Here is a 144,179-nt window from a genome sequence, read left to right on the forward strand (position 1 = left end):
GGTCTGATAACCAAGTGCCATGGGCTCCCCCTATGGTCTTTACTTGGAATGCAATGGGCTCCCCCCATGGTCTGATATCCAGGCGCCATGGGAACCCCCCCCCCCCCCAAATGGTCTTCACATAAAACAATCCATAACACAAAGCATACAATTGCATATCAACGAATTACTACATGCCATATAATGGGTCGGCATTGGTGCCTTCGACCCATTGGTATGATGAGAAGACTCACCTCAGTCTACTGAACATAATAGTTGCTCACCTATCAACCCAAAACCTCACACTGAACAATGATACAAATAACCCTAAATTAGGATTATAACTCAACCTAGTCAAAGACTCCAAAAACCTAAGCCTAAGTCCTTACATGGTGGCCCAAAAGTCTTTCCTTTACTAATAGGCCTAGCATCCAAGATAAAAGCTATTAACGGGCCACATGGACCAATAAGGCCTAACCAAAACAACTATGGACCACAACAAAATAATCAAACCACTAACATAAAATCGGACCATGCCCAAAAAGCTTACAAGCCCACATTAAGCCCAAACCCATCTGGGGTGCGTACGCCCATCGTACCACTCTAGTACGTTTAGCGTACTGAGCCCCTTGGCTATACGTGCCGCGTACACAATATTACACCCGAAGTACAAGCAAAATATGCACTAACGACCATTAAGTGATTAATACTTGGGATTTCAACGTTAAACTTCAAATTTGAGTCCATTAAGATGTCCTAGGGCATAAAGTTAGGAACTTTATGCCCTTGCATGCCATAAGGGTCCCCAATACTTCATTCTTACCATTAAGTGTAACATCCCAAAATTCAAGCCCGATAATTTCATTTTTGAATTAATATGTTTAATAAACATTTTACCAAAACATTGTCAATAAAACAACTCCTTACAAAAATCATAATGTTGTGTCTACAACCATGACATCAAAAGTAATGAAAATCAGAGTACAATCCCATAAACTCAATGCGGAAACCATGTGTGTGTGTAATGCGCTACTACACCGCAGGCTCCTTCCCCTTCGACGAAGAGGTAGCTGAAACCAAAACCAAAACTGTAAGCACAAAGCTTAGTGAGTTCCCCCATCATACCACATACCATACAATATCGTCGATATCTTTCAACCGGTAACCATCATCGGTATCTTTCAACCGGTAACCATCATCGGTATCTTTCAACCGATAATCATCATCGGTATCTTTCAACCGGTAACTGCCATCGGTATCTTTCAACCGGTAACTGAGGACTACTTCACCCCTACCACTAGCATGCAACAACAGATATAAGCATATAGTCAGGCATATCCGGGTACTGACCTACCTCTAGGTCCTAAGGACCACTGTTAGGGAAGTTAATCCCTACTACACACATAACATGTCGTGCAGTTAAATCTCATGACCAAAACACATAATCAGACCAAGATAATTATCACAAAGACAATCATCTTCTAAATACCCCTTTTTGGTGGGCCGACATTGTGGCCTTAGACCCACCCCTACTGGAAGGTAACTCACCTCAATGTCGTGCAGTGTTTGAATTATCCATGGCGCACAAGTCGAATCCCTTCGACTCCTTGATTCCTACACGAAAGCCTTCAAGTCAGCACACAACACGTGCAACCCTAAATAGGGTTAGTCCAAGTCTAGTCAAAGTCAACTTCAAGTTGACCCGACTTGCCGAGTTGGGCCGTCAACTCGTCGAGTCCCTAACCCTTTACTCGCCTTATCCACGTCTCGACTCGTCGAGTTTGGCATTGACTCGATGAGTTCCTCTCTTGTATGAACATTGCATGAAACTCATCCGACTCGCCGAGTTGTATGAACACTCGTCGACTCCACCTTCATCCGATGAACAAGTCCTGTCCTCGACTCGCTGAGTTGCATGAACAACTCGTCGAGTTCACCTTCATCTGATGAACAAGTCTTGTCCTCGACTCGCCGAGTTGCATGAACAACTCATAGAGTTCATCTTCAATCTTAAGAAGATTGCCTTGGACTCGCCAAGTCTATTCTAGTACTCGTCGAGTCCGATGAACTCCATGTCTAAAATTATGTCCAATGCGTTGGGTCACTCTTTCTGTCCGGTTACAACCCTTCTAACACTCAACTGAGTTCTTTTGACATTCAACAGATATGGGACTCAAAACCTTGGACTCGTCGCGTCCCAGGAACGGACTCGACGAGTCGGTCACGTCCACATTTTAAATCCTCGATTTCTGATGTACAACCTTTGATCAAAAGATAGATCCAAGCTTCTACAATCGATCTAGCACGTAAAGTTACAAACTTTACGTGCTTGCATGGGACTTTGAGCTCAAAAAGACATAAAACAAGCTCTTATGATGCATGGGACCTTTCATGGGTGCAAAAGCAGTCCCCAACTGCCTTGTGACTCCCTTAATGACGTGATTCAGAAGCTCTAACCCCCAACCTGTTGGAATAGTGTCTAAGGCTGCAACTATATTAGGCAAGTATTTGACCCGATTGTGCATGGTCCTTTTGGGTTGCCTTCATCATAGCAACTTGATAGGATGATTTATTATGAGAGAATAAATATTATTAATATATTATGAGAATAATATAAGGAATAATAATATTGGTATTTGATTAATATAAGTCATAAATTAATTAGTATTAATTTGCTGACTTAAAGAGATTAATTAAATAAGAGGGTATAAATTGTCAATTGTTTGATAGTTACACTTTAGACTGTAAATCCTTAAGAGATAGGGATTGGACGGATTCTAGAGCTTTGGATAGCTCAAAATCGTCCAAGTCTTATCTATGGTAAGGATTTGGATTGCTTTAAGGAAAGGATTATCCGACTAGGGTTTAAGGTGAAACTCTTAAGGAGTTTACAAGTATAAATAGACCCCATGGCATAGGGAAATCGGCACCTCTTAAGAAGAAAGAAACCCTGGCCGATTTCCTCCTCCTCTCCTCTCTCTCAAATCATCTTCATTGCTATTTGGTGTTTGTAAGCCATTAGAGGAGTGACAATTGTGACTCTAGAGCTCCAAGACAACAAGATCAAAACAAGAGATTCAAAGGTAAGCTTCTAGATCTGATTTTGTATTGTTTTATACATAATTAGTCATTAGAAGTCTTGGATTCAAAGCATGTTTAATTAGAAAACCTAGATCCAAGCATTAGGGTTTTGCATGCGCACATAGGAAAGTTCTTATGGCTAGAACCCATCAGTGGTATCAGAGCCTAGATTGGTTTCTATTAAATTGTTGCTTGTTTGTTTGAAACTTGTGTGCAAAATTCAAATTTTGTGTTTCTGAGTCGTAAACTCAACGAGTCCCATGGTGGACTCGACGAGTTGGCCTAACTCGACGAGTCCAGTTGGGAACTCGACGAGTTCAAGCGTCAGGAAAGGCCAGATTCGGGATTTTTTCATACTTCTCTTATGGAAACTTACCTTTATCATATTAGATCAATCTTAATCCGATTTTCTGATATATATGACTATAATCTTGATCTAATTAAAGATATTTACCAACTAATAAATTTTTTAATTTCCTTATGTGATAATTAATTAATTATTTTGATTAAATTGGTAATTATCTTGCAAGAAATAATTAAATAAATCAAATATGGATAATTATGTAATTAATTGTTAATTGAGATTATTTGTTATTTGATCCTTCATGTTTTAAATGTTTAAAACTTGTCCTCAAGTTTTTTAAATTTATGTTTTGTGATTAAAAGTTTTAATTTAGACAATTTAAATTTCAAACCCTAGATTTTTAAAAGTTTAAAATACAACCCTATACTAATATAATATTACAAGATTAATATATATATATATATATATATATATATATATATATATATATGTATAACTAAATGCTAGTCTTACCGTTAGTAGGCCTTACTCACGAAGCCGGTCTATAAGGTGGGTATAAGGTTGTGGCCTATAAAATGGCGCTTAATGGGTGTACACTCACACCCACCGCTTGCTTGATCGGTGGAGGGTCGTTAGCCGAACGGGTAGGATAGGGCAACCTCATCCTCTCATTAAAAGTATAATATAAAATACAAAGTAACTACATATTTTTTAAAATTTTCCAATCTTAGTTACTTTAGGAAAAGTGAATTGATGCAATCCCATGAAATTACACTTTGCACCCTTGATAAGAAGTTAGTGGAGCGTGTGTGGTTTACCGGCACACTAATTGGTTCTAAGCAAAGGTGGCAAATGGTGATTCATTGTTTATCATAGTTCGATGGAGCGTGTGTGGTTTACCGGTACATCGAATAGGTGATCGTTACAATGAAGGCACCATGTGAATTTGCATGGTAATTCACACCCGCTTTGTGATCCTCGGTATCCCAGTCACAAACAAGAGGGGCATATCGAGATTTAAACATGCCATTGAATAGTTTCAATGAATCTCATCCGAACCTAGGAATTCTCAATACATTTAGGACTTAAAGTTATGTTTTTATGGTGGAGAATTAGTGAATCGTCGTTCACTTACCTTCATATTATTTGCATGTTGGATTACGGCATCCCTTTTCTAATATGTAAATATTGTTGTTGGATCCTAGCCCTAATTTTTCTTATTGGGTGATAATTAGGGATTCATATTCTAATCTATATTTGTCCTTTCTATTTGTAGATGTCAAACACAAACAACGCTTCTGCTAGTTCTTTCACATTGATGAGCCTTTGTCAAAAGGTCACCTTCGATGGAACGAACTTTAGCAAATGGATAAGATACATTCGCACCATTGCTCGCTATGAGGATAAGGAGTATGTCCTCGATGAGAAGCTCGAGAAAATCAACCCTGAAATCGCTACTCCGGCTGAAATGACCGCTTTTGAAACTCATGAGCGAGATGCAACGAAGGTACATTGCATCATGATAGCTACCATGAACTCCGAATTCCAAAAGTCCTATGAGGACATGTACCCGTACGAGATGCATCAAGACTTATTGGAGAGATACCACCAAAACGCGAGACAAGAGCGTTATGAGATTTTCACTCACATGATTTCTGCTAATATGGGTCATGGAGAGTCTCTTACCGTGCACCTACAAAAGATGCAAAGGTATGTCGACCGCCTTCGCAAGTTAAATGTTGACTTTGGGGAAGACTTGGCGATCGACATGGTGCTTCACTCTTTGCCTCTGAGCTACAATCAATTTAGGATGACCTACCACATGAAGAAAGAGGAGGTCACCCTAAGCAAACTCCAAGGTCTCTTGAGGGTCGCTGAGAGCAACTTCAAGGACAAGTCTGCTACACCAACTCCCAATCCACCCGCTGCTCCTGTCTTGGCTATTAGACAAGGAAAGGGAAAGAAGAGGAAGGCTTCGTCTAAGAACTATCGCAAGGTTAAAGCCCGAGATGGTGCCTCTTCTAGTGGGACCAAATTTGATCCTACTAAGCCCTGCCCTAACCCGAAGGAGGCAGAGTGCCACTACTGCCACAAGATAGGACATTGGAAGAGAAGCTGCCCAGAGTACCTGCAAGCCATCAAGGAAGGAAAGATCAAGCCGTCTTTTGCAGGTACATACACAATTAAATCTAACGATTCTAATCATGCTATTTCTTGGGTTCTTGATACCGGTTGTGCTTATCACATTTGCTCTAATGTGCAGGGACTAAGAAGAAGTAGGGATGTGGAGCAAGGAAGGATCAATCTAATCATGGGGAACAGAAGATCGTCGACTGTGACCAAGATTGGAGTGTATTCTTTAGTGCTTAGGAATAGTTTATGTTTAGATTTGAACAATTGTTGCTATTTGCCAGAAATGGCTAGAAACATCATTTCATTTCATGGTTTGTTTAGACAAGGTTTTAGATTTTCTTTTAATAATAAGAATGGTTCTATTTTAGCTTATCTAAATGGTGTCTTTTATTTTGAAGCTATAGCATGTAATGGAATATATGAAACTGTTATGATTGTTGATAACTTAGGAAATGATGTTTTGAACATAGATTCTTCCAATAGTATGGATAGATCATCTTTGTGGCATTGTCGTCTTGGACATGTCAACAAGAAACGCATAGCCCAACTCCAAAAGGATGGAGTGTTGGAGTCATTCGACCTTAGGGAAGATGACACGTGTGAGTCTTGTTTACTTGGAAAGATGACTAAGTCACCCTTCACAAGTACGTGTGAGAGGGGTGAGGGCCTATTGGACCTAATACATACCGATGTATGTGGACCGTTTAGATCAACCACGAAGGATGGGAACTGCTTCTACGTGACTTTTACTGATGACTATAGTAGATATGGATATATCTATTTAATCAAGCAAAAGTCAGAAACTTTTGAAAAGTTCAAAGAGTTCAAGAATGAAGTATAGAATCAATTGGGCAGGAAAATCAAGATGCTTCGATCCGATCGAGGAGGAGAGTACCTAAGTCTTGAATCCCACGATTATCTTAAGGAGTGTGGAATAGTTTCACAATTGACGCCACCTAGGACACCACAATTGAATGGTGTGGCAGAAAGGCGTAATTGAACCCTATTGGATATGGTTCGCTCTATGATGAGTCGTGCTTCACTATCAATCTCTTTTTGGGGGTATGCCTTAGAGACTGCTGCCCACATCCTTAACCGAGTCCCTACAAAGAAGGTTGCCAAAACACCCCACGAGATGTGGACAGGGAAAGCTCCCTCGTTAGCACATATCAAGGTTTGGGGTTGCGAGGCTTTCGTAAGACGAGATATTCACGACAAGCTCGAACCTCGAAGTGAGCGATGTATTTTCATCGGCTACCCGCAGAAATCCTTTGGATATCTCTTCTATAGACCGAAGGACAATGTTGTATTCGTTGCGAGGAGAGGAGTTTTCCGAGAGCGAGAACTCATAGGCCAAGGAGACAGTGGGAGGCAAATCGAGCTTGAAAAGATTCAAGAATCGATAGATGAAGGAACCTCTACCACTGGCACTCAACCCGAGGAGGAAACTCCGGTTGAACCGATTGACGAGTCCTTACCTCTTAGACGTTTCGATAGAGTTAGAGTTCAACCCTAATTTTATGGTTTTCATATTACTACCGAAGGGGACACGTATATTAGTGATGGTACACTAATAAACCTTGATGAACCTAATAGCTATAAGGAAGCCATGGAAATCCTGGAGTCTGTGAAATGGAAAGAGGCAATGGATAGCGAGATCCAATCCATGTATGATAACCAAGTTTGGAATTTGGTTGATAATGTGCCCGGACGTAAGACCGTTGGGTGCAAATGGATCTTCAAGAAGAAGACCGACGTGGATGGAAACGTACACACATATAAAGCGCGATTGGTCGCGAAGGGCTTTACTCAAACTCCCGGAGTTGACTATGATGAGACCTTCTCACCAGTTGCGAAGATAAAATCTATTAGACTGATGCTAGCGATTTCCACATTTCATGATTATGAGATTTGGCAAATGGATGTCAAGACCGCTTTCCTTAACGGAAAGTTGGTTGAGGATGTTTACATGGATCAGCCAGAGGGGTTTGTGGATCCGAAGCATCCGAATAGAGTGTGTAAGCTTGAGAAGTCCATTTATGGACTTAAGCAAGCATCTCGCAGATGGAATCTTTGCTCTGATGAGAAAGTCAAAGAGTTTGGATTTGTACGAAGCGAAGATGAATCGTGTGTATATGTCAAAGCCAGTGGGAGTATAGTAAGCTTCCTCGTTCTATATGTCGATGACATATTGCTCATAGGAAACGACATCCCGACTCTGCAGGAGGTTAAGTACTGGCTCGGGAAGTGTTTCGCTATGAAGGACCTCGGAGAGGCTTCTTACATTTTGGGAATAAGGATAGTAAGAGAGAGAAGTAAGAGACTAATAGGACTTAGTCAGAACACTTACTTAGAGAAAGTACTGAAACGTTTTAGTATGGAAAACTCGAAGAAGGGAGAATTACCGATACAAAGTAATGCCAAGTTGAGTAAGACTCAAAGTCCGAGTACCGAAGCTGAGATAGCAAAAATGAGCCGAGTACCATACGCTTCCGCAGTTGGCTCAATCATGTACGCTATGACTTGTACTTGCCCTGATGTAGCCTTTGCTTTGAGCATGGTTAGTAGATATCAAGGGAACCCTGGCAGAGCCCATTGGATTGCGGTGAAGAATATCCTTAAGTACCTTCGGAGGACGAAGGAATGGTTCTTAGTCCTCGGAGGGAGTGATGACTTGAAGGTGCAAGGGTATAGTGACGCCAGCTTTCAGACCGACAGGGACAACTACCGTTCGCAATCAGGCTGGGTCTTTACCCTGATTGGAGGAGCAGTGACATGGAAAAGTTCCAAACAGGAAACCGTAGCTGATTCCACGTGCGAATCAGAGTACATTGCAGCGAGCAAAGCGTCCAAGGAGGCAATATGGCTGAAGAACTTCATCAGTGATCTTGGAGTCGTACCTGCCATAAAGGAGCCCATGGAGATTTTCTGTGATAATGAAGGAGCGGTTGCCTTGACCAAGGAACCGAGGGATCATGGTAGATCTAGACATATCGACAGAAAATACCACTTTATTAGACATCGTGTAGAAGAAGGACAACTCGTAGTTAAGAGGATATCATCAGAAGATAACCCAGCAGATCCGCTTACGAAGGGACTGAGTACGGTTAAGCACTTGCAGCATGCTAGGAGTATTGGGCTGAAGGATGATATTAGCATATATTAGATAGATAGTAGTAGAAACGTGTAATAGATAAATGTAATTAACATTTGGTGATTAAATAAAGGAGTTTTATTTATGAGTAATGTTACTGTCTTATGTTAATTGTTTAACTATTGTTTCATTTTGCATGTTTTGACTTCCAGAATAATTGAGTTTATTAAGAATAACTGAATTATTCAAATTGTCCACAATCGTTCATATGTTGGAAGTAGATATGAATGAAGATTATCGTGAATTGGTGCGTAGATTGTCTAAATGGTATTAGACATAGCAAAAGATTGTTGCGACGTTCATGAGTGCTTATGAACTGGTTTTGAGCATTGGAACAAACCCGCGCTTGCTGGAATCACCTTATGGAATATGATATAAAAGGGTGATCGCAAGACGATAATATCATATAGTCTTAAAACCTAGATATATGGTTTGTTATTTGTTAATTGGTTGTACATTGATAATGCGAAAACGCATCAGTAACTCGGTGTTATAAAACGTATTGTTGTGTATAGTTGATTAATGAATAAGTAAATGCATATAAGTCGAAGTTTATCTGTAACTTTTATCCTAAGAAGGTAAAAGCGATATCTCGGCCGCTCGATGATTTGATTTGACTTATGTGCCGGGCCTAGTCAGAACTAAATTGATGTGTTCGATTAAGTTCTATGTCAAATAAATCAGAGATCGAGAAACCTAAATGCTAGACTAATCATTCCATAGAATTGTCAGCATGATATCTAACAGAGGACTGTACGATCCCTTATCTAAAGGACAGGATTGATTAGATCAGAGTTTGACAGCGTCTTTGAGAGCTATGATTGCAAATCGAATTGTACTTGTGCATATAGTTACTAGACTTATCCAAGTGGGAGACTGTTGGAATAGTGTCTAAGGCTGCAACTATATTAGGCAAGTATTTGACCCGATTGTGCATGGTCTTTTTGGGTTGCCTTCACCATAGCAACTTTATAGGATGATTTATTATGAGAGAATAAATATTATTAATATATTAAGAGAATAATATAAGGAATAATAATATTGGTATTTGATTAATATAAGTCATAAATTAATTAGTATTAATTTGGTGACTTAAAGAGATTAATTAAATAAGAGGGTATAAATTGTCAATTGTTTGATAGTTACACTTTAGACTGTAAATCCTTAAGAGATAGGGATTGGACGGATTCTAGAGCTTTGGATAGCTCAAACTCGTCCAAGGCTTATCTATGGTAAGGATTTTGATTGCTTTAAGGAAAGGATTATCCAACTAGGGTTTAAGGTGAAACCCTTAAGGAGTCTACAAGTATAAATAGACCCCATGGCATAGGGAAATCGGCACCTCTTAAGAAGAAAGAAACCCTGGCCGATTTCCTCCTCCTCTCCTCTCTCTCAAATCATCTTCATTGCTATTTGGTGTTTGTAAGCCATTAGAGGAGTGACAATTGTGACTCTAGAGCTCCAAGACAACAAGATCAAAACAAGAGATTCAAAGGTAAACTTCTAGATCTGATTTTGTATTGTTTTATACCTAATTAGTCATTAGAAGTCTTGGATTCAAAGCATGTTTAATTAGAAAACCTAGATCCAAGCATCAGGGTTTTGCATGCGCACATAGGAAAGTTCTTATGGCTAAAACCCATCACAACCATGTTTGCAATCATGGTTGGCCATCAAAAATGGCTTATAAAATCCCTAAATCTCCCCAAAAAGGGATCTAACAAATGAAAGAGCAAGTGTAACGCAGTGAAAATTTCAACCAATTTAAACTTTTTAAAAACAACCCAATTTCATTAAATCATAGTGAAAAGGTTTTCAATACATTTATTATCAGAGTATTCCCAGAACCATATCATAAAACATAAACATGAGGAGCGGTACGATCACGTCTTTGCCTTACCACGGTCTCCTGAAGTAGCTGAAACATTAAACCACAACTGTAAGCCCGAAAGCTTAGTGAGATACCCTCAAAATACCAACCACTTATACCATACAACCAACATATCATATCATAAACAGAACAACCATGCGCTTCGAGTCTACTATGTGACTGGTCCGCTGCACTGGGCCTTCAGTCCACCTGGTCCACCCTCCGAGTCCAACCATATACATCGAGTCTACAGTGTGATTGGTCCGCCTGCACCGGGCCTTCAATCCACCTGGTCCAATCTCTGAGTCTACAGTATGACTGGTCCGCCCGCACCGGGCCTTCAGTCAGCCTGGTCCACTCTCTGAGCCTCGGCACGTCTGGTCCGCCCTCTTGGGGCCTATAGTCTATGCGGACCGCTCGCTGGGCCTTCGGGATAACCGGTCCACCCTGGGTATGTTGGCCTACAACACAAAGCAGGACCCGCCTCAACCCAACCCCAGTCCAACAACCATGTGCACATAAACATATAATCATATATCAATTCACAACCAATCAAACCGATCTTAGCAGATCACATACATAGCACATCCCTACCAAGATTCCGACCTAACCGGTCACTATCATAGCATCATCCTATAAACCAGGATACCGACCCTAACCAGGTCTAACATATACCATCCTAACTATCAGGATGCAAACATAACAAAGCAATACAATAACAAACAACTACCCAGATTTCCATCCGATAAAGGGTCGACTTTGGTGCCTTAGACCATGTTGATATAGTGAGGATAACTCACCTTGCAACTGCTGACTGAAAAGATAAGATCACGCTGCTCCAACCTCCGACACGAAATCCACCACTGATCAATACCAAAAGACTGAACTAAATAAAAACCAATAATTACCAAAATACCCCTGGAAGTCAACTGGTCAACTCTTGGTCATAGTCAAAGTCCCCAGTCAAAGTCAACCCTCCTGGCTGACTCTACTCGCCGAGTCAACCCGCTGACTTGTCGATTCCCTATACTTAGAAACTCCCAATCCATGACTCAACTCGCCGAGTCGCCCCAAGACTCGCCGAGTCCAACAAACTCTAAGTCATTTCCTGCTCAACTCACTGAGTTGTCCCTCGACTCACCGATTCACAGCTTAACCAAAAAGGTTAGGACTTCACGACCAGACTCACCGAGTCCAAGAACAGACTCGCCGAGTCCAAGGCAATCTTCAACAGACTCGCCGAGTTGTTCTTCCAACTCGCCGAGTCCATGCACATATTCATACAACTCGTCGAGTGCACCCATGTGACTCACTAAGTCCAGACGTGACATCTTCATCCAGACGATTTCAGGCCATTCCAATGCTTCCAATACATAGATCTGGATTCCTAGGGCCAGATTCACACGTAAAGTTTCCAATTTTACGTGCATGCAAGGCTCAACATGCTCCAATAAGCTAAAAATGAAGATTTAAGTCAAGGACACTCTCAATCACGCCCCAAAGCTATCACTTTCTGATCACATGGCTCCAAACCAACCTAGATCTGAAGTTGCAACCTCAAATCTAGTCTCTATACCTGAAATAGATCCCAATCATGCTAAAGAACCCCAAATCATACACCATGGATGAAATAACAAGGAAATAGCTTAAGGTAAGGTCCTTTTACCTTAGAGATAAGTCTAAATTGATGTAGACTTCAGATCTACAAGCTCTCTTGATGCTATCCTCAACTTCCTCTAATTTTCTCTTCACCAATTCCTTCTTCAAAGCTTCAATCTTCTCAATCAATGGAGTCACACACGATATGAGGGTTTCTGGATCTCAAATGGGTAGCAAAGAGGCTAAGGGTGGCTATAATAGGCTTTATATAGGGTACAATCCCCGAATTAGGGTTTTCTCCCTTTCAGCACCAAATCGCTGAGTCCAGCCGCCGACTCGCCGAGTTGGTCACTTAACACTTGACCAGAACCGCGACTCGACTCGCCGAGTCAACCTTCCTTATTTACACTAAGAACCTTGAACTTGCACCTCTGAACTCGGGGTGTTACAGCAAGGTTACAACTTTTTACCTTCAATGAACTGTAGAAGGTGCACAAACTCGGGTTCCCTTGGTCTTTACTTGCTTCCTCAAGCTTTTCTCCTTCCTTCTTAAGACCACAAGCACCAAAATCCACCAACAAGGCTTAGATTGCTTCAATAAACGGCTATGGTTTCAATGAGAGGTGTTCTGGGAGCATAAGGGATGTTGTGGCCGACATAACATTGTTTAAATATGGTGCAAACCCTCGGATTAGGGTTTTTGTCCAAACAGGGTCTACTCGTCGAGTCCGGGACCCGACTCGCCGAGTCCATCACTTAAGTCCTGTGTCCCGTCCCACTTCTACTTGGCGAGTTGGTCCTTCAACTCGCCGAGTCCAAGGCCAAAAATGCAAAATACTTAGAAAGAAATACGTACCAAGACCCATGTGCTACAAATCTCCCCCACTTATTTTAGACTTCGTCCTTGAAGTCTGCTGCTCGTTCCTGAAACAGCTCTGGGTAACGCTCCATTATCTCATCCACCGACTCCCAAGTCCATTCTGAGCCCTTCCGGTGCTACCATTGCACCTTCACGAGCTCCACCCTCTTGTTCCTCAAATCCTTCGACTTCCGGTCGAGGATTGCCACAAGCCGCTCGATGTAATTTAGGCTGTCATTAACCTGAATGTCCTCCAAGGGCACTACTGCTGAGTCATCCATCAGACACTTTTGCAGCTGAGAAACATGGAAAGTGCTGTGTATCTGACTGAGTTCGGCTGACAGATCCAGCCTATACGCCACCTTTCCCACCCGGGCTATAACCCTGAATGGTCCAGTGTAACTGGGGACCAATTTTCCCCGTTTCCTGAATTAGATAACGCCCTTCCATGGCGACACCTTCAAGAGAACCATATCCCCGACCTAGAACTCCGGGTCTGATCGGCGCTTATCGACATTGCTTTTCTGCCGACTCTGAGCAGTCTGAATCCTGCTCCTGACCTGTTGAATCCTTTCTGTCGTCTTGAGCACTACATCGGTTCTCCCCATGATCCTCTAGCCAACCTCGCCCCAACATATTGGGGTCCTGCACTTCCTCCCGTATAACATCTCAAAGGGAGGATGATCGATACTCGCATGGTAGCTGTTGTTGTAGGAGAACTCAGCCAACGGAAGGTAAGTATCCCAACTACCTCCAAAATCTAACACACATGCCCGCAACATATCCACTAGAGTTTGGATGGTCCGCTCGCTCTGGCCATCCGTCTACGGGTGAAAGGAGGTGCTAAAATGTAGACTAGTGCTCAACTCGTCGTGGAATTTCTTCCAAAACCTGGAATTGAACCGAACATCCCTATCCAAAATCACCAACACTAGCACCCCATGTCGCGCCACCACCTCCCTGATATAGATGTCGGCCAGCTTTTCGGCCGAAATACTCTCATGAATCGGAATAAAGTGGGCGCTCTTGGTCAACTGATCGACGATGACCCAAATCGAATCCACTCCCCGCACGGTCCTGGGAAGTTTTGTGATAAAATCCATCGTAATGACTTCCCTTTTCCACAGTGGGATATCCAACAACTGCATCTTGCCGTGAGGTCTCTAATGCTCGGCCTTGACCTTCCTACAGGTCAAGCACCGCTCCACGTACCATGACACATCTTCGTCGCCCCGGGATGAATGGAGAATCGATATTTGTGCGCCTCCTCCATCAGAACCTGGTGCCCACCCCCATGGTACGGCACCCACACCCTACGGTGTAGTGTAAGTAGTCCTCGGCTGTCATAGTCGAAGGAGGAAACCTGCCCTACTATCCGCTCGCTCTTCCGATGTTCCTCCTTCATGGCCTCCTGCTGGGCCTCCCGAATCTGCTCCAAAAGCGGAGTCACCACTGTCATTCTCAGATAGATATCCCTGGTCGGTGCTGCCTTGTGGCTGAGCGCGTCAGCCACAACATTGGCCTTCCCTGGATGGTATAGGATCTCGCAATCGTAATCCTTAACCACGTCCAACCACCGACGTTGCCTCTTGTTTAGATTCGGCTGGTCCATGAGGTACCTCAAACTCTTGTGGTCTGTGAAGATGGTACACCGGACCCCATAGAGGTAATGCCGCCAAATCTTGAGGGCAAATACAACATCCCCCAGCTCCAAATCATGCGTCGGGTAATTCGCCTCATGAGGCTTCAGCTGCCTCGAAGCGTAAGTAACGACGTGCCCTCTCTGCATCAATACTATGCCCAAACCCGAGACGGACGCATCGCAATATACATCGAAATCCTCCATGCCATCTGGCAAGGCTAAGACCGGCGCTTCGCACAATCTCTGCCGCAATGTCTCAAATGCAGCCTGCTGCTCAGCCCCCCAACGGAAGACCACGACCTTCCTTGTCAGCCTGGTCAGGGGCACGACTATCTTGGAGAAATCCTGAATGAATCTTCGATATCAACATGCCAGTCCCAGGAAGCTCTGAATCTCGTATGGAGACCTCAGGACCTCCCACCTCATCACGGCCTCTACCTTGGCCAGATCTACCGAAATCCCGTTTTGGTTGACAAGGTGCCCAAGAAACTGCACCTCGCGCAACCAGAACTCACACTTGGAGAACTTAACATATAAGCCCACCCTCCTCAAAGTACTCAAAACCTCCCGTAAGTGCTCCTCATGCTGCTCTTGTGTCTTGGAATAAACCAAGATGTCATCGATGAAAACTATCACAGACCGATCCAGCATCGGTCTGCATACACGGTTCATGAGATCCATGAACGCGGCAGGAGCATTGGTGAGCCCGAAGGACATCACCACAAACTCATAATGACCATAACGTGTCTGTAAGGCAGTCTTCTGCACATCCTCCTCTCTGACCCTCATCTGGTGGTATCCTGAATGCAGATCAATCTTGGAGAACCAAGATGCTCCTTGTAGCTGGTCAAAGAGGTCATCGATCCGCAGGAGTGGGTAACGGTTCTTCACCGTCACCTTATTCAGCTCCCGATAATCTATACACATCCGATGCAACCCGTCCTTCTTCTTCACAAACAAAATCGGGGCTCCCCAGGGTGAACTGCTCGGTCTAATGAACCCCTTGTCTATCAGCTCCTGCAGCTGTGTAGACAGCTTCTGCATCTCAAGAGGAGCCAACCGATACGGTGCCTTGGCTATCGGAGCCGCACTAGGGACTAGGTCGATCTTGAACTCCACCCGTCTCTCCGGAGGTATCCCAGGCAACTCCTCGGGGAATACGTCTGTAAACTCTCGCACCACAGGCACATCGCTCACCGTCGCCTTTCCCGCCTCCCGGGTATCCATAACATAGGCGACATAACCTGCGCAACCCTGCTGGAGGTAGCTCCTAGCCCTCGTTTCCGAACATAAGGCTAGTCCTCGTTGTGGCCTTTCGCCCGAAACCACCAGCTCTCCCCCACTAGGGATCCTTATCCGCACTGACTGCTGCGCGGGGTCAATCACTGCCCCATTGGGGCTCAGCCAATCCATACCAATAATAACCTTGTTCCCCCGCAAAGGTATGGGAACCAAGTCCACCAGGTAACGTTCCTCGAACAGCCGCAAAACACAATCCCGGTAGAACTTTGACGCTCGCACAGACCGATTGTCCGCAATCTGGACCTCTAGAGGGCAATCCAACATGCCCGAAGATTCAAGAAACTTCTTGCTAAGCGCAATAGAGACAAATGATAGGGTAGCACCCAAATCAAACAACACCTGAACCGGGATACCGTTCACATGGAACGATCCTAAGCAAGGCACATAATATATCAAAATCACAACGACATAACATAAAAGAATAAATAAGGAATCGTACCCATCACCACATCGGGTGCCGCACATGCCTCCTCGGCTGTCAGCTGAAATGCTCGGCTCCGAACCACTGGAGCCTCCGACTTGACCTTCCGGCCATCCACAACCCGTGTTGTTGCTGGAGTCGGTGCCACTGTCGGCGCCACTGCTGCTGTCAATCTAGGGCAATTGGCCTTTTTATGGCCCCTCTGATTGCAATGAAAGCAAATTAGGTCTGATGTCTGAATCGCAGAAGTAGGGGCAGTATAATCTCTACCAAAATGCCCAACCTTGCCACACTTATAGTAGCCTGATCCCGGCCAAGTGTGACACGCCCCCTCATGTGACCGACCGCATTTCCCACAACGATCCCGTCCTGACTGGCCTTTCGGCCTACCATCGGATCCCTTGGGCTTCTTCCCCGAAGCCCCCATCTTCTGCCCCTCCTCTGCCTTCCTCTTCCGGATGTGCTCCAGATCAATCTCCCTCTCCCTAGCCTTGGCAATCATGGAATCCAGGGTAGGGCAAGCTGAAAAACTGACATGCTCCCGGATGTCAGCTCGTAGCATGTCATGGTAGCGGGTCCTCTTCATGTCCTCATCACCCGCATACTGGGGCACCAACAAATCCCTCTCCTGGAACTTGGCGGTGATCTCTGCCACAGTCTCCGTAGTCTGTCTCATATCCAAGAACTCCATGGCCAGCCGCTAAAGCTCCACAGCTAGTGCGAACTTGGCCCTGAATCGGGCCACAAAATCTGACCATGTCATAGCTTCAATGGCTGGGGCTTCCAACGTGTCACCAATCAACTCCTGAACATCCTGCAGCGAAACGGACCTTCGACCCTTCCGGGCAGAAGCTAGTTAGCTGCGCAGACTCGATGTCTGCGATCCATCTCCTAACGGCAATGGGGTCCTTCATCCCATGGAAATCCAGCGCACCACTCCCTCTGAAGTCCTTAAAGGACAATGTGCCTGTGCTCGTCTGGCCAGACGCCAGATCACTCCTGAACGATCGGAGGCGATCCTCCATCAGCTCAATGATCCCCTCCTTGATCGACCCGAAGATAACCGATGTCGCATCAAGGATACCTCTCGTGATCTCGGACACGATGAACTCGCGTAATCCATCATCCACATGCTTGGATCCTGCACCCGAGCCCGATCCTGGCCTGGATCCTGAACCTCCCGCTCCATGTCGTGTGACCACCATTCTGAAAATAAACATACTATTGTCAGGGTCACATACACTTTCCAAGTTTCCTGGTTCCATCTAGGCCCTCCTTGACTCGAGTACGGATCCTCTGCTTTCAGGAGTACGGGCCCATACTACCTTCCACATCTATCCGTAGTTTCCTCAAGGATTGCTTCGACTTTGCCAAGTCCCTTTTTCCGATACCCTTTCCACTGACCTCATCCTAGGCTTCCCTAGGGCACTCTCCGACCTACTCTCCGCTATCAGCTGCACTAGGGGTCCCCACCACCTCCCCCTAACTAGCTTGCGGATACTGTTACATATCCGTTCCTTAGTTAGTTGAAGTTGGCCAGAACCCCCATAGCACAAAGCAAGCAACATTCGTGCAATGAGTAACCAAACCAAGCATAACCTATATAGGCCATCCTACTGCTGACTAATCAGTCCTAGCATACAACTCATACAACAAGCATATAAGGCATCCTTCCTAGACCCTTAGCCCTAACTAGCATGCAATTTTTCATAATCATATATCAGGCACACAAGGCATCCTCCTAGATCCTTAGTCCTATTCTAGCATGCAGTTCTCTGAATCAAAACAATATAACATAACATAGCAAGTATGGATATCTTGGGGGAAAACTTACTTGATCCCGACCGGTCGCACGCATCACACACTTCGTCTTTCTTAAAATTTCTCAATTTAGATTTTAGAATACCATTTTCCATGTAAAAATCTTTTAGTCCCTCGGTTTGAGTCCAGAACACCCCCCCCCCTGAGGGTGTGTCCGAATCCCTCAAACCAGGGCTTTGATACCAACTTGTAACATCCCAAAATTCAAACCCGAAAATTTCATTTTTGAATTAACATGTTTAATAAACATTTTACCAAGACATTGTCGATAACACAACTCCTTACAAAAATCATAATGTTGTGTCTCAAACCATGACATCAAAAGTAATGAAAATCAGAGTACAATCCCAAAAACTCAATGCGGAAACCATGTGTGTGTGTGATGCGCTACTACACCGCCGCCTCTTTCCCCTTCGATGAAGAGGTACCTGAAACCAAAACCAAAACTGTAAGCACAAAGCTTAGTGAGTTCCCCCATCATACCACATACCATACAATATCGTCGATATCTTTCAACCGGTAACCTTCATCGGTATCTTTCAACCGGTAACCATCATCGGTATCTTTCAACCAGTAATCATCATCGGTATCTTTCAACCGGTAACTGCCATCGGTATCTTTCAACCGGTAACTGGGGACTATTTCACCCCTACCACTAGCATGCAACAATAGATATAAGCATATAGTCAGGCATATCCAGGTACTGACCTACCCCTAGGTCCTAAGGACCACTGTCAGGGAAGCTAATCCCTACTACACACATAACATGTCGTGCAGTTAAATCTCATGACCAAAACACATAATCAGACCAAGATAATTATCACAAAAACAATCATCTTCTAAATACCCCTTTTTGGTGGGTCGGCATTGTGGCGTTAGACCCACCCCTACTAGAAGGTAACTCACCTCAATGTCGTGCAGTGTTTGAATTATCCACGGCGTACAAGTCGACTCCCTTCGAATCCTCGATTCTTACACAACAGCCTTCATGTCAACACACAGCACGTGCAACCCTAAACAAGGTTAGTCCAAGTCCAGTCAAAGTCAACTTCAAGTTGACCTGACTTGCTGAGTTGGGCCGTCAACTCGTCGAGTCCCTAACCCTTTACTCGCCTTATCCACGTCTCGACTTATTGAGTTTGGCATTGACTCGACGAGTTCCTCTCTTGTATGAACATCGCATGAAACTCATCCGACTCGCCGAGTTGTATGAACACTCGTCGAGTCCACCTTCATCTGATGAACAAGTCCTGTCCTCGACTCGCCGAGTTGCATGAACAACTCGTCGAGTTCATATTCAATCTTAAGAAGATTGCCTTGGACTCGCCGAGTCTGTTCTAGTGCTCGTCGAGTCCCATGAACTCTAGGTCTAAAATTACGTCTAATGCGTTGGGTCACTCTTTCTCTCTGGTTACAACCATTCTAACACTCAACTGAGTTCTTTTGACCTTCAACAGATATGGGACTCAAAACCTTGGACTCGTCGAGTCCCAGGAACGGACTCGCCGAATCGGTCATGTCCACACTCTAAATCCTCGGTTTCTGATGTACAACCTTTGATCAAAAAATAGATCCAAGCTTCTACAATCGATCTAGCACATAAAGTTACAAACTTTACGTGCTTGCATGGGACTTTGAGCTCAAAAAGACATAAAACAAGCTCTTATGATGCATGGGACCTTTCATGGGTGCAAAAGCAGTCCCCAACTGCCTTGTGACTCCCTTAATGACATGATTCAGAAGCTCTAACCCCCAACCATGTTTGCAATCATGGTTGGCCATCAAAAATGGCTTATAAAAGCCCTAAATCTCCCCAAAAAGGGATCTAACAAATGAAAGAGCAAGGTTACAAATTTTTACCTTCAATGAACTGTAGATGGTGCATAAACTCGGGTTCCCTTGGTATTTACTTGCTTCCTCAAGCTTTTCTCCTTCCTTCTTAAGACCACAAGCACAAAATCCACCAACAAGGCTTAGATTGCTTCAATAACGGCTAGGGTTTCAATGAGAGATGTCCTGGGAGCATAAGGGACGTTGTGGCTGACATAACATTGTTTAAATAGGGTGTAAACCCTCAGATTAGGGTTTTGTCCAGACATGGTCTACTCATCGAGTCCATCACTTAAGTCCCGCGTCCCGTCCCGCTTCTACTCGGCGAGTTGGTCCTTCAACTCGCCGAGTCCAAGGCCAAAAATGCAAAATACTTAGAAAGAAATACATACCAAGACCCAGGTGCTACATTAAGACCTCATTTAAGACCTCAAACTGATGCATGATATCAAAACAACCTTCAAGATGACACCTTTATGCATCAAACATGATCAAATAGCTTAGATCTAACTATCCTAGTCTCTGGAGTTTCTCAACTTTCAAGAGAGGGTCCAAGAACCAATAAGAGACTTTATAACAAAACCCAAGCTCAAACTAACAAAAAAGATGACAAGGTTATGACTTTATACCTCCATAAGTTCCTCAAGATGAACAAGATGCAAGATCTAGAAGCTCAATGACACCCAAGACTTGACCACCACCTTCTCCTTCATGAAAGCTCTCTAAAATGGCCACTAAAGCACTCTTTAAGCTCAAGGATCACACTCACATGAAAATCTAGGGTTAAGGGACGAAATGAGGCTATGGAGGCTGATTAGGGTTTGGTCCGAATGATATAAGGTTTCTTAAATAGGGTGCAAGTCAAAGAATTAGGGTTTTAGAAATCCAGCACGTACGCTCCGCGTACATGCTCGTACGCCCAGCGTACGAACCCCAACCACCTGATGTCCTCACACACGTACGCTATGCGTACATAGATGTATGCCCAACGTATGGAATGAACCATTTTTGACAAAATTGAAACACTTGAGGGTGAACAATGGAATATCTGGGTTGGAGTGTTACATTCGCGACATTTACGAACCTCATTTTGCAACTCAATAATCTGGTCCTTCTCAATTAATGGTATAATGGGTGGTGATGGTGGTGGGTCAGATACATATGAACCTTTGACAACATCTGATTGTGCCTTCTTTTATCGAGGCTCATCGGTAGGCGATTGCTGAGTTGATGGTGTTAGAGAATGTGTCATGTAAACGTCTGTGGTAGCTAAAGCAGAGCATTATATCCACATCGAGCTTAAAGTCCACCATTCAACATGACTCTCAACCGCTGTCGGCTCCAACTTCTCTATAAGTCTATTATTCTGCTAACAAAATTGTAAAGTTATAAGTATGCATAAATTATGAATATATGTGCAAAGTATAAATTATATAAGTAATTATACGTTGTCAACAACTATAAACGTCTTGCATTGATCCAATTAAATATTCGTGAGTTTTGACCAACCAACAGTCCCATGGATCACATTCAATTGTCGAGTACCAAACAAACTGCTCACAAGAAAACTCTCAAGAATCCATACCTAAAAGAATCATGTATTAGAATATTAGCAAACGAAAAATATTTAATTGTTAATCATGTATTTTACCTTAAAAACGTATAAAAATTCGTTTAGGGTGTAGGTTATTTTTTGAGGTTTTGGTAGCACCAGATGTATAAGATTTTCAAACTTATTGAATACAATACATAGCTGAGAGTACAATTGATCCCAAATTATTCTCCCTTATGGATATCTACTACATAAAAAAGTTCACAATTAAATTCGTAAAAAATATTAGTATTGATAATTACAAATTAACGGCATGATACATGTTGAATTCATTAATGTTGGATAGCAAAGCGAAATACTCCTCTGTCACAGAATGATAAGGTATACATTCATTCAAACCCTTCTCTAACAGATATAGAAGACATACACGAACCACATCATCGTCCAATAAGTCATTAAGCGAATTTTCAAACACATGAACCACCCGTTCTAATTTCACGGAGACATTCTTCTTAACCATAGAAAATACACGGGATCAAAAGACAACGTCCGAAATGGATGCAGGAAAATTTTCACACCAAAGTGGAATCTGGTGAGAAGATAGAAATATTTCTTCCCGAAAGTCAGCTCGTACCCTCCGATCTCAAAAACCATTTCCTCAACTTTACTTTGAGGGTCCGTCATAACTTCGTGGCAAAACATGTAATGTAGAAGTAAAAGATCCCTTTCTACCCCCACAAGATTACCTAACCACCTCCCAAAATAGGTCTTTCGGAACATAGTCTCACGTGGTGGCATGTCTTTGAGTTCCACAAGAATTTCCGCAACATTTGCGGGTTTGCAAAATAGTGTAATTGATGCTTCAAAATCTTGTCATCCTGCAAAAAGAAAAAAAACGAAATAATTTTAAGGTAAATCATAAGTTAAATGGTGGAAATGTGATGAACATTTCAAACCTGTTCTTCACATTCCAAATTAGTTCCCCGCATTTCAGACATTCCGAAGATGTTCGGATACCAAATTCCAATGTATAATACCCTAACATATATAGGTAAACTACTGTTGGGTTGATCTTAAATCTATTCCGAACCTGTTTTTCGTGTTTCAGACTAACTTACTTAAAACAATAATCTTAAAATCAAACTATTAAAAGTGTATGAGTGAAGGACATACCCGCAAAATGACAATATACCCGTAAAACGACTAGATCATTAAGATTGCTTTCAATATCTTCGTTGGTTCTTAACTCAAAATGTGTGTCAGAATGGGTTTGTAGTTACTTCTCCATAATGTGTCGGAATAAAAGTTGAAACCCGGTTTTGTAAATTTAGCTTTGGAACAAGTCATGTTAATGTCTTTGATGACCCGAATAGGATACACAACCCGAAATTGACTCTGAAATGGTCAATTCCGAATATGATAGTTAATTTTCAAAAACAATTTTATATTGGTTATTTTTTTTTTCTTAAATAAAAAAGATAAGATTTCCCCAAAAATCTAATAATAATAACAAAAACTAGGTGTGAGACCTGTGTAATACACGGGTTTATTAAAAATAAAATTTTAATATCAATATATAAATATGAAATATTTTATAATGTAATATTTAAATAACAAAATATAATCTTCTGAAAATTTGCAAAAGAAATTAAATCATTTGAAGTATTTATGAGAATCTATTACCAAATTAATAGGATGGTTTTATTTCTTTATAGAATCCATTACAATTTTATGGAATTTTATTTTAAGAAAATAGAAATACCTAAAAAATAACAAGTGAAAAATAAAATTTCTAAAATTTTCACGAAATGACAAGTGTCAAAATGAATTAGAAGATGACATATGACAAAAAAACCTTTATTTATTAAAAATGATGAGAAACCTGTAAGACCAACCTGTAAGACCAAAGAGAATGGTTACGGTCTCCCCTGCTTGTCAGGTGACAGTAGGGAACACCGCCCCCACCACTCCACTGCGGTTTGGTCGTATGCAATTAAATTTGGCCGCATCTCTCTCCTCTCTCCTCACTCTCTTCTCCTACCATCTCTCTTCTATCTCTCTCTTCTTCCTTTCTTCTCCACCACATCCCCCCTATGGTTTTACCACACCCCAATCCTATATGGAATTGAGGTAACTCTGCGCGTGACTCGCATTGGCAACTTTATCCCACCCTACATCAGCCGGTGGAGTGTTTTGTCATGGTAAAACAATGGCACCACTTCCTCCTGCCCAAACTTCGTACTTTGTGTTCCAATCCAGTGAATTCCACTCCATTTGTTTTCGATTTTCTAACATCTTCTCTGCTCTGAGATTTGTATTTACAGATATTAGTTCCTTAATTATGTCATTTTCATTCATCGAGATCAATGTTAACATCTTCATACGCTCTTCATCTATCATTTCCTATATAGATCTTGTTACTTACGAACTTTGAAATTAAATTATCGATTTAGTTCGAGTTTTCTGGTTTTTTCACCCCAAATTCCCAACTCATACTCAGACTCATATTCTTCTTATCAATCCTTCAACCATCGAGCATTCACACAAAAACTGTTAAACCAAAAACATTTCTATTAATTACTTCCAATAATCCCGAAATCACTCGGTTTAAAACAAATTCCAAACATAAAATCTCATTATTTACTAAGAATTATTGAGATTCAAATCTCTGATATCTCCGAATCTGATAAGTGATGATAACTAATCAGATGGATTAACCTTCCCAGTTATGTTCACTGCATAAACAGCACTCCCATCTGGATTCATCAACCCCCAGTGTCTTTCAGTTGCAGGTCCATATTTCTGATTCTCATCATACATCGAAAATATAAAAGTTGGAATAACAGCCCCTGGTCTAGCTGGAGTTCCATTACTTGGAGTTGCAGACATTTTCTTTATCAAATTGTTGTTATACTCAGCTGCATTCTCTTTATTCGCTCCAAACTCATCTGAATCACCTTCATGTGGCCACCCAGTTTCCGCAATTGCAAGCATCACATCATCATATCCCAATTTCGCCATCGCATAAACAACTGAATCAAGCATTTGATCGAGTAAATCCGTGTACACCAATCCGCTTTGTGGATCCGTATACGTCATATTCCCACTTCTCAACAAAGCAAACCCAAGATCAATCCCTGTTTGATTATTCGCGCGACTTTCCGCCCACGCGAAATACGGATAAACATCCACAAAGAAGAAAGATCTTGTCCCATTTAAGTACTTCAACAATGGAATCATCAATTCCCGCATCTCCGGCTTGAAACTCCCGTTTGAAGGCGGAAACGTCGTTCCCATCATGTCCATTGCAAGTGGAGTTCCGACTTTGATGTTCCGAATCCCTTGTGATTTTATCGTGTTTTTGATTCGTCTCATTGCGGGGACAAGATCTTTTGCGATTTGCATATCTTGAACTGTGTTTGTGGAGCTTAGGACTTCGTTTCCTACTAACACGAATCGGATTTTGGTACTAGGGTAGTGAGCTAAGACGTGTTCGTATACCCATTGATCTGCTAAATGTTGATTTGAAGCAATGGCGGAGATTTCGTCGTTAGCGACTGTGATTGCCACCTCGATGTTCTTCCCCGATAAAAGATGGAGGATTTCATGGTCAGCATCATACAGTTTGACTCTACCTGCGTTCATGCTTTGTAAAAGTTCGATTGATTTCGCAGGTGATGGAAGGTTGTTTCCTAGCCTCCCGTAGTTTATACCGATCCGGTTTAATATAGCAGCCCCTAAAAAATTCAAAAAAAAAAAGGTGTTAGAATGAAAAACATAAAAGAAAAGTTAGAATTAATGTAAGGAATTGGTACTTGAGGAAGTAATGAGACATAGGAAAGTGAGGAAAAGAAGAGCCATTTTGGTGAATTTGTGATTTTGCATATGAAAGAATGCAAATGCAAATATCATTTGAGATGAGATGTGAAGAAGGGTGTAAGATGATGTATATATACATGAAGATATATGGTGTTAAAAGAAAGAGTAAAGAGTGATTGGTGAACCTCCTAAGGTTTGTGAGTTATTTGGGTGACAATGATCTTTGTGAGAGTTTGATTTAGAAATGATTGTATAATTTAGAATTGAGCAAGGTAAAGATTATGAGTCAGACCCTTAATATATGTTAATAATTTGTATTTTGAAATGTTGGAATCAAAATTGAGACCTTTTTTTTTCATTTGAAATTTAAAGTTATATAACTTGGGTTGAGTACTACAATCAAGGTGGTTTAGTAAATTAGTGGTAATCCGTTGGAATTGAGTCATGTAGAAATCAACTTTCAGCTTTGAGATGGTCTGTCGTTAATAAAAAAAATGTTTTCGTTAATTTATTTTATTGTGTGGTTTAAACATGAATATAAATGTTATTGAATTTCATTGAGCAACATGAGAATGAAAGACGTGACCAAATAGAGTAAACTATGGTATAGTAAATAGAGAAATTAGTTGGTAAGATTATGGTCTAGAAAAACTGAAAAAGTGCATCTTTTGTGATCCTTAAAGTGTATATTTTAAATAACTGTATGGTGATGAAAGTTTTTGTCAAATATCGACACTCAAATATTGTCCAAATTTATAGATTTCACCATTTATCTATTTTGTTCATTTACATAGGGACTAAATGACCAAATTAAAATCGACAAGCTATGTATGTAAGCTATTTTCAATGATGAACGAACATCAAACACATCGCATCATGTTTTATCCTGCCATCTACCCTAATAAATGAAAATGACTTTGCCACATGTCCTCTTCTCATTAATTTGGACACATGACATTTTCTAGAAATTTTAAAATTTTCTATTTTCCACTTGTCATTTTATTGTATTTTTGATTTTATTAAATTAAAATCCACATTTAATATATATAAGGTAATATATATGTAAGGTATTTATTAGAAAATGGTTTATATATGTAATGTATCCAATGAATTAAAGTCTCATTAATTTTAATAATTCAAAAAATTTCTTATTTTTCTTATAAATTTAAAGTTTTTAAATTGTTAAAATTTTATATTTATTTTTTTTTAAATACTCATGTAATACATGGGTCTCACACCTAATATATAATAAATGAGACTTGTAACTGTTTTGCTAGGTTTAACAATCAGGTTGGTGGGTTGGCGGGTCAGAAAACATAAACTCAACACAACCTATATAATATATAGGTTAGCGGGTTGACGGGTCATGGGTTGGCGAGTTGGAAACTTCAACCCAACCCAACCCATATAACTCGTTTAAGTATATGGGTTTGAGGGTTCACAGGTTAGTGGGTCGAACCCAACTTATATAACTCGTTTAATAAATAAGCAACATGTTTTAAAAAAAAATAAGGTTTTTCAAAATAAAATCATAAAGTGATTAAAGTCATTAACATAAAAAAAAAAAGAGGTTTTCAACGTAAAGTCATAAAGTCATTAACATTCAAATAAAATTGAAAAATGAAAACTTTCAAACAAAGTGCATTTGTTCAAAAATATCCAAAAACCAATTCGATAATTCATTCATGCTAGAATTCTCATTTCTTCCTCCAACACCGACTTTTTCTTGTCTTCATGATGACCTTCAAAGATAAACAATATGCAAAATTAAATGTATTATCTTTTGAAAGCTACATAAATAATTTTATGTGTTCTGCTATTTGTACTAAAAAGAACTCACAAAATGACAACTTAAAGTATGTTGGAATTTATAGCCTCTATATTGTCTTGTTGTTTAAATTCATTATATTTTCAGATAGGTTGTCAACTGCCGCATTCAAATCAACTGCATAAGGAATACAAAAAAAACATAATTAATACAATGATATGTTCTTCGTCCGTGACTCGTGAGTATATATGTTTTCTTTTTTGCTTAGGGCACCACAAAAAAACTAGCCACACGATTATATGAATACGGAAGGCGAATGAATACAATAATACATAATATTACAGAAGGAAATAAGATTTCATTAATAATTAAATATATATATTTTTTAAATGTAGTGTGTGTGTGTGTATATATATATATATATATATATATATATATACATATATATATATATATATATATACACACACACGGGTTGGCGGGTTGACTCACAAACCCAAACATATAACTCAACCCAACCCATGAATAAATGGATTAGCAGGTTGGTGAGGTTGATGGGTCAAAAATCTCAACTCAAACCTGTTTATTTTCGGGTCGGTACAATATTGGGTTAGAGGTTGGGTCGAGAGTTGCCACCCCTGATTATTGTAGAAGACATGACAAAAAGGGACTTAAGATTGAAGTCAATATAACAAAAACTTCCATTTTTTAAATGATTACTAACATTGAATTTTTATCCTATAAAACTTTGACCTGATTAGTCAAGTTAACATAGGCTAGGAGCCTAGGAATGAGTATACTTGTATACTATATGAAACCGGACAATGTACTATCTTTTCGTACTGCGCGGTTATTGAACCGTACCCAGAAACACCACACCCTTGGTGCGGTTTGGCGAGGGGTGGTTCCCCTTTCATGTCCTTCTCTCTTTTCTCTAAAAATGTGTATGTGTGTGTGTGTATATATATATATATATATATATATATATATATATATATATATATATATATATATAAAAACACACATACACACGTGGCTTCATGACTTTTAGAAATCGCGATGCGCTTTGCAAAAATCCCCAAATCTTAAACTTTTAAATAAATCTATAAATTTAATTTATACTTACAAAATGGGTGTTACAAAGTGGAGATGCAATCTAAGAGGTCAAGAATTTTGAATTCGGTCGACGTTTCTAATGCATGACTCACATAGACCTTAACGACGACACTGATGCAATTTCAAACAACATCGAAGAGATCTCTCGTCCTTGGCGACCGGGAGGACGTGAAAAATCGAAGCGCGTGATAAAACATGTGGAAGGAAGTGAAATGAAAGCGAAACATATGACAAAAATTGGAGCTTTATTCGAGGAACACATAATACTTCAACAAGAAAATATTATTTTGAGAAGTGAGCACTTGGAAATACTTCAACAACAAGAAACAGCAGATCGAGAGCGAAAACACCTCATAAATTACTTTACAATTCTTAGGACATGCACCGAAGGTTTGGCGCCCAAAGATCTTGAAGTAGTGCAAGCGTTGAAGGCGAACACTAGCAAAAGCATTAAGTAAATAAATTTAAATTGCTAAGATCGTTGTATGTTTTTAATTTATCGTAACTTTTTTTTTGGTCTTATAGTGTTTTTATTTTCAATTTAAATGTTATGTTTTTATTTAAATGATAGGTTTTATAAAATTATAAAATTTATTTTTATAATTAATGATAAAATGAAAAAAAAAATAGAGAAACTAAAGAAAAAAGATTATGGTAGGGTGTGGTGGGTATTTTCTTAATGATGTGTTGAAGGTGCCATATATACCCGAAGGCTAAATCCTAAAAATAATGATTATGGTGCGGTGGGTATTATCTTAAGAGTCCTGATAAGAGTGGGCTTCCTCAAACTCTTACATATGGGCTGTTATATTCAGCTGGACACTTTAAAAGAAAAAAGTAATAACATTATTTAGGTTTCACACATCATCCAAAGTCATGAACAAGTTACACACGTCAATACATAATATTGACATATAATACCAATTGAAAGAAATTCCATCAACAATTATTCACACTTAACATAAATATGAACCCTTTTCTGTGCATAAACATAGTTCACACAATTTGCAAAAAATAATCAAAGCAAACTCGCAAAAAAGCATCAAGGTTGGGAAGGTTTACGCAAATAATTTTGGACAAGTCTCATAGAACACTCACAAATTTACTTTTGTTAAACTAAAATATATCAACTTAGACCACTATACTGCATAGCCATATAAGATGTTTTTTTTGTTTTTTTTTTCCTCACAAGGAGTCAAGGAGCATAGAGGTGGTGGTAACCCAAATTTATTAACCTTCGATTACTTATTAATTTCTATTGGAGATGGTTCCATTTATCTCAATAACATATCTTCTTCTTCTTTCTTTTTTTCTTTTCTTTTCTTTTTTTTTTTTTTTGAAAAAAGTTTTATTTGTCATTTTCCCAATCACCTGTACAAATAAAAATACTTTCAAGTAAATTATTTTTCATCAACTCTTTATCTTGTATGAGTCTTCTACGAATTTTGTACTTGCCATCTGTGAGATTATTTTCTTTGCTACTTTGAAAATCATAAATAAAATATTCTCACATTTCATTTAATCTTAAAATAAAAAATTACAATATATATATATATATATATATATATATATATATATATATATATATATATATATATATATATATATATATATATATATATAAGCCTAGGTTATTCTATTCAAAGTACTTATTGTATTATTGTATGCATAAATATGGGCCAATCAATTTTACTTATTTTAAGAAAGTGATTAATATATATTTTTGAATTAAATAAAATTGAAAAATATCATCTTAATTAATTACAAGGGTAATTTAGTCAAATAATATAGATTTAATAAAGGAAAATTGCATTTTTTTTAAGGGATCATAAATTCTATTAATTTTAAAAATCCGATTTTACGAATTATAATTCTTTTAATTCGGACATTCTGACAAAATATATTTATGAGTATATTCAAAAATAAAAATATTCTTGAACCATAAATAATAAAAATATTCTTGAACCTATTTCTTGATCATGAATTTAAAAACTTCTTGTAGAATAACAAATTCTTAAACGATCAATTGAAGAATAAAAACAAAAAATACATTATTTCTTAGAGAATACGGGTAACAATTGTTAAGAACTACATTTATTGTTAAAGAATAAAACTAAAAAAAACTTTCAAAACGGGAAAGAAAACATCAAAATCTAACAACGACTAAAACATTCTAAAAGAATAGTGTTGCTTAGAATCACTTTCACTTTTATGGTCCGTTCTTCAAGAATCAACTTCTGTGATTCCAACAGAATTGGAATTCGTGATTTAATTCCAACAAAATTAGAATTCGTGATTCCATTCCAATAGAATTGGAATCTCACCAATATCATCCATTGAATCATCTACATAAACATAGTTGATACCTTTCAGAATTCAACATTGTCAAGATCCTGCATTGTCCACATAAATGAAGTGTTAAATCAGAAAAAAAAAAAAAAAAAAAAAAACATAAATTGAAATATGAATCAATTCATAAAATTCAACCAAAAATCAAGTTAAAATCAAAACAAATCCTATAATTGTACACTAAAAATCTCGTCGAAATCAAATCGAATATGAGGCGATCATGAAATCATAAATCAAGAAATCAGACTTTCTTTCCCCTTCTTTCTTCATTCCGATTGAATATCAGCTAAGAAAAATTCTAATCAATCAAAAAACATGGGAGAAGATAAGAGAAGGATTAGAAACTTACGAAACAATGAGGGTGAAATCAAAATGTCAATGCTTTCGAAGGGTTTTGCAAAGAAGAGAACCTGCTACGCCGCCACCAATAACCACCAATGTCTTCTTCTTCTTCTTTTTTTTTTTTTTTTTTTTTTTTTTGAAAGAGCAAAATATTCGGAAGCTTTTCTCTAAAGTCTTCTTCTTCTTATCGACTCCCAATTCTGCCATTACTATACACACTTCACTACTATAGATCGATAACAAATTACAAAGTGCAAAACCCTAGACTGGGCTTCGAATCAAAACCCACCCAATCAGTATATTAAGACGTGAATTTGATCAAGATTAGAATCAAGAAAAGGCAGAAGAAAAAGGTAGTTAAAATATGATGCTCGATCGAAGGACACACTGATTGACTGGATCGAAGGACGGTGATTGGTTGCGTATCGCTTTAACCAAGATTTATGTTTGACTTCGACTTGGGAACTATGTGCGGGTGTGTGTGTATCGTTACTCTTAAAAGGGGATAAATTAGGTTAAATTCAACTAGCATAATTATAGGAAAGTATATGGGGAAGTTGTTTATAAAATTACCTAATCACCCTTTATTTATTTATTTAATTATTTATTTATATTTTAAATTTTGACTGGTCCACATTTATGCATATAATAACACAATAAATACTTTAAACATTTGAACCTAGCTCTTTCTCTCTCTCTCTCTCTCTCTATATATATATATATATATATATATATATATATATATAATGCCCGCAGATCCGGGCTAGTTAATTTAGAGATAATAGGGGTCGAAAACGACTTTTCGACAAAATATTATTTAGAATAAATAATCTTAACCAAGTTGTAGAATATGTCTCAAGGGTTCCGTACATATAAAGAACACCAAAATCTGAGTTATAACGAAGAAGTTATGGCTCGTCGAAATTTTTCGGCAAAACCGGCACGACACCGGGAGACGTAAATAGTGAATTTACGATAGATGACTTTTTAGCCTTGGTAATCTAAACAAAAGTCGTAGAATATGTTAAAATGAGAGCGTCCATCAAAAGAATGCCCAAATCTGACTTCGTACGAGGAAGTTATGAATTTTCTAACATTTGGCATAGCAGTGCACGACCTGAAACTCGAATTTTAGCTTGAGCGGTTTTTGGCCTACGCGACGTAAATGAGAGTTGAAGATCTCATTAATAGGAACTCAACTGTAAAAAGACAGACGAAAACGAAGTCTGTATGTAGAAGTTATGAATTTTACGCGGACATTTAACAGTATAATCTCCTCCTACTGTTAAATTTAAGATCGGTCGAGAATTAGCTGACGGAGTCTAAATGAAAGTTTTAGATCTTATTTTTACCTACGCGCGGATATAAAGAATGTCGAAAGTAGAGCTCGTATGTTAAAGATATGGACGAAACCTTGTCCTTACTCTTCGAGCGTGATAAATTCGATATATGTTTTGTAAATCTGAGATAGAATGAGAATTAGCTGACGTCGTTTAAATGAAAGTTACAGTACTTGTAAATAGCAACGCTTGGATATAAAGAACGTCAAAAATGGAGTTCGTATGAACGAGTTACAAATTATAATAGTATATTTACGTATTAAAATAAAGTATAAATCATATATACGTACACATATATATACAAATGTATATATCATTAGAAAGGTATCGACGATGCGGTTATTATAAGATTAGTGTTGAGTACTTTCGACATTAGTTTAGTAAAAATATCGTTAAATCTATTTAAAATAGTATTATGAATGGGTGTTTAGTCGTTTATATAACTATAAGGTCATTAAGTAATTATGGAGGGTAGTTTTTGTAAATTTAATTACTATAAATAAGAGGCTTGGACTCTCATATTTCTTGCACCATTCTCTTTATTCAAGAGTCTTTCTGTTCTTATCCCCCTAGCATTTCGGTCCCTCGTGGTTCGACTTCTCTTTTTGTAGTTTTAGTATAGTAAAGTGAGCGCTGAAGCGCTACACAAATCTTTCTTAGAAAGATTCAACGATGAAGTTCTGCTCTTGTAGAGCCCGACTCCTAGCTAAAACCCCCTTGTAAGTAAGTTATGCTTACCCAATTTTAATATAACTTATATTTAAAACTAGTATTGTTATTATGAACTTATAATAAATATTTGAGTTATTATTATATAAGTGTCGTTATTATATCTTTCTAACTACTCGCGGTGCGGGAAATCTGGTTTAAAGGGCCGCATAGGGTTGTTGGATTTCAGAAGTGCTATATGCCAGAATGGTCCTGCCCTCCGGTGTTTTATGTCTGACCCTGTCTGTAGATAGTGGTTAGAAAGTATTGTTTAAACTCTTATATAATAATAATAAGACTAATAATTAGCCACAAAAAATATTAAACTAAAATCTAGTGATAATAATACTAGGTTTCGTCGAAGGAAATTATTTTAAAGTAAACGAAGCGCTGTCTGAGTACCGAGTCACCACCTTATCAAGTGAGTGCATAGTTACTTTCATCTTACACATAGATATGAAGTATTTTATATAAACTACGTGCTATGTGTGCATACTGTCTGAATACTTGTCTATGCTGGGTGAAAGATTTTTATACACGCTTTAAATGATTTAAACTGTATATGTATTTTATATCTACAAATATGTTGGGATAAAACATGGGCAGATGAAATAGTTGGTGTGTGATGAAATAAAATGATGAGAGATAGGTGATGATGAATCGGTGATGTAGGATACCAAAACCTTATCCGGTAATATGGAGATGTAGTCATCTACCAGAGTATAGATGGCGACCACGGACTATTCTAGACAACCCGTGGAAACACCAGCAGACTTATAACCTGTAGGTGATGAATTATGAGTCCAGGTGATGTTGTGAATGCATATTCATGTGATGGTACTCTTACCATGAATTACGAGTTCAGGCGATGTTGTAACTATGTATTCATGCCTTAGGAACGAACATATAAGGGAATGTGATGTAAAGAGATGAGAGGTAAATACGATATAGGAGATGACCCTTATGATAATTCTTTAGGGTAGAATAAAGAAGAAAATGGGGAAGGGTAATTGGGTTGATTGTTTAATTGTTTAAACATAATAATTATATTATTGTGGGTTGAAAACCCTATGTACTCACCAGGTTTCCCAACCTGACCCACTCCAACTTATTTGTATCACAGGTGATGATACGAAGCTACTTACACCGAGAGATTTAAAAGAAATGTAGATCACTAGTGTAACTAAATGTAAGTTATGTTTATGCTTATGTTTCTGTATTGACGATGACATCCCAAATGTTTTAAAAGGAATAAAAATTCATTTCTTCGGAAATGCTTTGATAAAGCAATTAACATGTTCTTCTGGGAACAAATTCCGCAACATTTTTTATTAAAAGAAGTACTCTAATTTTTATAAAGCATAAACAAAATCGGTCTTTTCTGGCCGAGAAAATGGGGATGTCACAATATATATATATATATATATATATATATATATATATATATATATATATATATATATATATATATATCGTCTCCGTTCAAGATAGATGCTAAAATGCCTCTTGCAAGAAAATTTAAATGGACCAATAACGACGCATTTGATTGACAGATAAATGAATGGAATTAGAGGGAAATGATTCTAATTACCTCGAATTCATGCGTTTGGTTCGACTTAGAGGAGAATAGGGATTCCTAAATGAAATAAAATTTTTACCATATGGAGGAAAGTAGATTTCTTCCAAATTTGGATAAAAAACATTCATTTTTATCAAGGAAAATGACATATTACAAAAATACTCCATTTATCAGAAAACCAACACACGCCTATACTACTACCGACCACCAACGACCTCTATCACCACCGCCGCCGCCATTGCTACTAGCCACCACTGCCACCGCCACCACCATTACCATCACTCGCCACCAACAGTCATCTTGGCCATCACCACTATCACTGCATCCACCACCACTATCACCACCACCTCCGCCACCACCACCATCATTATCGCCGCTGCCGCCACCACTACATTCATCCACCACCGTAACTATTGTCGTCACCACCATTACCATTGCGCCACCACCACCACCACTACCACTACCACCACCACCATTGCCCGCCACCATCACCTGCCACTACCACCACCATCACTAGCCACCACTGCCACCACCATCACCACCGCCGACGCTACCATTGTCGCCGCTACCACCATCATCTGTCACCACCGTAATTATCGTCGTTGTCACCACCACAACCATCACTTTTCTCCACTATTGTCGTCGTTGCTACCAAGATTTTGCTATTTTTAAAATTATTACTCCATCCGTCCCAAAATTATTGTCCACAAACAAAAAACACACAAATTAAGAAAACATTAATTACCTTTAACTTTATATAATAAAATGATAATTTTGTCCTTACTTTGGATTTAATGTTCCATTAAATGCTTAGTTGGTTAAGTAATAATGAGGGATATTTTGGTAAAAATGTTATTTATTTTTAGAAATGAACTATTATTTTGGGACGAACCAAAAAAGAAAGATATATTATAATTTTGGGACCGGGAGGGGGTATAATTTATTTTTACATATACGTTAGAAAATAGGGTAAATAGCACAAAATACACTAACTTTACACCTTGACATTGTGTTTTTTTCTTTTTCAAATTTGACACTGTGTTTTCCAATACCGGTCAACCCGATTACCTGCTAACATAACATGATTACGTGTCACTTTTGATGACTTGACATGTTGACATGACATACTGACGTGCCAAAATTGATTTTTTTTCTCACAAAAAACACTAAGTTTTCACTTTTTTCGATTTTGACGCTAAGTTTAATTTTTTATTTCAATTTTGTTACTCTGTTTTTGTAACACCCAAAAATTTCATGCCAATTTAAAACTTATTCAAAATATTTAAAAAGCCAATCATCATTACAAAGTTGTTTTCAAAATATCTAACATCAGAGTTTTTCCATAAACATAAACAAATCATGAGGAGCGGTACTGTAACGCCCGTAGATCCGGGCTAGTCAAATCAGAGGCAATAGGGGTCGAAAAGTCGGTTTTCCCAGAAACATAAACAAATCATGAGGAGCGGTACTGTAACGCCCGTAGATCCAGGCTAGTCAAATTAGAGGCAATAGGGGTCGAAAACGACTTTTCGACAAAAGATTATTTAGAATAAATAATCTTAACCAAGTTGTAGAGTATGTCACAAGGTTTCTGTACATATAAAGAACGCCGAAATCCGAGTTATAACGAAGAAGTTATGGCCCGTCGAAGTTTTACGGCAAAACCTGCACGGCACCGGGAAGCGTAAATAGTGAATTTATGATAGAGCAAGATTTAGCCTTAGCAATCTAAATGAAAGTTGTAGAATATGTTAAACTAAGAACATCGATAAAAAGAACGCCCAAATCTGACTTCGTATGAAGAAGTTATGATTTTTCGAAGTTTCGGACTAGCAGTGTACAACCCGAAATTCGAATATTAGATCGAGCGGTTTTTAGCCGACACGACCTAAACAAGAATCGAAGATCTCGTTGAGAGTAGCGTAACGAGAAAAAGATGGGCGAAAACGGATGTCGGATGAAGAAGTTATGAGGATTTAACGGACCAATCGTGTCCCGGCCCGTTGATAATATAAAAATTAAAATCGAGCCAAAATTAGCCAACGAAGTCTAAAATAAAGTTGTAGAGTACGTTCCCACCTTCGCGTGGATATAAAGAACATCGAAAACGGAGCTCGTACGCGAAAGTTACGAATTTTTAAAGTTTTTAATCGAATTTACGAAGGCTGATGAGGATTGATGACGTGGCACGTTGTGGGCCGTCGGATGATGATTCAGATCTCGCTTCGGATCATGCCACGAAGCGTCGCCCTACGCCCCGCGTCCGAAGTCTGTATGCCCCGCGTACCCTCGCCCTGATCTACTCCGAGTGTTAGACAGCTGGACCCTCACTGACACTCTTATCCGATGACTACGCCCCGCGTAGGTCCGAGGTACGCCCAGCGTACCGAGGCCTCGCAGGGCTATAAAAGGGGGCCGATTATCCTTCATTTTTCACACCTTTCTTCACTCTCTCTCTGACTTCTTTCTCTCTCTAAGTGTTCTAAACACCCCCAAACCCTAAGGAACCTCCCTAGCACCCTAGGGAAGCCCCGAGGCTCCCGGAGTCCCGAGAAAAAGGAGTTTTTCGGTTTCGAAACGCTGCTCCAATTAGGTCCCGGTTTTCGATAAAATTCGCTGTAAGTGTGCTACGCTTACGCAATTTTTAATATAGCTTTCATATAATTATAGGAATGTTATTAGGTCCTTAAAATAATTATTTGGGTTATTAAAATGAGTTATATCGAGTATTATTAACACTTAATAATACTCGGACTAATGAATTTGTCGCGGTTATCGTTAAACTAAACCCTAGTGGTATCGATACTAGGTTTTATCGAAGGAATATCGTTTTGAGAGTATTGAAGCGCTGTCCGAGTGCTGAGTCACCACCTACTCAGGTGAGTGCATAGTTACTTTCAGCTTACACATAGATATGAAGTATTTTACGTGCTGTGTGTATATTATCTGTATACTTGCTATCTATGTTGGATGAACGTTTTTTTTACATGTTTTCAATGATTCAAACTGTATATGTATTTTATATCTACATAATGTGCTGGGTAAAACACGGGTAGATATAATAGTTGCTGTGTGACAAAATAAAATAATGAGAGGCCTCGTTATAGCTGTTCTTGATGATCTAGTCATCTAGCGGAGTATAGATGACGACCACGAACTATTCTAGACAGTCCAGTGGAACACTAACAGGCTCGCAACCTGTAGGTGTTTATTCGAACTGTGTGTTTAACCGAACTGTGTGTTTATTCGAACTGTGTGAACTGTGTGCTCACCAGATATACTCCATCCCAATGATAGTCCTTTGACTAGGTCCCTTGTGTTAGATGTTTTAGGGACGTAATGTGAGGATAACGGGAATGGGTAATTGGGTTGATTGTTTGATGTTTAAAAATAATAATTATATTATTGTGGGTTGAAAACCCTATGTGCTCACCAGGTTTCCCAACCTGACCCACTCAGTTTATTTATATCACAGGTGTTGATATGAAGTCACAATACACTGAGAGATTTAAAGAGATGTAGATCACTAGTGTAAATAATTGTAAGTTCTGTTTATGCTTATGTTTCTGTATTAACGATGACATCCCAGACGTTTTAAAATGAAATAAATGCATTTCTTCGAAAATGTTTTAATAACGTATTTACCATGCTTTTCTGGGAACAAATTCCGCAACCTTTTTATAAAATGAAGTACTCTGATTTTTATAAAGCATAAACAAAATCGGTCTTTTCTGGCCGTGATTTTGGGGATGTCACAGGTACGATCATGCCTTCGCCTTGTCGCGGCCCCCTGATGTACCTAAAACAATAACCTGAAACTGTAAGCCCGAAAGCTTAGTGAGTTCCCCCAAAATACCAACTCCAAACCAAGATAACCACAACAATAACAATTTCATATCAGCATGCATAATGAGCCTTCAGCCTGACTAGACCGCCTCACAGGGCCTACAACCTATCTGGACCGTTCCCGGGCCTTCGACATAACTGGACTGCCTCGCAAGTGCTACAGCTTATCCGGACAGCTCCCCGGGTATGTTGGCCTACAACACAAAGTTGGACCACCTCAACCCAACCCCCAGTCAATGAACATGTGCACATAAATACCATACGCTAACTCATATCATATAACAGTCAAACTGATCTAACATATCACTAATCATAGCAACATCCCAATAACCAGGATACAGACCAAACCGATCACTAACATAGCATTATCCTATAACCAGGACGTTGACCTAACCAGGTAGCTAAGCATAAGCATACCATTATCCTAACTACCAGGATGTAATCAATAAACATATCATGTCATAATCCCGCTACAATATATAAAGGGTCGGCCTTGGTGCCTTAGACCCTGTTGATATAGTGAGGATAACTCACCTCACAATGTCGCACTGAAAATGATAGGCTCAAACTCTCGAATCACCAACACGAACTCCACTACCTATAGTTACCATAGAACCCTTTTTCCATAAATCTCCAAATTACCAAAATACCCCTAGAGGTCAACTGGTCAACCATGGGTCAAGGTCAAAGTCAACAGTCAATGGTGACCCAACTCGTCGAGTGCAGTTCATCGACTCGTTGAGTTCCTCCTGAACTCGAGAAGTCATGAAATCCTAGGTTGACTCGTTGAGTTCCCTTATAACTCGTCGAGTTCATACGTGTCCAAAGGTTGAGGAAAACCTTAGCCGACTCGCCGAGTCCAAGGCAATCTTTAACGGACTCGTCGAGTTGTTCATCAACTCGTTCATGCCCATCTTCATATGACTCGCCGAGTCGACCTTGCGACTCACCGAGTCCCTTCAATCCTTCATCCATACAAATGCTTTTTAAGCCATGATAAGGCTCCATATTGTAGATCCAGCTTCCCAAGGCATGTTTATCACATAAAGTTGCAAACTTTACGTGCATGCAAGGCTCTAAAGGCTCTAAATGACAAATCTAGGATTATAATGGAGTTTTACACTCAAGGAAGACTTCATGCAGAACCAAACTCGAAACTTTATGAACCTAGATCCCAAGAATGGTCCAGATATGAAGTTGCAACTCCAGATCTAGTTCATACACCACAGTATCATCATAACCAAACCAAAAATACCCTAAACTCCACCCAAATGAGATCAAGAAAGGAACGAGGTAAAGGCAACGACTTGATACCTTCAAATGATGTTAACTGAGGTAGAATTCTGATCCCCACAAATTCCTTGCTTCTAGCCACTTGTTTCTCCAAGCTTTCCTCACTAAGATTCACCTTCCAAAACTTATAACACACAAAATGAAGCACACACACACGAATTAGGGTTGGTTTGGTTCTCAAAAGACTGCAAGGGGGATAAAGGGAGGTTGTTGATCCTTTAAATAGGGTGCAAAACCCGAGGATTTAGGGTTTCATCTGCCAACTCTAACTCGTCGAGTCCCTCCTTGGACTCGGCGAGTAGGTCATTAAAACGTGTGGACTAACTCGTTGCTACTCGACGAGTAGGGCAACCAACTCGTCGAGTAGCCCTTGAAATCAAGAAACTTTATATTAAATCAATACCTAAAAATTGGGGCATTACAGTTTTTTTGTTCCAAATCGAACATTATTTTTTTTTTTCCAGTTTTGTTCAATATTGACCATTTTCTTTTTGAAAATGTATAAATATTTTTTTAATACATTTTAAACCATATATATATAGACACACACACACACATTTTTTTCATTTAAAAACCATATTTTTGTATAAATACAAGGTATTTTTTTAATATTCAAAACATAATTTTATGTATAAATATGTATAGCTATATAAAAACCGTATTTTATATTGATATACAACTTTAAAATGAGTTTAGATGTTTGGAGACTTGTAGTCGATCAAGACACACACTTCAGATTTGCAACCCATGAAATTTTTACATCTTATTCGAAGTTTATGGTTAGTTTGGTTCTCATAATATAACTAATGTATAACATTATGTTTTCATTGGAATAAAAAATTGTATTTATATAAAAATGTGGTTTTTAAACGAAAAAATGTATTTATACGATTTAAGATTTAATAAAAAAAATATACGATACGGTTCCAAATGGAAAATGGTCAACATTGAACAAAATTGGAAAATTGATTTTCGAATTGGAAAAAAAACAAAGTGTCAGAATTGAAAGAAAAAATTAAGCTTAGTGTCAAAATCGAAAAAAGTGAAAAGTTAGTTTTTTTTATGAGAAAAAAAATTCAATTTTGACATGTCATCATGTCACGTCAACAGGTAACCGGGTTGAGGGATCAAGTGGTCAGAATTGTAAAAAATTGAAAAACATAATTTCAAATTAAAACAAAAAAACACAATGTCAAATTAAAATTTTGGTGTAAACTTAGTGTTTTTTGTGCTATTTAACCTAGAAAATAAATTAGATATAAGCAAAACAGACATAAAGAATAATTCTGTCATTTTACACCGATCCCAATTTCATTTACTGTGAATCAAACAAATTTGGAATTAATTCTAATTCCATTTCGTGTCACATAGAATTGGATTTAAATTCTAGACAAATTTATTTTCCAATTCCAATTTCAATTCTTTCATAAACATTCTGTGAACCAAACATCATCTAAGTTAGTCTTGCATTTTGAAATCCCCCTCCCCCACCCCTTTCTAGACCTCTGGATCTTCTTCTTTTTTGCTAGTCGCTGCAAATGATTGAGCAAAAAAGGTATATACTTGGTTTATGTTTTTGATCTTAAGACACGTTAGTTTCGGTTCTTATTCTTCAATCATTTACTTGTTTAAACCCAAATAAATTTGCCATTTATCCCTCTGTTTCTTTCTATCTATTACAAAATCAATAAGGAAGTGATTATACACACACACACATCCTCTTTCTGTTGTCTATATGCACACACATACACCAGTCAACTCTATCTTTCTGATTTTGGTTTTTTGTTTCTTTGACTTTATCTCTTTCTGCTTTTGGCTTTGACTTCATTTGCAGGCATGATTGAGATATTCTGAAATCTAGGGTTTTTTATATCGTAATAGGGATTTTATATTTAGAGCAGCTTAAAACATTGAAAATAGTGTTATGTGGTAACTTTGGTTCGTTTTATAATGGGTTTCAAGTTCATCCAGACTTATAGAAAATGGGAACATCATGACTGCATCAAGTTCATACGTGAGTCTCGGGGTAAAATTTATAATGTTAATCCTTAGGTTTGTACTTCTATCCCCTAAGATAAAAGTTTTTTTTTTTTTTTTTTTTTTTTTTTTTTTTTTTTTTCACTTTTATAAAGAAAGTTATATGTGATTATAGAAATATTTCGTGACACCACCATCATCAATTTTCTATTTTTCTAATTATCGTGAAGATAACTTTGTAAATTCATTTTCATTCTATCGTGTTCAAAATTCATAAATTACATAATATTTGTAGGTTTGTGGCATGAAGAGAATCTATGCGAAGTACCAAAATGTGTACGATATAAATGCAATGAAGGTGGTGAGGTTTGATTGCATTAAAAAAAACGTTTTAGGAAACAAGATGCAAGAAATTTCAATCCGAAAGTTCTTGATGGACTTCAATTGGATCTTCGTCATGTTGTTGGTGGACTTCAATTGGATATCGGTGGTGCTTCACTAAGTGGTTGCAGCTACAATCTATCAAATCCTCATGTCATGTATTATTACTTCATTTCACCAAGTGTTCCCATTAATTTGAATATTAATTTAAAATGTAAATGAATTATGTATGTATTTAATGAGAAGATGGTTCTCTAAATCAAATGTAAAGAACATTTAGACTATCCAACGATTTATAGCTTACTTGGTTGAAAGGTTTTTTTTGGAACAAAGGTCTTGTTATGTTGCTACCAACAACCACCCTCTCACAACATGACTAAATGTATCTTTTACTTGATATTTAAAATTTATTTAATTATAACACAATAAATGATATTCAAATGTATTTTAAACACTATGCTTAATAATGTGCGCAACACCTTTATGATAATGTATCTTATATTAGTTTAATTTAACGAAAGTTTGTTAAGTTTTCTAATGTCTTATTAGTAGTGAATTAAAAAGATAATAAGAATATACAGCAAAAAAAAAAAAAAAATCCAAAACCATAATTATCAAAATGAATTCTCTAATTAATAACTGGTAACACGAAAATTGGTGTTATTTAGGATGTGTTATTCGTTATTTTCTAATTATTTAATCATATGTATAAACTTTGAGAAACATAGCAATATAATATCATAACGAATAGAAAACATAAATTATAAAAAAAATATTCATATTTCTAACGTGTTTTGCAATATTTTTTCGTGTCATACTAATATCAAGAAAAATCCCAAAAATCTAATATCTTTCCACGACAATATAATCAACCTTTTTCATTAAATTAAAGATAAAATTACATAAATGTTCTTGTGACTTACTAATGGTCACAAATTATCTTTGATATTTTTTTGACCAATGGACCAGTATAATCAAATGGTTACATGTGTCATGTCAGGGTTTTGGCTTATTCGGGTTAGGGTTGAACAAGATGACACAAATATTTATAGGGGCCATGTTCGGGTTAAAACTTCTGACCCGTCAACATGCAAACCGTCAACCCGAACATGGCATGAATGCCACCCCTAGCTGAAAGTATATTATTCGATATCCATCAAAGAGAAACTAATTAGCTATCAAAATATCATGCACACAAAAAATTTCCTTATTTATTGTTAGGGTTACAACTATTCTTTGTCGTTAAACCAATCGATAACAATATGTATTTATTTTGCGTTCCTTGAAATTTAACATATTTCCGAATATAACTAAATATCGAATGAAAGTATTTGCCGACGCTGCTTTGTACAGGTAAACTAGTGTCTGTGTGTGTGTGTGTACACACACACACAAAGAACACTTTCGAAACACACAACATGTAAGAATAATTCTCATATATTTATTTATAATGAACTTTACATCGATTTGTTAACAGAAAAAGGGAATCTAACTGTGTGATATGTCTAACTGAAAAATACAGATGTTACAATTTTCATCAGTTCATGAACTTCATGTTTGATAACACACTAACACAAGGAAAAGGTAATGAATATAACTTACTATCGGATATTTTGTGCTTGTTTGGCTTTGGATATGGATACCTGCCAAACCCAAACACTGTTTTCATTCGGTCTATCGCTAACTTTTAATTACATAGCTACAAGCCAACACTTTTTACTACTTTGGGTATAATAATATACCGTCAACACATGTGACATTCGAGTTTAATAACAGATTCATAACCTCATTATCCCTAAATTTTGATTTGACACCAACATCCAATAAATGGGTTTTACCACCAACATTTTGCAGCGTGAGATTAATCCCTTTGCAAATTTATTTAAGGATCATACGATCATATCATACTATATTATAAATGAGACATTTTTTCTTTAACTACATTCATTTGAAACTCTCATGTATTTTTCCTTTCACCATATTCATTTAAAACTCCTATAACTTTTCAATTTATTTCTAATAATAATTATAAGTTGGTTAATAAGATTAAATAAATATGAAACCTAAATTGTAATCATATATAAACAAAATTTCAATATTAAAAGAATATCTTTAGTTCTACTTATAAAGTTATGTTTTTTAAGTTTTTACATATTATACTTAATTTATTAGTTTTAATATATTGTTGGATGTAAACCATTATAATTTGGTTAATTTATTAGTTTTCCATATTATACTTAATTTATAAAGTTATTTTTGTAAGTTATTACCTTAAACAACTCAAATAATATTTTGTAAATAATTAAAAGTGATAAATTGTAGTGTCTTTCTAATAATAATTATAATTTGGTTAATAAGGCTAAATAAATATCAAACCTAAAGTGTAATCATAAATAAACTAAATTTCAATATTAAAATAATATATTTACTTCTACTTATAAAGTTATGTCTTTAACTTTTAACATATTATACTTAATTTATTAGATTTAATATGTTGTATGTAAACCATTATCAATTTAAAGCTACAACTTTGGAACAGTTTGGACAAAATACTTAAACTGTTAATTTAAATATAACATTACAGTGTCAACTTAAATATAAATTTCAGTTCCACTTAAAAAACCTAATGAATATTTTGTAAATAGTTAAAAGTGATAAATTGTAGTGCTAACTGCAAAAACTAAATTATAATATCAAATTAATTAAAATATTTCCAAAAGATGTTTGTATAATCGTTAAAGTTTTCAAATTAATAGCTCAAAATAACTTACAATAACAATAGTTAAAAATAGGGAAAATACCACAAATAGACAAAAAAATGAGGATGAATTTCTAAATTTAGTCATAAAATTTGATTTTTCCAGCTATAGACATACATTCCGCAAAGGATCCTCTGCGGAATGACGTCGTCTCTGCGGAATGGATCTTAAGGGTTTTTTTTTTTTTTTTTTTTTTCACATCGATTCTTCGGGGTTTATATTAATTCTTCGGGGTTTATATTAATTCCCCAACTAAGTATTTTTTAAGTAAAGATTATAATAGTATGATAATCTTTTCTTAAAAATAATTAGTTTGGGAAATGAATATAAACCCCGAAGAATCAATGTGAAAAAAAAAAACACTAAAGATCCATTCCGAGGAATGAACTCATTCCGCGGAGGTAGCTCTGAGGAATGGATCTTTAGTGTTTTTTTTTAATACATTGATTTAGTTACGATTTTGCCATTCTGCGGAGCTACAGTAGATTCCGCGGAATGCATGTCTATATCCGGAAAAGTCCATTTTTATGTCTATTTTTTGAAAATACCCCTCATTTTTTTTGACTATTTACGGTATTTTCCCTTAAAAATAACTATATATAAATAATTATATTGTTACCTTTAAAATCAAAAAACAATGTCTGATGTTTTAAATAATTATAATGATAGAAAGTAAAACGTTAAGAAAATAAATTTTAAAAAATTAATTAATAATAACAAAAACTATAAATAACATTAAGTCATATATTATATTTAATTTTATTTATGAGTAACTCGCGGGTAGAAGTCATTCAAATGGTTGAGATTATACAGTTATAATAGATGTATATATTATTATATAATTCAAAATAATCAATATATTATATCGCTTTAGTATACAAATTATTATATCAAATTTAACAACAACGTTATTGTTATATTTAAAAAAAAACATATATTTATAAAGATTTCAACTATATAGATGTTTCTGCACAACGTGCGGTTCGCCTAGTACAATATAATACAATAAAAAAAGAACTCTCGTCCGGTGGCAAAACACGGATATATCTCATATTTCTCATTAAATAATTAAATAGACATAATATATACACCTAAATTGAATGGGCTAACTATTAGGATATCAAAGATGGCTATACAGTCGTAATATGCGATGATACCTTTAATGATATTCTATTTTCCTACATTCTCATTAAATAGACATAATATATACACCAACATAGAATGGGCTACCTATTAGGATACAATAAAGTCTTAATATTGACAAAACTGAAAAAATAAGTATATCAAAGTCAATATATCGCTATCAATTAAAAAATAGAACTATTAAAAGAAAATAAAACATACGAAAAACGATATATATGTCGTTTACATTAAAATGAATGCCTATGATCTAAGCATATACACTGCCGGATGTGTTACGAATTATCCGGTGATTCGCTGTGTTCTCTCTCTCCGGTCTTCTCAATTTCGGAAAATTGAAAGCTTCACTTGCTAAAAACTCTGACCCACTTCACACACACACACAGCATACAAGATGATTGTTCATGGAGGTTTGTTGAATCCATTGTTTCAAGCTCCTTCAATGTCCGATTCGATGTCGATTGCAATTACTTCAACGAACTATATCGTTTCACCGCCTTACCATCGACGGCGACCTCCGTTTTGCTGTCAGTTCCAGTACCAGTACGTCAATGCCGGAAATGTATTTTATCATAGCAAAAAGAGCACAAGAGATCGTGTCAGTTTGTTGAATCGAATTCGAGCTTACTCCGAATCTAAGGTATCTGAATTAATTACTCCTTTTTTTATTTTGCTATATACGTGGTTTTTGTGAAATGTTTTTATGAACCAAAAGAGAATCGGAATCAATTCTTATGAATCAAATTTGTATATTGATGAAAAGATAACGACTTTTCCAACATAATCTTAAGTGTAGACAGAAGAAAAGCAAGTAAGAAAGTATTCACCTATCCTTGAGAGTCAGTTGCTATCAGAGAAGAATGTATCAACTGCAGAATTGAAGGCGATTCCTGATATTTGGCGATCTTCAGCAGAAAAATTTGGTGATCGGGTTGCATTGGTGGATCCACATCACGACCCACCTACAAATATGACATACAACCAGGTCTTCTTCCTTTTTACTATGTCTTTTAATTTTTTCGGAAGTAATGGAATCTTTGATAAAAACTCCAATTAGTTTAATTTGAACGTTATTTGCAGCTAGAGGAGAATATTTTGAATTTCTGTGAAGGTTTAAGAGTTATTGGAATCAAACCATGTGAAAAAGTTGCACTCTTTGCTGACAATTCATGCAGATGGCTTGTTGCTGATCAAGGTAGATACATTGAATTCATGAAACTACAAACAATACGTATGATTATGTTTAATTTTAATTTAAAATTATATAGTAAAAGTAACAAGCTTGGGTGTAGGTATTATGGCTACAGGAGCAATAAACGTTGTGAGGGGATCGAAGTCATCTGTGGAAGAGCTCTTACACATCTACACTCATTCTGAAAGGTTAGCAAAAGAACAAAAAAAAGAAATGGTGGTACGTAGCTTGCAAAAAGATCATGTTAATATGTAGATTTGTAGAATAACATTTAACATAGTTTCCATATGCCATGGAATGTAAATAAGTGGAGTGATTTCTAGGTTCATATTTCCTCATGTCAACAATATGCATTCTTTGGATAACAGTGTTGCACTTGTTGTGGATAATCCTGAATTATATCATGGGATTGCAACGGGATTTAATTCAAAGGCATCTGTTAGATTTGTGATCTTACTTTGGGGGGATAAATCATCATTAAATAGCCATAGCCATATCATGGAGGGAATTCCTGCTTATACCTACAAGGAGATTATAGATATTGGCCATGAGCATCGTATGCTTTTGGTTGATTTACATGATGCCCGTAAGTTAAATCTACCCCTTAAGAGTTGTTTCTAACTTTTTTTACCTATTAAGTCCTTAAAGTGACTGAATGGGTAATGATGTCTGGATAAAGTGTTGTATATTGTATACATAACGTCTGTTCCTTTCTAGTTTGAATATAATTTGTCTGAATGAGACTAAATGATCATTTGACACTTACATTTCAACAAACAAATTTCACAGTATTAAAAAAAGTTAAATTTTAGCGTGAGAGAAGTTGGGTGAAAAGTAAGGGTTGGCTTAACTTATTAAGTCATTCTATATAGATTAAGTAAAAAAGAAACAATTATATATAGTTGTCCAGGTTATGTGATTAACTCATTGATTTCATTAAGTAAAAAAGAAATAACCCCTTAATTCGTTTTTATCTAGAATGTAACGTTTCAGAGTCTCACCAATTCCAGCGGAATTGGAATTGAGATTCCATTCCATAGCATGTTTTGATGCCTCTTGACTGACTTAGTGAATCTTTAGGTGAAGAATATGTTTATGAACCCATCAAGTCTCATGATGTTGCTGCTGTTATTTACACAAGTGGGACCACTGGGAATCCAAAAGGAGTAATGCTTACGCATAGTAATCTTTTGCATCAGGTATAAATGTCTCTTTTTTTGTAACATCCGACTTTTAAACACAAGGTACACCAAAAAATTATCACTTATTTTTAATAAAACACATTGGTGTACACTTACGTTACAAATCCAGTACAAGTAGTTATCAACATGATCGGTTCAAATAAAATAAAATGCAATGATCCGAGCCGGGTCTCTCTCTCTCTCTCTCTCTCTCTCTCTCTCTCTCTCTCTCTCTCTCTCTCTCTCTCTCTCTCTCTCTCTCTCTCTCTCCTTACTTCTTAATAAAGTTACTTGCAAACACATATCAACAAAAATGATAAGCTACAAAGAGCTTAGTGAGTAATCCGTAAAAATGATACACATAATAATTATGACATAAAAACACACAACTATTGGTGTATAGTTTCTCGAAACTCGTTTACCCATTAAAGTTTACATTTACTCGTTATTCAACTCATTATACTCTTTTTCTACACTCATTCTCTTTCTCTACTCTCTCTCTATACTCATTCTCTTTCTTTTTATATATTCCTTTTATACTCATTACTTTTCTCATTTTCTCTTTCTTCTCTTCTAAACTTATTTTTATTTATTCTCTCTCTCTCTCTCTCTCTCTCTATATATATATATATATATATATATATATACACACACACACACACACACATATATATATACTCTATCTCTCTGTCTCGATACTTCTCTTCTCCATCACCCTCTCTCTCTGTCTCTGTCTCTATCTCTCTTATTATGTTTCTATAAATATCTCTCTCTATCATATCTCTCTCAATGTCTCTCACTATATATATATATATATCCCTCTCCCTCTCTCTCTCCATCTCTCTCAATATCTCTCTCACTCTCTCTGTCTCCTTCCTCTCTCTTTATCTCTCCTAATATCTCTCTCACTATCTCTCTCTCTCTCTCTCTATATATATATATATATATATATATATATATATATATATATATATATATATATCAACTATACTAACTCATCAACTCATATAACAATACTCTATTATTTATCTCAGTAATACTCGATTTTTAACTCCTATAGTACAATTATATGTCTTAATCATAGTCGTTTATTAACACATCATTTAACACTCTAATTTATATTTCGAATGTACTCGTTATGAATATTATACTTTGCTATGTATCTCAATCATACTCATCTATTTACTCAAATCGTAATAAAGTACGATAATTCTCAATTATTCTATTTAATGACTCATAGCATTAGGCGGCTATAATTCCCGGTTATCACAAATACTCAACTCATACGATACTAATAAATAACAATTAAGATATTATACTAGATAACAATTATCAAGAGAAAGATAAGGTTACTCACTTGGTTAGTTAGTGAAGACTAACTATTATTCTTGCCTCCATCTCTATGCTGTTTTCCAATTCTTCACTTGTCCAACCCTATTTGGAAAATATATCAAGTTCATTAGAACTTGTCTAATCTCCTTACTATATCAACCATAGTCACTAACCAGACTCAGTAACCATCTGTCTCCAAATTAGTCAAGTGTCAAATACAATCATCTAACGACTTAACATCACAAGCGGTTAACCCAATTGACAAATCTCGGTAAATTAGGGTATTTAACGCATAATTACCAGATTAACATTTAACAAATCATTGGGTTCGTAATAGCACCATATCACGAAATCATATACATACACGGGTCTAACAACCCTTTACGAAATGTTACATAAATATAATTATGTAATAATGGGATAAAATATACCTCAACTAATCCCTTAACTCAACCCTCGTATACCCCATACTCTAGTATAACTCTCCGGTTATAAGCCTCCGGGAACACCTCTTGAGCCGCTCCCCCGACTGTGTGTGCCAAAATCTTTAAAACGACACAAAATGCTCATATTTATATGTTGGACGCGTCGCGCCGTGGCAGGAGATGCATCATGTCGCAATGATGGGGAGACTTTAATTTTGGCCACATGTTTACTGTTTCACCACATGTTGCTCTCTAACTGACACATTTCCTCGTGACTCACTCCCTTTTTGCTCGTGGTCAGGGCTACACCGCGTTGCGAAGAGTCATAATTGACCGTTTGACTTTGACTTTCGTTGACTTTCTCGAAATATCAACGTACTTTCATCTCAATTTCGAAAGACCATAACTTCCTCATACAAACTCTAATTTTGAAAAATTATATCCATGGAATCGTCTTAGAGTGAACTATCACTTTCTATCATAAATCTCTGGCTAAACTTTACTCGTTTTCTGATACCATGTAACATGTATAAGAACTTACGTATCGCATCACCGAGTATCATTATTTCATTAACTAAGTTCACCTTTAATCATATTTATACGAAATACATACTGCAACACATAATACGAGGCTTTTGGTTCATTACATGTCTCATAATAGTACATGTCATAAAAACAGGTGTCTTCAAAACCGAGTTCAAGACTCAATACTTTTTATACCATCACAATCATAAAATGATCCTTAGGTCCTATTTATAGTGTTCTTCTAACAAAACCCTACTTACCAAAATTAAAAACATACAAAAAAAAGGATAACTATTAAGGAAATACTAATCATAAATAATAATAAAAGATAACTCCTAATTTGAAATAAAAATATATCTTGATAATTTATCACTTTCATACTTTTTAGGTTCATAATTTGTGGGACATTATCCCTGCGCGGCCCGGGGATAGATTTGTAAGCATGCTTCCACCTTGGCATGCATACGAACGTGCTCTTGAGTATTTTATATTTTCTTTGGGAATTGAGCTAGTATACACAAACGTCAAATACTTAAAGGTATTCTTTTTTATCCCATTTGGAATTTCTTAAATGCAGAAAATGGATATTATATAATATTACCATTCTATTTTGTGATTTAATTTTTTTTAGTTATTTTCGTTGTAGGATGATTTGCGACACTATCAGCCACAGTTTATAATATCTGTCCCTCTAGTATTCGAAACTTTATACAAGTACCTCTTCTCTATTTACAATCAACAATGTACTTTCATTAATTTGTTTATTATAGCATCCTACTTTTATTTTTCTTCTATAATTAGTAAAGAATTGAAAGTATGATGCTATCATTGGGAAGATTTTCTAAAAAAATATGCGTAATATTAAAAAATGAAAGTATGATGCAAGAATATATATATATATATATATATATATATATATATATATATATATATGAAAGTACATTGTTATTTCTTTCATTTAGCCCTTCCTATTATACAGTGGGATCCAAAAACAAATATCCACCTCTTCTGCAATCCGTAAGGTGATTGCATTAGCACTGATAAAGATCAGTTTGGCATATATGGAGTTCAAAAACATATATCAGGTTCAAACCTTCAGTATCCTATTGACTTTTGACTAGTTTTCTTTGTGCATGAGGGAATTTACCTTTAGTTAATTTTATAATCTAATGTTGTAATTAGTCTTCAAATTGTGTTATAGGGAGAATGTTTGTCAAGAAGTCAGAAAGAACCTTCTTACATTGCTGCAACATTGGATTGGATATATGCACGAATTATTGCTACCATTTTGCTTCCGTTACATTTATTGGCAAAGAAGCTTGTTTATAGCAAAATTCACTCGACTATTGGGATTTCAAAGGTTTAATATACTATCCTTTTTATGTCATTATGATGTTTGTTGTCTGTTGTACCTGTAATTTTTTTCTTCCACCCAAAAATATGGGACAAGAACTCGCAATCGATCTCTTATCTGTGGAAAAGACGTGAATGCCCTTGTTATCCTGATAATTTCTATGAAAGATGTCTAGGATTGTAAAAGCTGATTGAAGAAGATTTAAACAAACTTCTAATTCTGGTATATGTTGGCATTCGACAGGCTGGCATATGTGGAGGTGGAAGCTTACCATTACATGTTGACAAATTCTTTGAGGTTTATAGATTCATTATTTTTTTTTTCTAATACATTAATTACCAGATTAAAACATAGATAAAAAGAAATGTCATGATTGTAATTTTTTTACAGGCAATTGGAACAAAAGTCCAAGTTGGATATGGATTAACAGAGTCATCTCCTGTCATAGCTGCTCGACAACCATATTTAAATGTAATTATATACAAATCCAGATGTGAAAATTCATATATAGATATTATATTATTTACAAATATATATAAAGAATAAGAAAATGATAAATGTGAGACTTGAAGGTTCTTAGATCGGTTGGGCGTCCAATTCGAGATACAGAAATAAAAATTGTAGATGATGAAACCGGTCAAGACCTTCCTCATGGTTCAAAGGGAATAGTCAAAGCCAGGGGCCCACAAATCATGCAGGGCTATTACAAGGTACCTCAAAATATATTGGATTCATGATACTTAGGGATGTTTCTTTTTTACTTAATGGGTTAAGCACTTACTATACATATTTGCTTCTTTTTTACTTAAATTAGTCTTAATGGGTAAGGGCACAATGGTCATTTAAGGGTTGTTTGATAGTTGTTGACTGAGCTCTGACTGAATCTGCCTCTAACTGAAACTATGTTTGATTACGCATGTGGTTGAGTGTGCTAAATATTGAAATATAACCATTTTACCCTTTTGTTCTGATTTGTGCGGAATAAAATGTTTAAGGTGATAAAATATCTGAATAAATTTGCTAAACAATTATATAAAAAAAATACAAATTCCAAATTAAACATGAATCATTTCAAGCCAAATTCCTCATCAAATTTAAGAAAATCATATTGAATCATACTTGCATTACATAACTCCAAGTTCTCAATCCAATTGTATGCAACTTCATAACTTTATTCCACACATAAATAAATAAATAAAACATTGCCCTAATTCTAGTCTAAACTTTAGTATAAAGTGCATATATAACTCGTGCAAAGTAATATTTTTGATCTCAAAAGTCCACAGAAGAACTAGAAACATTAATTCAACCAAAAAAAATGTGAATGGAACTATATACTTAAAATATGTGATCTATATTACATAACAAGAACAATCCAACACATGTATAAATGTCACAGTCACAAAATACCTAGAACCGACCTATTAACATCGTCTTCTTGCAAAATACCCAGCAAAACCAAAGCATAAAATATATAAGATTGTTAAGCGAACATATACAAAACCAAATGTAAATAACAATCGTATGTAAATAAGAGTATTATGACATAAGAATTACCCTATTACAGTGTAAAATAGATAAATTAACATGAAACCAAATCAATTGATTTCTTGTAGGATAATGTGTACCTTTAGATAACTTTAACATGAACCTGAATCCATTGCATCAACTTGGTAAAGACAACAATAGAAATAGATAACTTTAACGTATAAATTTCTTGTATAGAGATTTCTAATAGAACACGTCACAGGTAACATAAACACGAGTGTTGTTATTAAGCTAATAAAAACAAAGGAAACAATACTTAATAATTCTCTCCCTATCAAGTGGCTTAAGGCCCTATTTTATAATCAAACAAACCTAAATCTAATAAAAGGCTTAAACAAGGGAACTCCTAAATAGATAATAACTCTAATAGCTTAATCTTTAATCTTTATTCTGATCCTTATTTCTTGTGTAGACCCGACCCCACTTGCACACTTTCTGATTTATATCAATACCCCTGCCCCGAAAACTCACCTTGTCCTCAAGGTGTAACTCATGAAACCTCTGCTACATTAATCGTTTAAACCCTCTGGTAAATGGTAATGTAATTACACCCTCCTAGTCTCCTAACGTTTTTTTAGTTGAGACACATGAAAGACTAGGTGTAGAATTTGGTGGCAATTTAAGCAAGCCACATGTCCAATCCGACTGAGTACTTCAAAGGGCCCAAAGAAATGTGGGGAAAGCTTCTCATTTCGGTTAGCAGCCACTGTAGTTTGCCTGTAAGCCTTAAGATTTAAGAAAACTACATCTCGACAGCAAACTCCACATGCATGAGCTTCCCATCCGCATAAGTCTTCATGAGTTGTTGTGTCCTAGTCAAATGTGTCTTTAATTCTTGTAACACCCTGTCACGAAAACACGAATATACATCCACAGAAAAAGTAACAACCATTCCACGCTCATCGCTAATTAGGTTCGGAGGATCTTGCCAGTACAAAACCTTTAAAGGTGTCATCTTAATGGATGAATGATAGAACGTATTATACTAGTAATCCGCCCACAAAATCCATTTGACCCACTCATATGGTCGCAAGGAAGAAAAACAACACAAATAAGTTTCCAAGTTACAATTGAATACTTCAGTTTGTCCATCCGTTTACGGGTGATAAGTTGTGCTACGTTTGAATGTAGTGGCCATATGTTGGAACAATTCCTTCCAGTAATGGATGAGAAAGACTTTGTCTCTATCCAAAATGATAGTCTTGGGAACCCCATGTACCCAAATAATTTTCTTAATAAAAACCCCTAGCAACCGACGACGCGGTAAACGGATGTTTAAGAGGTACGAAATGGGTTGACTTGCTAAGACCATCAACCACCATTAAAATGACGCTATACCCGACAAAAGAACTAGGTACAACTATTCGACAGAAGAACGCTCGGTTAACCCAACTAGAAGAACTAGGTATAAGTATTCACCCTTTATATCTCACACATCCATTCACAACTACATAACTTTCCAGCCACTCTTTGGCACTTTCCACACGATTTCCCAATTTCCAACTCTTTAATAACAGGATTTTGGCTTAACTGCTTCAATATCTCCTCATGGCCGTGTAACATCCTAAATTTCAAAACCAAAAACTTCATTTTTAATTTAAAGATTCATAAAACAGATTACTGAAAAGGCCATCAATGTTATCTCATATCATGAAAATCATAAGTCAACCATCTCAAAAGCATATCATAGGAAAATAATGTCAAAGTACAAATCCCAAGAATCTCCAGTGCGGAAAATTGTGTGTGCGATGCGCTGTTATCGTGCTGGCTCCTTTCCCTTCGAAGAAGAAGGACCTGAAACAAAAACTGAAAACTGTAAGCACAAAGTTTAGTGAGTTCACCCATCATACCACATACCATACAATAATCATACTGTCTAACATATCCGGGTACTGGACTACCCCTTAGGTCTCTTTCAACCGGTAACTGCCTAGCATATCAGGGTGCTGACCTACCCCTTCGGTCCTTTCGACCGGTACCTCGCCTAGCATATCAGGGTGTTGGCCTACCCCTTCGGTCTCTTCGACCGGTACCTCACCTAGCATATCATGGTGTTGGCCTACCCCTTCGGTCCTTACGACCGGTACTGGGACTATTTCACCCATACTTCTACCATATAACATCCTAGCTCATAAACACATACGTCATAAGTACATAAAACATACTAGCTTATCCGGGTGCTGGCATACCCCTTCGACCCTATCAACCGATACTGGGGTCTATCATACCTCTTCTACCGCTATCACATAATATTATAGCATACTAGCACATAAAGCATAACAGATAGTGAAATACCAGATAATTATTACAAAGACAATCATCTATACTATAACTCTTACTAGTGGGCCGCCATTGGTGCCTTCGACCCACTTCTACTGGTAACTCACCTCAAATGTCATGTGGTAGTTGAACTGTCCTCGAATCTGGGATCAACTCCTCTCAAACTCCTACACATGAAAATCTCCTTTAATTACCCTTACATACTCATAACCCCTTTAAGGGTCAACTCTGGTCAATGGTCAAAGGCAAAGTCAAAATCCTGGTTAAAGTCAACATCCAGGTCAAAGTCAACATCTTGGTTGACTCAACTCGCCGAGTTGGTCTATTAACTCGTCGAGTTCCATGATCCATAAAAACCTGGAAATCTCGATCCAACTCGTTGACTTCTTTCATGAACTCATCGAGTTCCTCTTCGTAACAGAGTCCGGACATTTCACTCACAACTCGCCGAGTTCCTCCTTAAACTCGTCGAGTTCTTCAATCCTCCAAAACCCAGAAACCATGTCCAACTCGCTGAGTTATCTCCTAGACTCGATGAGTTTGCACAGTAACATAAAAGGTTGGGGGACCACGACCCAACTCGCTGAGTTGTATGAACAACTTGTCGAGTCCCCCGTAGTCTAAACTCATTCAGGTCCCCTTTGATAGTTGCTGATCGAGAAAGTGCCGACTGGGAAAGGTCTGTCTGAGTAACAAATTCTGACTGTGTAAGAAATCATTATGTTTGATTGGACATCTGACTGAATGTGCTGATTGATGCAAAATGACCATTTTACCCTGATACTCTAGTGATGGATAATAATAATAATAATAATAATAATAATAATAATAATAATAATAATAATAATAATAATAATAATAATTGATTATAAAAGTTCAGGGTCTAACTAGTAATTTCCAGAAATTAGTTATGCAAGACAATTTAAAGTTGTGGTAGATTCGGCCAAGATGGGTATCTTCAAGGACCAAAACTTCCTAATTCCAATTTTGAGTTGTCTTCTTCCCCTAAACAGATGGAGTCTCTGTTCGTGTTTCTTTTTTTTATGCCTGTGTTCTAGTTTCGTTTTCCCTTTCCAAGGATTAAATTGATGGTTGAGGAAGGAGGATGAGGGTGGTGCAGGGGCAATGGTGGAATGAATTTCAATCAGATTCAATCAACAATTCTTTTGGGTATGAGAGAGTCAGACATTATTGACCCGATCAGATGCAAAGTTAAGGCGTATCAAAAACATGGAGCTGACCGAGTCAGACATTTTGTCTGGACCTGACCCAGTCAGATCCAAATCAAACAGGGCCTTAATCGTTTCCAGTCGGGTTCAATGCTTCCAAACCATATATCTAGTCCCCTTGGACTAAGTTACCACGTAAAGTTGATAACTTTACGTCCATGCATGGTGTCATGAAGGTAGAAACACCAAAACTAAGCTATATAAGGGATCTAAGGCATGGGGAAGGGCCAAGGCTTGATAAAGCTGTCAACTTTAAGCCTCATAAGCTCATGAGTGCCTAGATCTGAAGTCAAAACCTCATGATACACTCAAATCCCGAAAATGACTTAAATATGGACCAAAAGTAACAAAATACAACCCTAAATGAAGATCTAAGCAAAGAAAAGTCAAGGTATCAACTTTATACCTCAAATGAGTCAGAAATGCAGCTCAACTTTCGGATCTACTGACTTCCTCTTGAATCCTCAAGCTTCTCCTTCCTTCTCAAGCTTCAAAATCACTAAGAGCACACAAAAATGGCTCAAGAACACTCAAAGGTGGATTAGGGTTTCGTAGCTGGGGTTTGGAGTGATGGAGGCTACAAATGAGGCCACCCTTTGGAGGTTAAGATGCTTAAATAGGGTGCAAAACCCTGAAAATTGGGGTTTCATTCTGGCATCCCTACCCGTCGAGTTGAGGCTCTCAACTCGTCGAGTAGACTTCAAGTCCCACGTCTAAAAATCCATTCCTACTCGACGAGTTTGGGGCCTCTAAATCGTCGAGTCCCTTTGCAAAAATGACTTATTTGATTTAAATCACATACCAGGATCTAGCCGTTACAGGCCGCTTGGCGTGGATATTACTAATTCACTAATTTCGACCTCCTCCCTTCTCCGTGAGAGTTTGTCTGCCACTTCGTTTTCTTTATCGGGTCGGTAAAAGATGTCAAAATTATAACCCGCTAACTTAGCGATCCACCTATGATATTCGCCTACAACTATGCATCGTTCCAGTAGAAATTTTAAACTTTTTTGGTCGGTTACGATAACAAATTTTCTTCCTATCAAATAACGTCACTACTTTTGGATTGCCATGAGCTCACGTTCATAGACTGATTTTAATTGGCCTTTTTTTTTTCCTATCACCTGGTTGAGATACGCGATGGGCTTTCCGTCTTGCATCAAAATCACCCCCACCCCATGTCCGGACGCGTCTGGCTCCATGGTAAATTGTTTGAAAAATCTAACAATACGAGAACAGGAACTTGAGTCATGGCCTCCTTCAAACTTTAGGTTTGTGTAGCCACCTTACTCCTATGGAATTTATCTTTTTGTAGTGAGTTGGTTAAAGATTTAGCCATTTTACCATAACCCTTAACAAACTTTCGATAATAGCCCGTGAGTCCTAAAAATCCACGAAGATCACGAATGAATTTTGGCATAGGCCAATCAATTATGACCGAAATTTTAGTTGGATCTTCCATCACGCCACCTTCCGTTACTACGTGTCCTAAGAAGTCCACCCGCTCTTGACTGAAAACACACCTCTTTTTATTGCAATATAGTTTCTCCTTCCTTAGTTTTCGGAACACGGTGGTAAGGTGCTCGCGATGCTCTTGGAGATTTTTGTCATACACTAAAAATATCATCAAAGAAAACAAACACAGATTTTCGAAGATAAGGTCGAAAACCCTTGTTTATAAGAGACTGGAATGTTGATGGCACATTTGTCGATCCGAAGGGCATGACCAAGAATTCATAGTGCCCTTCATGGGTCCTAAATGTTGTTTTAGAGATATCTTCCTGTTTCATTCAAATTTGATGATAACTTGATTTCAAATCCAACTTGCTAAATATCGTGGCCCCTGTAACTCATCAAGGAGCTCATCGATCATGGGAATTGGAAACTTATCCAAAATCGTTGGTTTATTTAGTGCCCAATAGTCCACACAAAAACGCTAGCGTGTGGTATTCCTCACATAATCGATTAGAGAGATGTTTTAGATCTTTACAAGTCGGCTTCCCCTTTTAGTGTAATCTTACACCATACTTCAATGAAGGTCATTATGAGCTCTTTCCGGTTTACATAGGTATCTCCCACAGTGCGTAACCACTTTATCCCTAGAATTAAATCGGTGCTTCCTAGTTCCAATGGGTAAAATTCGGATACCAATTGATAGCATGGAAATGTCAAGACTACCCCCTTGCACATACCCAAGCTTTTTTCGAATCTGCCATTTCCCATCATCACCCTGGTCTCTCTATTACCTTTAATATTGAGTCCCAGTGGGCCCACAAGTTGCACAGACACAAAATTATGGGTTGCTCCACTATCGATAAAAGGACTACCACTTCTTCCCACCAATTTCTCCTTTTAACTTCATCGTGTGAGGAGTCGTTAAACCTGCCACTGAACGTATTGTGATGAGAACGTCGGTGGAGGTGGTGCTGTGTCGGACAAGGTGAGTAATCTGGTGGCGGCGGTAGTGGGGGCAGTGCAGCACTATAGTGGCGGCAGGGGCGGTGGTGATTGGACGATAGGTGCGACTTGGTTGTGGTTGCAGGTTTGCCGACTGCTGTTGGCTAATGTTAAGGAGCATCGCCATCAGTTGAGCATGTCGCACCTCAGAATTCTAATAGCTTAATCTTTAATCTTTAATTCTATTCTGATCCTTATTTCTTTATTTCTTGTGTAGACTCGACCCCACTTGCACACTTTTCGATTTATATCAGTTTCCATCTAATCTCTAAGCTTTTGACTTGTTAGTAATAGTAGATTTGAATGCAATCTGATTTATCAAGATAAATGATTCAGCCACTTTACCCATACGATGACTTAATGGGGAAAAAACAAAAACAATCACCTATATTTTTTAAGAAAAAGATTATTAAATTTACTCATGGTGATTATTTTATCTGCAAATTTGAAATAGAATCCGGAAGCTACAAAGCAAGCTATAGATGAGGATGGATGGTTAAACACGGGGGATATCGGTTGGATTTGCCCTTCCCATTCATTAGGCCGAAGTCGTAATTCTGGTGGCATTATAGTTCTTGAAGGTCGTGCCAAGGACACTATTGTCCTTTCAACAGGTAAAAATAGGGTTACTTGAGGCTTTATCAATGATCTATTTGATATTTTCTATATTGGCTAAATAGAGTTATCTATAGACATACATGTATTTGTGTATTATAACATCCTACTTTCCTTTCCTTTCCACTTTTACTTTATGGTATTGCACTTTCAGTTTTGTTCTTATTAGGACATTATACTTTCCAAAATTTACCCAATTTAGTATAGTACTTTCAAATGTTTTTCTATTGCAACTTTATACTTTTCAAAATCTATCCAATCATTTATTTGGGTGAACTTTTTCTTATTAGGACATTATACTTCCATTTCCTACTTTCATTTCTTTCTATTACAATATTGTACGTTTATTTTTTTTATTAAGACAATGTACTAATATCTACCCAATTATAGCTTTGTACTTTCGATTTTTCTTCTTATACATTGTACTTTGCAAAATCTACCCTTTATTTATTTATTTTTCTATTTCTTCTTTTTCAAGGTTATTTGAATGTTGTTTTCTAATGGTTGCTAGGGGAGAATGTTGAACCAGAACAAATAGAAGAAGCCGCAATAAGAAGCAATTTAATTCAACAAATAGTTGTCATTGGTCAGGTAACACTTCAAATTTAAAACCTTCATTTCCCTTTCTTTTCAGATCCTTTTATTTTCCTTTAATAAAATAGTAAATTACATTTTTTGTCCCCGAGTATAGCTGATTTTTGCAAGGTCGGTCCCAAAATGTTTTCACTTGCAATTTTGGTCCTTATTTGAGGTTCTTGTAACTTTTTAGGTCCCTGATCCAAGTAAAATGACTACTTTTGGTTCCCAAGTATAACTGGTTTTTGCTATTTTTGTCCCAAAATATAGTCATTTTACTTGGAACAAGGACAAAAAACGTTACAAAAATAAGGACAAAAGTTGCAAGAGAAAACTTTTTGGGACTTAAATTGATAAAAGCATCTATATTCAGGGACCAAAAATGTAATATATATTGTTCTTAATAAAATAAGGCGAAATACTTATTTTTATTTTTCATGTTACAAATGACAACTAGGATCAACGTCGTCTTGGAGCTATAATTGTTCCAAATAAAGAAGAAATTCTTTTGGCATCAAAAAATGTGTCCATGTCAGCAGCTTCTTCTGGTAATACTCAACTTACCAAAGACCAAATGGCTGGCATGTTATCTCAAGACCTTCGAAAATGGTAACCAACCAATTTTAATTTATCTCATGATATTTTAACAAATTTAAATAAAGACCTGTCAAAAGTCAAGGGAAGTCTACTTTGTAATCACATATTTTGTTTCAGTCATTCAGTAAAAAGTCTATCAATTATTGTAATTCTACCCGAGACTGTCTATATCAAATAGTTTAACTAGATTCATCTTGTCATACAGGACATGTGATTGCTCATTTCAGGTGGGACCCATTCTTGTCATTGAAGAACCTTTTACGGTAATTCTGCATGCATTTTATCTTTCTTTTTTTAAAAAGATGATTTTCTTCGGAAGGAAAGAACATAATATGAAGCTTTTCCCATTAAGTCGCAATTGTGGATATAAAAGAATTAGGGATTCATTCCCTCCCAACCCACTGAACCCACTGTTATATTAATTTTTGTCTCTCATTTTTCTTCATCTTTCCCAACCCACAGCACACGAAAATCCTATCTTTCTCAACCCACTCAATTAAAAAAAAAATACAAAACAACTAAGGTGCAAGTTTTAAAACACATGGCACAAGAGAAATTGAGAGAGACAAAGTAGAGAGAGAGGGGATGAAGTAGGTTGGTGAAACCAGTTAAGCAATCCGCTGAAGAAGGAGTGGTACCGACGGTAACTCTATTGCTAATTAAGATTTTACCTTGATTGTTTTGTATTTTTTTTAATTGAATGGGTTGAAAAAGATAGGGTTTTCGTGTGTTGTGGGTTGGGAAAGATGAAGAAAAATAAAAAATAAAAAAAAAAAAACTGATGTGGCAGTGGGTTCAGTGGGAATGACTCCCTCCTCCCTTATAGACACAAAATCATTTTTTTATGATAACCCTTTGGAATTTCAGATTGATAGTGGTTTGATGACTGCAACCATGAAGATCCGAAGGAAAAAAGTTGTGGAACTATATAAAGATGAGATAGATGATTTATACAAGTAATCTTGTATGTTTAACATAACTAGAAAAAAATTCCATAATGTGTATGTATTTTCTCCATGGCTAATAATCTATATTTTGGTAATATATAAGTGAAGGCATCTCATTTTCCATCAATTTTGCAAAAAGAACCATACATTGTTTATTTTATTTTTTGTAAAATTGCCTAGCGAGGGGTCCCACAAGAAGTGTGTAATTTATCTACATAAATTTGTAGTTGGACCATTCAATATTCATAAGGCAAAACAAAATTGATGGTTATGTTACACTAAATGTTGGTTATTAGGTGACAAGGCACCACTCATTTTGGTTATATTAGTTATCTTTAATAGTTTAAACTTGCTTAACTAGCTTTAAATGCAATCAATAAGAAATAGGTTTGTCATGGATATGCATTCTTTAAGAGAAGTTTAGAATAAACTTCATAGGTTGTCGAAAATGACCACCATTCTTAATTACATTTAATAATTTGATCATCCTTTTAAGAAATTACCAAAATATTATTAAGTTTACAATTTGAAACCCCATTATTCTCTCCTCCTTTGGTGTTTCGAAACTATGTCCACTTTCATCCTTACTTAATAAGATTTTCATAAGTTAATTATTCATCAAGGAACCAATCCAAAACGTCAAAATTTAAAGCGATCAATAGCAAAAGGAAGGGTTCTAGACTTTTACAATGGACGTACATTCACCAAATTATAACAAATATAAAAAAAACGAATATACTATTGTTCGTGATATTTTGTCCACTTTCCATAGAGATCCATATTGATATATAAAAAATACTTTTTTTTTTCAAAAAAGTCACTTCATTTTCTTTGTTTGTTGAAAAGTTAATGTCTATTTTTTGTAGAAAAAAATTAATAAATATATCAAAATTCATATTTTTTTGTACTCTTTAAACATAGATTCATATTGATATTAAAAAAATAAAAAAATCAAAATCACTATGATGTTTTTTTTTTAAATCGGTGTTGATATTTATTGGGTTATTGACATAGAAGCACAATGATGTTTTCCGTTTGGTTTTAAAAGGTCCTTCAATTAATTTTCGTACATCTGACCCCACTAAAGCGACAAATTACCTACCAAATTAAGGTTTTCTCCATTTTTTTCCCAGTTACCCGGTTGGTCAACGGAAGTCAAATGTGACGTGGTTTGTGATATCCAGCTGGTGTCCAGTCAGCCTACTATATTACCTTCGTAAGGATTCAATAGAACAACATCCACTATTTTCTTACCCTCCAACGAACACCAACCCTTTTGACCATGTCTTCCTCCTCCGAATCGTATAACACCCTCGCCATTTACTGGATTGAAGTGAATCCTCCCTGCTTGTGCCGCGATCAGCCTGCGTCAAAGCTCAGAGAAGCTTGGAAGCCTAACAACCCAGGTCGTCGCTTCTACAATTGCGCAAAATCAATGGTAAGCCTTCGTTACAATCGATAAGTTCTAAACCTAAAGTTTTGATTTCTGTACTGTAAACCCCTTATTTTGATCAACAAAAAAACCCATTTATGATGAGAAAACCCTAAATTTTGAACAGTAAAACCCTTAATCTATTACGTGGCCTTTTTTTTGTAGATATCCAACGATAGTTGCAACTTCTTCCAGTGGCTTGACCCAACATTACCAAAACACTACAAGGATACATTATAGAACATGAAACTTAGGATCGACGACCTTTTGGTTAGGAATGGTCAAGTTGTTGAGCTGCAGAAGAAGGTGGAGAAGCACAAGCTGCTTAGGAAAGATGATAAGGAACTTGCTGAAGCTAGGATCCAAGAACTAGTCATTGAGATAGAAATGTTGAAGAAGATGTTAAAAAAAGGTTGTTTTGATTGCTCTGGTCTACTTGTTGTTTTTGGTCATGTACTTTAAGTTGTAGTTGTTGGTGTAAGATGTTGGGTCATGGTGTATAGGTGCTTTTTGGAACAGGGTGGATATGGGGATGTTCTTTTGGGTGATTATATATTTGGAAGATGGTCTTTTGGGTGATTATATAGCTGGAATCAAGTTAAAGCTCTTGTAAGTGGTGCAGGTTGTATAATGTTGTCTGATGGTGTAATGGTGGTATATGAAATGATGATCCTTTTGACAATTTAGTATAGGCAATTTACTTTAGCCCCATTACGTATAGTCAAGTAACACCTTTTGTATAGACTAATTTTATAATAGAAAGCATGGATTCTATTCTATTTTAACTGCTCTTTATGGTTTCCTTGATAGTATATTGCATGAATTGTTATAGTGAATGAATTTTTATATAATATCATGCATGAGTTGTTATATGGTCCACAAACAAATTCCAATAAATAGCATGGTCCACATAACAATTCCAGGAGGGACAATAAACAAGGGACCATCTAATGCATAAAAAAGACACAAAGGACATTGGATCCCACAAGATAATATATTAATAACTAAAGTGAGTGTCATACATTACATAACAATTTCGACATAGAATATTTAAAAGCAAACATCCTAACATGTTTTTAATACATAATAAAACATCACATGCAGTTCCCATGCAAAAACTACATTAAGTTGACAGGTTTTTCTGAAGTGCTACCCTCTTCATCCTTTCCTATAACTTGGGTGCCAATTTTTTCTTGATGATCCTTTCACTCTTTTTCCTCCTCTTAAGCTGGGGAATTACAACATCACCCCTCTACCTTGTCACTTGTGTAGTCCCACTTTCCTTAGTACCTTGTGTATCCCCACATTCCATTCATGTCCTACTTCCACTTGCCTCTTTTACAATCCTTTTCTTCACATTTTCACCCTATTAAATGAAACATAATTAATAACAAATAAAAAATTAATAAATAAGAGTTTGTATATACCTTTGTTGTCTTAGTCCTCTAAACCCTACTACCATGTGTATCCCCACCATCCATTCCTGTCCTACTACCATTTGCCACTTCTGCAGTCCTTTTCTTCACATTTTCACCCTTTTAAATGAAACATAATTAATAACAAATAAAAAACTAATAAATAAGAAATTGTATTTACCTTTGGTGCCTTAGTCCTGTTAACCCTAGTTGGTAACTTGTTTGGTCTTGACCTATCAACATGTGGACATGTCTTCTTATTATGTCCTTCCACTTTGCACAAACTACATGATATCTTCTTACCCTTCTTAGAAACTCTATGTTTTCCACCCTTTTCACTCACATCTCTAACTCTTTTAGTTTTTGGCCTACGAGGCATCCTTCTATTCTTTGGGGGTAGATGTGGAATGTAATTAGTTTCAGGCCACATTGTAACAGCCCGGAATTTCAAATATCGATATAACTATGATTTGGGGGTGTTTTAAGAAGGGACTCGGCGAGTTGGAGCCTAGACTCGCCGAGTAGGATCGCAGACTTGGTCGCGGGATCGCGACTGGACTCGACGAGTCCAGATATGGACTCGGCGAGTCGACGCTGTTCAGCGGAAACCCTAGCCGTTTGGTTTTGGAACGTATATAAGGCACTTATAGGCCGTCATTGTCCGTCTTTAGTCGACTGAGAAGAACCCTAAGCGGCTGTGGGCATCTAGAGCAAGATTGAAGGCCATTGGTGATTTGAAGAGATTGTGGTGCAAGGAGGAGGGGAGTCTTGGCTAAAGGAACTGCAAGGGATTCGAGTTCTGAGGTTTGGGGACACAGAGAGTGCGTTATTCAGGTAATATTTCAGATCATTTCTGTTATATTGATGTGCGTATGGATCTAGGGTTTATGGAACTCATTTGGTGATTAGATGGATTATTGCTTTGTTACCCAAACGAATATAACCCTGTATTAGGACCTTTAGAGGTCCAGAAGGTCCCATGCTTGTGTATTTCGGAACCATGCGTATCTCAGGAAGCAGTTTGATCGACTGCATGGCATGGACTCGCCGAGTCTGATGAACAGACTCGGCGAGTAGCTTGGAGATTTACGGGGACTCGTCGAGTTGTTCTTCAGACTCGGCGAGTTGAGTCGGGGTGGCCCCGCGATTCTTCCAGGAGGAACTCGTCGAGTAAAAAGGGGATACTCGACGTGTAGAAAGGGTGTCTTAAGGAATCGGTGAGTTAAGGGCGAGTGGACTCAGAGTCGTTAAACTCGGCGAGTCTTGGGGTGACTCAGCGAGTTAGATCGCGGGTTGAGTAAAGTTCTGAGTATGGGGACTCGGCGAGTCATAGGGTTGACTCGGCGAGTAGATATCACATATAAATTAAATTAGTTGATAATTAGTTGACCAATAACTTTGATTTAAATATATAAATTTCATTTATTTTGATGTTATATATTCTTTTAAAATTGAAAAATAATTATTTGGAAAACGATATATATCGTGTTACATTAAAATGCACACCGAATTTCTGCAATGCGTTTGGTCTGAAAGCATATACACTGCCGGATGTGGTACGAATCTTCCAATGACTCGCTGTGTTCTCTCTCTCCGGTCTTCTCAATTTCGGAAAATTCAAAGCTTCACCTACTAAAACTCTGATCCACTTCACATACACAACATACAACATGATTGTTCATGGAGGTTTGTTGAATCCACTGTTTCAAGCTCCTTCAATGTCCGATTCGATGTCGATTACAATTACTTCAACGAACTATATCGTTTCACCGTCTTACCGTCGGCCGCGACCTCCGTTTTGCTATCAGTTCCGGTACCAGTACGTTAATGCCGGAAATGTATTGTTTAATAGCAAAAAGGGCACGCGAGATCGTGTCAGTTTGTTGAATCGAATTCGAGCTTACTCCGAATCTACGGTATCTGAATTACTCCTTTTTACTTTTTAATTGTATAATTATTTTGCTATATATGTGGTTTTTTTTTAAATGTTTTTATGAACCAAAAGAGGATCCGAATCAGTTCTTTATGATGATCAAATTTGTGTGATCTTGTTTGATGCATTAATTGAATTGTACTAGCAACGTAATTGAGGTCAAACTGTAAAGGTAGTTGAGAATTGTCGAAAAGGTACTCCGAGAGTTAATTGGGTTGTTGCATTCCTTTTTGTTTTCTTTTTCTGACAATTGGCGCTCCTTTTCTTCCTTGTTGACATTTTCACAACAATATAAAACACAATGAAACACATGTACAATAAATCAATAATTGATTAATTTCAAATGCTGATTACTCAGAATTTTTCAACTTTAAAGCTCAAATAAATTATCTATATGACCAAGTCGTAATTTTGATAATTACATGACTTCGTAACAATTAAATTTAGTAGTGGTTTTGAATTTAGATAACGAAGTCTTTTTTGGATATTAATTGTAAGACCCTAGGATTCAACTATCACTTATCAGTGTTAGTTTCATGACTTTTTTTTTTCTTATCAAAGGTTTAAACGCATGATATAGTAAGCTTGTATATTGATGAAAGGATAATGACTTTTCCAACATAATCTCAAGTGTAGACAGAAGAAAAGGAAGTAAGAAAGTATTCACCTATCCTTGAGAGTCAGTTGCTACCAGAGAAGAATGTATCAACTGCAGAATTGAAGGCAATTCCTGATATTTGGAGATCTTCAGCAGAAAGATTTGGTGATCGGGTTGCATTGGTGGATCCACATCATGACCCACCTACAAATATGACATACAACCAGGTCTTCTTCCCTTTTACTATGTCTTTTAATTTTTTCAGAAGTAATGGAATCTTTAATAAAAACTCCAATCAATTTAATTGAACCTTATTTGCAGCTAGAGGAGGATATTTTGAATTTCTCTGAAGGGTTAAGAGTTATTGGAATCAAACCATGTGAAAAAGTTGCACTCTTTGCTGACAATTCCTGCAAGTGGCTTGTTGCTGATCAAGGTAGATACATCGAATTCATGATTTTTTCTTCTTCTTATTCCTTGTGTTGATACACATGAAACTACAAACCACATGTATGGTTATATTCTCTTTTAAATTTTAATTTAAAGTTATATAGTAAACGTAGCAAGTTTGGGTGTAGGTATTATGGCTACAGGAGCAATAAACGTTGTGAGGGGATCCAGATCATCTGTGGAAGAGCTGTTACACATCTACACTCATTCTGAAAGGTTAGCAAAAAAGTTAATTACTTTCAACTTCAAAAACTGAAAGAAAGTTTATAAAAGTATAAATAGACTCATACTTCCTCATTTCAACAATTTGCTTTCTTTGGATAACAGTGTTGCACTTGTTGTGGATAATCCTGAATTATATGATCGGATTGCAACGGGATTTAATTCAAAGGCATCTGTTAGATTTGTGATCTTACTTTGGGGGGATAAATCATCATTAAATAGCCATTTGATGGAGGGAATTCCTGCTTATACCTACAAAGAGATTATAGATATAGGCAATGAACATCGTATGCTTTTGGTTGATTCACATGATGCCCGTAAGTCAAATCCACCACTTAGGAATTGGAATTGGAGATTCCATTCCATACTCCATTGCATGTTTTGGTGCCTCTAGACTGACTATATGAATCTTTAGGTGAAAAGTATGTTTATGAACCCATCAAGTCAGATGATGTTGCTGCTCTTATATACACAAGTGGGACCACTGGGAATCCAAAAGGAGTAATGCTTACACATAGTAATCTTTTACATCAGGTACTACAAATGTCTCTTTTGCCCTTTTCAATTGATCAAATTTTCTGTTAGAAATATGGTTTAGTGGCACTTGGAAATCTGAGAATCGTGATAATCACTTTCAAATCGAAGTATTTGGGTGGTACTTCCAAATCCTCAATTGGATAAGACTCAGATAAAATCAGAGAGAAAAGAAAGAGAGAGTGATATGGTGTAATTTCGTGAGTACCAGAAAAGTGACTAAAATTGGTTATAAACCTTCCTTATCTGAAAAACTGTCAAAACTGTCATATAATAGTTTCCTTGGACCTCGCTCCTAGGGACGCTGCCCCCGGACCCCCGTTCGTTCAGGGGCTTCGCCCCTAAATGACAGTATACTTTAATACTTGATCAAACTTAAACAAGTGTGTACTCCACACCTTCCTTACTTGTTTAATATTTATCAAGATCATTTTTAGTCAACAAAGTAATCCCTATTACACTTAAATAACATTGATGATAACAAATCACCAACATTTTCATCTCTTTAAGATATTATTATTATGCTTTTTGTAGGTTAATAATTTGTTTGACATTGTCCCTGCGGGGCCCGGGGACAGATTTGTAAGCATGCTTCCACCTTGGCATGCATATGAGCGTGCTTGTGAGTATTTTATACTTTCTTTGGGAATTGAGCAAGTATACACAAATGTGAAATACTTAAAGGTATTTTTTTTATCCCATTTGGAATTTCTTAAATCCAGAAAATGGATATTATATAATATTCCCATTCTCTTTTGTGATTTAAATTCTTTTTAGTTGTTTTCGTTGTAGGATGATTTGCGACACTATCAGCCACAGTATATGATATCTGTCCCTCTAGTGTTTGAAACTTTATACAAGTACAACTTCTCTATTTACTCTTTATAACTTTACAATGATTCAATGATGTGAGAAATAACAATGTACTTTCATCAATTTGTTTATTATAAAAGAAAATTTTGTAATATTAAGAAAGTACATTGTTATTTCTTGCATTTAGTTGTTTCTATTATGCAGTGGGATCCAGAAACAAATATCCACCTCATCTGCTATCCGTAAGGTGATTGCATTATCATTGATAAAGATCAGTTTGGCATACATGGAGTTCAAAAACATATATCAGGTTCAAACCTTTTAGCATCTTGTTGACTTTTAACTTTTTGCCTTTGTGCATGAGGGAATTTACCTTTGGTTAATTTTATATATACTAATGTTGTAATTAGTCTTCATGTTGTTTTATAGGGAGAATGTTTGTCAAGAACTCAGAAACAACCTTCTTACATTGCTGCAACATTGGATTGGATGTATGCACGAATTATTGCTGCCATTTTGCTCCCTTTACATTTATTGGCAAAGAAGCTTGTTTACAGTAAAATTCACTCGTCTATTGGGATTTCAAAGGTTTAAGATATTATCCTTCTTATATCATTCTGTTGTCTGCCAATAATCTAGGGTAAATCTGTGTGTTGGATATTGTATAGGAAACACGTACAAGGGAATATATATAGACACAATATTTACATATAACTAACTATTTGTCTAATATCCCCTTGCAAGCTAAGTCCAGGAAGCGACTTGTAGCTTGGATCTTAACATAACAAAACGTTGTGAGGACAAAGGTTTGGTAAACACATTTGCAATCTGGTCATCGGTGGAAATGAACTAAACTTGAAGTTGTCGGCGTGCAGCCTTCTCTCGAACCAAGTGAAAGTCTATTTCCCTGTGTTTTGTGCGAGCATGGAAAACAAGATTAGCCGATAAGTACGTAGCACCAAGATTATCGCACCATAACGTTGGAGCATATTTAATGGGAATGCATAGTTCTTGTAAAAAGTGCTCGAATCCATGTGATTTCTGTGACGGTATCAGCCAGCGCTTTGTATTCCGACTCAGTGGACGACCGAGAGACAGTCTTTTGTTTTCGTGCGGACCAGGAAACAAGATTAGAGCCAAGATATATTGCATATCCCCCCGTGGATCGACGGTCATCCGGACAGCTGCCCAGTCGGCATCTGAGAATCCTGTCAACGAATTGTAGGCAGAATCGGTGTACGCGTGAAGAATTGTAGGGGAGTCATGGGTGAACCGTACGCCGTAGGTATCGGTACCATGCAAGTACCGAAGAATCCGTTTGACAGCTGACCAGTGATTGCTAGTTGGTGAGTGCATGAATTGGCAGACCTTGTTGACTACAAAAGCGATATCCGGGCGGCTTAGGGTAACATACTGAAGGGCACCCACTATCTTGCGGTACTTAGTTGGGTTGGAGAAGGCAGGGCTGTCCCCAAGGGTGAGGGTGACATTGGTCGTCATTGGGGTGGGGAAAGGTTTGGCAGCAGCCAAGCCAGGTCGTTGTAATAGCTCATGAATGTATTTCCGCTGTGAGAGGACAAGATCAAAGTTGTGGGGTGTAACGTCTAGGCCAAGGAAATACGACAAATCACCCAAGTCTTGTACCACAAAAGTCTGACTGATTCTGTGAACCATGTTGTCAATGGCGTGTTGGTTGTTCCCGGTAAGGATGATGTCATCGACGTAGACCAACATATATAAGAGAGTACCACCGTGAGAGTAGATATACAGGGACGGGTCTGTCTTGGAGCCCTAAAAACCGAATGAATGAAGGGCAACACAGAGCCGGTGGAACCAGGCTCGCGGTGCCTGTTTGAGGCCGTAAAATGATTTATGAAGCAGGCAAACATGATCTGGTCTGTTTTCATCTACGAAGCCCAGAGGTTGGTGTAAATAGACAGTCTCCTGAAGATCGCCATGGGGGAAGGCATTTTGTACATCAAGTTGCTTGAGAGACCATTTCTAGGTTACGGCTAAGGATAAGACAACACGGATGGTGGTTGCTTTAATTACAGGGTTAAAGGTCTCGTGATAATTGACACCGGATTGCTGTCGGAAGCCTTTGGCAACAAGTCGAGCTTTGTAGCGTGTAACCTTGCCATGCTGATCTTTCATTAGTTTGTATACCCACTTACAATCAACAACATTAGAGTTCGGGGCCCAGGGCACCAAGGTCCAGGTACGGTTCCGCATAAGAGCAGAGTACTCATTAGCCATGGCACTACGCCAGTGGGGATCCTTGCTGGCAATGGTAAAGGAAGTAGGTTCGAGGTCAGGAGAGGGATCGGTAGTGTGGTTAGCGGTGGGATGGAATGGTGTGGCCTTTTTGGGGTTAGGGCGTAGGTTCAGTGGTTTGGGACGGGCTTGGTCGGGGGCAGGTGTGGTAGAGGTAGTAATGGGTGCTGGAGTAATGGACTAATGGTTTCAGGTGGACACTGAATTGATCTATCCGGGTTGAACAGATTGTTTGAGACCAGAAATGGCTGGCGCATGGCCTACGTATAGCCATAATTGTTAGATGATAGTTTAAATCCAAACTTGTGAGAGTTGTGAGTTGTTTTCTCTGTGGAGGTGAACGCTGTGATGTCTGCCATTAGAGAGGAAAAAAAAACGATGAACAGTGCTTCGGTGGAATTAGGGTTGTCAGCCTAGGGTGGCTCTGATACCACGTACAAGGAAATATATACAGACACAATATTTACATCCAGAACCCTTTAATATATATAACTAACTATTTGTCTAATATCTGTTGTCTGCTTTCTGACGTTTGTTGTTTGCTTGTTTACTACAATTGCTGTCTGTTGTATGTTGTAGTTGAAAGTTTTTATTCCGCCCAAAAATATGGGACAAGAACTCACTATCGATCTGTTGTCTGTGAAAAAGACGTGAATGCCCTTGTTATCCTGATAATTTCTACATAGGAAGTCTAGGATTGTAAAAGCTGATTGAAGAAGATTTAAACAAACTTCTAAATGTGATATCTGTTGGCATTCGACAGGCTGGCATATGTGGAGGTGGAAGCTTACCATTACATGTTGACAAATTCTTCGAGGTTTATAGATTCACTATTATTATTTTTTCTAATACATTAATTACCAGATTAAAGCATAGATAAAAAAAATTGTCTGTAATTGTAATGTTTTTACAGGCAATTGGAACAAAAGTCCAAGTTGGATATGGATTAACAGAGTCATCTCCTGTCATAGCTGCTCGACAACCATATTTAAATGTAATTATATACAAATCCAGATGTGAAAATTCATATATAGATATTATATTATTTACAAATATATATAAAGAATAAGAAAATGATAAATGTGAGACTTGAAGGTTCTTAGATCGGTTGGGCGTCCAATTCGAGATACAGAAATAAAAATTGTAGATGATGAAACCGGTCAAGACCTTCCCCACGGTTCAAAGGGAATAGTCAAAGCCAGGGGCCCACAAATCATGCAGGGCTATTACAAGGTAAGGGTAAAATGGTCATTTAGTCTCATTCAGACTGTTTATTCAGTCTGGAAAAAGAATAGACCCGTTACCCATTCAACTATTTTACCCATTCAGACAGTTAATGGGAAAAGAAAAACCAGGTGTAATTTTTTAAGAAAAAAATGATTAAATTAAAATTAGTGATGGTGATTAACTGAAATAGAATCCGGTAGCTACAAAGGAAGCAATAGATGAGGACGGATGGTTAAACACGGGGGATATCGGTTGGATTTGCCCTTCCCATTCATTAGGCCGAAGTCGTAATTCTGGTGGCACTATTGTTCTTGAAGGCCGTGCCAAGGACACTATTGTCCTTTCTACAGGTTAAAAAAATAAAATAAGAAAAAGAGTTTCTCTATCTATTTCTTGTTTTTTTTTTTAAAGTTTATTTGAATGTTGGTTTTTTGAATGGTTAATAGGGGAGAATGTTGAACCAGAACAAATAGAAGAAGCAGCCATGAGAAGCAATTTAATTCAACAAATAGTTGTTATTGGTCAGGTAACACATCCATTTTTTAAACCTTCATTTCCATTTCCTCCTTTCAGATCCTTTTATTTTCCTTTAATAAAATACTATTAAGTTACATTTTTCTTCCCCAAGTGTAACTGATTTTTTGCCAGTTTGGTCCCAAAAAAAAACTCTTGCAATTTTAGTCCTTATTTGAGGTTCTTGTAACATTTGCGGTCCCTGATCCAATTGAAATGACTATTTTTTTTACCTGAGTATAACTGATTTTTGCATTTTTGGTCCCAAAGTATAGTCATTTTACTTGGAATAAGAACAGAAAACGTTACAAAAACCTCAAATAAGGACAAAAATGTAACAAATATTATTCTTAATAATATAATTTTATTTTTGATGTTACAAATGACAACTAGGATCAACGTCGGCTTGGAGCTATAATTGTTCCAAATAAAGAAGAAATTTTATTGGCATCCAAAAATTCATCTGATAATGGTAACGCTCAACTTACCAAACACCAAATGGCTGCCATCTTATCTCAAGACCTTCGTAAATGGTAACCAACCAACTTTACTTTATCTCAAACCTATTTTAACAAAATTTAGGCTAAATAAATGCAAGAAATAGCATCCTACTTTCATTCATTTATGTATGTATGTATTATAGGCAGCATGTTAATAATTTTCTTCTTAATGTTGAATTTGATGCATGCAGGACTTCAGATTGCTCATTTCAGGTGGGATCCATTCTTGTCATTGAAGACCCTTTTACGGTAATTCCACATGCATTCTATTTATTGTACCTTACCCCTTTTTTTTTTTTTTTACATAATTAATCTTTTTGATAAAATATGTTTCTTGGAATTTCAGATTGATAGTGGTTTGATGACTGCAACCATGAAGATCCGTAGGAACAAGGTTGTGGAGCTATATAAACAGGAGATAGATAATCTATTTAAGTAAAAAAAAAAAAAAAAATCTTGTGTTGTACTTTCTCTTTCTCGATTCACCCCTAATAATCTGTATCTTGTTTTTATTTATTTATAAGTTATGATATCTCATATTCTCTTTTCTCATGTCATTTTTTTAACAGAAGATGAATAAGATGATTGAAAATAATATGATCTAAATAAAATAAAATAAAAAGTAATTATCTTTTAATGAAAGGAAAAAAAGATAAACATCCAATAGATATAAAAAAGTAATTTCGTTTTTTTAGGTTTCTAATTTCTCCATTTTTGAGACTACAAAAAGCCAACACAACCCTGGTTCTTTCTTTCTTTCTTGATTATCTCAATTTTTTTCAATGTCGGTTTGTTGAGATTAAAAAAACGATTTAACAAGAAGCAAACGTAAAGGATTTCAATAGGATCTAGCTGATTAGAGAATGTTTCAATAACTCTTATGCTTAAAGAGTATCATACCATTAAATTTCTAACAAAAAAAATTATATATTCACTAAAGTCCCAATATTTTGAACGATTTGACAAAAAAGTCCTAAAGTTTATTTTTTTTGACAGTAAAGTCCTAATTGACGATTTGATAAGAAAGTCCTAAACTTTATTTGGTTGACAAAAAAGTCCTAATTACCGGCTAACCGGGGAAAAAGGGTAAAAGTGTCAAAAATGCCGGTAATTTGGACTTTACTGTCAAAAAAATAAAGTTTAGGACTTTCTTGTCAAATCGATGAAAATATTGGGACTTTACTGTATATATCCCTTTTTTTGCTTTTTATACTTAAGTTTATAATTTTTTTTACACTTTTTATTCTAAGTATATTTATTTTCATAACATACATATTTATATAGAAAAATCATATTTATATACCAAAAAATACTTAATAAAATATTATATTTACCCTTACACACCCATACTCATGGCTTATACAAGTCAACTTTAGCAGACGACGTTCACAATCGTAACAAGAGCCATGACTTTAGAAACCTAAATCCGTCATGAATGCATCACCAGTTACTCCAACCTCTCCGTCTCTGCGCCAGTCGCCGCCTTACATCTCACGGCAAGACTCTCCATGCCAACATCCTAAAGCTCGGCCTCGACCGCTATGGAGCCCTTCCCAATACACTCATCTCCATGTACGGCAAATGCGGCCTCATCAAAGACGCCGTCCAACTGTTCGACGAAATGCCTCAACGAGACGTAGTTTCATGGGCTTCTATTCTCACAGCTTACAACCAATCCAACCTCCCTAACCATGCCCTCTCCCTCTTCCCCTTCATGTCCACTCGAGATTCCTTGCAACCCGATCACTTCGTTTTCGCTAGCTTACTGAATTCCTGTGCTGCCTTAAACGCGCTACGAATCGGACAACAATTGCACGCCCAATTCATGTTATCCCCATTCTCATCTGACGATGTTGTCAAATCCTCCTTAGTTGACATGTATGCAAAATGTGGATCGGTGGACACTGCACGTTCTGTTTTCGATTCAATTTCTTCAAAAAATCCGATCTCTTGGACTACTCTGATTTCCGGTTATGCTCGGAGTGGAAGAAAATCAGAAGCTGTTGACCTTCTTCGAGACATGAAGGAATCAGATCTTTTCTCATGGACTGCTTTAGTCTCTGGATTAATACAAAGTGGTCACCTAATCAGCGCCTTTCATCTCTTCATCGAAATGAGAAAAGAAGGAATCAAAATCATCGACCCCTTTATTCTCTCCACCATCATCGTAGCTTCTGCTAATCTTTCATCACTCGAACTCGGTAAACAGGTTCATTCTTTAGTTCTCAAACTCGGTTTTCAATCCAGTTTATACATCAGCAATTCCCTCATCGACATGTATGCAAAATGTAGCGATATAATCGCAGCCAAAACTACCTTTCATGGTATTCTTACAAAAGATGTAGTCTCATGGACTTCAATAATCGTGGGGTTAGCTCAACATGGAAGAGCTCAAGAAGCATTATCGCTATACGATGACATGGTGTCCACTGGAATCAAACCAAACGAGGTAACATTTATTGGCTTGATTTATGCTTGTAGCCATGTAGGTTTAGTTTCCAAAGGTCGTGATCTTTTCAAATCGATGGTTGAGTGTTACAAATTAAACCCTAATCTTCATCACTACACATGTTTACTAGATCTATATAGTCGATCAGGGCATCTAGATGAGGCTGAGAATTTACTTAACTCCATGCCTTTTGAAATCGATGAGGCTGTTTGGGCTTCTTTTTTGAGTTGTTGTAAGCGATTTGGGAATACCCAAATGGGAATTAGGGTTGCTGATCGTGTAATGGAGTTAGGTGTTAAAGATCCTTCAACTTTCATAGTGTTATCTAATGTTTATGCGGGTGCTTTTATGTGGGAAAAAGTAGCAAAAGTTAGGAAGATGATGGTGTCCATGGATGTAAAGAAAGAACCTGGTTATAGTTGTGTTGATTTAGGTAAAGAAAGTGAGGTTTTTTATGCGGGTGAGACGTGTCATGTAATGAAAGATGAGATTTTGGTTTTGCTTAAAGATTTAGATGAGGAAATGAGGAGAAGAGGATATGTTCCTGATGTTAGTTTTGTGTTGCATGGTTTGGGGTTTAAAGAGTAGGAAAAACATTTTTTTTTTTTTTTTTGCATAGTGAGAGGCTATGTGTTGCTTAAGGGTGTTAAAGGGTTGCTTGTAAACAGTTTTTGAATGAAGTTTTTTCTTAGTCTTTAGATTATGTAATTATTTATGGTTAAATATGATTATAAAAATATATGAGGATATTTATTTATATATTATTTGATACAAACATTTGTAAGATTAGATGATTTGTCTAATTTAACCTGGTTATCTATTTTTTTTTTCACATATGGCCATTAAAATGATATAAATTTTAAAACTAAATATGAGTTCGACTAAAACTATAAAATTTAAATTAATATATATATATATATATATATATATATATATATATATATATATATATATACACACACACACAAGGTTCTAAATGGCGTGAGGCGTGGCGTGACGGCAAGACCAAGCCTTAAGCTTAACGAGTCATGGCGTTTTTCAAGGCGTGATGTAAGACGGCGATTTTGTATTAATTTAAAAGTATATTACCACATAAATATAAATTTATATTAAATATAACAATTTTTTAGAAGTGTTTGATCAATAACTAATAACAAAAAGTTAACAAAAACCACAATACTTGTATCTCCGATTTGAAAAGACATAACAAAGAGAAAAAACTGTGTCTCAAACGAAAAAACACGCGTCATAACACGTCATAACGTGCCATGGCGCGTCATATCACGCCATAACGCGCCATATATATATATATATATATATATATATATATATATATATATATATATATATATATATATATATATATATATAGGATTAAATAAATTTAATATCAAAAAACGTATCTAAAAATTAAAAGGGAAAATGACTCTTGAGGGTAATTAACTTTTGCGTTTGTACTCATTTGGTCCCTTTTCTTTTTTTTGTATTCAATATACCATCGAACTTGTTGTTGGTGTTTACCATAGCCCTTTTGACCGGCTTTTGACCTGTGATAGCCGGTCAAAGGGTTATGGTGAACACAGACAACAAGTTCGATGGTATATTGAGTACAAAAAAAAAGAAAAGGGACCAAATGAGAACAAAAAAAAAGAAAATGGTGTTCTCATTTGGTCCCTTTTCTTTTTTTTTGTACTCAATATACCATCGAACTTGTTGTCTGTGTTCACCATAACCCTTTGACCGGCTATCACAGGTCAAAAGCCGGTCAAAAGGGCTATGGTAAACACCAACAACAAGTTCGATGGTATATTGAATACAAAAAAAAAGGGACCAAATGAGTACAAACGCAAAAGTTAATTACCCTCAAGAGTCATTTTCCCAAATTAAAATACCATATGATATTATTAAACTACCTTTCCAAAATTAAAGATGATCTTCGCAGCATCCCATAGGTTGAAGAAGGATGAAGTTGTACCTTCATATAGGTGGTAACACTCCTAAAGCTAATTAGATTGTTAATAAATTACTAAAGATAAGTTTGTTAAGGTTCTTGAAATTGAAATGAAGATGCTGACTACGACGAGTTTGATGATGATGAGGTGTGCTTAATTAAAGTATGAGTTTGGATATATTTGTGAATTTTAAACCTAATTAAAATATGAGTTCGAATATAATTATGATTTTTATAGTTTTTGATGAATATATAGGTAGTTGTAAAAATTATAAGGATATTGACGGAATGTTGAAAGTTTGTAAAGATATACATGAAATTTATTTTAAATAAAAGGAAAGAATTTATATTATTACACCATCCTTTGAAAAGAAACCGAGGGTGATGTTTGGTATGTGGAATGGTTTTTGAGAGGTTTTTAACATCAACATTACCAATGGCTAAGAATGATGTCAGGGATGTAAGACGTAGAGATGTAAGATGTAGATAATACAGCCTCTACAAGATAGACACGTTGCTTTCAATTATGGCGTCAAATATTAAAAAAAAAAAAAAAAAAAAAAAAAAAAAAAAAGTCCACACCAAATGATCTCCTACATATAAAATGTCAGCTCTCAATGGACAATATTATATAGTGTTGTTTGATTAGGAGGTTGTTTGAGATTTTATCTAAAAATGGTTTATTAATTTATTGACTTTTTAGTTAAAAAAATTATTTGAATATATAAGGACTATTAAAGTAACTTTTTGTTAACTATTTGAAAAAAAAAAAATTTAAGAATTTTTAACTTCTTAAAACAATTTATAACTTATTAAGTTGAAAATGAGATTTTAAGGAGTCAAACTTCTTTTTTGTTGTAAGTTAATCCAAACATTTTTTTAAAAAACAACTTGTTGACTTTTGTCACTATAACAGCTAATTCAAACAATTTTTTTTTGTTTTCATAAATCAATAAGTTCTATCTAAAAGTCTTTTTGAAGTTCAAAATGAAATCTCAAACATCATCTACATAAGAAAAACATATATTAGCAAACAGGAAGTAAAGACATAACCAAAATAACTAGGTAAGTGCAAACATGCAATGAATGTCTTGAGGAATTAAAATTCAATGGATTGGGAAAATGAATGAATTATTAAATATCATGTTTTTCAAACGAATTTTAATCTAAATCTTAAACTAACTTTTTTTTTTGGAACCGGCAATTATATTAAAACAGTGACCCTAGCAAGATGCTAGGGACCAAAATATACATCGTACATAGGAGCATAACAAAAAGAACACACCACCAGCTATATACAACTAATAGGTGACATACACCACTTCTCCCACACGATAACATCACCTCTGCGCATCCTAAATTTTCGCCAGCTAAAAACCATCGATTTAATACAGTCCACAGTCTTCGCCGGTGTCGAATTCATTCCTTTGAATATCCTGTCATTCCTCTCCTTCCAGAGACTCCATAATGTTTCATATAGAATACAAGTCAATATCTCTTTCTTTTTTGGGCAATGACCCCAATTCCGGGCAAAATCCAAAACGTCGGTAACTCCAGAAAACTGTTTGGCAGGAATGCCACACCAGAAAAGCACCCTGTTAATTGTGTCTTCCGCAAAAGGACACGATGTGAGGATATGGTTTGATGTTTCCACGATGTTGCTGCATAACCCGCACATCGGGGAAGGAACCTGGATGTTTCGTTTTTGTAACTCCTAAGCCGAAGGAATCCGTCCCTGTTTTGCCCGCCATATAAAGCTTACTACTTTTTTCGGGGCTGAGTTTAACCACCAAAATCTTTATCTAACTACATCAGTGTCTCCAAGGAGACTTAAATACATAAATGCATGATAGCAAGTATTATTTTAAACTCTAGAGTCTAGACAAAAGTTGTGTTTGGAGTAATTAAGATATATGTCAAGCTAAGCCCCTCAAGTTTTGTTAAAAGAACCTTTACAACTGTAGTGTAAATTAAATACAAACTTGGGGGGTCAAAGTGTACATAAAGAGAAGAAGCGTAGCAGTATCTACACGTTACGACGTCGTCCTGCTGTCGTACGACGACTACCTGTAGACGGTAAAGAGTCAACTGTCATGATGTTCTTGTAAAGAGACTCCAATTTAGGGGTTTTCCAAAATCTTCAGCTGATACGACCGGGAATCTCCCAAAATGGAAGGTAATCAGGCGGTATCCGGCGGCGGAGGTGGAGGAGGTGGAGGAGGACCAGCTCCCTTTCTTCTAAAGACGTACGATATGGTTGACGACTCCATGACCGATGAAATAGTGTCGTGGAGCACAAACAGGAACAGTTTCGTTGTGTGGAACCCTCCTGAATTTGCTCGCCTGTTGTTGCCAACTTATTTCAAGCACAATAACTTTTCCAGCTTCATTAGACAGCTCAATACATATGTAAGTGATTGCTGTTATGATTCTGTTTACATTCTCTCGTTTTTTGATCAACTATTTAGAAGAACTTCAACCTAATTTTATCTTGATTCATTCAATTTTAGATCGTTAGTTTTATAGGATATTTGATCGATCTAGTATTGATTTTGATTAGGACGACAAGTTTTGCGAATCAGGTATTTTCTCGAGAATATCGTAGGATTTTGCTTGAAGAAACGAAAGCCTAATTTTAGCTACTAGAGTAATCGAATTTCACTTTCTGAAGATGAATGATTCCGTTTAACAGGGTTTCAGGAAGATCGATCCTGAAAGATGGGAATTCGCGAACGAAGAATTCGCTAAAGATCAAAAACACCTTCTGAAGAACATTCATCGAAGAAAACCAATTCACAGCCACAGTAATCCACAATCTTCAACCATCGATCCCGAAAGAGCAGCTTTTGAAGAAGAAATCGATAAACTCACACGTGAAAAAACTTCACTCGAAAAAAACATCACGAGATTCAAACAACAACAACCAGTTTCAAAGCTCCAAGTCGAAGACCTCACTCACCGAGTCAACACCATCGAAGAACGCCAAGACACACTCCTAACATTCCTCAAAAAAGCCGCTCAAAATCCCGATTTTGTCGAACACCTTGCTCAAAAGCTCGAATCAATGGATTTTTCAGCCGATAACAAAAAAAGAAGATTTTTCCCCGAAGATAATAATAATACTAATACCAATAGTCTCCCTCAGAGCCCATCTAGACCAGATTTCGGAAACATTTTTCATCGTGATTTTTCAAATAAGCTTCGATTAGAGTTATCGCCAGCTGTTTCTGACATAAACTTTGTATCAAACAGCACTCAAAGCTCAAACGAAGATAATGGAACTGGAAGCCCTCAAATCATAGTATCTGAAAGGACACATGGCAGCCTTCCATTTAATCAAGAAACCCAAGAACTTTCAGATAGCTGCACTTCATTTGGCTTCAACATGGATTCTTCTTTCATAAACAAAACATGTTTAGATTCCAATAAAGACACCACCAAAGGCCACGATTCATGTCAACTGAATCTAACTTTAGCATCTTGTGTTTCACAAATCGACACGTGTCAGGATACCGACACAATGCCACAGTCATTTGAGGAGATCGGAAAGCCGCCGGAGTGGGCGGCGGCAGCCGCCAGAGTCCCGGAAAAGAACACAACTCCGGCGGCTCCGGTGGCACCTGCAGCTGCTCAGGCGAGGGTTAATGATGTTTTCTGGGAGCAGTTTTTGACTGAAAGACCGGGTTCTTTGGATGTTGAGGAAGCGAGTTCGAATCTGAGGGCAAATTCGTCATTTGAGAATTCGAGGAATTTGCAGAATCTGACTCTTTGAGGAAGAAGCTACTTATGTATCTCCAGGTTCTTTTCTCTGTTTGTATAACTCTTATATATTAGTCAACTTTAATTTAATGTACATTATTTATGTGTTTACTAATTTATATGTTTAGTTTGAACTTTGAATTGAATAAGATGATGTGAAAAAATTCGTTATCCTTTGATTAGGGATATTTAAGGTATGATAGTATTTGCTTCCACTTGTATCAATCATTATATGCAAATTAGTTTTACCAAGTTATTTGTAATATGTTGTATGATGAAATAATAATGTTTGTTTTTAGCTTCAAGAAGTACTGATACATAAAGATGAAGAATTAAAGTAGTTAAAATCATGGTCATAATATAACCATTTTTTTTTTGTCATATATAGGTATTTAGTTTTAAAAAAAGTTAATATCAAAATGACAAAATGACATGGTATTTCGTATTTCCAAATAATGTACGTTTATCAATAGTTTTTCCATATAATTTTACTGTTGTTATGTTTATATCAATCTTTTATAAAAGAGAGTTTTATCTAATAAAATAATATGGTAGGTTGAACTACATGTACTTATTTGTCCAAAAAGTAGCATGTCATGACTATCATAAAAATTTCAAGAGAAACCTACCCTACCGTTGAAAATCAGAACCCGAACAAGATGCCAAGCGTTTTAAACATGATAAGACAAGACAATAGTCGGGAGCTTCAAATGTGAAAAATAATCGACAAAAAAGAAAATCTTGTTACATGTGAATTAGTAGAATTTTAACATTTGGTATGTGAGATATTTGTTTAATGAGTTTAATTTAAACAAGTTTTCATATTGCGTTATTCGTAAAATTTTAATCATATTTATAATTTTGTTCCTAAATAATCATGTAATAATAATCAACTTATAGAATGTTAAAAAAAAAAAAGGGGGGTGGGGGGGGGGGGGGGGGGGGGGGGGGGACGAATCAACGAATCTTACATTCTTTTCATGATTTAAGCAAAAAATAAGCTATTGAGCCAAGATAATCGTGATTTTTGCATATTACATTTGCGAACTCTGAAACGAGTTCGTTTTAGAAAAATCAAATTTTACTCATAGATGTCATTTGCAAAAATCCAATTTACATGTACAAATTCTTTTAAAAAATCATCTTTGTTGAAGGTTTTTGTGTGTGTATGTTTCAGAGGTCTTCAAAAATCATTTCCACCGCAATTTTTTTTAATATTGTACTTTTACCTACAAAAATAACAAAAGAAAGAAGATTTCTCACATCTAAAAAATCTTTTTAAAAAAGGTGATAATATATATTTTTTTTGTTATTACGTAGGTCAAAAATACAATATAAAACTTCTGTGTTGTGGAAATGATTTTTGAATATTTCTAACAAAAAATCTTTAAGAAATTATGATTTTTTAAAAGAAAATTGCAAATGAAATTCGATTTTTATGGTAAAACTTGAATTTTTGTCTAAATCTTAAACTAGCAGGAATGATGTCATTCTGACAAGTCAGTAATAATAATAGATATGATAATAATAGATAGTGACACATGAAATTGAAATAAAGGAAACAAAAAAATAACACTGTTTCAGTCCATATATGGGCACCATTTTGCGCTCCCTCTAACAACTTGCCACAACTGCAGATACCATAAATTTATATGCTTTACTTGGAGGAAAACTACAAGAGCATTGTTTTACAACATTTCATCATTTTCACCGTTTGCCCAAATACATCTCAATGTATTAAACACAACATTAAACTTAATAACTGTCATTTGGTTTATATGCCTCCATTTGGTAGTTTGTTCTTTGCTTCGGTAGCAACCTTGACTCATTTCGTTGTGGAATCTTCGGGTAATTTTGTTCCAAAAAGAAGACCCGCATTCGTAGAAATCAACCATCGAGTCTTCATGTACATCGACCTATGCACAAGTCAAAGTCACCTCCTCACTAGTCGGGCTCCAAGGATAAGGGTTTAAGGAAGCCATTTTGAGAGAAGTTTATGAGTGTTGAATGTTTGAGAAAGAAAAAAACTTGAAGGTTTGAAAGTGGTGAAAAATAAAGACAGATGTTAGTATTTATTTTGGTTGTAAAATGTTTTAAAACTTGAAATTAAAAAAAAAAAAAATGAGTGGTTTTTGAAAAATAAAGTAAAAAAAGCTAATGTCTTGCCAAGTTCGGCATGTCAAAGTAGCAGTCCTGTGTTTGCCAATGTGAATCATCCTCTTGCCAAGGTAGTGCCAAAGCCATTAGCTCTAGCCTTAGAGCATCTCCAACCCATCCTTAAATACTTTTTTTTTTCTATTTTCTTCCTCATTCTTCTCCAACCCTACCCTATTTCTCCCTCCATATTTGGAGATATGAATAGTATCACCCCATATATGAGGTAATACTATTCATATCTCCAAATATGGGGATGAAGTTTTGGTTGTCGGGTTTAATCCCTAATTTTATATATTTATACATTTGTAGTTTATTTTATCTATTAGATTTAATTTGAATATAATGTTTAATATTTATAATATTATAATAAATTATATTAATTAATCAAAAATATAAAATTTATTTTTATTTGTTAAAACTAAATTAGTAGAGGGGTGTGTTTGACAATCTATCTAAGTTGAAATAATAGAATATACTTGGAATATATTTTTCGTGGTTAAAAATGCGGTAAAAAATGAAGTATGGTTGAAGATGAAACACTATTTATCCCATTTTTTACTCCATTTTTTGGGGGGAAAATGAGGGTGGGTTGGAGATGGTCTTAAAAACTCAGTAATTTTGTCTTTTTTCTAAAAAATATATAAATCTTATCAGAAATATTTGGCAATGATTGTAATATCATCATGCTTGAAAAAGAACAAGTGGCAACCTTTGTTTCACCATTATCAATAGTATGCTTGAGTTCAAAGAAATCATATCCATTTCAATCATAATCTTATGCTTGCCCAAAAAAGCTCATTCTAACATCTTGAAATGTTAGGTTTTGGGATCTGTGTAAATATGTAATCAATTTTTGTTACGAGTCGTATAAACTTTTATAAATAAATAAAAATCCTCTAGTTATATATAAATGATATCGACATCATAGAAAACAAAATGAGAACAAAAAATAAAATAAAATAAATCCAATGATGGATTCCATCACTTCTCCACTCCCAATTTCTTTCTTTCTCTCTAGTGTGTGATAGTGAGAAACCGTGTCTCTAACAGTATTATTTGTGGGCTTGTTGAAATGCCTCTAATAATATTATGTTACTAGTTAAGTTTTGTTAAGAGTTTGAATTAGCAATTACTAAATTGACATGTTATTATTATCTGAACAAATTCTGAACTTAATTACGTTTGTACAATATAAAGAATCCATGTTTATACTATGATCTCAAGTCAATCTCGTCAACTAACTATGCAACAAAGTTAAACACTTCTAGAAGAAAGAGCTAATCATTTGTTTGCCGAATAAAGTTTCTTTTAATTTATATAATAAGATATATTTTTATTAACTTATATAATTATATATTTGTTGGTATCAACTTGTGCAACCAAAATAATAAAATAACACACAAATTCATAACAAACTAGTAACAAAGTAAATAACATGTTTATTTGTTGGCTCTGATACCACTATTGGGTTTTTGATACGATATAAAAATTTGTTTTTTCATAAAAAACTGGTAATGAAAAACTTTAAAAATAACATGTTTATTTTTAGTTCATAACAAAACCGAACCATCATGGATCCATTTATAGAGGTTAAAATGAAATAAAACCAACCATATGATGTTTTAGAGATAACATTTAAAGCCTTTGAACTCACTTGGTTTTTGGGTGTTGATGAAGATAACAAAATATCAAAGTATATGATCTTCTCTACAAGTATCCACCATCAAAAGTAAGGCGTTTTGAATGTTAGTTCCTTCTTGTATTCTTGAGTGTCTAAAGCCTTTAAGTGTTTAACTCAATTAAGCACTAAAGGGAAACAACTCAAGAGGTCTTCTAAACACCAAACTAACTTCAAAAGAGAGAGAGGAAGAAGAGAAGAAGAACCCACGGTTCTAGAGAGAAAATAGAGGAAGAAGAAGAGTTTCACTCTTGAAAAAATGCAAGCCTCATGCATCTCTTATATAGCCCATGAAAAGTAAGGTCTAACCATTAAAATAATCTAAAGTAATGGTAGCCTTTAGAAGCATGGGAGAAAAAAATAGAAGGTTGAAAAAACAACCTCCCACACCATCATTATGCCTTTTAAAAAGTAAGATTCTTTATTTTTTATAAACTCCAAGTTTATAAAATATAAACTTTGTCTTTACGTAAAAGACAAAAGAATCCAACTAGTCCAAAATGTTGTGCATGACTTATTAATTCATTCCATATGAAATAATAACTAGGAATACTTTCTTATAATTATTATTTTCACAAAACAATAATTATTCCCTAATTAAAATACGAGAATCGATATTATTTATTAATAACCATATTAATAATAAATATACAAAATATGCCAACTTGATAAAGGTGTGACCCTATATGATCATATATTATTAGCAATATCACTTCAAAATGATTCTTGGGCATATAGATCCAACAACCCGTAAGTCGAAGGCACCAATTCTGGTCTATTAGTTTTGGTGATCTGTTAGTAGAGGGGTACCTTAGGGACTGTATATAGTCATGTAGGATAGACTGAGGACTCTTGATCCAAGATCTCTTACATGTTCCTTATTTGGTTGTGGTTCTAGAGTAGGATCACCTGTCCGGGTGACTATCTCGCCTCTGAGTATATACAGTCAAGCATTCATTGGATTGTTGATATTTAGTATGTTGTTATGTTGTAGTGATCTGTTAGATATGTCTTCTAGTATTAAGTATGCTACTATGTTGTAGTGATCTATTAGATCTGTGTTCTGGTATTGAGTATGTTGTTATGTTGTAGTGATTTGTTAGATCTGTGCTCTGGTTTCGAGTATGTTGTTATGTTGTAGTGATCTATTAGATCTGTCTCCTGGTATTGAGTATGTTGCTTTGCTGTAATAATTTGTAGAAATTTATGTTATATGTGCTTGATGGTTATCATCTATGGAGTGCCCTTAAGGACTTTGTGTAGTTATGTAGGATAGTCTGAGAACTCTTGGTCTAGGATCTCTTGCTTGTTCCTTGTTTGGTTGTGGCTTTAAAGTAGGATCATCTATTCGGGTGGCTATCTCACCTTTGGTTACTTATGGTTACGCATTCTATGGATGTTAGATGGTAGCAAGATTGTATGTCGTGAAAGGACTAGTAGGAGGTAGTGAGTTGTATGATTGTTGTTTTCTTGTATTATGTGCCTACTTGATCCTGATTGTTTATATGTCGACATGCTGTGTTTGGTTTGGTTGAGGCGGCCATGCTTTGTGTTGTAGGCTAAGATACCCGGTGCGGGCTGCCTGTAAGCCATAGGCGGTAGGCCAACAAAACCTGGTATTCCAACCCGGATAGATTGAAGGCCTATGAGGCAGTTCAGTCAGGCCGAAGGCCCGAATAGCGGCAGTTATGCATGCTTATATGTTTACCGTATGAGTTATTTTGGGGGAAACTGTAACGACCCAATTTTCACGTCCAAAAATTTCGTTTTTAAAACATTACTTTAGAAAAACATTAATAATTAAAACATTGTTTGGTCAAACCACTTCACAACGTAAACCATGTCTAAAAGCCAAATCATACAACCAATCAAAATATCATAGTATAATTCCAAGAGAAATCTTGTAAATGCGGAAACCAGTGTATGTGTATGATGTGCTGCTACCGCGCCAGCTCCTTCCCCTTCGATGAAGAGGTACCTGAAACCAAAATTGTAAACTGTAAGCACAAAGCTTAGTGAGTTCCCCCATAATACCTTATACCATGCAAGCATATAACATACAACATTCAGCTAGGAGTTACGGGCCTCGCCCACACTTGTGAAGATACAGGCCCTGCCCACACTTCGGTATCCGGGAGATACGGGTCTCGCCAACACTCGTGAAGATACGGGCCCTTCCCACACTTCGCTAACCGGGAGATACGGGCCTCGCCCACACTCTACTATTTGGGAGATACGGGCCTAGACCACACTCCACTCTCGGAGAGATACGGGCCTTGCCCACACTCAACCGCTAACTCATAATATACAAGTAGCACACAGACAACAAGTATAGACAACTCTATCATACCGACACATATATCATACTTAACTAAACCAAGAGATACGGGCTCGGCCCACACTCTAGTGCTAACATCTCGTCTACACGGGTCGGCCTTGGTGCCTTAGACCCGTTCCTACTGGAAGGAAACTCACCTCGAAGTAGCTGCTGGTCTGCATGGGAATTGACTGACTGCTGCTGCTGCTGCTCCGGAAATCCTCCGGCTATAATTCCCACAAAACACTCAATCAAACACTGCTAACTGACCCTCGGGTAAATTGACCATTTTACCCTTGATCAAGTTAAAAGTCAAAGCCAGAGTCAACTTTCAGTTGACCTGACTCGCCGAGTTGGCTCCCCGACTCGCCGAGTCCTTATCCAATCAATTGACCTGCAACCCGTCTCTACTCGTCGAGTTGGGCGTTGACTTGACGAGTTCTCCTTCTAAACTGATATCTAAGTCCTTCATCCTACTCGCCGAGTTGTATGAACAACTCGCCGAGTTCATCTTCATCTGATGAACAATTTATGATGTGACTCGCTGAGTTGTATGAACAACTCGCCGAGTCTGTTCTTGATCTAAGAAGATTGTCTTGAACTCGCCGAGTCAGGGCGTTGACTCGCCGAGTTCCTTCATGGGTGAGTTCGGCTACCAACTCACCGAGTCCACCCAGGACTCACTACTCAACTCGACACAACGAAAAGGGAACAACTCGGAGACTCGCGACCAGACTCGCCGAGTTAGATGAGCGACTCGTGGAGTCTGCTTCATGCAAATGCCAAATAAGCGATTTTGCTCGAATCTAGTTCATGCCTTTCATAGATCTGGGCTCCTAGGGCCTGGTTTACACGTAAAGTTTCCAACTTTACGTGTAGATCATCACCAATAAAGGTTCTAAGGCTCAAAGTGCACCAAAAGGAGTAGATCTAGGGCTTGTGTGCAATATGACTCCATAAAGGCAGTAGATCCAAGCTCCAGGGACTGAATAGGGTCTAGATCTAAAGGCTAACAACTTGAATCAACTAAAAATGCACAACCAAGCTTGGGACATGGTTCAAAAAGGACTTTAATGGAGTAATAAGCATAGAAACAGAGGGAAAACGAGTTATACCTCCAAGGAATTACTAAGAGAACACGGAGATGCTTGGCTTCCTTCCCTTCCTCTTGATCTACTCCTCTTCCTTCCCAAAATCTTCAAGGAAACACACTAAAAAGCCTCAAACTCATAAGAACAAGGGTTATAATGTATGGAGAGCTTCTGAGGGTGAAGGGGGCGGAGTTGGGGCGCAAATGGTCGTTTAAATAGGGTGCAAACCCTTGGAAATTAGGGTTTCATCAGACAGCGCGGACTCGCCGAGTCCATAATATGGACTTGCCGAGTCGCCAACTTAACCGCGTCCCAAGTCTCGTCTCTACTCGGCGAGTCGAGCCTCCAACTCGCCGAGTCCAAGGCCAATAATACAAAATACTCAGATAAATGTTACATAACAGGAACCAGGTGCTACAAATCTCCCCCACTTATTTTAGACTTCGTCCTCGAAGTCTGCTGCTCGATCTTGAAACAGCTCGGGGTAATGCTCCATCATCTCTTCCACCGGCTCCCAAGTCCACTCTGATCCCTTCCGGTGTTGTCATTGCACATTCACGAGTTTCACTCGCTTGTTCCTCAAATCCTTCGACTTCCTGTCGAGGATTGCGACTGGGCGCTCAATGTAATTCAGGCTGTCATCAACCTGTATATCCTCTAACGGCACTACCGCTGAATCGTCCACTAGGCACTTCTGCAGCTGAGAAACATGGAAAGTGATGTGGATCTGGCTGAGCTCAATTGGCAGATCCAGCCTATACGCCACCTTGCCCACCCGGGCTACAACCCTGAACGGCCCAATATACCTCGGGCCCAACTTGTCCCGCTTCCTGAATCGAATGACGCCCTTCCAAGGCGACACCTTCAGGAGAACCATATCCCCAACCTGGAACTCCAGGTCGGATCGGCGCTTGTCGGCGTAACTTTTCTGCCGACTCTGCGCGGTCTGAAGCCTGCTCCGAACCTGCTGAATCCTCTTGGTAGTCTTGAGCACCACTTCGGTGCTCCCCATGACCCTCTGACCAACCTCTCCCCAGCATATCGGGGTCCTGCACCTTCGTCCGTACAACATCTCGAATGGAGGGGGGTCGATACTCGCGTGGTAGCTATTGTTGTACGAGAACTCAGCCAAGAGAAGATAAGTATCCCAGCTACCACCGAAGTCTAGCACGCACGCCCGCAACATATCCTCTAGAGTCTGGATGGTCCGCTCGCTCTGACCATCTGTCTGTGGGTGGAAGGCGGTGCTAAAATGTAACCGAGTGCCCAACTCATCATGAAATCTCTTCCAAAACCTGGAAGTGAACCGCACATCTCGATCTGATATCACTGACACTGGCACCCCGTGCCGCGCTACTATCTCCCTGATGTAGATATCTGCCAGTTTTTCGGCCGAGATGCTCTCCTAGATCGGAATAAAATGGGCGCTCTTGGTCAATCGATCCACGATGAACCAAATCGAATCTACTCCACGCGCAGTCCTGGGAAGCTTCGTGATAAAATCCATCATGATATCTTCCCATTTCCACAGTGGAATATCCAACGGCTGCATCTTACCATGCGGCCTCTGATGTTCGGCCTTGACCTTCCTACAGGTCAAGCACCGCTCGACGTACCAAACCACATCCCGCTTCATGCAGGGCCACCAATAATCTAGATGGAGATCCCTATACATCGTCGTCGCCTCTAGATGAATAGAGAATCGGGATTTATGCGCCTCTTCCATCAAGATCTGGGGCACGCCTCCGAGATACGGCACCCACACACTACGGTGTAGTGTCAATAGTCCTCGGCTATCATAATCGAAGGAGGAAACCTGACCCACCACACGCTCGCTCTTCCGATGCTCCTCCTTGATAGCCTCCTGTTGAGCCTCCCGAATTTGCTCCAACAGGGGAGTCATTACGGTCATCCTCATGCAAATATCCCTGATCGGCGCCGCCTTGCGGCTAAGCGCATCGGCCACCACAATGACCTTCCCAGGGTGGTAAAGGATCCGACAATCATAATCTTTCACCACGTCCAACCACCGACGTTGCCTCATGTTCAGATTCGGCTGATCCATGAGGTACCTCAAACTCTTGTGGTCCGTGTAGATGGTACATCGAACCCTGTAGAGGTAATGCCACCAAATCTTGAGGGCAAAAACCACCGCCCCCAACTCCAAATCATGCGTCGGGTAGTTCGCCTCGTGGGGCTTGAGCTGCCTCGAAGCGTAGGCAATGACATGCCCCCTCTGCATCAGTACCGCGCCCAACCCTGAAATGGACACGTCACAGTAAACCACAAAATCCTCTACGCCCTCTGGCAGGGCTAAGATTGGCGTCTCGCACAATCTCTATCTCAGCGTCTCAAACGCAGCCTGCTGCTCGGGTCCCCACCGAAAGACTACGACTTTCTTCGTCAGCCGCGTCAGGGGTACGACTATCTTGGAGAAATCATGAATGAATCTCTGATAGTAGCCTGCTAATCCCAGGAAGCTCCAAATCTCGGATGGAGACTTAGGAACCTCCCATCTCATCACGGCCTCGACCTTGGCCGGGTTGACTAGAATCCCGTTCTGGTTGACAAGGTGTCCGAGAAATTACACCTCGCGCAACCAAAACTCACACTTGGAGAACTTGGCATACAAGCTCTCCCTCCTCAGGGTCTCCAATACCTCTCTCAGATGCTCCTCATGCTCCTCCTGTGTCTTGGAATAAACCAAGATGTCGTCAATGAAAACTATCACAGACCGACCCAGCATCGGTCTGCATACGCGGTTCATGAGGTCCATGAACGCGGCAGGAGCATTGGTGAGCCCAAACGGCATCACCACGAACTAATAATGGCCATAGCGCGTCCGAAACGCGGTCTTCTGTGCATCCTCCTCTCTGACCCTCATCTGATGGTATCCCGAACGCAAATCGATCTTGGAAAACCAAGACGCTCCCTGAAGCTGGTAAAAGAGATCATCAATCCTCGGGAGTGGGTAACGGTTCTTCACCGTTACCTTATTCATCTCCCGGTAGTCTATGTACATCCGGTGCGACCCATCCTTCTTCTTCACAAACAGGATCGGGGCTCCCCAGGGTGAACTGCTCGGACGAATAAATCCCTTGTCTAGCAGCTCCTGCAGCTGCGTAGACAACTCTTGCATCTCGGGAGGAGCCAACCGATATGGTGCCTTGGTTATCGGAGCCGCACCAGGAACGAGGTCAATCCTGAACTCTACCTGTCGTTCCGGAGGTATCCCAAGAAGCTCCTCTGGGAAAACAACTGCGAAATCTCGAACCACTGGAACCTCGCTTACTGTCGCCTTACCCGCCTCCCGGGTATTAATCACATATGCGACATATCCTGCGCATCCCTGCTGAAGATAGCGTCTAGCCCTCGCTGCTGAACATACAGTGGGTCCGCAATGTGGCCTCTCGCCATGAATCACCAACTCTCCCCCACCTGGGGTCCTGACTCGCACTAGCTGCTGTGCGCAGTCTATCACCGCCCCATTAGGGCTCAACCAATCCATGCCTATAATCACCTTGTTCCCGCGCAACGGAATGGGAACCAAGTCTACCAAGTAGTGCTCCTCAAACAAACGCAATACGCAATCCCGAAACACCATCGATGCTCGCACCGATCGATCATCAGCAATCTCTACCTCTAAAGGGCAATCCAATATGCCTGAAGACTTAGGAAACTTCTTGCTAAGCTCAAGGGAAACAAATGATCGGGAGGCACCCGAGTCGAACAACACCTGAACTGGGATGTCGTTCACATGGAACGATCCTAATGCATACATATACACACAGAGCACATATCAATATCATAACATCATAAAATAAAGTAGAAGGAAAGAATCATACCCGTCACCACGTCGGGTGCGGCGCGTGCCTCCTCGGTAGTCAGCTGAAATGCCCGACTCCTCACCATCGGAGCCTCTGCCTTGCCTTGCCGGCCATCAGTGATCCGCAAGGTCGTTGGAGCTGGCGCCTTTACTGGCGCAGATGTTGTCAACTGGGGGCAATTGTCCTTCTTGTGGCCCCTCTGGTTGTAGTGAAAACACAACAACTCCGAAGTCTGAATAGCCGAAACAGGAGTAGTACAATCCCTGCTAAAGTGCCCTGCCTTGCCGCACTTGTAGCAGCCTGCTGATCCCATCCTACATGCTCCCTCATGCGTCCTGTCGCATTTCCCGCAGCAGCCAGGTCCCCCTTGGCCTTTCGGCCTCCCATCTGATCCCCTGGGCTTCTTTCCTGAATCCCTAATCACCTGCCCCGCCTCTGCGTTCCTCTTCCGAATGTGCTCTAAATCGATCTCCCTTTCCCTCGCCATGGCAATCATGGACTCCAGGGTAGGGCAAGCTGAAAAGCTAACATGCTCCCGGATGTCAGCCCGTAGCATATCATGATAATGGGTCCTCCTCATATCCTCGTCACCCGCATACTGGGGCACCTACAAAGCCCTCTCCCGGAACTTGGCGGTGATCTCCGCCACAGTCTCCGTCGTCTGCCTCATGTCCAAAAACTCCCTGGCCAGCTGCTGAAGCTCGACAGCCGGTGCAAACTCTGCCCTGAATCTAGTCACAAAATCCGACCAAGTCATAGCCTCGATCGCTGAGGCTCCCAACGAGTCACCCACAATGGGGTCTTTCACCCCGTGGAAATCCGACGCACCACTGCCCCTGAAGTCCTTAAAGGACAGCGTGCGAGATCCCGACTGGCCAGATGCCATGTCACTCCTGAACGCCCTGAGGCGATCCTCCATCAGCTCGATGATCCCTTCCTTGATCGACCCGAAGATAATGGGGGTCGACTCAAGGATACCCCTGGTGATCTCTGACGCGATGAACTCGCATAGTCCCTCATCTACTGGCTCGGAACTTGATCCCGAACCTGACCCCTCTCCTGAATTGCCATCTATCGGCCTCGATCGTAGTACCACCATTCTGCAATACATAATAACAATCATTAGTGATACTGATACTTCTTGAGGGATCACAACTACTTATAAGTTCCCTGGTCTTATCTTAGCCTTCCTTGGTTCGGGTACGGATCCTCTGCTTTCAGTAGTACGGGCCCATACTACCTTCCACATCTATCTGTACCTTCTTCAAGGACTGTCTCGACTCCACCAGATCCCTTCCACTACGGCTGATCACTGCTATACTTATCCTAGGCTTGCCCTAGGGAAATCTCAGGCTCCACCCTACCAGGTCCTCAGCTGCTGAAGGCCTCTTAGTAGTGCCAATTAACCATTACCTGAATACCATCACATGTGGTGAGGCTCGGATAATCCTTCGAGTAACAGGCTCATCCCTACAACGGTTAGACTCAAACGAGAGCTGCGCAATAGGGCCAAATCCAGCACTCTAAGATTATTCAACCCTGATCACATGTGACGTGACGTATTCACCTAATGGCTAACTCCCACCACTCAGAGTCCCTCAAAGCACAAAGCAAGCAGCATTCGAACTAAGGGAACAATCTCAGGCAAATCTGCTCTCATAGAGAGAAACTGATCTAGCATACAGAGCTAAACTCATACTATCAGGCATAACCTAACAGGCTATCCTACTGTTGTCTACTCGATTCTAGCATGCAATTTTCATACACTGAAGCACATAAAGCAGGCACATAAGGCATCACTACTAGATCCTTAGTCCTATTCTAGCATGATGTTCTACTGAAACTGATAAACACAACATAAGCTTGTATGGGTACTTTGGGGAATACTTACTTGAGCTCGGCCGGTTGCGCACATCACACACTTCGTTTCTTCTTAAAATACTTTACTTGACCTTTTAGAAAACGTTTTCTTTTTCAAAATCTTTTGACCCCTCGATTTGAGTTCAGACACCCCCCGAAGGTGTGTCTGAATCCCTCAAACCAGGGCTCTGATACCAACTTGTAACGACCCAATTTTCACGTCCAAAAATTTCGTTTTTAAAACATTACTTTAGAAAAACATTAATAATTAAAACATTGTTTGGTCAAACCACTTCACAACGTAAACCATGTCTAAAAGCCAAATCATACAACCAATCAACATATCAAAGTATAATTCCAAGAGAAATCTCGTAAATGCGGAAACCAGTGTATGTGTATGATGTGCCGCTACCATGCCAGCTCCTTCCCCTTCGATGAAGAGGTACCTGAAACCAAAATTGTAAAATGTAAGTACAAAGCTTAGTGAGTTCCCCCATAATACCTCATACCATGCAAGCATATAACATACAACATTCAGCTAGGAGTTACGGGCCTCGCCCACACTTGTGAAGATACGGGCCCTGCCCACACTTCGCTATCCGGGAGATACGGGTCTCGCCAACACTCGTGAAGATACGGGCCCTTCCCACACTTCGCTAACCGGGAGATACGGGCCTCGCCCACACTCTACTATCTGGGAGATACGGGCCTAGCCCACACTCCACTCTCGGAGAGATACGGGCCTTGCCCACACTCAACCGCTAACTCATAATATACAAGTATCACACAGACAACAAGTATAGACAACTCTATCATACCGACACATATATCATACTTAACTAAACAAAGAGATACGGGCTCGACCCACACTCTAGTGCTAACATCTCGTCTACACGGGTCGGCCTTGGTGCCTTAGACCCGTTCCTACTGGAAGGAAACTCACCTCGAAGTAGCTGCTGGTCTGCGTGGGAATTGACTGACTGCTGCTGCTGCTGCTCCGGAAATCCTCCGGCTATAATTCCCACAAAACACTCAATCAAACACTGCTAACTGACCCTCGGGTAAATTGACCATTTTACCCTTGATCAAGTTAAAAGTCAAAGCCAGAGTCAACTTTCAGTTGACCTAACTCGCCGAGTTGGCTCCCCGACTCGCCGAGTCCTTATCCAATCAATTGACCTGCAACCCGTCTCTACTCGTCGAGTTGGGCGTTGACTCGACGAGTTCTCCTTCTAAACTGATATCTAAGTCCTTCATCCTACTCGCCGAGTTGTATGAACAACTCGCCGAGTTCATCTTCATCTGATGAACAATTTATGTTGTGACTCGCCGAGTTGTATGAACAACTCGCCGAGTCTGTTCTTGATCTAAGAAGATTGTCTTGAACTCGCCGAGTCAGGGCGTTGACTCGCCGAGTTCCTTCTTGGGTGAGTTCGGCTACCAACTCACTGAGTCCACCCAGGACTCACTACTCAACTCGACACAATGAAAAGGGGACAACTCGGAGACTCGCGACCAGACTCGCCGAGTCTGCTTCATGCAAAAGCCAAATACGCGATTTTGCTCGAATCCAGTCCATGCCTTTCATAGATCTGGGCTCCTAGGGCCTGGTTTACACGTAAAGTTTCCAACTTTACGTGTAGATCATCACCAATAAAGGTTCTAAGGCTCAAAGTGCACCAAAAGGAGTAGATCTAGGGCTTGTGTGCAATATGACTCCATAAAGGCAGTAGATCCAAGCTCCAGGGACTGAATAGGGTCTAGATCTAAAGGATAACAACTTGAATCAACCAACAATGCACAACCAAGCTTGGGAAATGGTTCAAAAAGGACTTTAATGGAGTAATAAGCATAGAAACAGAGGGAAAACGAGTTATACCTCCAAGGAATTACTGAGAGAACACGGAGATGCTTGGCTTCCTTCCCTTCCTCTTGATCTACTCCTCTTCCTTCCTAAAGTCTTCAAGGAAACACACTAAAAAGCCTCAAACTCACAAGAACAAGGGTTATACTGTATGGAGAGCTTCTGAGGGTGAAGGGGGCGGAGTTGGGGCGCAAATGGTCGTTTAAATAGGGTGCAAACCCTTGGAAATTAGGGTTTCATCAGACAGCGCGGACTCGCCGAGTCCATAATATGGACTCGCCGAGTCACCAACTTAACCGCGTCCCAAGTCTCGTCTCTACTCGGCGAGTTGGGCCTCCAACTCGCCGAGTCCAAGGCCAATAATACAAAATACTCAGATAAATCTTACATACCAGGAACCAGGTGCTACAGAAACTCACTAAGTTTTGTGCTTACCCAATTGTTTATTATTTCAGATATCATCGGTAGCTATGGGAAGGCAAATGCGAGACTGTACACACTCATTAACAACATTGAGGATTTAACATTTTCTATGATACTCTGGTTTTTAATAAATATAATTTGGAATAAACGATTTTCGTAATAATAGATTTATAAATTGGGAAGTTTTACCTTAATAAAAATGAAAAAAATTTGGTTGTGAAAATGGGAGGTTACAATCACATTGATACCTTTCCTAGGTATAATGTTTAGGCTTATTGCTCAAATCAAATAGTTTAGGACTAGGACCTTTAAGTGTATACAATTTCATATCTCTCACAAGATTGTCTCTTAAGACATGAATCTACTTATTGAAGTTGTGTCTAGTGAATGTTATTGTTTCATTAAGTCATTAAAGAAAAAAAATGACAATTCATGGTAAATAGAATGGATTATCTAACTACAAAATTTTAATGAAATTCATTTAGTATTTTTAATATTTAAACTCTTTAATAATTAATATCTAATGCGTAATATTATACCTACTAGTTTTAACCAACTATTTAACTAATTATTACGTCTAACGCAGTGGACCTAATCGCAAATAGTATAGCACGAACAATCGGGTATCGAACTCAGGGAAAGGATTTAGTATACTAACAAAACTACTAAAAGTTAATTTAAATGCAAGCAATAATTAAAAAGGGGTTTTATCTGATTTTTAAAGTTCAGAAAAACTTAAACACTCCACTAAAAATGGTTTTTACTCAATATATTAAAAACACTTTCATTTAGTTTCAAATCCACATTTTTCATATGGTTAGCTACTATTTATGGATTAATAAAGTTAGTTACCAATTATTATGTAATTAGCAATCTTGGTCCAATATACTAATATATTCACTAGTTCATGTACTACTATGTATGGTCATACACAAGCAAACGCAGAATTAGTTATTAATTATAATTGAGTTATGTAACAATTATCTAAGTAATTAAGCAAACACAATTATGGTCACAATTATGTTCTCTAGCACAGCTAAGTTTGTTACTTTTGTTACTTGATCCAGATGTCGTCACTTCTAGCTCTAGCAATTTAATAGTCACTAAACTACTAGGTAAACAAGTTCATGTAATTTAATGGTCACTAAGCTACACTAAACATGAATTTAAGCAACAAAGTCAGAAACTTGAACATGTCAGGTAAGGATAATCAAACACAAGCATAAATCCAACTTTATAAAATCCAATAAATAGTAAACTAAATGATAAATCTAAGGTTTCATTTAGCTAAACGAAAGTAAACTAATTTAGCTACTCATAACTGAAATCAAACACATGAATTCATAAGAAATTGACATGATTAAATAATGCAAACCGAGTGTAATGATTTAATCTTCAAGTGATCTCTCCTTCCAAATATGTTTTTCGCGGGTTTCTGACCTCCAAATTCGAGTATCTTAAAATATCCTTCCTCCCAAAAGCTCTCTAAATCGATAAATGTAAGGACTAATTATAGTTTTCAGAAAATCGTGGCTCACGCCGTGAGCTTTGACACCTCATGTCATGAGCTTGGTATTTATCCGTATTGTACAAGGATTCTCGCTTCCACGTACTAATCTTCTAGAAGTTCCCTCCTCACTTCGTGAGAATAAATGTCACATATCGTAAGCTTGGTTTCATTTTTTTTGAAATCTTCTTCTTTTAAGATCCAATCCTCCATAGTTCCAATGCTTGTCACTTCTGGTCCTTATTCTTCAAGAGTGTCCTATTTGGCTGCAAAATATAATTTAATACAATAAGTATCACATATCTTTGCAATTAACTAAAATATTACTTAAAATGTATTAAAATATTGCCTAAAATGTGTATAAATATGCCAGTATCAATACCCTTTTAGTTTCCAAAAACATTAATTATCAAAGTCTATGATCCAAGTTGTAAAACAAATAGATGGTTAGATATCCTTTATTTCATCCACTTGAATTCAACCCGGGTAGATATCGATTATCAATTATATCTTACTATATAATTTCTAAATTATTTATAAAAACCAAGAAAACAAACTTATTTAATTTATTACATACCATATGAATAAATAAATTATTACAACCATTTTAATAACAAAAACAACAAACACAATGGTTTTTGGCTAGTTTATGCACATCATACATATCAACATACACATGAAACAACCTTTCTTTAAATGATAAAATATGCATGAAACTTTTTTCACATAAAAATAATAACAATTATAAAGTTGTCATAGAAAATATGTATGAACTTGTTTTTATACAAAACCAACTTATCCATATTCTCCAAAAACTAAGATTTCCAAAAATCAAAAAATCTAACCAAACTTGCAAGGTGGGTTTTGATACCAGTTGTTGAGTTTTTATTCAAAAATTAGTTCAAAAACATAATATTTAGCAATAGAAGCCTTTAAGATTAGAATAAATATAAAACAACTTTATACCCACCAAGGATCCTCTTGCAAATTGTAGAAAGATTGAAACACAACCAAAGAAGAAGATGAAGAAATTACAACCTTTGTAGTTCTTTGGATCCTTTTGGGAGGCTTAGACATTGATGAAGAATAATGAACTTTAGAGACACCAACAATGGCTCGGCTTGATGTAGATGCTAGTCTAAAACTCTTAACTCTTAAGCTTGAAGTTCATAACCAAAGTATGAACTTCAAGAGAGTAAATATACAAGTAACTTGAACTCTTGATCTTCAAAAGCAAGAGAGAATAAGAGAGATAGAGAGGATTTCAAATTTATGATTACCAATATGAAAATTTTCACACTTCATAAAGCTAATTCTTTATCCTTAGGTCCTTATCACTTTAAGCATATCATGTCCCCTAAAGTTTAAGTGCTCCCCCATGCTTTTAGGCATGTCTTACTTTCCATTTGTTTAATCAAATGCCCATAACTTGTATAGCATATAGGAAGTCATGGCTTTGACTAATAAAAGAAATAGAAAGTTTGTGAATTTTATAAACTCTTTTATAAAATATAAACCTTAACTTTTTGGTAAAAGACAAAAAAAAGTCTTTATAGTCCACAATGTTGTACATAGCTTAATAAATCATACTAATGAAAATTAATATTTCCATGTAATAAATAATTTCCAATTAATTATAAGTGTTTATTAAATATTTCTTAAAATCAATTTCTAATAAATAGTCAATCGTGTCAAGTTGTTGTTAGTGTGACCCATTAGTATCATATGTTAATTAGAAAATATCACTTTAATATGATTCTTGAGCCTACTGAGTACTAATAGACTAGATAACAAAATTATTAATCCAAGTAATGATCTTGGAGTTATTGGTCTCCCATGAATCCAGTAAGGTTGCATAATTCGCATCCTTGTCATTTTTTGGTTTGCTCTTGTTACCTGTCACAATACCCTATATATTCTTCCCTCGCAAGAAATTATTCATAACATAACTCCAATAGGAATAGTTCTTGCCATCGAGTTGTGTACTAAATGACTGAAGAGAATCATCTTGTGTCATATTGCCAGATGCAGTAAACTAAAACCAACAGATAGAAAATGAAACCAAATAGCAGCAAAGCAAAACTCCAACAATAATCACCAAAACCACCAAACAAAACGAAACCCTCAAAATCAATGAAAACGAACAAATCAAATCAAACAGAATACAAACACAAGCAAGAAAACCATACCTAAACTTGTAAAATTATTCAAAGGATCAGATGTAGCTCTGATACCATGTGAACAAACAAGTAAAAGACATAGAATGGTTAGAGTTTCATATTATCATTAAATGAGAAGTACAATTACAATGAAAGGGAATGACAAAATTTATAGACTAGCTAATAGGCCAACGTAATATCCAATACAAAATAAAACCCAAAATCTTATTAGGATAACAAACTAAAATTAGAAATTGAACCATGCAATTTAATAATAGTGTGGTTATAGTTAATTAGGGTGATGATGGAGTAGTGAAACTTTATATTATTGGATCGACAATTCAACCAAAGATAACAACTCAAACATTCCCGAGTGAGTTGTTTGAGTTTCTTTAGAATAGGAAAAATAAAATAAAGAATTAACGTTACAGGGTCACCAGGGCTCAATTTTTTCGTCATCGAATTTTGTATCATCCTTACATGTTAAACACTTGAACTCTTCAACAAGTTTGTAGTGTGCAAGTATGTTATATCATAACCAACATCTTCAATTTTGACTGTTAGTTTTCTGATTCATCATCATCATAAACAGTGACGGAGCTTGGACATTTTTTTTTTGGGGGGGGGGGGGTATAATATATATGAAAATCAGAGAGCAGGGGGGGCACAACATAAATTTTATATTTTTAGACTAAATATGTATAAAATCTAAAGAGTAAGGGCTATTTCTGACATAAAAATCGGGGGGGGGGGGGGGGGGCACAACCCCCCTTGCCCTAAGCAAGCTTCGTCTATGATCATAAAGAAGGACCAATATAAGCAACTTCTTTACCTTTATACGTAACATTCCCCACTTGTACAGACACCCGATGAGCCAACATCATAGGTAATGAGTTACATACTTTGTTGCTCCCGACATCATACTACGTATTGTCACCATAACAGTTTTCCCATATAGATTGATCTACAAAACTTTCCACATAATGATTAATAACAAACACTTGTATTGTTTTAGGAAGCATACTTACAAAGTAAATGGCATTATGTCGTCAATATTCTACATAACTATGTTTAATCTGAGACATTGAAAAGACAGCTATATATGATTAGTATTTAAGTTGGACTTGGAATCCACCTAGTTAATCAACCCACCAAAGTTGATATCATTAGTAAAATTGACAACAAAACATGCGTTATCTGAAGTAATATAATGCATAGATTGGTCTATTTTCTCTTGTAGTCCTCCACTACAATCAAGTATTCTAAAATACTTATTACATGAACCTATACTCAATAATATAAATGTAGATTTGGAACTCTAAACAAATTTAGAATGCATAAAGAAGTAAACAAATGAATAAGAACTTTGAACTCATCATTTAGACTTTTTTTTTCTCCAGTCCAGAATATTACTCTAAAACTTCATACATTCTGGTAGGGGTGAGCATTTGGACATGTGGACTGGACCAGACCGGACCATTTTTTTTACCCCCGACCGGTTCTCGGTTCTAGAATTTGAGCAAAATCGATCCGGTTTGGCCAGTTCCGGGTAAAAACAGGTTTTGGATCGACTTATTTTAAAAAAAAAATTATATTTTGTGAAATTCTTTAAACAAGCATATCTCATTTGTTTTAAGTCGGATTGACATGCAGTTTTTTTCAACGTGTAATTTAGAGTTTGTAGGTGTTTTTAGACTATAATTTTGTTGTTTTTGATGTTATATTCGACGAGTTACAATTCTTCCAATATGAGATATCAAAGATGAAATATTTCTGCTTTTCAGCAAGAAATTTATACTTTTATATTATGTGAAATTCTTTAAACAATCATATTTCATTCGTTTTAAGTCGGATTGACATGCGGTTTTTTCTAACGTGTAATTTAGAGTTTGTATATGATTTTAGACTATAATTTTATTGTTTTTGGTGTTATATTCGATGAGTTTCAATTCTTCAAAGATGAGATATAAAAACAAAAATATTTTAGCTTTTCAGCAAAAAAATTCAAACTTTTGTATTCTGTGAAATTCTGTAAACAATTATATCTTATTTGTTTTAAGTCGAATTGACATTTGGTTTTTTCCAACGTATAATTTAGAGTTTGTAAAAGAGTTTAGACTATAATTTTATTATTTTTTGTGTTATATTCAGTCAGTTACAATCCTTTAAACAAATAAAAACAGTATAAACAATCAAAGTTTGACCGGTCCAAAAGGCATAAGAAACATAAACACATTCATTTTTACGATTTGTACCGCATCAAACCCAAAAAAATATTCATTTTAACGAATTGTAAGTTGTAACGTATCAAACCTAACAACATATTCGTTTTAATGAGTTGTATCAAACTCAAAACACGTTTTAACAAGTTGTACCGTATGCATGTAAAGTTGTATCGGTCCATATGGATCCAAGAACCGGAAAACCCGGACCTGGACCCAGTAAGTCTCATCCGGTCCGGTCAACGGTCTATAATATTCTCCAAAACCGATCATTGATCCAAATGTTCACTCCTATATTCCGGAAGGCTTTTATTATAGTATGTAATGTACGCTGCGATTCTAGAATGCACATGATTTTTATACTTTTACTTCAAATTTAACCAACTCCGGTTGCAATTAATCTGAAATGTCTTTTCCAAACAAGATAACTAATTTTCAAATAAGAAAAAAAACGATTACCTTGTTCCCAAACTTTAATGAATAAACAAATGCTTAACTTAAAATAAAGTAGAAGTTGATTTTATAAGGGACCCACTACTGGGTGGTCTTTTCTTCCTGGTAGGTGAGAGACTACGACATTCATACTCTTTCATTAATTGTGATCAAAATCCTCCTTAGATTTTCACTCTAAAAACCCCAAATTGCAAAAATCATCTCAAAACCCTCAAATGAAGTCCCCCCTTCTACTCTTCCTCTTCATCTTCTTACATTGCCACTTCCAGATTTCATCCGGGGTTTCAAGTTTAAACCCTAATTTTCTAACAAACAATGAATTCGATCCAATGGTGAAACGGGTTTGTAGTGGGACGATTGGCGGGTGTTCAGAAGATGAAATGATGGAATCTGAGATCAGTAGGAGGATCTTGTTAATGGAGAAAAAGTACATAAGCTATGAGACTTTAAAGAGGGATCTTGTACCTTGTGGTACACCTGGAGCTTCGTACTACAATTGTAAGGGCAAAGGGGTCGCTAACCCTTATAATAGAGGCTGTGAAATCATCACAAGATGTGCTAGAGATGCTATAAACACATAATCTTGAGGGGTACAAATGGTAAAGTTTTAATCTTTCTTTTGGTTCTATTTGGGGGTATCCATGTTTCGTGGATTCTTGATTTATGTTGGTTTACTTTAACTTAGAGAGATCATTCATGTTGTTGTTACAATGTTACTTTCCTATAATCAAATGCAAGTTAATTTGGTTCTTAAGGTGTATGTATGTATTTTATGTACTGTTTTGTGACCCTAAAACGATGGTGGATAGGGGAGCAGGGGCACTTTTGTCATTTGGCATTACCTCACAGAATGATCCACTGTCAAGATCTTTATGAGACATGATCACATGATTTATAATGTCAATTTTGGATTTTGAAGATTTGTGTTGTTTCCAAATAGAAGTGTTTTAAGAACCCTATTTGATGGATCGAAAAAAAAAGGAATTATTTACAAGATTGTAAATTATTCGAACCCGTATTTTAAAAATGGCAATAAGATTGGATTCGTTTAATCGGATGATTGTACCAATTCATTCAAACAAATACCTTAGGCTAATCATCATAATTTCAAAAAAATCACAATAAGGTATCATTTTATGCATCAAGATTCAAGATTGATATCAACTAAATTTGGATTTGTATACATAAATACACTTGACATCACATATGTTCATAGCATTCTATTTATCTAAGAAAAGAAAAGAATAAGATTCAATATTAAAATATGTAACCACATATTTGGCAACTATGTAACAAATATATATTTGAAAAAAAAAATGTAAATACTTTCATCGTCATTGCATTTGTAATTTGTCTACAAAATCTTTTTAAAACTATTTTAGAATTAGAATAAATCATGCACATTGATATCATAAATTTGTCGAAATACAAAATAATTAAATAATAAAATTAAAACTATCCACAAGAAGATCATTAAAAAAGGAACCACATAGGTTAATTAAATTATATTTTTGTAAAGAAAACCTATAAATTATAGCTGCGTTTGTTGCCATTCCAAATCCCAAATATATTTCTCCAAAATTTTCATTGACGAAGACATGAGCACAACATATGATGACTAAGCAACACCGTGTGATTTGTGAACAAAATTTTAGTTACCAAATAGTAATTAATGAAAGGAGACAATAAAAAAACACGTTGCAAGTGTTGATCTATCAATACATAATATAGATTCAATTTCATCCGAATAAGAAATATGTTTTGGTGAATAGTGTATTGGGATACAACAAAAAGTGGCCATGTGATACAATATCATTTATGATCACATGAGGCTACAAAGTAGTAGAATTTCTGAAGTGGAGTAGAACTCTGGTTCGAGGAGGATGCAATTGGAAAGGTAACATTTGGTGATCCAAAAATATTAAGATTGTGTTTTTATATAACATTATGCTTTGATGAAATGATGGATTAAATAAGTGGACCTCTTGACAAAGATAAAGAAGCATGTTACTTAAAAGTATAAACAATTTGTATAGACCCACGTCTACTTAAGCACTTATTTAGTCATCAAGCCCAACTCCAAGTCCAACATCTTTTAAGCCCAATAGTGTATAACAATGAAAATTGTTAGTGCAACATTGACACAAAATATTAAATCAGCAATATTAAAATAAATAACTAAAGATTAACCAACATCTGAGATTTCCTAGCTTATATATAGTTCTCAATATCCTCCCACAAGCAAGAATATTGCATTAAGAGATTTAGTGAACAAATATGCAACTTAATTTACAACCCATAAGATTTTGCATGTGACAAAAGTCAAGGCTATATATTCAACATTTGATTTTCCAATATATCAAGATAGAAGACGATAAGTGATCTCCTAGTACTCAAACACCTTTCCCAATCAGCATCAAAATGGGTCATTAACTATAAAGTTTTTGACCTATTTATTATAATGCCTTTACGAGGGTTTAGTTTTAAGTATCTAAGAACTCTAGTAGCTAATCTCAAACGAGATTTTTAGGAGCTTACATGAAATGACTTAAAGTTTGAATTGCAAAAGACAAATATATTAATTTCCCAATAAGTTGTTGATAACCAGTAAAGTTATACAATAAACTCATCATTATCATCAACACTTTTATTATTAATTATAGTAGATAAATTAAGATGCACATTTGTAGGTTTACAACCTAACAAACCGTACTCATGTAACAGTTCAAAAGTATATTTTATTTGTCTTAAACAAACACCAATAGAAGTATTAATAATTTCAATTCCCAAAAACATTTTTAAAATACCCAAGTCTTTTTAATCTTAAAGTTTGTTTCAGAAAATATTCACTTTCTTAACTTCTGATTCATAACTTCTAGTCAAAATTATATCAACATATATAATAACAGTGTTGTTTTATTGTGTTAAAGTAAAAATGTGAATAATCACTTTTACTTTGACAAAAAACATATTCAAACAAACAAAAAAAAAAGTTAACTTTTCGTTTCATTTTCTTAGAACTCGCACCTGTGATAATGGTTGTGATGATTGTTGCTCTAAGAACTCTTTTATACTCTATAAATCATAATACAACAACATAATAATAATATTCGATAGTTATTTATTAGAATAAATCCATTGTTGGTTAGGTTTTTAAACGACAAAGATAAATTAAATAACATCACTGGGACATCAAGCTTTTAACACCCGATTTTCATTTATCGGGGATAGATACTAGATAACATGTAATTCATGAACATGCACATGTTAAGGTTAGTTTAATCGTAAATCGCGAATATGGTACAAGTGGTTAATGCACTACCAAGGATAAGGTACAACTCATGCTTAAGAGCATGATTAAAGTTCTTGAATATGGAAAGTTTATTAGAAATTGGTTAAATACTTGTGATAAGATTGAAATATCAAAAGTGTCGACTTATGGAATTTTTCATATGGTTGTTATGAACTATATCATGAAGTAAATTAGTAACCAACACCTATCCGAATACATGTTAAATTCTCATATGACCAATGTGGTAGTATGAAGAAATGATATGGAATTGTCATAAAAAGGACCACATGTCAATGGACAATAATATATAGGATTGTATTATGGATGGTGTTGAATTGTCGAATTATTGTTCATGAACTCAATAAGAGTCAAATAGGAGGAATAAGGAAAATGGCAAACATAAGAGCAAAAGGAGTTTTCATAGTTGGGTGACCCACCTAACAAGGTGAGTACATATATAGTGGTTTTCCCAAGTCCGACCACATGTCATAGTTGTTGAATGTTTATGAATGCTTCATTTATTGAAATGTTAAAAGCTATTTGATGTGAAGAATTTAGAATATATTTAATTGTCACGCGATATGCGAATCATTGATAATGGACTAGGGTATGAAATCCCCAATAGAATATGATCATAAATTGAAATTATCTAGACATTTTGAGGCATTGCTAGGACGGAACCTCCAGCCAAGTAGTGGTCTGGTCGAATGTGTATGAGTGGTATAAAGTCCATGTATACTGGAATTAGAGGTATGAAGTCCTCGTATTAGTTGTAGGGGTATGAACACTCAAATGTGTGTTCTAGTTACAACTTATTTTCCATTATCATTGTTTGTATATTGTGTTGATTTGGAACTTACAAATGCGGTACATTAGGGTGTAGTTTTTGATGTGTTTTATAGATAGTAAATTTGTACAATGCGGAAAACAATTAACAATTAATAATTAACAGGGTATATGCATCATATAAAAAATTTATTTCATACACCTTGATGAGAGCATACAATGAACAACTAAACTAGCATAGCCCCATAGTAATTCGAAAATTACAAGATTTTTGGAACCTTGGTTAAGTATATAATGATGTCCAAATAACCTTGCTACCACTAATAACTTTTTTACCAGGATATTTAAAAAATAAAATGCATAATATTTGTCGATTATAACAATGACTAATATAAGAGAGAGAGAGAGAGAGAGAGAGAGAGAGAGAGAGAGAGATCTTAAGAAAAACCTCATTATTTGGGAAACATTAATGATTAAGACCCAAAAAAAATTTGAATAGAAAAACCTAGAAACTGTGACATTCCCAAATTTTACGGTCATTTTGAAACTTTTTATTTATGCTTATTTAATACAAAATTTATTTATTAATGTGGAATTTGGTATCGTAAAAGTATTTTCGAGAAATGTTTTCATTGATTTATTAAGATCGGGGATGTCATAATTGATACATGAAAATAAGCATAAACGGAGACTTACAATGTCTCAATATACTAATGATCTACATCCCCTAGAATCTCTCATCAGATACATACATCATTATCTAAGTTTCTTTATTAATTATCTACGATTCAAATAAATTGAGTGGTTCGGGTTGGGAAACCTGGTGAGTACATAGGGTATTCAACCCATAATATTATATTCTTTGTAACACCTAGTTTGGATGTTTCTTTTATGAGGATAGTGGGTCGTGAATTGATCGAGTAAAAGTCTTGGACTTCAATAGAATAGACCTTAGACCCTATCGGATGATGACGATGTTTGGTTAAGTGTTTAAAGCCCTCGAATTGCGTTTCGAAGAAAAGGGTAATATGGAAAAAGTTATATATCGGACTTCTTGCATGGATTATGGTTTCAGTTCGATATGTGTTAAGTTAAAGATAACTAGATAGTATTATGGGGCTCGTTAATATATGTATGTGCATATAAAGAACGCCTAAAACGGAGTTGAAACAGAGAAGTTATGATTGTTTAAAGTTGAATTGGAAGTTGGTTATTTTGTCCCACGCAAGGCGTAGGAAAGTTACGCAAGTTGAAGCTTTCTGAATGTGGATCACGTTTCTAATAGGATACGCATGGCGTAACCTAGGTTACGCAGAGCGTAATCGCGGCAGATCAAAACCCTAATTGTTCGGTTTTAATCCTTATTTAAGGGCTCTAACTTTTGGGAAACGCTCTCATGACCAGCCTCCATCACCTAAGATCATTCCTCGAAAAATCCTAGCCTCATCTTGCTTGTTTTGAGACTTGGCATCTTTTATGAACTTATTTCTCCATTGGAAGGTTGAATCTTGAAGAACAAGGTGTTTGTAAAATGCATGAAAGAAAGATTCAAGTAGAGATCCAGCAAGGTTGCTTCATTTCTAGACCATTATGAATAAAAAACTTCTATCTTGCTCACTGATTTCTTAGATCTTGTTATTGGCCATTTTTGTCACTGTTAACACGTTGTCGCACGCGTATTAAGCAAATAAATTATCACTGCTGGTTGCACTAAAAATCAAGGTTGTAAAAATCGCTATGCGGTAGCTCGGCGGTCGACTGACGATAAACGATTAATCAGACTCGGTGGGGATTAATCGACGATTAATCGGGGACCCTAAATTATTAATTAAATTATTTAAAAAATTAATATTTCCTAAAAAATTAAGTATTTGAAAATTTTAACTTTTAAAATTTTGAATTTTTAAAAATTTTAGTGTAATATTTTAAAATTTGAAAGCTTAAAAATTTAAAATTTTAAAATTTTGGTGTAATATTTGAATTTTTTTTAATTTTTTAAATATTTCCCGCTGAGGACCGCCAAGCCGCCAAGGACCGTCAAGCCTGATTTTGACCAATTTCCGCCAAGCACCCTAATCGTAATCGATTCGAGGCCACCAAACGATTAATCGCCGATTAATCGGCCGCCAAGGCCGATTTCTGCAACACTGCTAAAAATATAGCACAGGGAAGCAGGGTCGAATCCTGAGGGACACAGCCTAATGATCAATGTCTTTTTGCATTAGGCACAATCTAGTCAAGCAACAGGAAATATAAAAGGGGGATTTGAATTAAACTCAAAACAAAAATTGCAGTGATATTAAACTAAACAAAAATCAATAATAAAAACGGTTTCAGCTTTTGCTGCGACTTTCCTAATCATGCAACTAACTCAGATCTGATTATTTGAGATGCGTTCTATCTAAGTTGGTACTGAGAAAAACTAACAAGCTCTAGTAATTTCTCTTTTACCTAAATTAGTTAATCAAAACAAGCTCTTCAATTAACCCTAACTTTTTACTGTTCAATTAAACAAGCTTTTAATTAAATCAGAAAAATTGCATTAAGTTCTTTGTAAAATTCCCAACAATACTCAATACTTCTCACAAGTTCGGAAGCGTAAAGATATGATTTTTACAGTTTATACCAGAGTTAAATCCCAAACGGAACCAATCTGATACTTGCTACTTTTACCAATTTATTAGAACAATTATAGATTCTATTAATTGATTAACTAGAATGATAAAACCCTAGCTAGGTGATCAGACTAACAAGAATTCAAATCAAACATTCATTAAGCTCAAAACTGAAGAATCTAGATAGAAACACAAATCAAAAACCAAATCTAATGATCAATCACATGAAAAGTACTTATCTTGCAGAACTCAAAACTAAGGTTTTAGCCAGACATGGCTAAAATCTGATCTAAAACAATAGAAAGAAACATTAAACTACTAAATCTTACTAAACTAAAGGTAAGAAATGATCCACAGTCTTCAAATCTTCAGAAATCGCTAAAATCGGAGAAGAAACGCCTCCAAAATCGTATTTTTGTCGTCTGGTACCTCTGGAATCGCCAACATAGGTTACTGGAAGGCTATATTACAGCAAAAACGACGCGCATGCGATCGCATGGGCACAACCTACGATCGCAGGTTTTGAAGAAAACGTTACGTGCCTTTTTAATGAAATACGATGCTATTTTGACACTTTTTGGCCAACTTGCAATCGCAAGTTTTCATTTTTCACTTCCGGATGAATTTTTGCCACTAAAAAACCTCGAATCCATGTTGCTACCTAACCTACGATCGCAAAAGGCCCCATGCGATCACATAAAGGCGACCTGTGATCACATGTTGTGCCTACGACGTCCGAAATTTCGTCTACTTTTCAGATCATTTTTTATCACATCAATCGTAGTTACGGTTCTCGAGATATGGTCAAAATACTGACAAGGGGACAAAGCTGCCAGCAACATCCTTTAACTTTATATTGCATATTCTATCTTCATGTGATCAATTCAATCGAATGTTTCTTGACCAAAGCATATTCTAATCATTCCACAACATACTTCATAAGTCCCAAGCTCTATTTTAAGCTGCAAACATGCATCCAGCTGCTCCCAAAGCATTGCTCCACTTGAACTATCTGAAATTGACATAAAAACATGAGCAGTACAGGAATTCTAACGAAAGACATGAGTTGGACATTATTTAAATAAATTACATGCAGATGTATAAAATATGATGCTAAAATGATAATAAAAACTATCATATAAGATGCATGAAATGACATCTAACAGTCACTTTTGTCCCTTTGAGCTTGTGCTTTGGGAGTTGAGGCAACTCCAACACTTTTTTAGCTATATGGAACAATCTTGGGACTTGTTGGACTTGGTGCTTGTTCTTTAAGCTTTGGATGTAGTGTTAGCAATTTTGGTCATTTTAGTGCATAAAGTTTAGATCTTGCTTGATGGGAGTGTCTTAATGGGTGTTGGAAACTTTATCCATTAATACATTTAAACGTCCATATTTAAAAGTTTGAGGGTTTAACTTTCTACATTAAGAGCTTAATAGAAGTTTTGGGATCAAGGGCATTACGCAGGAGGTAATCTAATTACGCATGGCATAGCTCTACGCAGGGCGTAGAACTGTTACGCATGGCATAAACTGGCTGGATGTTGACTCTTGACTTTTTTACCATTGACCGCTGATTTTGACCAAGTTTGATCTTAAGTTATTTAGGGTATTTTGAGTAGTAGATTGAGGCTTGGTCCCTGTTTTTTGTATAGGTAACCTGTAGAGTGGGTATTTGGAGCAATGATCAGTCCAACTATCTTTTGGACTTTGAGGTGAGCTTTCTTCATTATACTTGTGGGTCGACGACACTAATGTCGGCTCATTAGGTAATGTTATGTATCTTTGTATATAGGATGTTGTTATTCTATAGTGAAGTGTTATATTGGTATATCAGTATGATTACGTGTATTTTCTAGTTCTATGTTTATGTTTATTTGTTGCATATGTCGATATGGTGTGGATGGGTTGAGGCGATTTTGCTTTGTGCTAAAGGCCAAGATACCCGGGCAGTCCAGTTGATATTGTAGGCCCAAGGGAGTAGTCCAGTTATATGTTGTAGGCTCAGAAGCGGTACAGCTTCGTGTTGTAGAATTAGGATGGTGTGGTTGGGTTGAGTCGATATTGCTTTGTGCGGTGGGCCAACAAACTCGGGAGCAGTCCAACTTTATGTTGTAGGCTCGGGAGCGGTTCAATATTGTGTTGTAGGCCTAGTATGCATTCATTGTGTGTGTGTGTGTGTATATATAGTGTTGTGTAAGGTATTTTGGGAGAACTCACTAAGCTTCGAGCTTACTCAGTTTTATATAAATGTTTTTCAGGTATCATCACTGATTGTGGGAAGGCGAAGGCGTGATCGTACACATCCGCCTATTGATTTATGTTTTGAGAGATTTTGATACTCTAATTCTTTGATTTAATTTTTAAAGAATGTTTTACTGTCTTATGGTTTTAATAGAATGTTTTATAAAAATGAAAAAAAATTTCATGGTTTTCGGGGTGTTACATTCTTTTAATCATATAATCTTCAACATTTAAATATCTCAATTACCTCATTCCTGTGATTCTCTATTCCTAATCCTAAAGTGATGATCTCGAGATATCGTTTCTAAAGGATAATTGACATTAGTCATCTATATTTTCCTAAATGATTAGACACGATAATATGATAATACTTTGGACATAGCATGGCAGTACAATAGTACTCTGGGTAGGCACGACAGTATAATAATAATACTTTGGAAATAGCACGACAGTACAATAATACTCTGGGTAGGCATGACGGTATAATAGTACTATGGATAGGCAGACAAGTCACGACTTATTATTTTGCACAACTCTCACTTAACCTATCACGGCCACTATCTTATACGATCGTATCACAACTTTTCATTTATTATTTCGCACATCCCTTTACTATCCTATCATATTATTAAGTATAATATACGATTAGATCAAGTAACAATTATATCATATTGTACAAGTATGTTAAACATATCAAAAACAGCACACACAACATTTAAGCATTTAGAATACTAGTATCTATGTGTAAGTTGAAAGTAACTATGCACACACCTGACAGAAGTAGGTGACTCAAAGTTAGGCCAGCACTGCGCCTTCACACTTTTCAAAGAGCTAACTGTATAATACTAGGTCTTAGCCTAGTTTCATAACCCTAGCGACTATTTAAATAATAGTCTAGATTCCTCACTAATCTCAATGACTACATCAAGATCTATCAAGTAAGGAACAACCAAGTAGGATCATATCGGAGGTGGGGTTTGTTTAGTATACAAAGTATACTGTTTGGAAAGCTCACTTTAAACACGTCACTAAATACAGCCTAGACCTCATCCCTGTAAGTAAATCAATCAGTATAATGACTTGAAATTACTGATAAGTCTTAATTATAGGTTCATAATAATGACTATGATTATAATTAAAAGTTACACTTGAATCAAATAAGTGTAGCCTAACTTAAAGAGCATTCTGATGAAAACTGGGAATTATGTGAGCAGAACTCTAATTCAGGAGCTTCTAATTGTCGTCACTCTGGAACCGTAGGGCCTCGCGAAAGTAATCGGAAACTCGGGGGCAAAAGAGACTAAAAGTACGAGAGATTTCTAGAAAGATCTTGGAGGATTGAGTGAGAAATGAGCTGCATTCGTGAGCATAATGTAGGCTAGAAAAGGTATTGTGTGTTGCGCACCCTGTCTTGGCACCGCACAAGTGGTCGATAGGGTGATGTGGTGATTTCTGGGTAATGACACGTGGCATCCTTTTGGGTGGAGTATTAGTGCACGCCGCGCATGCTGTCTGTGCGTGGTTGCACACAGAAATTTCTGATTTCTTAGAAAATTCATTTTCTTCATACGAGCTTCGTTTTCGACCGATTTTATATCCACGTGTAGCTATCGATGAGATCTACAACTTTCATTTAGACTTCGTTGGCAAGTTTTGACTTTATTTTTAAAGTTATATATTTAGCATGCTTAGACTGTGTTAAATTCCGTTAAAAATTCATAACTCTCTCATATAATATTCGTTCTCAGTTGTCTTTATATCAGGGGATATGTAATGATGAGATCTTAAACACTCGTTTATATTGCTTTTCCTAACAATCGACCAATCTTATCAGAGTCGTATACTATTACGCCGAAACTTTTGAAAAATCCATAACTTTCTTTTACGAAGTCAAATTTAGGCGTTTCGCTATATATACAAAATCATTGTCACATATACTATAATTTTGGTTAAAATTATTTATCCTAAATAATCTTCTATCAAAAAGTCAATTTTAACGCTTATAATAATCAAATTGACTAACTCGAATCGGCAGGTGTTACAGAAACAGACAAATTTTCCAAAAATAATGGGACATTTTTCTATAGATTTCCTCAAAATTTGTATATAATATATAAACATATTTATATGTATTTTTTAAGTATTTTTCTATATTTTTTACGGATGTGTGTGTTTTTAAGGATTTTTTATATAGTTTTTATGTTTTTCTTATGTATTTTAAATGTATAAACATGTTTTTTATGTATTTATATGAATTTTTAAATATTTTTACGTACTTTTATCTATTTTGTATATTTTTCACGTCTTTATGTGATTTTTTTTATGTTTTTTATCTAGTTTTTTTTACATATTTAGGTATTTTAAATGAATAAATGTATCGTTTTACATATTTATATGTATTTTTAAAGTATTTTAGTATATCTTTTACGTATTTATGTATTTTTTTACTTTAATTTTCATTGAAAGTTAACTGTTAGACTTTGTAATTAAAAAAAAAAACACTAAAGTACTTCAAAACATATATTATTCATGATAGTCCTTAGCAATCAATGTTAACTTTACAGGTAAAATCTTCCATTTTTTCTTGAATTAGTTTATAGATGAATAAAGTTTACACAAATAATTGTTGTTAACAAAGATATTCGTAAACTTTGTTCATCTACAAATTGAATTAAAAAAAGGAAGATTTAACTGTAAAAAATAATGTTGATTGCTAAGGATCATATTTGAATAATATATGTTTTGAAGTATTGTAATTTTTTTTCTTCATTTATAAGGTCTAATAGTTATCTTTTCGATGAAAATTGAAATAAAAAAAATACATAAATACGAAAAAAAAATTATAACAAAATACATAAAAATATTTAAAATGATACATATAAATACTTAAAAATACATAAATATGTGAAGAATATACCAAAATACATAAAGCAGTGTTGTAAAAACCTCGACTAGGTCCTGATTAATCTCTGATTAGTCCTTAGACGCTACCCGACCAATTAGAAAAGGGAAAATGACACAAAATGTCCTACGATCTTTCTAGGGTTTACCCATTGAGTCCTTAAAGTTTTTGTCGGGTTTTCTGGGTCCCTAAACTAGGATATGACCTGCTTTTTTAATCACTGTCAACCCGTAATAGCCAGTTCAGTAACCTTTTAGACCAAAAAAACTCACATTGTGCCACTATAAAGCCAAAAAAAATAAGTTTGAGGATCAATAGGAATTGAGAGTGTACCAACTTTAGAAGAAAATGAGAGTTTTTTTGTACGAATTAATCCCCAAACTTATTTTTTTGGCTTTATAGAGACACAATGATAGTTTTTTTGTCTAAAAGGTCACTAAACCGATAATTACATGTTGACAGAGACTAAAAGAGCATGTCATATTCTAGTTTAGGGACCCATAAAGTCTGACAAAACTTTAAGGACTCAACGGATAAACTCTAAAAAGTTCGTAGGGCATTTAGTTCATTTTTCTATTAGAAAACGACTAGCGATTAATCTCTACTTACAACAATGACCGAAGCAGTAACAAACAATGAAATTTTAACATTTTGAAGAAGTTATATATCTCAATAAAAACTATTTAAGAAATTGTTAGTGTTTTATTAATCATATTAACCTATTTTGTTGTAACATTACTGATATTTACGGACTTTTTTATTATATTAGTCATACTTAATTTTTTAAAAACTAAAGAACTAACAATTTCGAATCTCCGATTAATCATCACCCAACTGATTAATCTCTTAAATTGGATTTCCCAACTAATTTTTACAGTCTTGCATAAAAGTACGTAAAAATACTTAAAATTCATATAAATACGTAAAAAATATGTATACATTTAAATATATATAAAAACATACAAAATCTCATTATTTTGAAAAAAAAACACTATTTAGTCTCATGGCCTATTGAAAATGTCAAAAAGATTAAAGTGAAAATTTTTGTCCATTCTTGGCTTTTCTTTTAAAACAAATGGAATTTAATCGTTAGTTTTTCTCAAAATAACGAAATTTTCCTGATTTTCCTATAAAGAAAATTTATGATTTTAGAAAAAAAAAATTTGTTTAAACCCTTCAGAAAAATGCCCTTATATATTTCCATTTTTTCGTTTTACTAATTTTAACGTGTTTATTGATAATTTTCTGTTAATTGACAAAAAAATCAAAAAAACAAAATTATATAAAATTTCGAATTACACCAACTTTTTGCTTATCTCATAATCATGGCATTCACATGATTTTGTTTATGTTTGTTCTCTCGTCGTTTCGTTAACCGTTCAGCAAAAAGTTCATTTGTTTTATTAATGAACGAACCGTTGGGCAGAAAGTCTATTTTTTCATAAACGTTCGTTATGTTGTTCGTTGAATTAAATTTCTTTATATTTTCATATATGTCAATTATGTTTATTTATCTTCGTTTTGTTTATATATGTCAATTTATTTTGTTTAGCATGAACAATTAAACTCATTCGTATTTATTTATTTGTTCGTAATGTTCGTTTATAGGCTAATAAGGATGCCCACGCCTACCAATCTTAGCTTTGAAAAAAATGTGACGATTCTCAAAATAAATGCATAATCTCATTGGCTCATTATATGCATTTTAGTGGTTCTTTCTTTTATAACGGAATTATACTTCCACGATTTTTTTGATAGATCCATATATTTTTAAATGAAATTGTCTATTGTGCTTTTCATTTAATATGGATTAAAAAATCAAATTTAAATGTAATCCTACCCCTAAAATACAGTGAATACCTCTCTCTCACCATAAACCACAAGCCAACATCACCACTCCCTCACACGTCCATAAACAGTCTGTTTTCATCTGTTCTCCGATTGTTCTTCCCAAAACAAACCTGAGCTTGACGTGATATGAATTAATCTAAAACGGTTAAATATGTTAAAAGTCATTAGTGTTAAGGTTTAACGCCACATAAGCTTGACGTGTCAGCCTAAGGTACAAAAATACCTCCACCTCATCTTCTTCCACTCAAAATGGTGGGGTCATTTGATGATATGGTATCACCAAGAAAACTTGATACTTCCTTCTCTTTGATGCAATTACTAGAATATCAACGTCCTTTCTTCTTGCCAATTATAACCATTCTCCCTAAATCGTCATCTTCTGAATGTCCTCGTTTCCATCTTTCTTGAGGAATCAACAATGGTGAAGTAATTTGCCCCTATGGTCAATACCTCCTCCTAATCGATCATTAAAGTTTGAAAGATTGCAAAATAAGATTTTTTTGACACTAAAACATGCACACTGTGTCTTTCATCGTACTATAACTTCCATTTGCAAACTGTCTTGCAAAGGTTCATAACATCAGTAACTTACCATTGCAAAATAACCACAGAAAAATCTTTCACTCCATATGCACAATAGTGAAAAAGAAAGCAATATTTACAAGAACAACTACAAAGTGTTGAAACATTAAATAAATCAATTAAGAATAACAATTAAATGCTGAAAAAAGAACTTCTGATAATCAAAGAACAACCTATCGAATGACCTTTAGATGAACACGCAAAGATACGTAGATATTAGAGAGTGAAGAAGCATCAACAAAGGAGAAGGAGAAAATAGTCTTCACAGTACGCAGTTTGGAAATTGGATCTTCTCAGTTCTCTATTAATTATTTATTAATTATTAATTAAATTAAAGGGTATTAACGTCAATATATAAAAATTTCAGTGGATGTATGAAAACTATCAGTGGCAAAATCAGGACCCCTTTTATAAAGAGAAATGCAAATCACTAATAAACATCAAATATCAATCACACTTCACTGTAGCCCTTTACCAATGCAAATAATTCTTTTTTCTTTTCTTTAATCTCCTCATGAATTAACAACCAAAATCCAACAAAAGCAAGACCTCTACCCAAAAACAACTAAAATTTGTGTTACACAAACCTTCACACTCACTCCTTATTCAAACCAAGGCCTTTCAACAAAAAAAGACCAATCAGTTTCTTCTCCCCACCAAACACCACCATTAAAATTCAACAAACAAAACTAAAACCATATTCTTCTCCTCTTCAAATTCCTCTCTTCAAAATCCCCATCAAAAAGCAACAGTTTTCAGTACCTGTAAGTAAGAGGCTTGTATGGACCTTCAACTGGAACATTAATGTAATCAGCTTGATCTTTGCTAAGAATTGTCAACTTAGCTCCAAGCTTTGCAAGATGAAGTGCAGCAACCTTCTCATCAAGATGCTTAGGTAGAACATAGACCTCCTTCTTGTACTTTCCGGTGGTTCTCTCCTTCCACAACTCAAGCTGAGCGATAACTTGGTTGGTGAAAGAGCATGACATCACGAAACTAGGGTGGCCGGTGGCGCAACCCAAGTTCATCAGACGACCTTCAGCCAAGATGATGATTCCGGTCTTGGTTTCGGGGAAGACCCACCTGTCAGTTTGTGGTTTGATGGTGATGCGCTTCACACCTGGGTAGGTTTCAAGTCCGAGCATGTCGATTTCATTGTCGAAATGGCCGATGTTGCAGACGATGGCGTTGTTCTTCATCTTCCTCATGTCGGAGACCATGATGATGTCTTTGTTTCCGGTGGTGGTGACGAAGATGTCGGCGTCGGAGACGACGTCTTCCAAGGGGAGGACTTGGAGACCTTCCATGGTGGCTTGGAGGGCGCAGATTGGGTCGATTTCTGTCACGATGACACGTGCTCCGGCTTGCTTCATTGCGGCAGCGCAACCCTTTCCGACGTCTCCGTATCCGCAGACGACTGCGACCTTTCCGGCGATCATGACGTCAGTGGCTCTCATCAAACCGTCGGGGAGAGAGTGACGGCATCCGTACAAGTTGTCGAACTGCGAACAGGTTTCAAGTTAGCATTGAATTCGGATCCATAAAAGTGCTAATGATTCATTCATAAGTGAACAATCGTTATCAGATCCGAATCACAATCACAGCATTATAACAGATCTAAAAACTTAAAACCCTACTAGTTTAGATCTAGGGGATGATCCACAAGCATTAGAACAAATAAGACGAGATCTATAGATGAATTACGATGAACATACCTTGCTCTTAGTGACAGAGTCATTGACATTAATGGCAGGGAAAAGCAGAGTACCATTGGCTTGCATCTGGTACAACCTCTTAACACCAGTGGTGGTTTCCTCAGACACACCAACCAACCTATCCTTCATCTTGTGGTACTTCTTGGGGTCGACTGCTAGACCTTCCTTAATGATCGACAACACGATCTGGAACTCAGCGTTGTCGGTGGAAGTCGGATCGGGCAATTTGCCGGTCTTCTCAAACTCCTCCTCAGCCTTGACTCCCTCGTGAATCAATAGAGTAGCGTCACCACCATCGTCAACGATCAAATCGGGACCACCGCCGGGACCCCAATCTAGAGCACGCTCCGTGCACCACCAGTACTCCTGTAGAGTTTCCCCCTTCCAGGCGAACACGGCGGCGGAATCACGGGCGATGGCGGAGGCGGCATGGTCTTGAGTTGAGAAAATGTTGCAGGAGCACCATCTAACCTCAGCACCCAAAGCGGTGAGAGTTTCGATGAGGACACCGGTCTGGATTGTCATGTGGAGGGAGCCGGTGATTCTGGCACCCTTGAAAGGCTGAGAAGGACCGAATTCCGTCCTGCAAGACATGAGACCGGGCATTTCAACTTCGGCTAATTCGAGTTCCAGGCGGCCGAAGTCGGCCAAGGACATGTCCTTGACTTTGTACTCACGGCCGGTGGAGGTTTTCTCGACGGTGAGAGCCATGGTTAATGACGGTTTGTAGATCGGATCTTGGAGGCTCTCAGAGAAAGGATGGGTAAGGCAAGAAGCAGAGTTGGGGAATGGAGGGTTATAAATAGGGTTTAAGTGACAGAGATTAACGGTCCAGATCTCATCTGTGAGGATTTTTTTAGATTAACGGTCGTAAGATTGGGTCCCGCCTAGCTAAAAAAATTATATCTTCTCTAAGAAATCATTTCCTTCACGCTTATTTAGAACTAGATATTTCTTTTCCTTGTAAATTATACATAAGGTAAAATGTTACAAGTCATTAAAATGTAGTTAAAAATAAGGTAAAATGTTAATATAGCCTAATAAAGTTATTTTGGTTTAAGACGTATTTTTTGGTTTTCTTTTAGATTCCTAATGGTATAAATTATTATTTTTTGGGTTTTTAAAGTCATTTCTAGAAAGTGAATAGTGATCCGGTGAACCTCTTCCTAATCATTAGGTTGTATGTTACAAGTCATTAAAATATGTCATCTCTCCAGCCACGTCGGATGTCATCTAACGCTTGAATAATTGATCTACTTCACCCTTCATTTACAATCTAAATAACATATTCTATTGCCGCTTTCATCTTCCCCTTTCTTTTATTGTAACCCAACTAAAAATCGCTCAAATTGTTGTATACATGAAGATCGATCTTCATTTTGCTGGTTTTTTACGAATTACCTCATGATTAGTTACTTAAATGAACTTAGAAGAGGTTTGAGGATGTCGATCTTGCTGGAATGGAGAAGAACGGATATGTGGTGTTCGTCGAAAGATTCGCGAATGATAAATGTGTGAATGTGTATTTTTGTATGTCCGATATTGAGTTTCCTGATGGATTGAGGATAATAGCTAATGAAAGAGACTACAAGGAGTTCATCAAAGTAGGGTATACTTGGGGTTGTGTAGTTCCTATACACATGGATCATCTTGGTGTCAATGTTTATCAATTGATTCTTGATGAAGAACCTAAAGTATGCAGTCCTGAAGACAAGAGTTTACTTTAGGTGAAGTTAATGAAGAAGTACATTGTGACGGAGTTGTTGAGATTGACATAGATGAATTGCAAGGTACTATTAACGATGACAATGAACATGTTGATTGCATTCGTATGAACAATACCATACATGATGTGTTTTTGAGCCAGCTCTACTCTAAGCTGCAACCAACCCATGACATTCCACGTCATGAGGATCCATATGTTCAGATAGATGACAATGAAACAATACTTGATGAGGTAACAAGTTTTAATGAAAATGTACATTGGAAAAAGCATAAACACGTGTTAGGTATGAGATTTGAAAGTCCTAAATAGTTAAAAACATATGTTGTGTAATTATGTTGTTGCTAATGGTTATCAGTTGTGCTACAAAAAAAATTATAGTATGAGACTTTTAGTTAAATGTTGTTCTGGGCGGTGCAAGTTCAGATTGTGGGCTTCATGGATGAGTGAAGAACATTCTTTCCAGATTAAGTCTCTTACAGATGAGCATAATTGTGCAAAAACAAAAATCAAAATGGGATTAATTGTTAGCTATGCATGGATTGGCACTCATTTCACAACACAATTCTTATAAAAACAAAAAATGAGTGTTATGCTACTTAAGGAATAAGTTAATCATGCTTTTGGAATTGATGTGAGTATGTGGAAGTGTAGGAGAGCTAAGAAACATGTATTTCAGTTAATTAAAGGCACACTACTTGAGCACTATGCAAAAATTTGGTCATATGGTGAGGAAACGATGACAATCAACTTTCAAAATGGATGTCAATAGTATGTCAGATGGGAAGACATATGTTAGTAAGTTCTACATATGTTTTATGGGGACGAAGCAAGGTTGGAGAGACAGTTATAGGAGAGTAATAAACATGGATGGTTGTTTCTTAGAGGGTTTATGTAGTGGAGAGTTAATATGTGTCGTAGGAAGGGATGTTAATAATCATATTTTCCCAATTGCATGGATAGTTGTTTTTGTAGAAAACAAAGAGAATTAGAAATGGTTTTTGGAGAATCTTAAAGATGACCAAGTAACACCCAGTTTCAGGTATGCATTTAATCAAGTCAATTTTATAATTTTACCCTTGGACTTGACGAGTTGAAGGCCCAACTCGTCGAGTATGATCGGATCCAGGGCGGGAACTAAGTAAATCTACTCGAAGAGTCGGAAGACCGACTCGGCGAGTAGGCGTTGTCTGATGAAAACCCTAATTTCAAGGGTTTGTTCCCCTATTTAAAGAACATAACACCCCTATGACCTTCCTTATCCCTCCCTCAACGTCCAGAAAACCCTAACTCGCCACCTTGAGCCTTGTGAGTGTTTGAGTGCCATTTTTAGTAAACTTGTGTGGTTTGAAGCTAGTGTGAATAAGAGGAAGAAGGTGGACTCTTAGAGAAGTTTATAGATCCAAGAACAACAGCAGTTTCTCCTCACTTTCTGGTAATCAAGCATTATACTTGACTTGTGGTTTTATAGATTTTCTCCTTTGCCCCTTTATGGAGTTTTGGGGGTCAATAAGCTTGATCCTTAAGACTTAGACGTCCCAAGTCGATTCATCTTCAGATCTAGACTCTAGAACTGAGTTCATGGCATAATGATGCAAGCTTTATGGCCATATTAGCCCATGCACCCCCTTTAGACCTCATTTTGGGTCCTTAAAGCTTATACTTCCATGCATGCACGTAAAGTTCATAACTTTACGTGCTAGATCGATCTTAGAAGCCCAATTCTACATTCTGATTGAGAGTTGTACATCAGAAATCGAGTTACAGACTTGGACAATATGCGACACGACGAGTTGTTCTTGGAACTCGACGAGTCTGGGGTTTCAGTCCCCAATCTATTGTGATTCAAAGGAACCCAGCTGAGTGATAGCAAGGATTTAGATAAGTCTAGAGGAGTAATTCGATGTTTTAAGACATAGCCATGATATGGAAACAATGGGACTCGAAGAGTGTTAGAACACACTCGACGAATCCAAGGCAATCTCCTTACCACAAGAACAGACTCGACGAGTTGGTCATACAACTTGGCGAGTCATAGTCTGGACGTGTTCATATGATGAAGGAGGACTCGACGAGTTGTTCATACAACTCGGCGAGTTAGATGAAGGTTGGCTAGATATCATTATAGAAGAGGAACTCATCGAGTCTTTGCAAAACTCGACGATTAGAGTCAGATAAAAGGATAAAAGAAAGGATAGGGACTCGACGAGTTGGCGGACCAACTCAGCGAGTCAGGTCAACTGGAAGTTGGCTTTGGCCAGGGGTAAAATGGTCATTTTACCCTAAGATTAGTTATCAGTGTTTGATTAAGTGTCATTATGGGAATTGTAGTCAGGGAGTTATCGGAGCAACAATCACACAGTTCCCGATCAGTTTTCCAACCGTCAGCCTTACGAGGTGAGTTTCCTTCCAATAGAAATGGGCCTACAACCACAATGCTGGCCCGTTTAGATGATAGTAGTTCCAGAATTCGGTCCGATGTCGGGCGGGGCCCGATGCAGTAGTATGTATGCTTGATGTCTCCATAATTCATGCATGTTTGTGATATGTGTTATATGATCCGGACTTCGGTCCGATGTCGGGCAAGCCCGATCTAGTATGTGATTATGTTATATGTTCATAATATGTTATGTTCAGTTTATTCCGGACTTCGGTCTGATGCCGGGTGGGGCCCGATGCAGTGGGCGGGGCCCAAGTTATTCCAGACTTCGGTCTGATGCTGGGCGGGGCCCATATTATGACGGACTTCGGTCCGATGCCGGGCGGGGCCCGATGTAGTGGGCTAGGCCCAATATGTGTTATTTGTGTTATTGTATGGTATGTGGTAGTTTGGGGGAGCTCACTAAGTTTCGTGCTTACAGTTTCATTTTTGGTTTCAGGTACTTCTACTAGCAAAGGGAAGGGCTCGGGATGATCGCATGACACACACCACAACTTTCAGCCTGAGATTTATTGAGACTCTAATATATTTCCTCATTTGTTTTGATACTGTATTTGATATGATATTTTGAGATACGTGACACTTGGTTGTCTTATTGATTATGGATGATTATAGTTTTTATAGTGTTTTCAAAACGAAATTTTTGGGTCATATTTTTGGGATGTTACAAGTTGGTATCAGAGCCTTGGTTTGAGGTAGGGGTGAGCATGGGTCGGTTTGGGTCGGTTTTGACCTAAAACCGAACCCAACCCAATAAAATCGGTTTTCAAAAATATAAAAACCGAACCATGAACCCAAACCGTCGGTTCGGTTTGTCGGTTTTCAGTTTCTTCATGGGTCAGTTCCGGGTTTAAACCCGAACCCAATGATAATCCCAATTAAACTGATTTGAGGCTTGATAGAGGTTAACAATTCCTTATATTAAGGGTGAAGCATGCGCAACTTTCATACACCCATCGATGTGGGATAGATCAAATTGCAAATTAAAATAGAAAACTTAGGGAAAACTTTGGCAAGCAGCAAGATTCGAACTCTTGACATAATGTTCAAGGGGAAGGCGCTCAACCACTGGGCCAAGAGTGTGTTTGTATATCTAATTCGCGCCTTAGATATATATATTCTTATGATTACATATAAAAAAAACATGGCACTCAACCATTGAGTCGGTTTCTCGGGTTGGGTGGGTCGGTTTCTAGGAGAAAACTGAAACCAAACCCGATTTTTCGGTTTTTAAAAATTTGAAACCCTAACCGTCGGTTTTGCTTCGGTTTCGGTTTTATCGGTTTCGGTTTCGTCGGTTTTGATCGGTTTCCCGGTATCTTGGTTTGGGTTTGCTCACCCCTAGTTTGAGGGATTCAGGCACGCTTTCAGGTGTATCTGAACTCAAACTAAGGAAATGGTATAAGGCTTTCAAAAAGGAAATCATTTTCGAAAAGATTTTTTGAAAAAAAAAACTTAAAAAGAGAAAAGAGTTTGAAAAATAGAAAAGGGTTTGGTGCATGCAACCAGCCGAGCTCAAGTAAGTACTCCCAATCTACCCATACAAGTTTATGTATGATTATCAGTTTTAGTAGAACAACATGCTAGTTTAGGGCTAAGGATCTAGTAGGATGTCTTATGTGCCTGCTATATGTGTTTCAGCTTTATGAGAACTGCATGCTAGTACAGATTAGTCAGGAGGATAGCCTGAGTAGGATATGCTTGATTATGTGCACTCGGTGTCTGAATGTTGCTTGCTTTGTGCTTTTAGGAGTTCTAGTTGTCTTTCACTAGCGAGTAAACAGATATGTTAAGTTACATATTGCAAGGACTAAATAATTCCAGAAGGTTAAGTCTATTCCTATTTCGCAGCTCTTGTTTGAGTCCAACCGTTGTAGGGTAGGATCTCTCATTCAAAGAATTATCTAGTCTGAGGGATATGTAATAGTATTTGCGAGCTAGTTAGGGGAACAAAGCAGGGACTTCTTACGTAGCTGATAGCGGAGAGTGGGTTGGTGATTACCCTAGGGCAAGCCTAGGAAGAGTGTAGCATAAATCAGTAGTGGTAGAAGGGACTTGGGAGTCAAGGCAGTTCTTGAGGAAAGTACGGATAGATTTGGAAGGTAGTATGGACCCGTACTACTAAAAGCAGAGGATTCATACTCGAACCAAGGAAGACTGAGACAAGACTAGGAAACTTGTGGTAGATGTGATCCCTCTAGTTATATCAGTGTTTTTGACGATTGCCATTGTGTGTTTCAGAATGGTGGTTTTACGCCCTAGACTAGTAGTCGGCAGTTCAAGTGTCGGAGAGGGATCAGGTTCAGGCTCGGGAGTCGAGCATTTGGATGAGCAGACCAGAGAGTTCATCTCTTCAGAGGTCACGCGTGGTATACTTGAGCAGACTCATGTGATCTTTGGATCAGTCAAGGAGGGTATCTTAGAGCTTTTGGATGAGAAGTTGGGTGCGTTCCATAATAAGTTAGCGGCCATGATGGGATCACGCACATTGACGTTCAGGGAGTTTAGAGCTTGTGGAGCTCCCGACTACCATGGGGCTCGAGACCCCATTGCAAGTACCAGGTGGTTAGCGAATGTCACCAACGCGTTCCGCACCAGCAGATGTCCCGAGGGGGACAAGGTCAGATTAGCATCTTGTCTCCTGAAGGACAGGGCTCGAGATTGGTGGGAGGAGGTCGGGAGAGCTATTAGAGATGACACTGTGTTGGATGCTATGACCTGGAGTGATTTCACGACCAGGTTTAGAGTCGAGTTCGCATCTGTTATTGAGGTGCAGTAGCTTGCTATGGAGTTTTAGGACCTCTAGCAGACGACATAGACTGTGGCGGAGATTACAGCCAAGTTCAGGGAGAGGGCCCTTCTCGTTCCACAGTATGTGGCGGACGAGGAGATGAAGAAGGACCGATATCATGAGATGTTGCAGAGTGATATCCGCTAATTTGTGAGCCGCTCCAGTTGCAAGATGCTGGAGGACATGATTGCGAGGGCTCGTGAGAGGGAGATTGATCTAGAGATGGAGAGGAAAAAGAAGCCAGAGGTGACGTCTGGCGCAGCATGTTCGGGCAAAAATCCCAAGGTGTCCGATCATAGGTTAATGGGACAGCAGAGCCACAATCAGTGTGGCAAGTGTGGTAGGTTGCACGATGTGGCGTGCAAGGCGGGGAGTTCTGGCTGCTTCAAGTGCGGTCGGACTGGGCATATGAGTAGGGATTGTACAACTACTACCACTACCACCACAACATCTGATCTGATTTGCATTCATTGCAATCAGAAGGGACATAAGAAGTCCCAGTGTCCGAGTCTAGCACTAACAGGGAAGGTGATGGCACCCGCTCCTGCTACTCTGAGGATTACAGACGGCTGGCAGGGTCGTGCTGAGGCATCGGTGGCGAAGAGTAGAGCTTTACAGTTGACAGCAGAGGAGGCGCGAGCGACTCCTGATGTGGTTTCTGGTACATCTATTCTCCATTTATCTCTCTATTACTCTTGATTATTACTCATGTTAAAGTGTTGTTTATAGGGTCGTTCCTAGTGAACGACATTGTAGCCATGGTATTGTTTGATTCGGGGGCTAGCCGATATTTTGTGTCGGTTACACTTAGCAAGCGATTTAGCAGAGCTCCGGGGGAGCTGGATTGTCCGCTCGACGTTGAAATAGCAGATGCTAGGACCATCAGGGCCGCGAGAGTTCATAGAGGATGTACACTGCGGTTATTTGATGAGCAGTTCCTAGTAGACTTGGTTCCTATCCCCCTGCGAGGGAATAAGGTTATAGTGGGTATGGATTGGCTGAGTTCCAATGGAGCAGTGATTGATTGTAAGCTACAGTTGGAGAGGGTTCGCACTCCTAGTGAGGGAGAGTTAGTGATTCAGGGCGAGAGGCCACAATGCGGACCGGTTCTTTGTTCAACAGCAAGGGCGAGATGCTATTTCTAGCAAACTTGTGCGAGATATGTTGCTTATGTCATGGATACCCGGGATAAGGGTAAGACGACAATCGACGATGTGCCAGTAGTACAAGAGTACCCAGACGTATTCCCAGAGGATTTGCCTGGGATACCTCCGGAGAGACAGGTTGAGTTTCGGATTGACCTGGTCCCCGGTGCAGCTCCGATAGCCAAGGCAACATATCGGTTGGCTCCTCCCGAGATGCAGGAGCTGTCTACGCAGCTGCAAGAGCTGTTAGACAAGGGTTTTATTAGGCCGAGAAGTTTACCATGGGGAGCCTGATCCTATTTGTGAAGAAGAAGGACGGGTCGCACCGTATGTGCATAGACTACCGGGAGCTGAACAAGGTGACAGTGAAGAACCGTTACCCACTCCTGAGAATAGATGATTTGTTCGACCAACTTCAGGGAGCATCTTGGTTCTCCAAGATTGATCTACGGTCTGGATACCACCAAATGCGGGTAAGAGATGATGATGTGCAGAAGACCGCTTTTAGGACCCGCTATGGTCACTATGAGTTTGTGGTGATACCGTTTGGGCTCACCAATACTCCAGCCGCATTCACGAACCTCGTGAACCGCGTGTGCAGGCCGATGTTGGATCAGTTTGTGATAGTATTCATTGATGATATATTGGTTTATTCCAAGACTGAGGAGCAGCATGAGGAACATATGAGAGAGGTGCTTGAGACCTTGAGGAGGGAGAGACTTTTCGAAAAGTTCTCAAAGTGCGAGTTTTGGTTGCGCGAGGTGCAATTTCTGTGGCATCTCGTCAACCAGAAGGGTATATTAGTCGATCCGACCAAGATTGAGGCCGTGATGCAGTGGGAGGTCCTGAAGTATCCTTCCGAGATTCGGAGCTTCCTGGGATTGGCAGGGTACTACATGAGATTCATCCAAGATTTCTCCAAGATAGCACTACCATTGACCCGACTGACCAAGAAGTCGGTGGTGTTTTGTTAGGGACCTGAGTAGCAGAATTGTCTTTAAGACACTCAGGCAGCGACTGTGGGAGGCGCCGATTCTTACCTTGCCAGAGATAGTATATGACTTTGTAGTCTACTGTGACGCTTCTATCACAGGTATGGGAGCAGTGTTGATGCAGCGGGGGCATGTGATAGCTTATGCCTCAAGACAGTTGAAACCTCACGAGGTTAACTACCCGACGTATGATTTGGAGTTGGGGGCTGTAGTGTTTGCCCTCAAGGTTTGGCGGCATTACCTCTATCAGGTCCGGTGTACTATTTACATGGACCACAAGAGTCTGAATTACCTCATGGATCAGCCGAGCTTGAACATGAGGCAGCGACGGTGGTTAGATGTGGTAAAGGAATACGATTGTGAGATCCTTTACCATCCGGGCAAGGCCAACGTAGTGGTCGACGCCCTGAGCCGCAAGGCGGTAGCGACTCCAATCCAGGATATATGTCTGAGGATGACGGTGATTACTCCACTGCTGGAGCATATTAGGGCGGCGTAGGTCAAGGGCCTGACGGGGGAGCGTTAGAAGTGTGAAAGGATAGTGGGTCGACTAGCTTCGTTTGATTACAATAGTCGTGGATTTCTGACCCTGCATGGGAGGGTCTGGGTACCGTGCTGGGGTGGAGTACGACAGGTGTTGATGGATTAGGCCCACAAGTACCGGTTCTCCATCCATCCAGGGGCGACGAAGATGTGTAGAGATCTTCGACCCGATTACTGGTGGCCCTGCATGAAGCGGGACATAGCTTGGTATGTGGAGAGATGTATGACCTGCAGGAAGGTCAAGGCAGAGCTCCATAGGCCCCATGGCAAGATGCAGCCGCTAGACATTTTTCGTGTGGAAATGGGAGGATATCACTATGGACTTCATTACTAAGCTTCCCAGGACCGCACGAGGGGTTGATTCGATATGGTTCATCGTTGATCGGTTGACCAAGAGTGCCCATTTTATACCGATCCAAGAGAGCATCTCGCCCGAGAAGTTGGTCGAGATTTATGTGCGAGAGGTAGTGGCACGTCATGGAGTGCATGTCTCGGTGGTGTCAGACCGAGACGTCCGGTTCACTTCCAGGTTTTGGAAGCGGTTTCACGACGAGATGGGTACTCGTCTCCATTTCAGCACCGCTTTCCACCTTCAGACGGACGGACAAAGCGAGAGGACGATCCAGACTCTCGAGGACATGCTTCGGGCATGTGTACTAGATTTAAGTGGCAGTTGGGATTCGTATCTTCCGTTAGCAGAATTTTCGTATAACAACAACTATCACTCCAGTATAGATCGGCCTCCCTTCGAGATGCTCTATGGGAGGAAGTGTAGGACCCCAATCTGTTGGGGTGAGGTCGGTTAGAGAGTTATGGGGAGTACAAAGGTAGTACTCAAGACCTCGGAGCAAATTCAGCAAGTCCGGAGCAGACTCCAGACTGCTCAAAGTCGACACAAGAGTTACGCCGACAAATGGCTTTCGGACTTGGAGTTTCAGGTGGGCGATATGGTCCTCTTGAAAGTATCACCTTGGAAGGGTGTTATCAGGTTTCGGAAGCGGGGCAAGTTGGGCCGCAGGTTCATTGGTCCAATTAGGGTTTTGGCCCAGGTGGGTCAGGTTTCCTATCAGTTAGATCTTCCAGCAGAGCTCAGCCAGATCAATAGCACGTTCCATGTTTCTCAGCTGCAGAAGTGCTTAGTGGATGATTCAATAGTAGTACCCCTAGAGGACATTCAGGTTAACGATAGCCTGAACTACATCTAGAGTCCCGTTGCGATTTTAGATCGCAAGGCGAAAGAGCTGAGGAACAAGAGGGTGGAGTTAGTGAAGGTGCAGTGGCAGCACCGCAAGGGCTCAGAGTGGACGTAGGAGACCGAGGAGGAAATGAGAGAGCACTACCTCGAGTTATTTGTAGAGTCAACAGACTTCGAGGACAAAGTCTAAGATAAGTGGGGGAGAGTTATAACACCCAGTTTCATGTACGCATTTAATCAAGTCAATTTTATAATTTTACCCTTGGGCTCGACGAGTTGAGGATCCGTGGCAGGAACTAAGAAAGTCTACTCGACGAGTCGGAAGACCAACTCGGCGAGTAGGCGCCGTCTGATGAAAACCCTAATTTCTAGGTTTTGTCCTCCTATTTAAAGAACATAATGCCCCTATGACCTTCCTTATCCCTCCCTCAACGTCCAGAAAACCCTAACTCGCCACCTTAAGCCTTGTGAGTGTTTGAGTGCCATTTTTTAGTAAACTTGTGTTACAGACCTAGACATGGTAAATGGTTTTGGTATTACTGTGATGTCAAATCAATATAATTATTCACTTGGTATCCAACTTCATGTACACTAAAATGAAGTTTTTTTTAACAAATTACCTATGTTTTGTAGGGGTTGTTTGAGGTTGTGAAAGAGATATTGCTTACTTGTTGAGCACGGACAATGTACAAGGCATATTCTTTCCAACTTCAGGAAAAGATTCACCGGGTACACTATGAGAGGATGTTTTGGAAGACATGCAGGTCATCCACTAAGCCTTTATTCAATGTAACCATGAAGGAAATCCAACTGATTAATTCTGCAGCATTTTCCTACCTTATGAAAAAGAACCCAAAATCATGGTGTAGAGATTTCTTTCAAAAGGGCAGGATGTGTGATGCAGTTGAAAATGGATTATCTTAGAGCTTTAACAATGTAATTAGAGATGCAAGGAAAAAACCAATAATCACAATGTTAGAAGAAATTAGGTTGTATATTATGGTGAGGCAATTTAATATGAGCATCAAAGGTAGTTCATGGCCTGAATATAAAACCATGTCCAACTATTGCAACCCTTCTTAATGAGCTGAAAAGAGCTCAAATGTATTTTGTTTATGTTTTTATTTTAAATTGAGTGATATTACTATATACTAACTTCAATACAATGTCAATAAGTATTCGCAGGTTTTAGCAACCAGTTTGAAACAAGAAACATGGCAGAGTTATGTGTTATGAATCTAGATATGAAGACATGTTCTTGTAGAGTATAGCAACTAAATGGTTATGGATATGTGCATTCAGTTGCAATTATCTCCTTTCTAAATAGAGATGTTGGAAGTTATGTGGATCCAATGTACTATGTAGCATTTCACATGAACACTTACAAGTATACAATGTGTGGGATGAATGGTAGAAATATGTGGTCATCTACTAACCTTATACCAACTTCGCCACCATTGAAGAGAAAAATGCCAGGTAGACCTAAAGTGAATAGAAGAAAGGATCCAACTAAAAGGGGTGCAAGACACAGTGTGTTAAAGGTTGGGGAAAATTTTGGGTTATGTACACAAGCAAGTAGGATATAACAAGGTGACATGCTCTCAGGTTCAAAAGCCAACAAAAATCAAGGTAAATAAAAGGAAGAGAGCATATGTAAAAGACGAGGAAGGAAGTAGTGGAACAACATCAAGTGTAAATGCAATTACAAACGACAAAGGTAAGGACGGAATTGTCAAGAAAAATAAAGAAGTCTGAAATAATTATCAAGAAAAAACTATCTACACAGGTTAATGGTAAGAATGAGGAAGGCAACACCATTGAAAAGCCAATGGAACTTCAGTATGAAATAACTTTGACTTTCTTTCATTATATACTTGTTATATTTTGATGAAATTGCAATGTTTCAAAATAAGTTTGGATGTTTGGTGTTATGTACTACATGTGGTTGCTAAACAAGCGTTTGTAACGTTAATGGTTTGAATGCATGATTTTATGTTAGTAATGGGCATGTATGTTATAGGGGTGCACTTTACCCGTTAGTTTAACTATATGTGCTCCCATTCTTCCAAGTTAAAGCATTTCTAAAAGCATACGTTTTCATATGTACCATTTCCATCTTCACTAACATAACTATTGTTTTTTTTATTAACTGTGTGTCACTACCCTCGAGCGCCTCTCGAAGTTCAGACTTTTCGGTTTCAACCCTACAACAACGGTATCATAACTCACATGTGAGTTCACAACCCCATTTTCCAAACATTTTCAGGGGGGAGGGGGGATACATGTTAAAATGCAACTACTACATAATTATTACTAAATGTAGTTAGATAATTAAGCTCATAACATTAGGATGATATTATGTTTGGTAGATACTCTGCCCAACTTTTAAGCTTAATATTATGCCTAGTTGTTATATTGATTCACTATGATAGAAAAATATCATACCTAGTTGTTACGTTGACAAGTTTCCAGAAATGCCGATACTCTAGCCATTATTATAGTCACCCTTTGGATAAGCTTAGTACCTAGTGGTTACTCTGCCCAAATATTCAGCTATGCAAAACACACTAATTATATATATATATATATATATATATATATATATATATGTATAAGACAAATAATATACATATATATATATATATATAATAAGTAACTGGTATAAATACAAGGAATAACAAGATGACCGACCAAGGGAGGCCCCAACACCAAGAGTTAGACGAGACACGATTGATCAACACGCTGAAAGATTTTTAGCTAGTCTCCGACCTATAATCATTAAATCTTAAGTGAGAGGAGAGAGATATGTATAGATCTATATGGGATTGACATTCCAACCTATGGTTACTAGCTACAACTTGACGACAAACCGAAGCAGACATAACTTTCTAAACACATTTGCGACGTCCGATGAAGTGTTGTGGTTTTTCGGGGAACTCAACAATCATAGCTTGATTATAAGAACTCATTGTAACCTTGTTAACCTAAAACTAACTATCTTAGACTACTACTAGGAAACAACCTAAGAAAGTAGTGATAGTTCACACAAACTCGAGGAAGTAAGTTTAGGATACATACGATAGCTAAAATAACCACACAACATTTTATAAAAATGAAACATGTGAACTCACCAACATTATGTCGACCTTTCAAAAACCACATGTATTCTCAGGTGAATGAACTCGGACGGCGAAGGAGGTAACCCTCGATGATGCAACTTGATGTTTATGTGCTTTACTATTGTACTTTACTTTTGTAACCTATATGTACCTCGAATAGAAACAAAGTTGTTTAATATATCAATGTGTTATCCAATGTATGTATGTGCCCTGAAATCCAACATTCTAACGTCGCACAACCCGTCATTTCCACCGACGGTCGGGGTGTGATAGATAGGTATCAGAGCTTCCAATTATAACGAACTAGTAATTCCTTAGGAAATACTACTATAATATAGGGCTACACTCTAATTAGGTTTAACCCTTTAAGCCTACTAAATTAAAAAGTATTAATATTAATTACACTACTTCTTGACTACTTATGTGAGAGGTGACTAGTTTGAACTCTCGCTTGGGTTGATGGATTTCATAACGGCTATATACTAAAATGGTCCTACCCTCCGGTACTTCTCAGCTAGCTGATCCTTACTTGATAGTCTTGGAGTACAAAACCCTAAAAATTAATAAGATATACACAACCCAACAAAGATTTAAAGATATAGAGAAATATGAATACGCTCACAAAAAGTATATTTAATACCCACCAACACAAACCTACAAAATCACAACTCAACAATTTAGGTCAAAAACCATGTTTAGAGTTGGTATAGTACATCGGTTGTACCATAACTAGATCTATAATGTGCAACTAAGTTTTATTATGGTCCGACCGATGCATGATCAAACTCGGATATGGTGGTTGGCAATCTAATCACTTGAGGGCTTATGGATTGGATGTATAGACAAGGATGATATAATTGGAGATTTATTTTTAGAGGCTTTTGTGTCTGAGGATTTTTGGCTTAATGACATCTACACTTGAGGATTTATGGCTTAGGAACCACTATTGGTCACTTACAACATAGTAGGGAGACTCAAGAGTTATGGGTACTATGTATTACATGCTTTTAATTGGATGTTATATTGTATTTAATTGAACTTCACATCTCTCATAAACATCTTTCATGTTTGATGTCTTATGCATGTTTGCCCGAGAATATGGCAGGCACAAGATCGTGGAGTGCAGCTTCCATATCGGCAGAGGAGCATGCAATATATGGTGCTTCTGACCATACAGACACATCAGCGATGATCATGGCTTCTGTGGAGGAGCCTACGGAGGGCAGTGATAACATCGAGCCCGATTATACTCTAACTGAGCACCCGTCCTAGCCCGACTATACACCAGTGGATCACTCGAGCCCGGACCCTTCCAATCTGGTATATTCATTAGACTACACACCGAATAGACTTAAGCTTCTCACATTCGATTATGAAACGGACGAGGATGAGGAGGATACTACAACCTCACTAGAGATCTCACCACCCTGCCCAAATCCTTCACATCGATCTTTCAAAGCTCACACTACTAGTACTCGGGTGAAACAAACCATGAGAAAGACTATTGATATCCCCTCTCGGAAGAGAGCAAAATCTTCACATGCATCACAACCGCCAACGAAGAAACTGTGTGGGGACCCTACGTGGATGCCCATGATTAGAGCTTTGAAGCAAGAGGAGGATATCGGCTTGCGCTTCGAGGTAGGGGAGTCCTCTACCGCACCTACTGCTACCCCGTACACCCTCATCTAGCAAGCTATCTCTTTCCTTGTACCACAGACTGCCCATCACACGGATTGCATAGGAGCAATGGAATTTAAGCTCCTTCTTTTGAGGATGGCCCTAAGGAAACTAACGAATCAGGTACATTATCTTGAGGAAGAGAGGGATGTGATGGAGATGATGACCCTACTTATTCGGAACTGAACTTGCAGGTGTTACAATTATCTCTCCCTTGAGATGATTACGTCCTGGGATCATCAGCAAAAGAGGGCTTGCTGAATGGCCCCGCACGTTACCTTTAGATCCTAGGTATTAAACGTAATTCTTAAGTCTTTTCAAACGAGCTTCTAACTCTTTCACTTATTGACTGTTGGTGGTGCTTAACCTTACATCTGCACTTTATTCTATTTTGGGATTTTATATTCTAACCTTTGAGTTACAAACTCGATTGTTATTGGAGACAAACTTAACTTAAGATGAGGTCTTTACTTTAACTACCATAACATATTGATAAGTCATGTTCTGATGACCTTCTATCGCATGATGCAATGGCTAGACTCATGTCTCTTTGAGTCAGACTCTAACATGGAAAGTGCCTTCCTTCATGTTCTAATGTTATATAATCTCATTCTAGTATGTATCACTTCTAGCTATAAGCTGCCTAGTATCAATGACGGTTGTGATACTTCTACTGATCGCTTCGATTATCCTTTCCTTCAATATATAGTCGGACACTACATCGAATTTACTTTGTAGATTAGTCGGACTCAATTCGATATGACCACTAAGGTCAGAATATTTATCTTCGTATTTATTACATAAACAAAGGTAATGATGGAAATGAACAAAATAGCTCAATTGCTAGTGTCTTAGTAACCCTGTGACCTTCCTTAATCCAAGTGCGAGTTCTGTGCTCCATTAATATAGGCCTATACTACCTTTTCACACCTACTCATACTTGTCACAAGTATTGTCTCGCGGTTTTCCAAGTTACCATACAAGAATTTCACATAGTCATTTAATACATTGGATTACATAACTAAGGATTATATTATTTCTTGAAAATGATTATATTGCTATCCAAGTTCATCATACATCATGCCTTTAGGCTACATCATACAATACTAACTATATGGGACAGCTACATAGACATCCTAGGACCTTCCTTTTATTGGCTTCCTGAAGTTACATTTGTTTCTTACTTCATAGCCCTGAGAGTCATCTGAGATGCTTGAGCAACCCCTTTATTCCTTAGGAAATTTTTCACCACATGCCCTTCTTCTTTACTTTGAAAACATAGCCTTTCAATGCGTTTACATTCATTAGCACAATGACCAGTGACTCCACATTGGTAGCAAACTACATCTTCTTTGTATTGTCCATAATGCTTCTCTCTGCATCTTTCACACCAGTTTAATTCATTGTTGTCCCTAGGTTTCTTGTCATTAGGGCTAGGTTTTGAAAACCTCCTCTTTTTGTTGAAATATGAGGATCCTTCATTAATCCTCTTATCCTTGACTTCATCCTGGGTGGTGGTTCTTCCTTTAATCATGTCTTCAAGGGATTTGGCCATTTGGATGTCTGTTTCCAGTGTGTTTTCTAACTTCACCATTGGACCGAAATTCGTTGATATGCCGTTAGAAGATCTTTATACCTTGGAGGATTTGATAGGAACCATGTGAGAAAATAACGTCATTTTCTCAATGAATACTGCAGCATATTCACCGACGTTCATGTCTCCTTTCTTAAGATTCTAGAACTTCATGCCCATTTTCAACAGGTCTCTTTCTGAGCGGTATTCCATTTTTAAATGTACAAGGAAGTCTTCCCATGAAATATTTCATGATTCTCCTTTTGGCATAGTGACGACCAATCGTTTCAACCAGCTTAATACACCAGTCTGTAGTTGTCTGGGTGCGAAGATTGTCTTTTGTTTTCTGCTATAGTCGCAACTTTCAAATTTCATCTCCATTTGATAAATCCAATCCATCATTTCCACTTACGTTAGCCTTCTGGAAAGGCTTAGTGGTTGGGATGCCATGAAGTCTTCATACTTGCATCTGTCTCTATCAACCTTTTCTTCGATATTGTAATTCCTACTCCTTCGTGGATCAACATGTCTAACGGCTCTACTACAATTTACTTCTTTTAACTATTCCTTATTCATCTTAGATTGCAGAACTGGTGCAGTAAGTTCATCCTTATTCTTCCGAAGTAGTTGTCTCGTCTCTTCTATTTGTTGGTCCAGCATGGTTCACATCATTTCCTGAACTCCTGCTATTGTGAGAGGTTCAACTACTAGCACAACTTCTGGTACATGCTCAATCACACGTCGAGGTTCTGGCTGTTAGTTTCCATTGCCATTTCCTAATCCGCTTTGTATCCTCATTATGATGTTCTATACACCAAATCACGTGTTTACTGTATCGAGAAGAGAATATAGGGAAGGTTTAGACAAACAGTTATCCTTATCACTTTGAAAAGTTACATGTCCGTTCTAATACCATAATTAAAAGTTTAGAAACATGAACACATAAGATTTCTTAATTCTAGGTCGACAACCGACCATAAACATATAACATCAATTTTGATAGACAAGCTACGACATGCTATAATACAAACCATTTAGTATATAAAATCAAATTAGGTATATTGTATTAAAGTGAACTAGTACAAAACGTCATGGTGAAGACTCGTAGCAGACTACGAAATATCAACGAAAGACGAAAACTTGAGCCTAAGCATGTGATGGGTCATGCACCGGTCGTTGCACCTGCACTTGAATCTATCACAATGGCAGATGTTCATGCAATGATGTGAACCATGCTAGACTGATCAAATGGAGTAAATGAGGAAGCTTACAATAGCGAATGATACCTATCAGAATATATCGTAAGTGGTATCTTGCCTTTAGTATACATCTGATAAAATAATAGTATGTCTAGAGGAGTACAGTACGTCTGAAGTACACCTTCAATTGGTGGGATGATAGAACTTTTGGTGTAATTCCTGAAGTTGTCCCATCGTCTGACGTTTCCACCACCGACCATGTAAAAGCAGAATTGTTGTTGAAGATACATATGGAAGAAGTTCTAGTATAGTCTAGGGAAATTTTTATGATTATTTGGACACATTCATATATGTTTAATTGTTTTTGTGATTTTAGGAATAGTAACTTAGTGGATTGCAAGACAATACTTGAGATGAGTATGAGTAAGTGTGAAAGGTAGTAGATGCCTATACTATCGGTAGCATAAGACTCGCACTTGGATCAGTGAAAGTTAGAAGATTACTATGACATCCCCAATTTCATGGCCAAAGAAGATCGATTTTTCTATGCTTATCTAAAATCAGAGTATCATTTTTGAGGAATAGTATTGCAGAATTTTTTCCCAAACCCACGATAATGATATTATCAAAACATTTATGAAGAAATGTATTTTATTTATAATAAAACGTTGGGATATCATCATCAATATAAAAACATAAGCATAAAGAAATATTAAAAGCCCTACAGTAATTAAACTAGTGGCATAATACTCCTTGAATCTCTGAGCATAATGTGTGTGATAAAATAAAATGAGTCGGTCAGGTTGGGAGACCCGGTGAGTATATAAGGTTTTCAACCTACAATATTATAATTAGTTTGTTACAATTATATAATTTACATTAAACAATTAACCCGATTACTCATTCTTGTTATTCTCACTCCCTGATCCTAGATCGATGATCTCAAGGGATCTATCCTAAAGGATCTCTAAGTGAAAAATATTGCTTTGCCGGTCCATTAGCAATATGTGCTAATAGAATAGTCATGGAGTGAATGGAGTACCCACATGAATAATTTGTTTGATTAGGTGTCTAAGCCCATAACTATAATTGGTATAAAGTTGAATTGATGGTAGCACAATCTTTTTAGGTTGCCCTCAAAACTAGCAACCAGACATGATGACTTTTGGAGAGAGAAGGTCAATTTATTATTTGATTAATAAATTGAAATAAATGATTTATTAATGTATTATGAAAATAATATATTAATTAGAAATCATATTATTTAATTAATAGTTAATCATAAATTAAATAGAATTAATTTTGGGATTAATTGAATTAATTAAAAGTGTAGGGGTTGTTTGACAGTTTATTGATAGTTGAGGAAAGAGGCTGTAGAACCTCCTTGGAAGAGGTTGGATGAAAACTTCTAGGAAGGGCCTAGAATTTTCATCCACGGGCTCTTGGACGGAGGTTCATGGGTTGCTTGGTCCTTAAGTTAAGGGATTATGGCTTCCTCATTAAACCCTAGCTTTGGCTCTAAGCTACCTCACCTATATAAAGGGCCTTAACCCCTCATATTCTCGGTCATCCCTATGCTAAGAGAATTCCAAAATTCTTCTACTCTCTCATCCTCTTGCTACGGTTGGGCGTGAACCATTAGAGGCACGACATTTGTGGTGCTTGCTCTCAAGGCTTCAACAACACAAGGATTCTTATTATTTTTCAATAAAAATCAAGGTATGTTTTCCTAACCCTAGATAGTAATTTCAAAAGGATACTAGGTGCCCTAGGGTTTCCTATTTGATGTTCAAAGTTGTGTGTTCAATTAGAGAAAACATAGATCAAGAATTAGGGTTGCATGCACACATAGGATTTTGTTTGTTATTCTCAAAACCCATCATAATTCATTCATACATATAGTTCGTGGTCATGTCCGTATGAGGTTCCTTAACATCTACAGGTTAGGGACCTACCCATGTATAATTTAGTAACACCTATAGGTCGAAGACCTATATGTGTATGTTTCATTAATGCCTACATGTCGTAGACCTACCTGCAAAATAATTTACTAACACCTACATGTTGTATACCTACCCGTGATTGATTTATTAACACCTACAGGTTGTAAACCTACCCGTGTATAATAGATTAACACATATTGGTTGTAATCCTGCCCGTTTATGATTTAGCATCACCTACAGGTTGCGTACCTACTCGTGTAGGACTTAATAAAACATTTAAAGGTTGCTGACATGTCCATATTGACCAGACTTGTCTAGATTAGTCTGTGGCCATCCTTTATGTCCTCCTACTAGATGACTAATCCTTAGTAGTACAATAATATCATGCTGGCTACAATGCCTCATTATACATTACTTCATATAACCCTTTACCACCCAATACACTTTAGGTATTACAAAATAGTTCAATATAGTATAACCAAGTAATCTTATCAAGCTCAAGTATTTCAAATTCAAACAATAGGTACACATAGCATCTAAGTTGTTAAATACTTCATATCTATGTGTAAGATGAAAGTAACTATGCACTCACTTGTTAAAGTGATGACTAGAAAGTTTGGCAGCGCTTCGCTTCTAGCAACTGATTTTTCATTTGATGTAACCTAGTATCATTATCACTATGTCTAAGTCTAATATTTCTTTATGACTAATTAATAGTCTAGATTTCTCAATAATCCCAATGTCTATTGATCTATAGTTGATAATAGACAACCAGGTAGGATCATATTAGAGGCAAGGTCCGTTCAGTATACATAGTATACTGTTTGGAAATCCCACTTTAAACACCTCACCAAATCCAGGCTAGACATCATCCCTATAAGTAGATCAATCAGTAAGATGATGTTGGAATCACTAACAAATCTTATTGATAGGTTCATAATAACGACTTATGACTATAAATATAAGTTACACTTAAAGCGTAGTAAGTGAAACTTAACTTATAGAGGTTTTAGCAAAAACTGGGAAATTGCGTTGGCAGAACTCCGACATGAAAGTTTTTATTTTCCGAGTTCTCTGATTCCTCATAGCCTTGCTAAACACCCGTAAGGACTAGAAGAACTTGGACTCAAGAAGAAAGAAGTCCATGAGAAATTGGATTTGAAAATATGTGAGCAAATAAGGTATTTTTGCCACTTATTTATAGGTTAACAATAACGATTACGCCAAACGTAATTTTCGATGTATGCCCAACGTAGTGGCTTGGGCAACAAGCAAAAACGTAGGTAAAACTTCAATCTTCAAAAATTCATAACTTTCACATACTAGCTCCGTTGTTGACATTCTTTATATCCACGCGTAGGTACTTATGAGTACTACAACTTTCCTTTAGACCTCACCGCCTATTTTTCAACCTATCTTAAATTTAACAGTTTGAAAATATTGCACTGCTAATAATCGTGTAAAATTCATAACTTCAACATACAGACTCCATTTTTACTATCTTTTTATTGTTGAAATCCTATTAATGAGATCTTTAATTCTTGTTTAGATCATTTCAGCTAAAAATCGACCGAACTAAAATTTCATTTCTATGCTCGCACTGCTACGCTGAAACTTCGAAAAATCATAATTTCCACTACTGAAGTCATATTTGGACGTTCTCTATATGCATACTCTTGGTTTAATGAATATTATGACATTCATTTAGATCACTAAGGCTAAAATGACGTTTATTAAAATCTCATTTTTTACTATATGTAGATCCGTGTCGGTTTAATCACGAAACTTCAACGGGTCATAACTTCTTCGTTATAAGTCGGATTTAAGCGTTCCTTATATCTACGGAATCTTTGTCACATATACTATAACTTTTGTTAAGATTATTTTTCTTAAATAACATTCTATCAAAAAGTCATTTTTAACGCGTATTATATCTTAATTGACTAGCTCGAATATGCGGGTGTTACAATTACTAAGTCTCTAAGTTGTTGAGCTATTTTGTTCATTTCCATCATTACCTTTGCTCCGGTAATGAATGCGAGATAAATGTTGATTCCAAACTTAGTGGTCATATCGAATCAAGTCCGACTAATATTCGAAGTAAGTTCGACGTAGCATCCGACCTTAGTTAAAAAGATCGAAGGTAAAGAGAATCGAAGCAATCAATAGAATTATTGTGGTCGTCATTAAGACCAAGCAACCCGCAGCTATAAATGATATCTATCATGATGTGATTATATCACATCAAAACATGAAGGAAGGTACATTCCCTACAAGAGTCTGACTCAATGAGACCTAATTCTAGCCATTGCACCATATGATGAAAGGTCATTAGAGCATAACCATTCGGTCTCTTACGATAGTCAAAGAAAAGACCTTATCATAGGTTAAGTCCATTCTAGAAGGAGAGGAGTCTCCGATGAAGATCAAATTTAGAATTAAGAGTTGGTGCAAGATTGAGCACCACCAACAGTCAAGAAGTCTAAGAGTTAGAAACTCAATAGAAAATACGTAAGATTTACGGCTATTACCTATGATCAAAAGGTAACGTGCAGAGTCACTATACAAGCTCGGTTTTTCTGATGATTACGGGACGTAATCATCATAAGGGGCAGATAATTGTAACACTCTCTGATTCTGGCTAGTCGCTTAAGATATTACAAGCGATAAAAATGACTTTTTGATAGAATATTATTTAGGATGAATGACCTTAACCAAAGTTATAGTATATGTGACAAGGATTTTGTATATATAAAGAATGCCTAAATTCGACTTCGTGAAAGGAAGTTATGATTTTTAGAAGTTTTGAACGTAGCAGTATACAACTTAGAAACCGAAATCAAAATCGGTCATTGTTAGGAAAAATAACCCAAATGAGAGTTGAAGATCTCGTCAATACCTTTTCGTCGATATAAAGACAGTCGGGAACAGACATCGAATGAGGGAATTATGAACTTTTAACGGACTTTAACAATCTAAGCCTATTAAAAATATAACTTCAAAAATAATGTCTAAATTAGTCGACAAAGTCTAAATGAAACTTATAGATATTGTTGATAGTTGCGCGTGGATATAAAACCCATCAAAAATGGAGCTTGTATGGAAAAGATATGAATTTTCTATGAAATCATAAATTTTCGCGCGACCAGACAGTAGGCATGACGCACACTAACAAACCTCTAAGCTTGTGAAGTGTGTCGGATCATAAATTTGCCATGTCACCTGTGTCTGACATAAGGAGTGACACACTCTTATCTTGTGCACAACACGCACCACACTTCAACCTATATAGACCTTTGAGTTCCAACCATTTTCTCATCCTAACTCCACCCGAACCCTCTGGAGCTCTTTTCACCCCTCTATCCCAATACTCCTGAGTTTCTGGCTATCTTAGAAAGGCCATGTGATTTCAGATAGTTGGTGAATAGAAACTCCTAGATCAGAATTCTGCCTGCATAATTCCCGATTTTCATCATAATAGAATAAAGTTGAGCTAGACTTACTCTGCTTTAGGTGTAACTTATAACTATATTCCTAGTCGTTATTATAAACATATAATTAAGAATTATCAGTGGTTCCAAAGTCATTGTACTGATTGATCTACTTACGAGAGTGATGTCTAGGTTGGATTTAGTGAGATGTTTAAAGTGAGATTTCCAAACTCTGTACTATGTATACCAAACGGACCCTACCTCCGATATGATCCTACCTGGTTGTTCCTTACTTGATAGATCTTCCTGTAAATATTGGTATTGCTGAGGAATCTAGGCTATCATTAGTAATGACATCCCAGGTTTTAATAATCAATGAAAAACATTTTCTTCGGAAATACTTTTTATGGGACCAATTCCACCTTTATAAAGATCAATCTGATTTAAAATAATCATAAATAAAAAGGTCTTTTCGGGCCATGAAAATTAGGGATGTCACAAGGATGTTGTGCAGTCAAGTTGGGCTCTTCCCTTTGGAATTGGAAGTATCTGAAAATGTTAAACCACA

General features: G+C 37.3%; 7 protein-coding genes across 7 annotated transcripts; 5 read left to right on the forward strand and 2 right to left on the reverse strand.

Moving 5' to 3' along the window:
* Positions 1 to 24,116: 24,116 nt before the first annotated feature.
* LOC145094957 (putative glucan endo-1,3-beta-glucosidase A6) lies at positions 24,117 to 25,460 on the reverse strand. Its single transcript, XM_079032917.1, has 2 exons — positions 25,363 to 25,460; positions 24,117 to 25,284 (listed from the first exon to the last, which is right to left on the reverse strand). Exons 1-2 carry the CDS (start codon positions 25,457 to 25,459, stop codon positions 24,248 to 24,250), a joined length of 1,134 nt encoding a protein of 377 aa, XP_078889043.1. The 5' UTR covers position 25,460; the 3' UTR covers positions 24,117 to 24,247.
* Positions 25,461 to 46,203: 20,743 nt separating this feature from the next.
* LOC145094966 (putative acyl-activating enzyme 16, chloroplastic) lies at positions 46,204 to 62,349 on the forward strand. The gene is made up of 18 exons (XM_079032921.1): positions 46,204 to 46,604; positions 46,761 to 46,949; positions 47,045 to 47,159; positions 47,257 to 47,344; positions 47,525 to 47,742; positions 48,237 to 48,355; positions 51,008 to 51,157; positions 51,266 to 51,333; positions 51,599 to 51,704; positions 51,821 to 51,979; positions 52,217 to 52,270; positions 52,364 to 52,444; positions 52,546 to 52,683; positions 59,942 to 60,101; positions 60,614 to 60,693; positions 61,136 to 61,287; positions 61,481 to 61,538; positions 62,143 to 62,349. Exons 1-18 carry the CDS (start codon positions 46,359 to 46,361, stop codon positions 62,233 to 62,235), a joined length of 2,274 nt encoding a protein of 757 aa, XP_078889047.1. The 5' UTR covers positions 46,204 to 46,358; the 3' UTR covers positions 62,236 to 62,349.
* A 4,223-nt stretch (positions 62,350 to 66,572) lies between these two features.
* On the forward strand, positions 66,573 to 74,685 carry LOC145094972 (putative acyl-activating enzyme 16, chloroplastic). Its single transcript, XM_079032926.1, has 18 exons — positions 66,573 to 66,985; positions 67,639 to 67,827; positions 67,922 to 68,036; positions 68,179 to 68,266; positions 68,378 to 68,589; positions 68,688 to 68,806; positions 69,341 to 69,490; positions 69,599 to 69,666; positions 69,824 to 69,929; positions 70,049 to 70,207; positions 72,657 to 72,710; positions 72,807 to 72,887; positions 72,989 to 73,126; positions 73,311 to 73,470; positions 73,567 to 73,646; positions 74,027 to 74,166; positions 74,325 to 74,382; positions 74,480 to 74,685. Exons 1-18 carry the CDS (start codon positions 66,740 to 66,742, stop codon positions 74,570 to 74,572), a joined length of 2,256 nt encoding a protein of 751 aa, XP_078889052.1. The 5' UTR covers positions 66,573 to 66,739; the 3' UTR covers positions 74,573 to 74,685.
* A 783-nt stretch (positions 74,686 to 75,468) lies between these two features.
* On the forward strand, positions 75,469 to 77,341 carry LOC145094980 (Pentatricopeptide repeat (PPR) superfamily protein). The gene has a single exon (XM_079032931.1). The coding sequence runs from the start codon at positions 75,569 to 75,571 to the stop codon at positions 77,168 to 77,170; it is 1,602 nt and encodes a 533-aa protein (XP_078889057.1). The 5' UTR covers positions 75,469 to 75,568; the 3' UTR covers positions 77,171 to 77,341.
* A 3,284-nt stretch (positions 77,342 to 80,625) lies between these two features.
* Positions 80,626 to 82,465, forward strand: AT-HSFA5 (winged-helix DNA-binding transcription factor family protein). Its single transcript, XM_079032937.1, has 2 exons — positions 80,626 to 80,942; positions 81,226 to 82,465. Exons 1-2 carry the CDS (start codon positions 80,703 to 80,705, stop codon positions 82,303 to 82,305), a joined length of 1,320 nt encoding a protein of 439 aa, XP_078889063.1. The 5' UTR covers positions 80,626 to 80,702; the 3' UTR covers positions 82,306 to 82,465.
* Positions 82,466 to 103,972: 21,507 nt separating this feature from the next.
* On the forward strand, positions 103,973 to 104,604 carry LOC145094991 (protein RALF-like 24). Its single transcript, XM_079032940.1, has one exon. It carries the CDS (start codon positions 104,066 to 104,068, stop codon positions 104,429 to 104,431), a length of 366 nt encoding a protein of 121 aa, XP_078889066.1. The 5' UTR covers positions 103,973 to 104,065; the 3' UTR covers positions 104,432 to 104,604.
* A 13,996-nt stretch (positions 104,605 to 118,600) lies between these two features.
* LOC145094997 (adenosylhomocysteinase) lies at positions 118,601 to 120,617 on the reverse strand. The gene is made up of 2 exons (XM_079032946.1): positions 119,838 to 120,617; positions 118,601 to 119,624 (listed from the first exon to the last, which is right to left on the reverse strand). Exons 1-2 carry the CDS (start codon positions 120,546 to 120,548, stop codon positions 118,878 to 118,880), a joined length of 1,458 nt encoding a protein of 485 aa, XP_078889072.1. The 5' UTR covers positions 120,549 to 120,617; the 3' UTR covers positions 118,601 to 118,877.
* Between the last annotated feature and the right edge of the window lie 23,562 nt (positions 120,618 to 144,179).

The sequence above is a fragment of the Lactuca serriola genome, chromosome 1, assembly GCF_051521515.1.
Source record: "Lactuca serriola cultivar US96UC23 chromosome 1, Lser_US96UC23_V15, whole genome shotgun sequence".
NCBI classification, from domain to species: domain Eukaryota; kingdom Viridiplantae; phylum Streptophyta; class Magnoliopsida; order Asterales; family Asteraceae; genus Lactuca; species Lactuca serriola.

What these genes read in the sequence shown, in the direction of transcription:
- LOC145094957 (XM_079032917.1), bottom strand. Translation starts at nt 25,459, where the DNA reads ATGATATTTGCATTTGCATTCTTTCATATGCAAAATCACAAATTCACC. An exon ending in ATGTCTCATTACTTCCTCAA is followed by an intron (nt 25,285 to 25,362) that starts GTACCAATTCCT and finishes TGAATTTTTTAG; the next exon opens with GGGCTGCTATATTAAACCGG.
- LOC145094966 (XM_079032921.1), top strand. Translation starts at nt 46,359, where the DNA reads ATGATTGTTCATGGAGGTTTGTTGAATCCATTGTTTCAAGCTCCTTCA. An exon ending in GGTTGATTTACATGATGCCC is followed by an intron (nt 47,743 to 48,236) that starts GTAAGTTAAATC and finishes GTGAATCTTTAG; the next exon opens with GTGAAGAATATGTTTATGAA. An exon ending in CGACTATTGGGATTTCAAAG is followed by an intron (nt 51,980 to 52,216) that starts GTTTAATATACT and finishes GGCATTCGACAG; the next exon opens with GCTGGCATATGTGGAGGTGG.
- LOC145094972 (XM_079032926.1), top strand. Translation starts at nt 66,740, where the DNA reads ATGATTGTTCATGGAGGTTTGTTGAATCCACTGTTTCAAGCTCCTTCA. An exon ending in CAAATGTGAAATACTTAAAG is followed by an intron (nt 69,491 to 69,598) that starts GTATTTTTTTTA and finishes TTTTCGTTGTAG; the next exon opens with GATGATTTGCGACACTATCA. An exon ending in TCTCAAGACCTTCGTAAATG is followed by an intron (nt 74,167 to 74,324) that starts GTAACCAACCAA and finishes TGATGCATGCAG; the next exon opens with GACTTCAGATTGCTCATTTC.
- LOC145094980 (XM_079032931.1), top strand. Translation starts at nt 75,569, where the DNA reads ATGCATCACCAGTTACTCCAACCTCTCCGTCTCTGCGCCAGTCGCCGC.
- AT-HSFA5 (XM_079032937.1), top strand. Translation starts at nt 80,703, where the DNA reads ATGGAAGGTAATCAGGCGGTATCCGGCGGCGGAGGTGGAGGAGGTGGA. An exon ending in TTAGACAGCTCAATACATAT is followed by an intron (nt 80,943 to 81,225) that starts GTAAGTGATTGC and finishes TCCGTTTAACAG; the next exon opens with GGTTTCAGGAAGATCGATCC.
- LOC145094991 (XM_079032940.1), top strand. Translation starts at nt 104,066, where the DNA reads ATGAAGTCCCCCCTTCTACTCTTCCTCTTCATCTTCTTACATTGCCAC.
- LOC145094997 (XM_079032946.1), bottom strand. Translation starts at nt 120,548, where the DNA reads ATGGCTCTCACCGTCGAGAAAACCTCCACCGGCCGTGAGTACAAAGTC. An exon ending in ACTCTGTCACTAAGAGCAAG is followed by an intron (nt 119,625 to 119,837) that starts GTATGTTCATCG and finishes ACCTGTTCGCAG; the next exon opens with TTCGACAACTTGTACGGATG.